The sequence below is a fragment of the Daucus carota genome, chromosome 7, assembly GCF_001625215.2.
Source record: "Daucus carota subsp. sativus chromosome 7, DH1 v3.0, whole genome shotgun sequence".
In the NCBI taxonomy this organism is placed as follows: Eukaryota; Viridiplantae; Streptophyta; class Magnoliopsida; order Apiales; family Apiaceae; genus Daucus; species Daucus carota.
In genome coordinates, this window is record NC_030387.2 from 37346959 (window position 1) to 37457926 (window position 110968).

Sequence of the window (110968 nt, forward strand, 5' to 3'; positions counted from 1 at the left end):
ATGATTTATTTGTTTACTTCCTCTGTGCTCGTTAATTATTATTTTTGAACCTCCCTATCTATTACAAGTTCGAAATTATATCTGTTGAAAAATAAAAATAAATAAATTTTATTCTACTCAACAAAAATAAAGAAATTTTAAAATGTATCACCTAGATGTCGACCAGAACCCGCCCACATTTAGACGTTCAGCCACCGTTAAATTTGCCCTAAACTGAATCGCGAGTGAGTACAGACGCAAAAGGAGGTGAAGGTTGTCACTGATTAATACTCCAGCACACTCGTTTTTCTAATACTAGTAGGATGGAGTAATATTCTAAGTGGAATAAAAATGAGGTGGCGCGGGTTTCAAGTTAAAGTTCCATGAATGTGGAAACCTGGTATTTCAAAAACAATCTACCACTCTTTTGGAAACTGCTTGCGGCCCCTTGTACTATCCACAAACCAACCGGCCGTGGACCCCATTCCATATATATATCCTCCTATATTATGGCTTCTCATCACATCTTGTCTTCCATCTTCAAACACTTCTACAACATCCTCAAAAGCCAACACCCATCTCTCCTGTCCTAAAAATCATCAGTTGTATCACAATGCGAACTAGCTGTAATGGTTGTCGAGCGCTCCGTAAGGGATGCAGTGATGACTGTAGCATCAAACCTTGCCTTCAGTGGATCAAATCTCCCGATTCTCAGGCCCATGCCACTGTCTTCTTGGCCAAGTTTTACGGCCGCGCGGGATTACTAAATCTCGTCAACACTGGCCCCACCCATCTCCGTCCTGGTTAGTATTCTTGATCATTTTTCGATTTTTGTTAGTAGTCGATTTCATTTTTCATGATTAATTCTAAAAAAATTCGATTAATTTTTTATAAGATTTTTCGATTTTTATTATTGTTTAATTTCATATTTTAAACGTGAATAAAAGATATTGTTGCATTTTTTGAATGAAAATCAACGTCAACAATCATTTAAGTTAATATTTTACGAATATTTTTTAACTTCGATTACTTGATAAATATTTTAGGAAAATAATATTTTGCTAGTATTATTTTTGTGTACTTTGTTTTGACAATTTTTCCTTGTGATTTCAGCTATATTTAGGTCGCTATTATACGAAGCTTGTGGCCGAATAGTGAACCCAATCTACGGGTCTGTCGGGTTATTATGGTCCGGAAACTGGCAGCTTTGCCAAGATGCTGTGGAGGCGGTTTTAAAAGGAAGCCCAATCACAAAAATTGCAAGCGAGACTGCTGAAACTAATGATGGGCCGCCACTGAAGGCCTATGACATTCGTCACATCCCGAAAGATGATAATTCTTCCGGGTCGAACCAGCTTCACCGGGTCAGGAATCGGTGCAGGTTCAAGAAGTCGGGTGCAAAAACGCAAGCTAGTTCGGGTTGGGTCCGACCCGAGGACGAGTATACCCGATCACCGAGTCATGAGTCGACATTGAGCCATTTATCTGAGGTGGCTATTAATGTGGAGGCTTCTAAAAACTTGGCTTGTGCAGATACGGCTGAGCCCGAGCCCGAGGGTTCGGCCCATTTTGAAGCTGATGGGGAAATTGAACTGGAGTTGACGTTGGGGTTGAGTATCTAGGCGGGGTCTTAGAAACCCACTAATTTTGGGCTTGTTTAGTTTTTAATGGGCTTTTATGCTTGTATACTTTTGTCTTTAATTAGAAATGTACAAATTGTGATTATAACTTTGTACTAAAGATAGATAACTTTGTTTTGAATGGGCATTCAACTTTTCTCAATCATCAATTCTTCATATTTGATAAGATTGCCAAAGATAATATGCTATAAGTTTGATAAGATTTGCCAAGATAATATGCTATGCTATATCCTCTCTTCTAACCGAAATCGTATCCGTAAATTGCTGAATTGATTAAATATTTAAATATTTAATTAATTATCTTATTAATTTTCGATCAACCCACTCAGTTACCGATTAATCTTTGTTCTATGACTTTACTGATTAAATCAGTAAGTGATGATAAAAAAAATATTAACGAATCAAATAAAAAATACTCAGCTTACCGAATATGAAACCACCTCTAAAAGCTAAAGTATATATTCCAATAATAATAATAATATAGCAGTATAACAAGTATACGTACATTCTTTCGGCCAAGTGCGCTGCCCCAACTGGTTACAGTTTCATAAGATTTACAGCTATTATTGTTTTTATGACAACTAGAACATGTACACTTTATCACACCAATGACACGGTTTAAATGAATGACAGTGATCGGCGGTTCGATTCAGGGCTCAACCATATATTAGCTGGACCACCTGAATTAATCCTTGCATTTAAAGCTTCACAACTTCCGGAATATGCACCGGATATCTGTCAATGCAGTCTTGCCACGGCCCGTCCGCCGGCGTCTTAACCGTCCGATTACACTTCCACACCGCACTGTTGCATTTAAATCCACTCCCGAACGCGATTTGCCACACTCGGTCACCTTTTTTCATCCTCCCCTTGGCCTCAATATAGCTCATTTCGTACCATAATGAGGAAGATGAGGTGTTTCCAAAGCGGTGAAGCGCCATGCGGGAGGCCTCCACGTGTTCAGCCGAGAGCTGGAGATTCTTCTGGAGCTCGTCGATGACTGCACGGCCTCCCGCGTGGATGCAGAAGTGCTCGAACGCCAACTTGAAGTCGGGAATGTAGGGTTTCCATTTAGGGTTAAAGATTTTTCGACCAATGAGAGTGAATAAAAAGAGCAGCTGTTCGGATGCAGGAAGGACTAATGGACCGATTGTCGTAATATTCGATTTAAGAGCTTCGGCAGCAATTGCCATGAGATCTTTCGACAAATTAATCCCGCACTTCCCTTGCGCATCCTCCTCTTCGTAAACACACCGAAAGGCCTTATCGTCGCCTCCTTTATGAGTCCGAACCACACGAACCAACCTGTACTTAGCTCTCGACCTCTCGCGACGCTTGTTCGATAGCAGCATGGCCGCGCCTCCCATCCGGAACAAGCAATTCGGAAGCAGCATCGCACGCTCTTTCCCTTGATAATAATTCGGTGTAATGATCTCGGTGCTGACAACAATTGCGTTCGAATTCGGATGCGTTTGGAGTAAATCACGAGCCAGATCAATCGAAATTAAACCAGCGCTACATCCCATTCCGGACAAATTAAAGCTCCTGATATTACTCCTCAGCTTATACTTGTTCACAATCATAGCGCTCAACGAAGGAGTGGGCGAGAACAAGCTACAATTCACAATCAAAATATCAATATCTTTCGGCTTAAGTCCCGTTTTCTCAAACAAGGCATCAATACTAGAAAATATCACAAGCTCCGCCTCGCCTCGTGCCGCCTCCATCGTAGGCTTCGGAGGGATGTAATGTATCGCGGGAGGCAGACACGTCTCCTCCCCGAGTCCAGACCGCTCCAGGATCCGCATCTGGAAGTCCACTGACTTAGGGTTTTCCTTCAGGATCAGTCTCGAATGCTCCATGAACGTCGCGAAGGGGACTCGAAACGTGACAGGCGGCTTGTAGCATGCATAGTCCACTAAATAAATCGATCTCGGCTTCGACATGAAGTACACTGTTGAGATAAAAATAATCAGGAACGTCGAGCACAAAACCTGCAGAGTGTCGAGCTGGACAGACTGCGCCATCGCAAGCAGCTCATGCGGTCCGATTCGCAGAATTTCGAGAGCAATCGAGGCTATGATCGGTACAAGAATAAATGTGAGAATGTGGTTGATCAGGTACTGGTACCCTAGCTTCACATACTTGAGCTTCACGGAACTGGTAAAATTCGGCAAAATTTGAGCCATTTTTGTGTGTGAAATTTGTGTGTGAGGTATTTACAGGGAGAGATTGAGGTTGAGGAAGAATGCAATGTGATAAAGGGAGAGGGAAGGTGGGAGATTTAAAGGCTAAAATGAGATGAGAAGAGGGGCAATCAATTGGAGGCAGATGAGAAAATTAAATGATCCTCACTTCACCTCACATTGCTAACGCTCTCCTAATTAGCTGGCCCTTTCTTATTTATTATCTTTTAATTTAATTTAATTGATTTCACATATTTATCACAAAATAATTTATTTTTTTCCTACATCACGTAACCTGTTCCTATAGATAAATTATTACATTTTTCGTACCTAACTCGGGCCGGGTGTTTTGATCATAAATTAGAATAATATACACTGATTTTTGTTTTTAGAAAATTTTAAAAATATTAATTTTAAATGTGAGATTAATTAAATTATTTGAAATTACGTGAAAAAAATCGAATAATTTTTAAGTATTAGAAATAACTATTTACAGTTCTGTTGTTGACTTGTAGCTAGGTAACTAATTAGCCCTATTTTATTGTACAATCTAAAAAGCTTTAATCTGGTAGCTAGCTAGCTAGTGGCGAGCTGCACAAAATTGAACCTAATCTCTTATTACGAAGACCAGAGAACAGTAACAGAGATCGCAAAGTATGCAAAGAAACTGCTGAATAACATTCATCAAATTTTCATGTCACGTAGTAACCGTCAGTTTAGGCAATTGATGAAGCTAAACTCAACTTGTATTCAAGAACATTGTGTTTACAACTTGAACGAAACAAATATATACAAGACTAACTAACTTCTTATCACTACTCTTGAATTTATATACAATTATCAGTTATGAGCTCTATTTGTAACAATTTTTCCCGCATTAAGCTCCTTCCTATCACACGTGTCATTTCTCTGACTTGTGTGTGACTTTTCTGCTATATTATACTTAACAGTAACCAGTTGCATCCGTAGGTGGATATAAATATGTAAATAAGTCAAACTGTTTTTGAACTGCTCTACTTCATCTCTCGTATATATTAAAACAAATATTGATTAGTAAATATAATCGTACAGGACACTCTCGAATTATTCAAACTCGAAACTTTAATCACACACCTTAAATGTTAAATTGAGCTTAACTAAAACGGACCAAACTTTGATTTGACCTGTAAGGTTGCAACTCAGAGCAACTGTACTATATATCAACAAAGGTCTCAGTATATTTAGTTCAACTTGAATGAATATGTAATATTGTCCATTTTATAGAATTTACAAATAATATCAAACAGATATTTAGAAAGAGGGTTAATAGGCAAAAAGATCACTGAACTCATAGACAACTTGCAATTGGGTCACTGAACTCAAAAAGCTTGCAAATGGATCACAGAACTAGATTTAACTTGCAGTCAAGAACCAATCAAGACTGGCAATTAGGTCACTGCGTCGTTAAGTATCAGTTGACTTTAACAGAATCCGTTAAAAAAATAAAAAAAACTTTGAAAAAAATGTTCGATTTTTTAAAAAATTCAGAAAACTTTGAAAAAATATTGAAAGAAAAAGTAAAAATTTTGAAAAAAATCTAAAAAGTTTGGAAAAAGTTTAAGAAATCGAAAAATATGTGGAAATTCAAAAAACATACCTAAAATTTTGAAATTAAAAAAATTTCAGAATTTTTTCCAAATTTTCAGATTTTTTCGAAGTGTTCACATTTTTTTTTCATATTTTTAGAAAAATTACATATTTTTTAATGTTTTTTTCAAAATTTTCAGATGTTTTCTAAGTTTTCAGATTTTTTAAAGAAAATCGAATTTTAATTTTTTTTTCAAAGTTTTTAAATTTTTTAACGGATTCAGTTAAAGTCAACTGACACTTAACGGCAGAGTGACCTAAATGCAAATTTTTATTAGTTCAGTGAGTTGACTGCAAGTTAAATCTAGTTCTGTGATCCATTTGCAAACTTTTTAAGTTCAGTGACCCAAATGCAAGTTGGTCATGAGTTCAGTGATATTTTTGCCTATTAACCCTTTAGAAAGACTAAATCTGGAAAAGCTGTAAAGCTGGGAAAAGTAGAAAGAGCATGAATGTGATAAATATTGTTAACTGTCTTAAAAAAAAAGGTGCCTCATGCATGTTTGTCCATATTGTTGATTTACAGCATTATTATAAACTGAATTTGTGGCGCAAAAGCCACTGCTCATCTCCAGTCATGCAAGCTCAATGAAGTCGTGTAAATTTTAGTTGGATGTTACATCGAATCCTCTATTCGTGGGGTTGAAACCCCACAGTCTATGCCATCAATTTTACATCTAAATCTGGTAATTTCAATTTATCCTTTCTTTCTGGTGAGTTCTTATAGCTGGTGCCTGGTGGCCATCGACCACTACTGATCAATGTTCTAGAGTTCGAGATCGGCTCATGTTACAATAAACATGTCTTTTTACGAAACATATAAATTTTACATCCCCAATCAAAATTACACGATGAATAATGCGTTTTTATTTTTCAAAATTGGTTGTAGAAGATCAATATTATGACTTGACGCTGACAAAAAGAAAATTGATTATAATTTACATAATCTTTTCTAGTTAAGTACTCAATCTCCTGTAAAATAACTAGCAGAAATTTATATTTTTTGATTTTAAATTATGTGAAAGCGATATTGTTGATATAAATGTATTTGTTATGTATTATGATTTAAATATGAAATCTTTAATTATTTATGTTTCTTAATTACACATTAACTAGCAGGAAAAATTATACACTAGTACACAACTATATGTTTTTATAATAAATTAAAACATATAAATATAGTCATTTATATATATTTATCTTTCGATTAATTCTCAATTTATACACTGTGCGCTGGATAGTACTCTCATGGTCAGAAAATCAGCAAGAACAATATCGCGAGACTATGGTTTCATATACAAAATCGAATGTAAAATTTTACACAAAATAAAATGACAAATGAGATGAGATATTTTAACTAATATTATTTATATAAATATTAAAATCCGTTCCAAGTCAAAAGTTAATCTATAATCATATTAAGAAAAAATTTACGCTCAGGGTTGCACATGAAGCATTTTCCGTATCGCAATTGACACAACACCAAGAACATAATTAAGATGCCGAGCTATAAATACATGTTGAATGTAACGTGATGATCCAGAACTGTGGTGAACTACGATTCAATTATTCGAAAAGGAATAAATGAGTAAATATGCAAAAATAATCAAAATATGATTGCGTGCTAGCTTGTCGAAACATAAGAGGACTGTTGCAGTTTTCAGTATAGAGAGGCATGCATGTCACATTTATTATAAGCTTTGTGGCATGTACATTACTTAGAAGTGGCGACATTTTTTAGTATTTGAAGGGGACCAATGGATTTATGGTCCATTGCGATTTCTATATAAGATATTGACCTATAAGCTGAATGGTATGTATGGTGTACCTATCTAAGGTCAACCCTCAACATATATATTATTATAATGATTTCATAAAACATAACATAATAATTATATACTATAGAAAAGAGTTTTAAAATTTCTGCTCATAAAAATCACGAATCCTTAAAATTTTCAATCAAGTCGTGCTCATAAAAATCATGAATCCGAACTAATCAATTGGTCTATTGATTATGAAGTTTGATCGGAATTTTTTTGAATAAATTAAGAATTTAAATTAAATCTGATTATAATCATTAAATTATTAAAAATAATTTTTAAAAATTATTCAGAAATTCTTTTAAAATTCAAGAATTTTTAGAGCACCAAATCAAGCTGCTAATACCATACTGTATTCTTTGGTTCTATCCTTATGTGTATATGACAAAACACATTCAAAAGCAGTTACTTGTCATTTATTGGCATTTGAGCCTTTTCTTTGTGATAGAACGCAACTACTATTGTAGGTCATATAAATTTTATATTTATATTCGAACCAGCAGCATCTTTGTGGCTCATATATAAACGAATGTAATGTTACACTAATATTTGGTATGAAACTAAACATGCTTAGGCTACTAAATAGGACAGACTCACATGATTCATAAATTATATTGAACTCGTATTATCTACCTAAGGAGAGAGTATTAAAAATATTGACAGAGGTAGTACAGATAGTCTCCACCTATGGTTACATTTTCACCGGAAACTGTCTGGAGATGACTCTCACAATTAGGATGGGACAAAAATCTGAATCAATCCAAATTTGAAATCTTAAAAATATTAAAATCATACTGAAACTAAAACTGATCAATTGATTTTGATTATAAGTTGGAACCGAATCGAAAAATATTGAGCCGATCTGATTATTAAAATAATGAGTAAAATTCTGTGAAGACCACTTTTATTGGAGACCGCGGAGACCATTTATATTCTGCAAGCAAGACACTATAAAATACATTATTTTGTGAAGTATGTTCAACAAATATCATGTATTCATTAAAATTGTTGAAGATCATCTATGTTTCATAAGTATATAATGTATGTTCTGCAAGTTGAACAATAACCTACAAACTAAATATATTTCGTAGAATATAACATTTTGTAATGTTCTACATGCGAAACTTATATGATATTCAAGATTTTAAAATGAAATAATGATTTTGTACAACATGATGTGCAAAACTATACGTTTTGCAATGTTTTTATGCAATATTTCATTTGCAGAACATAAGTGGTCTTCACGGTCTCCAATAAAAGTGGTCTTCATAGAATTTTACTCTTAAATAATGAGTAAATAGTATTTATAATTTTTTATAAAATTGGAGAAATTACTAATATATATGGTATGTATTCCGTAAAACTGTAACTTTTTTTTTGACAGGACTGTAACTAATTAATTATTATACTGAAATTTAACTCGGCCTTGCAAAATAGAAGGGATTGGGAATTGGTCCAAACTCACTAAAGCCAACTTCAACCATAAATCTAAATTTGGATCATCAAATGATCCAAATTTAAGACGGGATCCAAATTTTATTCCCATCTTGTGATCCAAATATAGATCCAAATTCATCCATCCTTATAATATTGATATACTTTGATGCATAAATATTTTAGAAAATGATTAACTAATTTCATCATGAATTATAATAATACAATTAACGACTAGACAAAGATAAAATATTACAAAATAATTCGAAAAAGTTAAAACGGTACATAAAAATAAATTAAAAGTATTAAAATATCACATTAAAATACTAATTCTCATAATTAGTATATTTTCCCCACAAAAGCTCAATTGTTGCATTTCGAAATTCAAGAAGGTCAATATTTATCTTTGATTTTTCTGTAGCGATTGATAAATTATTGGAATTTTCTGTATTTTGAAATTTTATTTATAATTAAGCGTTGTTTTAATTATATTCTATTTTTAATTAATCTATCTTTAATAACATTAACAAAATCATCAAATAATAAAAATAATAATATTTTAATGTTAAAAAGATTTGGATCAGTGAATAGTATGATCCAAATTTGGACCGATACTACTCACTAATCCAAATTTAGATCACTTTTTAGTCCACGGTTGGACTGGTTTAAGGCAGAACTGCTCCAAATTCGGATTTTTGAATACCGTTGGAGATGCCTAACTCGATTAAGCAATACAAATAACACGGTCATGCATGAAAAATTAAGTGAATTACCGTGAAGCAATAAACCTTGTATTTATTCTACTGTGAGCGGCGAAGCTAGAAACAGCAGTTAGATTCTTTAAAGTGGAACTTTACCATCAATGAGAGTATGTTACAACAAGAAGGCGCTTAAAAATCCACCGAGAGATGAAAGTTTTTGATTAAATTTTAATTGTTCATAAGAAATAATTTTTTCATCTCTTCATGCAATATTTTTAATCAAAACTGAATCCGAGATATTGAAACCGAAACTGATGATGATAATTTGCGGCTAAGATTTTTAATGTTTAACACTAAAAACATGCGATTCCGATTATAATTTCATCGAGAACTCGCACTCATTTTATCTTAATCACACCGATCTCGTATTTAGAACTTAGAAGGTTAAGAGGTGACCTTCAGTTAATATTCCTGCCGCATAAACTATTTTCATATTATCTTATACTCCTTGCTTCCTCTCAATTATTTACATCAGAAGACGACTCGATGCGCATCATATACTCTTATAAATAGTTTGATAATTTTTTTTTTTGTAAATAGAAGTTTAATATTTAAATTTTTATATAAAAAAGAAAAAAAATAAATATAAGTTATGAAATTATATTTCATATACGCCTTAAAATATGTATCAAGTAATGAAAAAACGGTAAAAAAAATAAAAGGGAAGGAGTCGGGGTATCATGTGATAATGTTCAAACGGTTAAGTGCTTCCTGTTTAAGATAAAACAGTGAAGTAGATGTTAGATTAAATAAAGACTTATTTTTTTTTATTTTTTTTTTGCCAAGATTAAATAAAGGCTTATAAGTGATTAAAGTGTTTGGAAAAAAAAACAGAAGTTCTGTAGCAAAAATTAATATTCCTTATCTTTTAATAAGTGTTTTTTTGACTTATTACACATGATTTTTAATCATTTTATCTACACTCCCCTCCAATAAAATCACTACGCCATAAAAGGCCTATCGCAACGCGACCTTTGTAAATGTTGCTAAAAAATGTTACCTTAGTTACACTACTTTCACCCTTCCGCAACATAATATTTTTCATGTTAGCTTAGCCAAAAAGGGGATGTTGCCTTTGTTAGAAAGTGTTTAAGGGTGCAACATGGAGACAAATATGTTAGCTTAAGCTATTAAAAGGTGAAAATAATATTTTAACTTAAAATTAAAGAAAAAAGTAATTACTTGTATTAAAAATAAAAATAGAAGTTATGTAATAATATAAACTAAAAATATAAAAAATTATATAAAATATTAAATAATTTAATAGGTGAATGATTTTATTTTAAATAATAAATATATGTTTATTTATTTAAAAAGTAAAATAAAATGTAAACAAAAAAATAAAATATAAACTAAATATATGTATATATGTTTATTTGAACAAGCGGGCGTGGTTCCCGGTGAAATCAGACAAGCAGCGGGACTTTGTTTCACTAACACCCCGCCCCATTTTTTCACTTCCTTTTCCACTCACACTCAGTCATCTCTCTCATTTTCCACACAGTCCTCTCTCGCTCTTCACCCCCACATCTCGTCTCTCTCTCTCTCTCTTCACCCCCACAGTCGCCTCTCTCTCTTTTCACCGTGTCTCTCTCGTCGCTCTGGTCTCTCTGGTCTCTCATCAGCACATCTCTCTCATCTCAGGTTTGGATTTCAAGTTAGGGCATGGTTTGAGGGCTCGATGCTTTGATACTCCTAACTAGGGGTTTCTCTCTTTAAATCAGGGCTTCATTTCTTTATTTTCTTCCATTTACAGGTCTTTCTTCTTTTAAACTACATCTAATCGTACTTTATCTTTGATTTCAGGTATTTTCAGCGGAGGCTTTGCATTTGGAATTAGGTATGGTGGCTTTGATTTAATTTTTTTCATCTGTATATAGTGGGGGCTGTTAATCTAACTCTATTTTCTATTTTCAGGGCTTCTTCGGTTGATTTTAAGGATTTCATTTAAAGGATTTAAAATTAGGGTTTCAGTTTAAAGATTTTGCTACAGGTATCTCCCTCTCTGCTTCAACATTTTTGAGTTTTTGGGTTTGTTTTTGTTGTTATTTGTTTTTATTAGGGAAGTTATCTGATTTTTGATTTTATTAGGGGTTTGGAATTGCATTTTATGAATTTTTGTTGTTTTCATTTTGTGGCATTTGTTATTTGTTGCATTTTGTAGTTAATATTTGTTACTAGTTAACATTTGATTGATATTTTGTGGTAAGTGTATGTGTCCAGGACTTGTTATTAAATATTTATGCTTGAAATAGGTTGTTCTGGTGACCAGTTATGACTCTGTTTTGTGGTTTCTATATGTATGCTCTGTTTATAACTTAAAAAAATTTGACAATTAAGAGTAGCTGGTGTTGATTCTCTGTTGAACATTTGTATATTTTTGTGCTCTGCTGCCATACATGTAAGATTCCATTGTAGATATTGTGAGCTAGTTGGTTAGATGCCATAACATATTATCAGTACTAAAACAATGGAAAAGAAAATTGTAAGTATTTAACTTAATCAGTTACACAAGTACAAGACCAGTACTAAAACAATGGAAAAGAAAATTGTAAGTATTTAACTTAATCAGTTACACATAATATTTGCCCTTTCAGTTTTCTCTGTTTTGAATTTGCTCGTTTATGTTCATGTTATTGTACTTTTGTAGGATAAAATTAACAAAAAAATCAATTCCGGGGAGGCTGCTGATGAAATGCTTTTGGATAAAGAGCATGGCCCGACTTGGCTCTTAGGGAGATGCAAGAAGCCGCAAAAACTATCAGCTGCTGCTCCAACGGATACATATGTCAAAGAATTGACAACAAAAATTAAGGAAGGCCTTGCTGCTGAAGTCGAGGAAAAAGTGAAGAAAATCCAAGAAGAGGTAGATGAGCAGGTAAACAGGAAGGTGCAACAAAATTTGGCATCGGTCCTTAAGAAACTTGGTGAAGCAAACCCCAACATCACAATTGATGTTACAGAGCTGTGTGCACATGTGGCTAGTGACAATGACGATGGCACACCAATGACTAAAGGCACCAGCTTCTAGTTTGCTAATAGTATGGTTGTTTAGACTTTGGTTCTTTGAAGTTATTTTGACTAGCTAATAGTATGGGGTTATATATCTAGACTTTTTGTTATTAAACTGTTAGTTTGCTGGTAGTTGGTCGATTCTGGATATTATGTTGGTTTAGCTGTGGATTTGATGTTGGAGTAAATTGGATTTGATGTTGGTTTTTGTATGTTTACAATGGTTTGTTGAAATGATGGACAAATTTTGGGAAGTATTGTATTTTAACAGTAGAATTGCAAAATTTTTTGGATAAAATGTTGCAGTAGCCTATTTAAATGTTGCAAAACTTGTATTTCAAAACTGTTGCAGTATAGGAAAAATATGTTGCCAATTTAGCTGCTGCCACCTGGCAACTTGATGGCCCCCACGTGGGCCCCACAGTGGGCCCCACGTGGGCCCCACAGTGGCCCCCACGTGGGCCCCACGTGGGCCCCACGTGGGCCCCACTTTTTTAAAAAAATAAAATTACTCTAAGGTAACATAATTTTTTGTTGGAGTAGGAGAATAAAATGTTAGATTAAACACTCTTTGCTAACATATCTCGGTTGTTGCTGTAGGCAAACGATATGTTGCCTTAGACCCCCTAAGGCAACGGCAAAAATCCTATCATAAAATAAATGTTGCCTTAGCCCTTTTATGGGCCTTTAGCAACATATTGACCCCATTCTGCAACAATTTTTTTATGTTAGATAAGGCCTTTTATGGTGTAGTGAAATTAAGACTCATTTTATTGTACAATCTTCTCTCATCATGAGCACAAACCTAAAAAAAACATATCCTAACATCATTTTCGGTTACATTCAATTAATTATAGTGGGTGTTTGTTTCCCGCTTTTAAGCCGGGCTTCTGATTTATAAGTTAGAAGCACTTATTTCGTACCGTTTGTGTAAAAAGTCAAGAAGCACTTATAAAAAGCTAGGAATGCTAGCTTTTGTTTCAGGGCTTCTGCTTATTTCCCAAACACTTTAATCACTTATAAGTCTTAACTTGCTTCTAACTTCTACTCCACTTTTTTATTTTAAACAATAAGCACTTATTTTAAGGTCACCCAAACGGCCCCATAAACTTTCCATACTTAAATCTGTTGTGGCAAATGTATCTACCAAATTATCCGACGCCACTAATAACTTCTAGTTTTGGTAATGTAAAATTACCAGATGGTCTCCGGAATACTCCCAACGCCCAGCTGGTAATTACTCCCTCCGTCTCAATTTATAGGTCCATTTTGAGAAAAAAATTTGTCCCAAAACACTTGTCCCTCTCTTCTTTCAATACAAATTTATCTACATATTAATTGTGATTTTTTTGAAACTCAACATTATTCTCATTTCTCAATGCACTAAATCCCTATATTTATTGTGATTTTTTTGAAACTCAACTATATTCTCACTTATCATTGCACTAATTAATGATACATGATATAAGATTCTATCCAACAAATTTTTTTCTTAATATGTGTGTTTATTCCAAAATGGACTTATAAATTGAAGCTGAGGGAGTAACAAGCTAATCTTATTTCCATTTTAGAAACTAAACAACAACATTAATAAATTTCACGTGATCTAGCTCATTAGTTGAAACAACCGCTTTTGCACCCTCTTAATTAAGTAAATAAAACAGCTACATCATTGATGTTTCTTCGGTGAACATTTTTGATCAGGTCAGAACTGATTATACAGGATAAGTCCAAATTAAAGTCGATAACTGAAAGAACGCTACTTCTTTTTGGACTTAATTTTTTTGTTGTCATTTCTTTTTCGTTTTTCTTTGGCAAAATAGTACATAATTATTATATTTCTTTTGAGAAGTAACTTATTTGAGTTCAACAATTGGTTTTTTTCTCTTTTTCAAATTAATTTATAATTAATACTCCTTTATAAGCATATATCTCGACGTTGTCCAAAATTAACTTAATGTCAAATCAGGCCTCTCTTGTCATCGACATATTATTTATGAATTGAATATTCATAATATATCGTTGATTTTGTTAGCCAGAATAACTCATTACAAATATTAGGGACTATTATTCGTTCAGTTGAGTTCGAATTCAGAGTTGTTAGGTTTTTAAAATGAAAAATCATAGCAAATCAATGTTGGTTCAAATTTGGTTTCGAAAACGTCCATCCGACTTCAGAATGCATATTTTAAAATGACAAAGCAAGAATGAATAAAGTAAATTTTATATTGAAGATCATTCACAGATATGTCCGTTGAAAGAGAAAGACCACTCATAGATAATATTATTTATGATATTATTTTATTATTATTCAGTTCGATCCAAACCTATAACCAGAACCAAACTATTTAAAACAATTCACTGAATTTACGATCTCACTTTCAGTCAGTTTCGTGTCTAATATAAATTTTTGCTGGGAAAATAGATTTTCTTGCCACTCAACTTATAGTGTTTTTAGAAACTTACCACCCAACTAATTTTTTTATTATTTTAGTCACTAATGTTAGGTTTGGTTTTATTTTTAGCCACCAACTTAGGTTTGAATTTGATTGCCGGCATTATTATAATTTTTTTGTCACTAAACTTATTGCGTTTTTAGAAACTAACCACTAAACTATAATTTTTTTATTTTACTCACTAGTGTTAGATTTAGCTCTCTTTTTTTTGTCACTGAAGTTAGATTCAGATTTGATTATTAGCATTACATTTTATGTGTATCATTATTAAAATATAATGGTAGTCGGTAATATTTTGATGATTTGATATATGTTTGTATTTTTATATGTAGTACTTTTTATGTCTTCAAGGTCGCTTACCTTGGATGAAAAGAATTTTACACGCATTATGTGGCCTTTAAAAGATGTAGTTTCATATATAACTTTATTTTTTTCTTCCGAATGAAAATTCAGCGTTTGAATTTTTACACACAAAAATAAGTTATGAAACTATGTTTTATAAGAATCTTAAATACATGCTAAGCACTAGAGAAAATTTGTAAACTAATGAGAGGGACGGAGGGAGTAATAATAATATAAAATGATGCATTATATATAGAGGACAATCATCGAAAATTAAGTTTTCCTCTCTATTTATTTATCTCGAAAATTATAATAAGATAAAGTTATTAAAATTTTTGAAGATAAATTTAAAAGAGATCTTAGACTGAGCTAGTCCATTGAAAGTTTAATAGCGAAAGATGATGCGTCATATCACTCAATTACACTTTATCTTATGAGAGAGGGTGAATTGTTTAAAATCATTGATTTCATATTCATGATTTATTGAATTTTTAGAATCTAATTACTATTTTTCCTGATTTTAATTTTTCATTGGCTCATATTATATTATTATTGCTATATATAAGGATATAAACATACGACACATCATCAAAGATTAGATACTATAACTATGTATAAATGATGCTACAAAAAATTATCATAATGCTAGTAATCAAATCCAAACCTAAGTTGGTGGCTAAAAACAAAACTAAACCTAACATTAGTGACTAAAAGAATAAAAAAATTAGTTGGGTGGTAAGTTTCTAAAAACATTATAAGTTGAGTGGCAAAAAAATCTATTTCCCATTTTTGCTCAATCTTGAATTCTTGATCACAACTTATTGCTCGTATTGAAAAACTTCCAAACATCATTACTAGATCAACGCCACGTTGGACTTGTCCATCTAACATATTGAAGAAGCAATTCTTCTGTTAGAAATCAAGTCAGAACCCACAGGTCACAACCACACGAGTACGACAGTGTTGAGAAAATTCAAAGAAGCAATCCACCGAGGGACCTTAATTATCACAGACGTAATGTAAACATGTCAAATTAAGACAGACATAACCGAGTCCATGTGTACTATAAATATATACTCTCTCCGGCCCGCTGGTTTCTATACACTTTTCTTTTCATACTCCCTCCGACCCTCTGATTTTTATACATTTTTCTTTTCAAATGTCCCCTTTAATTATATACATTTCAAAACTTTTCCAAAATAGTAAATTTTTAGAATATAAATATCCCACTCACCCACTATGTCCATCTACTTTTTCAAATATATCAATTAAATATTCATGAGTCCCGCCACTTTACCTACTTTTCTTTATCTTTCTCATTATTTTACCATACTTTATACATTTTTATTAATCTCCGTGTTCATTTCACATGTATACATTACATCCCACAGTAGGGGTGTACACGGGTCAGTGAAACCGACCGAACCAACCCAAACCGACCATATTTCACCCGAACCAATCCGAACTTTTTGATCCGATTGATAATTGGATTAAAAAATGAGTAACCCGAGTTGGACACGGGTTTCGTTTTTTTTAACCGATCCAACCCAATCCGATTAAAAAATATTAAATTACATACAAAAATTATTCAGCCCACCCAAGTAAAATGTTAGCCTATGCCATTTAACTAATTGTTGATTTGCTGTACTTTGCTAATTATTGGTTTGTTTTGCTTTACTATTGTTTTTGTTCAACTTAATTTTTAAATTTATCGCTGTAATTCTGAAGTGTCTGGTATCGAGCATAACTTGGTATGAACTTTAATTGTTTTGGGCAGCAGTGCAGATGTTATAGTGCTCAACTCATTTTGTATATACTAGGTATTTCACCTCCTTGCTGTAGTACATTCGGTTAAAATTTTATTTTTTAATGTGTCGAAATTTGTTTTTGCTAGATTATGGAAAAGAAATTATTTTATATTTCATAACCCGATCTAACTGATCCGAACCGAAGTAATACAAATTGGTTTGGGTTATGAATTTAATTTTTATGGTTTGGGTTGAGAATTTGAAAACCCGATTTAATTGGGTTGGATCGTTAAATTTCTTCAACCCGTCCGACCCGAACCGTGTACACCCCTATCCCATAGGGACGGAGAGAGGCAATACACACCGATAACTTCGTAGAGAGCTGATAGCAACGTATCCTATGCTAGCAGCTTCTTCAAAATAATAATATTAGATATCTGAACTTAGATTTACAGATATCTAATATGTTGGAGTTGCTCTAGCTTAAGAATTTGAGTACGGTTTCAGTAATACATTAGACAAAATTATATCCGAAAATATGCATCTGGAATCCAATACCAACTTATAAAATTAGTTTTTGAGTGAGGATGAATGTAAAATGTTTTGATTCTAATAAAGTTTTTGTAACCAAATATTCTGAGAATTTTAAGAAAATTGGTCAGTCACTTAACATGATACAAGAAAAGAATTAAAATCATTATATTCTATCATTTCTAGTTAGGCAAAACTAATTTTTTTTCTAAGAAACATTATAATATATAGATATAGATATAGGTGAAAACAAGTTGAACTTGGTGCCCTGTGCTGCTGAGTGCCGAGACAAAGTAGGGTTTCATAATTTCCAAATTAAATATTTGGTGCTAATTAATAAATGTAGTTACAGGCAGCTGTTCTACCATCCCTGCCTTTGACTCTTAACACTGCCTGAGCCATCCATCTCTTCACTACTGAACCTGTATAATTTGATATGTCAACTGCTGACCTGATTACATACACACATCAAGTTCATGTAGATTATTATTTATTATGGTATCTGTATATATATCGGTAATTGATTATCCAGATACTGATACTTCAACCCTCAAATCCCTAACTACTTTGGAGCTTTAATAGTTTCATACTCACTACAGGAACCAAACCTTTTGCATTATGAGACTCACATGTCTGTTCAATATCACACTCCTTGATTGCAAGGGTGACTTCGATTGAACCGACTAATAGTCATAAACAGTATTATCAGAATCGAACTGTGCGCGATAGAAACAGATGAATAATGGATCTCAACTATGAAAAATCTTGTTGACATAAATTGACCTGAAACTTGACATAACTCGTGAGTGTCCCTCCTGACTTGAAATTACGTAAAAGCTGCATATGCCTGTAATCTCAAATTAACCTGGGATGACTGACTTTTCAGTTTCAGAACTGACAGGGATTTTCAAACATCTTAGTCCATAACAGAGAAAGCGAAATTGAATACTCCAAGTAGCTGGACTTGAATAATTTCAGACTCGCCCCAACAAATTTCAACAAAGCACTTTAACTGTAATGCTCCTAAAGACAGGAAGGTAGATTTAATTCAACTGGGTTCATTACTGAGAAACATCATTTGCAGTATATTGAAAAGGTAGATGTCCTTAAGAAAGTGGTAGATATTTAATCCATCAATTCAAGGCGTCAAAATCATCCGAAATCAGTTAATATAGATAAATAAAAATCAGAGGTGCTTTTCTTTGGCCATCGGAGCAGAGTGCTGTTTTGATAACATCCACTGTTTTTTGTTTGTGTAAACGGCAACTGCAATGAACTGGGAGAAGCATAAGAGCATAATGATGGCTTCAAAGAGAAAGGGGTACCTCCTGGGTGGACTAATGGTCAAGTATATGACGTGAAGAAGAACAGAAATCATAGTAATAACAGCGACTAGTAATGACTTTGCAGTGGATGTAGAACTCCTTTCCCTGGCATCTTGTTTCCAACCAGGTGCATTGTAAAGAAGTATAAAAATACCATATAGGGCAGCATATGGTATTACCAATTTATCACGACAAAGAAGGGGAAACATAGAGAGCAATGCGAACTGTATGAGCCACTGGAAGATAGACGGTTCTTCCAAAGCCAACAAACTTGCTGGCAGTAGAGGCAGTAGAATAGACTTCTCGTGTACTGTATCGTCACAAGAGAGATTATATATTTATTTACAATCACTGAGATGTAAAATCACGAATGGAAAGATATATAATTAACCTTTAAAAAAAAAGGTATATAATTATAAAGAAAGGTAAATTTTTAAATACCTTGGAATGAGAACATGTAGAAGGAGAATGCACTATTTAGCAGTGAATACAAGAAACCATGACTGCTTGGATATCTTATTTGCTGAACCACTGAAGGCAGACATGTAAAAAGGGTAGCAGAAAGACTAAGAAGCTTTAGTGATTGAGTGGTGAACAATCTTTTCCACTTTATCATTATTGAAGTTGTGCACCAAAAGTTAGCCACATAATCTTCATAAATCCCCCTTTCAAATGGAGCTAGACGAGAGAGCACCTGCAGCAAGCATCATTGATAACGAAAAACAGGGGTATCCTCAAGAAATAAAAAAAAATTACACCCACCAATGAAAGATTGATTCTAGAAGCAATTGTAACCTCGATGCTCGTAGATTTTTCTTTCAAATAGATCATAACGACACTTTAAATATATTTAAATACATGTTAATTACCTCCTACTCTCAGAAGGCTAGGTGAACCTGTTTTATTCAGATTAAACTACATAAAAAAAAAAGTCAGAAATAGTTGCAGTCCACTAGTATAACTATTCTTATAACAATTACTAAAAAAATATGTTTGTCATAAGGAGAGGGTGTTAAACTCTTGGATGGAATATGTTTAAATACATAAAAGCATCTATTGAAGATATTTTCTGCCTTTCTGTTAACTGAGCAACTTTTTTATCTCCAATCCTCATTCAGATCTTTCATACATAGTGAAGCTGCTACCTGATGTACTTTTTGCATTTTTTTTTAAACACAATTTCAGAGAAGAAATGCAAGTAGACAACATAGACTGCAATAATGTTTAGTGAGACTTGCATGTGTAAGAAGTCGTGGTTCTTACCTCTAAAAAGGAATTCAATGAATGAAGATACGGCCACCAGACAACAGCAAATGTTCCTAAGACTACCAGCCCCAGTTTAAGTACCTCAATATACGGGTTTCGGCGTCTTAGGCATTTGCCAAAGAGGTGGCCGAAAAATGCAGGTGCAAAATAGGCACTCATCTGCACAAACAGAAAGAAAAACATCTAATTAGAAGATTATTACGTTAAAATAGATAATTCTTTAGTTCGTTGTAAATGAATCAGTATGTATGCTTATCGAATTTTTAAAGCTCTATTATAACAGTCATCCAATAGGTCTTTCACAATTTGCAATTTAATGATCAATCCCATTCTACGGATGCTCAGTTTTAAGAGTACCTAAGATCAGCACGATAGGGGCTACCATATGCATGATACACATTTAAATCCTTGACAACATTATCTTGCCCCGAAGATAGCACTTATGTTGACATATACCAAGTTTTCAGTGATCAGTCTATGTAAATTGTTTAGACTGTAGACTCCCTATGTCACACCTTAAGCTATATAATCAGCTGCTATGATAGCTAATACTTTGGCAAATTTCTTGGCGATTAGGAATTTTAAATTTTGGTCATTTGAATAATAACCATAGTCCATAGCACTCCTATTCATTTTTTTCTCTTTCCCATCAATTTGAATAATATGCATAACAGTCTATCCTCGTAAACATTTTCCACTATCAACACCTAAATAGGTATATAGGAGCACAGAGTAGACACCTAATAGCTTTCATATTGACATCATGACTCATGCAGATACATGGCGAGGTGTACAAAATAAATTTAATAATGGCAAGCTTCGTTCAATGTCCAAAGATATAAATACATAAACAATCAAGCAGTTACAACCACACCTTTGAATACAACCAGTTACGGTGGATAAATATATTATAGAAGTGGACTATGGTTCCATTGCTGGGGATTTATAAATTTGAGCTAAATAGTATGTTTGTGGGAAGTGTGGAGACCTGTTTGTGATTAAGAGCTAGGCAGAACAGAGAAGAACCAACAAGCTCTTTTCCAGATATAATGGCGGCGATAGCTCCCACAGTAAGGCCCAAGCTGATACAGTTATACTGACAATTAATGAAAAAAGGATGAGAACCTTTAGAATAATCACACAAGATAAAATGGAATTCCAGCTGTTAATTTGCTACTTTTAGAAAGAAATACTTCCATGACTCCAATAATAAAGATATACCTGAAAGTGACCATGATCGATTAGGATGAGGCATGGGCTAAGCAGAATGATTGTGGTATGCCAGGCTATATTATTTTTATGTGTACCCTGTTGTCCAGAATAATATGCAGTGACAAAGCAAAGAACTGCAGGAAAGAATATCAAGGCATCAGACAATAAAACTGTCCATCTCATGAGTAGTTTTCTGCAGGGAAAGACAAAAAGAGAGGTTGGCGAATCTATGGACAATGGTTTCAGTTAGTAACAGAAAAATAATTAGCATAGTAGTAAATATATGCATACTGGTGGTTCAGGATAAAGATTGAGAATACAAATGACTTCCAAAGAAATTTCACCCGGAGAATTAGAGTACACACCCGAGATAGGATTCATGTCCGCGCGAAGAATAAAGTGAGACAGAGTCAGGGTGGAAGTATCTAAGTAAAAGACCGTGAACATAGCTCTGATAAGCAGTAAGGGGAGGATAATCAAGTCCCCAGTAGCTGAGATCATTGATGGTACTGTTTCGATACCACTCCTGAGGAGGAAGACCAAGTGTAATCTCCATCCAGTGTCTTTGTGCTTCAAAATCCCCATACTTGGGGGGATTTCCAGCACCTGAATAGGGATGCAGTGATACAGCAACTCTAACCAACAATGCAAACACGCTAATGCAAAGAAACAAAACAGCACTATTCTTGTAATCCCCCTTCTCCATTGTCGTCTTCTCCATCTCTCTCACCATCTAAAAATAAAGTAGTAGAGTCCTACAATGCCCTCAACTCCAAAATTTTTGAAATGACGAAATGCAACCCGAGATCAAACCAAAAAATCTGTACATAAATAAACCACATCAGGCCCCAAACTTCACGACAACCCCACAAACAAGCTTAAACTATTCCAGTCAGCATCATCATATGTTACCTTCAATGCAATACTAAAAAACAAATTCTCCCAATTCGCAATACCTAGAGCAAATATTGTGCAACCCAATTAAATTACAAGAATCAATTACAAATTTAAACTGAAATTATATATTACTCCATTCGACAATCGCCACGTGAGATTCCACATTTTTTAAAAAGCATAAACATACTGTCATACTCTAAAGAAATGGATCCACAACCAACATATTTCATTAGCTATCGAAATTGAAGATGGTTTTCACGGAACTACTAATCGAAACATCTTCAATTGCTGCAGTAATTACTGATTAGAAAGCAGTTAGAATTAAAAGCGAGTGTGAACTAGAAAGCATCTCAGCAAGTGATTATAAACGAGTGTGCGAGGTAGGGGAGAAAATAATACACAATTACCTCCTCCTGTGTTTACAAGCGATTCTGAATCTGTGATAGATAATCGCTACCGTTGAACATGCGCTCTTGCCGCGGTCGTTGAAAAATTAGTCTCGCAACTCGCAAGCATGCGGAGGAGGTAGTGTATTTCTCGGTTAAGAAACGAGAACGAACCGCACCGAACCTGGTTTAAGTCTCTTCTACGATTCGGGTTTCTGTTTACAATTCTTCAAGAAAAGCGCAGTAACTACTAAGTGTAATATTATCTTCCTGTATTTAAATATGAATTATAAATTATAATATATAAAAATAATATTTTTCATAAAATTCGATAATAAAATTTGTGATAGTTACACGAAGAACATAGGGTCCGTTTGGCCAAATTTAAAAAATTTGATTTCATACTTAAAATAAAGAAGTGGAGTAAAGTGAGAAGTAAAATAAGTTAATAAAATATTTGGAAAACAAACAGAAACTGTGAGAGAGAATAGCATTCTCAGCTGCTTAAAAATGTTTCTATTTCTTTACACAAACGGATAAAAAAAAGTAGAAGCCAGAAGCAGAAATGGCTTCTGGTTCCTAACAGCCTCGTATACTTTCTCCTTCTGAAAGGAGGTTTTAAGCAGAAACTTATTAATAGTTGTTTCACCTAACGTGCTTAATTATGTTAATTTATATTCAGTAATTTATAATAATTGTAAATTATTATTTTTTGTATTTTAATTATATATATATATATATAGATATAACGTTTCTCAGTTGCGGCATCTGATTGGCGTTTAATCTTTTTTACTTAAAAAATAAATCAATTTTTTGAAGAAAAAATACATATTAACAATTTTCCCTAGAAATAAATAGTTTATTTATGAAAAATAAAAGCATCTTCAGCGGGTTTGGATAAAACTTGTTGGCAAAATCGAATACTTAAAATATTAAGTAAGATTTGTTGAACATGTATCACATTATGATTCCATGATATTGACAAATTTTTAACAACATAATGTGAATATTAAGTTGTTATGAATAAAATATGTCGCTTTAATACGTTAATAAATAATGTGAAATCGATTTCTTACAAATGTGCACAGATTTGACAAATATAGCCAACATCATATTTGATGTTGGCTATATTTAAATAAGGACAATGTATCATTCGGCTTAGATTTTCTCGATTCCAACACTTTAATTTATAATATATATTAATGATTTTTAACAAAAGATTCTAAATGGTTGGAAATATTCTAAGATAAGTCAAACCATATCAATATTTAACAATAGTTGTTTTAATTTTTACTATTCTTTATACTTACTCTATTCCAGGTTATTTACGTTGTTTTTTGACACACACATTTTGATATTCTCATAAAATATAGTTCGATATATGAGAAAATATGTGATAATTTATTGAAATTCGATTAAATCAGTTTTTATAGTGTCTTCCACACAAAAACTAGAAAGATTTTTGAATTACCTATTTATTTTAAATTTTGGTGTTATATTTAAAGTTGATTCCATTTGGAAATTGTAGAGTCGCAAGTTGCAAGTATGTATTTGACAAAAAAAAATCCCTAAAAAAATGTATATATACAATTATGTTAAAAATAAAAAAATAATTTTTCTAAAAAGAATAAAATTGTACATATATTTTTAAAATACCTGTATATTTTTTTGTTTTTTTTTTTGAAAAATATATTTAATAGTGATAAAATTATTGACGGTATATAATATTCGCTTATTATAATTTAGTGGGCTTATAGAAGGGAATACCTTGAGAGAGCCGAGGGTTGAAATACGACGTCGTAGTAATTAAAGAGTAAAGAACCTCTAGAAAACCCTAAACCCACATTTCAGTTTCAGTTAACTCACTACCCCTCTTTTTCCTCCTCTCGGAACGCCCTTCTGTTCCTACTCGATCTTCAAATCGCCGATCTATCCCGGCGTTATAACTCCAAGGTAACCCCTCTCCATCTCCCTCCCTCCCTCTCTCTCCCTCTCTCCCAGTCTACACATCTCTCTGATATAAATAAGGGTTTTCTATTTGCTGTAGCTTAATCTGTTTACGTGAAATCTGATAAAATCACACATCTACAGTATTAAAAATGTCTCTTCGAGTTCTTAACCCTAATGCCGAAGTACTTAACAAATCCGCGGCTCTACACATGAATATCAATGCTGCTAAGGGCTTACAAGATGTTCTCAAGAGTAATCTCGGTCCGAAAGGAACCATTAAAATGTAAGATCCCGTTTCACTTTTACGCGTTGTTTTACTCTATTTATTTGATTATATTGAATAGTATATTGTCAATTGTTTGTTAATTTACTTAATTACAGGCTTGTTGGTGGATCTGGAGATATCAAGCTCACCAAGGATGGTAACACGCTGCTCAAAGAGATGGTTAGTTTGCTCTACGGTCTTGACTTGTGATGTTCCGGTGCTTGTTTGTTTGCTGCGATGTTTTACTAATAATTAATTAATATTTTTGTTTTGTTAAATTAGGTTAAGAACTTAAGATGCATTGTGGTGGCTAGTCTTTATGTGCCTTACTTTTTATTTGAATATGAGTAGGCTGAGTTGTTTTCTGATATCTACCCTTTTTTCCCGGTTCATGGAATTTTTCGAAGAGAAATTTGATTTTTATGGATAATAGTTCCTGTTTAGGTAGATGCAGCACAGGCCTTACTCTGTTTCAGTGTTTAAACCCCTTCTATCATTTCAATTTTTAGCTACATGTCTTGGTATAATGCTGATCATTATTATGTTCACTGCTGTAGCAAATTCAAAACCCAACTGCAATAATGATTGCACGAACTGCTGTTGCTCAAGATGATATTAGTGGGGACGGTACTACTTCAACTGTAATCTTTATTGGCGAGCTAATGAAGCAGTCTGAACGCTACATTGATGAAGGTCTCTACTTGTTCTAATTTTTTCTAATGCAGCATGCACACTACTAGTCACTAGAATTCAATATAATTTGAAATATATTAATACAGACTAAAGTTGGTCAATTATCACTTTTCACTCAAAACAGAAGCCAAAAGCTGTATAAATATGTATGTTGACAATATTCGCCCCTCTCTGCCATTCATTTGTGAGGTTTCTGCACACCTTATTGTAGGTGGAGAACTGGAGATAGATTATTTCTCATCATTATGTTGTTAAAAAAACTAGATTACAAATCTAGTAATTCTTTTAGTCATTGTTAAGTAAACGTTCCTTCTAAAACCTTAGAAGTGGTAGCTGCGGCACTAATTGGATCACTTATAATTGTCAACAGTCACCCATTCAATGTTGTAAATTATTGAACTGAAGTGCTGTACTTGTAACACTAGCTACCACACTTACCAGTAACACTTAAGATGCAATAAATATAAGGAATACATTAGACGAGTGCTATTGAATCCCAATGGGACCCCCTAAGTAATATAAGCCATACATAAAAATCTGTGCCTGTGATACGGAAATTTTGATTTAATTGGAATGGTATCTCAACATTTTTTTTGGACATCAAACGAGGGAGTCACCCTCTATTGCACTGATTTGTTTGTAATGTATCTTGTCCGTTTATCCTCGTATCGGAAGGATTATTTTCTCTCCTCTACACCCTGTTGGTGAACTCTCAATATATAGCCAAGTTATTATAGCATATTAGTTTTGTGATTACAATTGGACCGTTTATCCACCTTACCTTCTTAGCTCGTGTTATTTTAAGTAGTACTCCTTTTTTAATTTAGATGATCCCTAAGTTAGTGGTTGTAATTATTTTTCTCTTTAAAATTACTGTATCCAAATCTCTCTAGGTCTTTGGATATTCTTATTTCTTTTTATAATAACATTACTATAAAATACCTCCCTTTTATTCTACTTGCAGGAATGCATCCACGACTTTTGGTTGATGGTTTTGAAATTGCAAAGAAAGCGACATTGCAATTTCTTGAAAAATTTAAGACTCCAGTAGTGATGGGTAATGAACCTGATAGAGAAATATTGAAGATGGTAGCCAGAACAACATTGAGAACAAAGGTTTATATGTTTATCTCTTCTGATTTACTAATCACATTGTGCATTTTTATCATGTGGATTCTGAAGTTAAGTCTCTAATATTCTCTGCAGCTGTATGAAGCATTGGCAGATCAATTGACAGATATTGTTGTAAATGCGGTTAGTATATATGATTTTGATAATATCCTCCTTAACGTTAAAATTACAGTCTTAAGATCTTCTCCACTCCACAGTTATACTTATATTTAATTGTACCGAATGACATAGATTTATTCTCAGAGTCAAATTTTTGTGGCATTTGTTTGACAGGTGCTTTGCATTCGAAAGCCTGAAGAAGCTGTTGATCTGTTTATGGTTGAGATTATGCACATGAGGCACAAGTTTGATGTCGACACTCGACTAGTATGTAACTTTTGTCTCCCCCTCCCTCTCTCACTCACTCACTCCCTCACTTACTCTCACTTTAAATTTGAGATTGATGAAAGTTATTAGATTTTACTTTGAACATCTTCAATGGAACAGTTATGCATATGTGAACTATAATTTTATGTCAAAGTAATATTAACACATGACAGGCTATGCATGGACTAGTTATTTTTCTCCCTCTTTTCTCTTCTACTATACTTGCCAATATTCGCCATACTGAAAGGGAAGATAAAGCAAAAAATCGACTAGATCAGAAAGGTTTATAAACTAATAAATTAGAGATGACAGATTCTTTTATTTCTATAAAAATATTATCCCTGAATGCAGGACAACGAAATATATAACACATCAAACACACAGCGTCTGTTCAGTTACTAGTTGGGGAAGATGTAGAATTTTTCCAAACTAATTTGCAATTGTGATGTAGTTTTATTTAGAATTAGTATGTTTTCTGAGATACATATATACTGCTATAAGTAAACGCATCTGCATGTGCAGCCCCTTGATAGATGAACCTACTATCATTTTCCATGAGGTGCGGTCAACTTCTAGGCAATGGCAAGCTTAATATAGCATAGCTCAAATTGGTTAGAGATTTACCTTTTTACATTTGTTCAAGCTTGCCCATAAAGTAATTCTTTCATATAATCAGTTCTCCAAAAGAGTAAGCGGCAACTGAAGTCAAATTGGGATGGGAACAGCTTAATCATACATCACTGAATGCAAAAAGTGTACCCAAGTCAGTTTTATCCCCCGGAATGATCCGTCTCTCTGTCGACACACACACACACACACACACACACACTTGACAGTCTACTATTAAATCAAGTATAGAAAAGTATGTAGGTGCAAGTTGGGTAATTATTAAAGATGTTGTGAAGCTAAGAGAACTAAACCTCTTCATCAACATCTTTGTTATCAACATCATAATCTTTATCATAATTGATGAATTAACATCAAGATGCTTAATTTTCAGTAGTTTAATCTCATCCTCCTTATTTTCATAATCACATGCATTCAACGTCCTCGTTCTCAATTTCATCGATCATTCGCGTAGATGTTCAGTGTTCTACTGTTCTCCTAAGTTTTTTAAGGGGCGAAAAGCAAAGGGATGCAAGTAGAAGTAAATAAAGTGCAATACAAAAGAGTTTAACTCGTTCCCGAGTTTGAAAAGATTAGAGTGGAACTACTTCTTTAATGTTCTCCCAAGTTGGAATGACATAGTACCTAGTTACTAGTTAGTAAGGGTATATTACCAATCAAGTCTTTCTAATTTAAGTCCCTGTCGGTCTATCATCCCATTTTTGGACTGAGTTTATAAAATTTTTACTATGGGAGCATGAATAGGAATGCTAATTTCATAATTTGCTTTCCTCTTCACTTGCTCGCCTCTCTTGAAATTTGGCTTAAGGTTCAAAGATTTTGTTGAAATTTTGTCGAAATAACAGTGAGTACAGCAAACAGGGACCAAGTGGTGGCTGTCAAAAGTTTTCCCAAGGATGGACCAGCTAAAATAAAAACCAGAGTATAATTTGTATGAGGCCATGTCATAGATGATATAAATATTACTAATTTACTATTACAATCAACGAATACATTGATAAACATATATTAAATTTAACAAGCTTAACCTATATTATCCTATATAATTATAATAAATTTTTGAAGAATTATAAATAAAAAGAGTGTAGTAATGTAACTAATGTTCGTCTAAACAGAATTTGCTAACGTAATCAGCCTTTTGCTTAACATTTGCTTAATTTATGATCATTTAAGAACTTGGCACTTTTAAGTACATATAGGCATACCATATATTATGGATATGCTATAGTATGTGACGATAAATGTTAATTGTGTACAAAATTAAGATGCATGACATTTGTATGAGTTAGAGTACTGTGTTGTGAAGGCTTTAGCTTCCATGGTTTTTGGCTTCGTGCTAGTGAGAAGTGCTATGTTGTGTAAGTGTTTGTTTGTGGTTGTTGTGTATGATTCAGAGTCACCGCGTTAATATATCTTGATTATTGTGCATTGTAGGTTGAGGGTCTCGTCCTTGACCATGGCTCAAGACATCCAGATATGAAGCGACGTGCAGAGAACTGTTATATGTTGACTTGCAATGTATCATTAGAGTATGAGAAAAGGTAATTTTGTGCTAAGCTCACACCCCCGTCCCACCAGCCACCAAAACATGTGATAGTATTTTTTAATATATTTATTATTCGGGAATTTTGTGGTTTTAATCTCCTCAAATCCAAAACAATCTCCCTGTTTATCCATAACTTTGTTCATAGGTGCTGGAAAGCAATTTTTTTTGGATATGTTAAAACTAAAAAGCATGTATTATTGTAACTAATCCAAACATTTACTTCGCAGTCTACCCCTAGAATGCAATCCACTTTCAATGATTATATAATGGCTTACGAGACAGAAAATTATAGTGACCTCTGTAGTTAAAGTAGTTAGCCACCATTTCAGTTAATTTTAGAGCACATTGTTTCCTTGTAAGTTCATATTCTGGGGTAAGCTGTACGCACATTTGGTGCGGTCCCTTTTTGTCGGGGTTTTATGCAGTGGCGTTGTATTTGCCATCTGCATGCTCACAGTTTCGGAGAATAGTCGTTTTCAGTTATGATGACTATTTTAACTTTTTGATGCTGAACTCGTTTTTTCCTCAGTGAAATAAATGCAGGATTTTTCTACTCAAATGCAGAACAAAGAGAAGCAATGGTTGCAGCAGAAAGGCGTTCTGTTGATGAGAGAGTTAAGAAAATTATTGAATTAAAGAATAAGGTACTAAATCAAGGAACTTGGAGTGTCAGCAAAACCAGGATTTTTGTTTTTGTTTATTTATGTACATGCTTGTAAATTTAGATTATTAAGCTAAATGTACTCCTTTTTTTTAGGTTTGTGCAGGTACTGATAACAATTTTGTTGTCATCAACCAAAAAGGAATTGATCCCCCGTCATTGGACCTTCTTGCTAGGGCAGGGGTATGTCATATAAAATTATGAATAACTATCTTTAGATACAGGAGTTGAGCTGTGGACTCTTTACCTTTCAGAGTTGATTGTTAGTTTTTGTTGCGTTTGTATCAATTCCTTTCTTAATTATTATGGAAAAGGTTTAGCATGTTATGTTCTGTATGCCTTTTGTACTTCCTATCGACTTGCATTCATTACTTATATGCTGTAAACTTTTCATTACAAAATAAACTCCTCAGCTCTACAGAGCTTGTATAGTATTAAATTGGTGGTTCACAACAATAGTTTAAGTACCATTTATCTCGCTGCCACTGTTTCGTTCCAATTTGAAACCAGAGACCCTTAATATCTATCTATGATAAATGATTCATTGCTAATATATGATAACCTCAGTACCCTAGTGACATGCAAATTTCACATAGCGCATGCAATCTGTAATTAATCGGTTTTCTCTGTTATAGTGGTTTCCTGCATAATACCAGCATAATAATGTTTTTCTATTGTAACTATTCAGTACATTCATTGCTTTACTGGAAGTGCATCTAATTTTATATGTATAAATTTTTATTGAACTTAGTATTTTATGAACAAAAGAGGTGTTTCTTGTGAAGGCCACTTTAGGGCTCTTGGCCACTGTAACTAAAAGTTTGGTTCCCTGTAGAATTGGGTCCTGGCCTATATGGGGTTTGGGCGAAAAATATCTAAAGAAACAAAAACACCCCAGGATGAGATATTAGAAGATACAGATGCAATATTTCTTTTCTTTTGGACATATCTTTAATTTCTTTATCATACTATATTCTACTATAAGCAACAGGATGGAAGCTTAAGAAATGTATGATGCTGCAATTACCCCGAATCTTCCGGTTGTTAATTTTATATATCTCTTAACTTGCTTTATAATGTCCCGTAGATTATTGCCCTCCGAAGAGCAAAGAGAAGGAATATGGAAAGATTAATTTTGGCTTGTGGCGGGGATGCTGTTAATTCAGTTGATGAGTTGACTCCAGACTGTCTTGGTTGGGCTGGGCTGGTGTATGAGCATGTCCTTGGCGAAGAGAAGTACACGTTTGTAGAGAATGTAAAGAACCCTCACTCTTGTACAATTTTAATCAAAGGTATGTTGAAGTGCTTTCATAAATACAATCACTTGCAACTTACATGATTGTCAGATGTTAACCATTTTCTAGAACTGCTATTTTCCCTTGTAAGAAGTGGACTACTGCTAAGTTTTGTAGTTTAGTCAACTAATCTTGTTGCCATCCTCGATGGTCCAGGGCCTAACGATCATACCATTGCCCAAATTAAGGATGCTGTTCGTGATGGACTAAGAGCTGTTAAAAACACCATTGAGGATGAGTCAGTTGTACTCGTAAGCTGTCTTTTCTTTATAAGCACTGGGCTCATTGACTGACCATGCGTTCTCTGTTACTGTTGTTGAATATATATAGAAGCTTGAACTGTTATATATATATATTGGTCCGCTTGAGTGAGAAGAAAATTTGATCAGGGGCCAATTTGAATTTATTTATACATAATTGGGCTAATGTGTCCCAGTTTCAGAATGAGGCACTTTATTTCAATATAGAAAACAGATAACATTGATGTGCAATGTAATATAGCGTTGTGCTCGATTCAGGGGGCAGGGGCTTTTGAAGTTGCAGCCAGACAGCACTTACTCAACGACGTGAAGAAAACTGTTCAAGGGGTATTGAGACCTATCCATCACATTATTTGTTGCAAGTATTGCAGAATGTTTTCTGTAGTTTGTTAACATGGTTTTCTATTGAACAGCGTGCACAGCTTGGCGTTGAAGCTTTTGCTAATGCTCTACTTGTGGTGCCCAAGACACTTGCTGAAAACTCTGGCCTTGACACCCAGGATGTCATCATTTCTCTCACGGTACTACTAATTTTAATAAGCTAGGTTTGGTTTTACTTAATGTCAAGTGTTATATAGGTGACACTAATGTCTGCTTTATAAAATATATGTAGGGGGAGCATGACAAGGGGAATGTCGTGGGACTGAACCAGCACACTGGTGAACCTATTGACCCTCAGATGGAAGGAATTTTTGACAACTACTCGGTGAAACGACAAATTATCAACTCAGGGTAACTTCCATTTTACTCTCTGGCAAAATTTTGTCTTGGCATCTCTGATATCAGATCTCATGTGTTTTTGAGATTAGATCCAAAATTGCATTTTAAGATTATAAAGTACATGTGTATTTAATATATGTTCTTTTGTCTTGCAGGCCTGTCATCACATCTCAGCTGTTACTGGTGGATGAAGTAATTCGTGCAGGGCGAAACATGCGGAAACCAACCTAATTGTTTTGTTACTTTTTGTACTTCTTCCATGTGGATGTTTATTTAAAGCAATTTCTAGATGTATACTTGGATCCCATAATTTGTGAATGCTGATGATTCCGAATTTTGTTATTTCTCTTTGTTTGATACACACTAGTTCTCCGTTTTGGATGCCAAATTTGAGCAGTATGCAATTTTTTACCCCCTTCCATTTCAGTTTTCCTTAAAAACTCTTCCATTTCAGTTTGATACCATCTCCACATGAAGTTATTTACAATGTTCAACGGGAAACGGGATTTAGCATTAGTATTCTTCGACAACTTTTGTAACTCTTTTAAAAAGATTATTGAATGTTATAAAAATTAGACAACTTTGAAACTCTTTTAAATAGTTTATTGAATTTTATAAAAATTAGATTAGATCTAAATGACATGATTTTCATCATTATCAATTATCATACATTATTCATCGTTATTAATAAGCTTGGAATGAATATTATACATTGTCAATTATGATTTGGATTACCGCAGAATCGACAAAAATAATAAAATATGTACAATTGCTTTGATTATTGTGGCTTTAAATATTAACAATTTTTAAAAAAATATATGAATCTTAGCAATAAAAATAAAAAACAGCATCATTTGAAGGTGTGAGTGGGCCCGGAATCCAGCGGTGGGACAACTGGACAAGCCGCGTAGTGTTAGGAGGCCCGTGAGAAAATAACATAAGTATTCACATCTTCATTTTGACCGTCTTTACCAGCTGTCACCTTCTTATTGGGCCCAAACCCAGCCCAATTTCATCCGTCTTATAAATTTCACATCTTCACGTCTGCTGCTTCTCTCTCGCCCCCAAATCAAACCACACATCACTTATTTTTCAATTCGAAGGTCAGTTCTCTACTCTCTAGGGTTTGCTTTTCTTACATCTCGTACCTGTTTATTCAGATCTATGTTTTTTTTGTGCATTTCTGTTGTTTAAACTGCTTGTTATTACATTGTTTTCGATTGATTTCAATTTGCTTGTTGCTGCTCAACTGATCAACTGCTGAATTGTTTCTCGACGACATCGGAATTGACCGATCTGTTGATTTAGCGATTTTGTCGTAATTTACTAGTGGAGTTTAAGTTAGTCAACTTGTTGAATTGTTACTTTTTTATTCTATATTTAAAAAAATGTTTAGTTTTACTGTTGTACTGAAAATCGGGGTCTAGTGTGATTTTTTTGAATATATGCTTGATTAATTTGAGGAATTTATTTTATTTTTAGTTTGTTGAAATGTATTTGGTTGAATTTTTTGATATATATATATATATATATTTAATAGTCGATGTAATTAACTAATTATGCGTCCTAAGCAGATCTTGGCTAGAGATTTGAAAACCGGAGACCGATTGTCGGTTACAGTGATGCTGATTTTTTATTCGATTGTTACTGTGGTGCAAGTGACTATAAATTATAGCTGAAGATTTCGAATTAGTTGAATGATTTGATTTATTAGTAATTTGATTATGCAGTATATGAATCATGTGATTATGAATTGCAGGAGTGTGGATGTTGTTGTGTACTTTAGTTACTCAGGTTTTTTTAGTGTCAGTGAAATGCTTGTAATTTTGGTGGAATCATTGCTATATAATTTTATCTGTTCTAATTAAGAATAAAATGAAATTGGATTGTATGCAGATAAATAACTGTAAAGATGGTGGCTTCGGATGCATCTCGTGAGGACAATGTTTACAATGCCAAGCTTGCTGAACAGGCTGAGCGGTATGAGGAAATGGTTGAGTTTATGGAAAAAGTTGCTAAGACTGTAGATGTTGAGGAGCTTACTGTGGAAGAGAGGAATCTTCTATCTGTTGCTTACAAGAATGTCATTGGAGCAAGAAGGGCTTCTTGGAGGATCATATCTTCCATTGAGCAGAAGGAAGAGAGCCGTGGAAACGATGATCATGTTAACATTATTAAGGAGTACAGGGGTAAGATCGAGGCTGAACTCAGCAAGATCTGTGATGGGATCTTGAACCTTCTGGACTCACATCTCGTTCCTTCTGCATCTTCGGCCGAGTCAAAGGTGTTCTACATGAAGATGAAAGGTGATTACCACAGGTATTTGGCTGAGTTCAAGGTTGGGGCTGAGAGGAAAGAAGCTGCTGAGAGCACCTTGCTAGCATACAAGTCTGCTCAGGTAGCTTATATTGAATTCATTTAATAACCACAATGCTTTCTTTAATGAAGAGAAATGGAATGAAGTACCTCTTATATCATGTTTCTGAGAATTGAGACGCATCTCTTGTCCAATTGTAGGATATTGCTTTAGCTGAATTGGCTTCTACTCACCCAATAAGGCTTGGACTTGCACTCAACTTCTCTGTTTTCTACTATGAAATTCTCAACTCCCCTGATCGTGCTTGCAACCTTGCAAAGCAGGTATATCTCTCTTCCTTAATCTTTTCTTTCTACCCTTTTATTTATTTATGTATCTTTAAGCTCTAGTGGACTGGATCAGGGTAATATTTTATCTTGCTATCGGTGAAACTGGCCATACTTTAAAAGTAATAGTAGATATTCATCATGATCAAGAATGTGGTTGGCAACTTGGCATCAGATTTTTTTACGCATTAATATTACAAATGTTGTTTTTGTTATTCTGATAACATCTATGTTTGTGAATAGGATGGCATTTTTTGTCTGCTTTGTCACTGTAAAACAAAATGTCAACTATTGTTTTTTAATAGAATTCAGCGCAGACTGAGATTAGGAATCTATTCTTAACCTTGATAGTTTGAACTTTTAAAGTTTTATGCTGATCTATTACATGTGTGAGACTATGTAAAGGTATACCCTTCTTTTGTGGAATGCTAACATAGATTCTTGAATTTAGTCTCATGAACACATATGAATAAGTGAGATGCCACTTGTAGTTCCACTCTTTGAACATTGTGAATATGCTGCTTCATATATCTTACACGTCTATTATTTATTGACCAGAAGTTGCTTATATGTGCAGGCTTTTGATGAAGCAATCTCTGAACTGGATACTTTGGGTGAGGAGTCGTACAAGGATAGCACACTAATTATGCAACTTCTCCGTGACAATCTGACATTGTGGACATCTGATATTGCGGTACATATTCTCTCTACACTTTGCACCTTGAATGCCTTATATGTAGGGACCTTCATGCTTGTAAAATGCAATGTGTGCATGTTGTGCTAGTTTTATTTTGGTTTCTAATCTCCAACTTTTTCTGGTCAGTTGCGATTTACTTTTCGAAATGGCTAATCATTAAATGTGATTTTTGCTACTAGTTTAACATGAAGATGAAGTGACATTAATAGATTTAAAACAATCCGTGGCATGTTGTGAGGCTTACCATATTTGCGAAGGCAAGAAAAAGGATGAGATATAATGTTAGATTCTATGACTGTGAATAGTAACCCATGGATTCTTGGTTCAATAATATCTCTCTCGCTTCCTTTTCGGGATGTCGAGGGATCGAACCATGTCAAAGACAATGCTGCGGGTGTGTGAGTGTGTTTATTATATAAAAAAAGTACTCGCAAGTTTGTCTTGTATTCAAAATTTGGAGAATTAATAATATACTAATTTATATCAAACATTTGGAGAATTAATAATATACTAATATATATATCGAGTGATTTGTAATAAAGGTTGTGCGCAAATTAGTATCGGGTCCATACTCACTCATTGTGTCTTGTCTATGGATATTTTGTCAATAGCCAAACATTCTTCTCATTCATTGTGTAGCCAAATATGAAGGTATAGATATTCAAACAAATCTCGTCTTTGTCGAATTTGAGCGGCTACTACTACCTTTGCCCTTGAAATCATATAGATTTGTAATACTTGACTTTTATAGTTAGTGGTCATGTTGTGCTGCACCAAGTTATCTTGGATTCTACTTTGTGAGCTTGGTTATAATATACTGCTTGCTTGACCATTATGTTGTTGGACACTTGATGCCGGATGTTCTAGTTCTAAATATGTTGTATTGTTTTTTTACTTTCTCAGGACGAAGCTGGGGATGAAATCAAAGAGGATCCCAAGCCATCTGATGATTAGCAACATCAATGAAGTGCTAGAATAGTATTGTGTACTCGTCACATTGTGTCTTTATTACAGATTTTCATTTCGCAAGGATTTGGAAATATCTAGTTTGGATTTCAATTGATGATTGATGTTGTGATTGGGTTCTCTATTTATGGCTCTTCTAAATTGCAGTCAAGTGTAGTTTATTTTTTTATTATTCGTTTTCTCCTTTTTTTATTTATTTATTTGCCTTTTTTTTTTCTTTTTTTAGTTTTTGGTACTGATGCATGAATTTGTAAGTGGCACTCGTTTTGAATTTGAAATTCAACTAGTATTCATGTACTCTATTGGTGTGAATCTTTGGTGCTGCATTGAGGCTGATTTGACAGTAAATTTTGAGGAAATACACCTACAGTTGCACCAAAAATATTGTAGGGCAACTGAAGAGGTGCAGACATTTAAATTTACTATGGGTTACTGGTAGATTTCCTCATATTAGTTGCTGGTAGAATGTTGTCAACCATCGTAGGTACAAATTCCCTTGTTAAAATAGAAGATTATTATTTATAAATCAGAATAGATATCAGGTTGAACTTCAGCTCGACAGAAAAATCATTTGTAAGCCAATTCTCACAGTTTGTATTAGAGAGATTAAAGCTCAGTTAGTTCCTCTCACAAAAACTTGAAAAACAATAAGAGACTTAAACTAGTTCAAATTTAGGAAAATATAAAGACAAGGCAAGCCTAAAGAACAAAAGAATTAGAATGATGATACTAAGGACACCTTATTACCGAAATTAGCTACAGGAACAAAAGGAAGAAATCTCATCTTGCGTATCACTTGTTATCTTTGGTAGCAGGCACTGCTTCATTTCTGGGGATTAGTCTGATGTCGCGATTGCTCTTTCTCCTTCACCTCGCTCCCTTGACTCTTGTCGTATCCTACATTCACATAAAAATCATTGCAGTACTTGTCAGAACAAACCAGTAAATATAATATCTCATTAGTGACTAGCAATGCAGATTACAGAGTTGTAAAAGACAGATGAATCAAAAGCCATACCAGGCATCATATTTAACTAGGGATAAAATCAATCAGTGATCTAACCTCGGAAAATAATCATTACAATTTTTCATTCGATTCCTTCCTGAGGTCGTTTTCTAGGCCTACATTTACATATGCATATTGTTTTTTAACACTAGACGAAGAGGGTAGCTCTACATTTACCTGTAGAGTTCTGATTACTATCCTGTCTGCGACTACCAGGAACGGTCTGATTCGTACCTCCAAAACCTTCTTCGTCTGACCTCGATGAGTATCCCTCTCCAAACGTATCCGACATCACATCCCTGTTCTTCATCAACAGAAAAATGCATGCATTGCATCATCTTATCATATCATCAAAAGACAAGAATGCAAACTATGTACATTACTCACCCTTTTTTGGTTGTAGTTTTATCTGAGTTAAATCTGATCCCTGCAGCCTTTTGAATCTCCGAGACGAAACAAAATGAGCTCTGTGTTCGAATTAATCTCACTAACCCGCTCTGCATCTTCATAACTGAATTCTATAAAAACAGTTCGAACTGTCCGAAAGATAAAAAATATATATGAACCAAAATTATATAAAAGCTTGGAGTAACAAGTCCGTTCCTCCCCACACTAATCTGGTCTTCCTCTAGATTTGGAGTTAATTTCTGGTTGCAACACACGTGTCAGCTAATTCAATCTTCCGCTAGATTTCGTTTCTACTAGAGCAAAAAATTACACAAAAATAACTCATTATGTAACCTTATGCTGGGAAAAATTGCGTACTTTAGTTAAAAGCACGCGTCTGGTTCCAAAACACTGTTTAGATTTATAAAATTTTATTTGATTTTCCGGGTATTTTTGCATAATTATACTGCATTATCATTTTCATTGTCCAGTTATATTCGAATACTCTCCAATTTTTTGACACACTCAACGTTACGTACTAGAGAAATTACCGGCCCTATAGAAAAAAAAATTCATTCTGAAAGCAGGAGATTCTTCGTGGAAATATATTTTCTATTAGCATTTCACCTTCCTTGTATTAACATATTTTCCATTCGAGTTGTGTGAAATCCTAGTAAATTAGGTTCAATTTATATTAGAGTAAATCACAAAGACGTGGCTAAATTTTACACCGATTTGCAAAAATATGGCTGAATTTTAAAAATGGCAAAAATTTGGCCAACATTTAACTCCGTTTTTCAATTTGTTGGCTGCCGTTAAATCTGCCCTAACAGAAGTAACGGAGCAAAGGGTAATTGTGTATTTATGAAATTATAATTGGGATGAACTCATGACAATAGCATACCATTTTCAATACAAAAGTGAATACATCTAAATCTCTGTATATGAATTGATTGACAATCATGTATTATACAGTGGTAATTTAATCGATTAGAGGCCCAGACTCAACACGCATCAGATTGAATATATCAGTAACTTAGTGCCTCCCACGGAAACAGCTAGGTAGCTTGGCCCCATATGTGTGTGTATATACAATTTTCATCTCACCTATGAGATACACGATGGTTGAAGGTAAAAAGGGGATGTAGGAAGGCAGTGGTTGGAAAAAATGTTGGGTTGTTCCAACATTGTTTGTGTATATGAATTGGAGTTGAAGAAGGGGGCAGGGGAGGTCGAATTGGATGTCTGGTGGTTGTAGCCGTGGCTGGTGGTCGTGGCCGTGATTAGACGAGAGGGAAGAAAGAGAGGTTTCGTGAGGCTGACTAATGAAGTAGGGACATGGTCGGAGTGTCTGGCAGCGGCATAGTGACATGATCGGAGCATGTGACAGCGGCCCAACATGATTGAACGGAAAAAAAAGAAAAGGAAGGAGGGTGTGGAGAGGAATAGACCAAAATACCCTTTGATTTTATGTTTTTTTAATGAAGTTAACGGCTGACATTAACGTTTCTAAGGGCAGCCAATAAATTAAAAAGCGGAGTCAAATGTTGGCCACATTTTTGTCATTTTTAAAATTCAGCCACATTTTTGCAAATCGGTGTAAAGTTTAACCACATTCTTGTATTTTACTCTTTATATTACACATGCCACACATCCGTACAAAAATTCTTTGCAAAACTGAGTCATTTAATCGCCAAGTGATAAGAATGATTTTCTGACATTTAAACAAATGGTGCAAAATGAAGGCTGGAATCTGGATTTCAATAAAAACATGCCACAAAAAAATGGTACACCCCCGAAATCTTGAAATAATTAACCAAAAGATACATCTGTGGATGAAAATTTTGAAATTTTCATCTGTTTAATACAAAGAATTAAACTGATAACCTGATATCAATTTGGGATACAGGCCAAAGGAGAACAAAAATGACAAATGTGGTAATCTATAGCTCTCTTGCATGTGTGAGTTTACAGGTGAAAGAGTTGGCCACCGTCGGAAAAAATCTGAGTATGGGTAGTGAAAAGGGGATTTAAGCTATACCTCATATACTGAAGTAGGCTTCCATGGCTATTTTTGACCAAAATCAACTTGTGGGAGTCGCACACGAAGCACAGTATTCTCAATAGTTATTAGTTAGTGTGCGAATATGGATAATTACTGGCCTACCTGTAGGTCGTACTTTCACATGGACAACGGTAATAACATTCTTCTTTCCCTCTTTTTTGCGAGTGCCTGCCTAGAACTTCTCAAGCAAATGGGAAGAAGTATACCAAGGCATACAATGAAAAATGAAAGCCAAAAGTGTCGGAAGTAAAGGGTCACATATGACGAGATAACCAGGACGGAGGAAAGTATGGCATACAAAATTGCCACAGTGACATCAATCCTGCACAAGGTCAACATAATTTCTTAGATAATACACAGCCACATGTATATTAAGATTATATTTCTAGGAGGCCTTATGAAGAGGTCATATAAGTAGACATCTGTAAGGAAACTATGTAATGGGAAAAAAAAATCTGAAATTAATAACAGAGAGGTTGAGCGAGTGCAGATATTAATTCACTTGTATCGGAGACAGAAAACTTGGATATTTTAAAATATGTTCAACATAGAAGCATAAGTGTAGCTTGATCAAAGTCACAGTAGAAAGCTGAACACCTAGTCATTATAAAGTACTATAACTGAAGCAAATTTCAGAGACTGACTGGGACTGCTATGAGGAAATCTATTATATAAAACTGCCCTAAAAAATTTTATACGAGGAAGTTTGTGCAGTGGCATCTATGCACTCAATTGCTCTGCCATCACAACCCTCTTTTCACATATGAAACCCTATTGTGTAGTGTTTTCATTACAAGTTTATCTTAACAATGTTTTCCACTTCAAGTGACAATACTCGTGTACTATATGGCCTTTTCTTCTAAACAATCAACATATAAGGTTCCGATTCTGTGCATAGGACATAAATGTTTGCAAGAGAAGGGTTTCTAAATGTGTTGTCAATTTTTTTTAATCTTGAGTCACATCTGATAGAATTTTGACTGTATGATCCCTCATGAACGACTGAAATGTGGATCCGTGAAGTATACATAATCAGAAACGAAAGATTTTAATCTTTTATGACTTTTAATTGAAATGTGTAAGATCAATGTTCCATCTGGTAATATGTTTCAACCTAGAAAGTTGGGATTCTTAACTCACCCACCGCAGTGCGCACTCGATTCTTTGGTGCACAAGGATTCTTGTTAAATAATTAATTCTGTCATTAGTTGATTACTTAATCACTTGACTACTTATAATGCAACAATTGTGTTATGAATAATTATTATCTAGATTATTAAGGATAATTAACTTATTTATGACTATTTACTTTAAATATAAATGTAACTCTTGAAATACATGCATCATATATATTTTAATTATTCTAATATTTGCTGAATAACCACACATCCAAATCCCCATAAATTCCTTAATTTATACATGTTCGAGATGAAGATACCCATCAAGAAAAGATCAGCCAAGATCTATTACGAGTACGTTAAATTTGTGAGCATATTAATCTTAAAAGATTAGATTGTAGCTGTAAACAGGTGAAGTCATGAACAAGTTACAGAGAGAAAAGTATAATGTATATTGCCAAAACTTACTCTGTACATTACATCCTACAGTTTATATATACAGTTCATCTAACAGACTAAGTGGAGAGGTGTAACTAACTTCTAACCACCTTTCCCTCCTCCTCTATCTAGTTGATTATTTACATTTGTACCCTTCTGACTTTGACTTAAATTATCATCTTGCTTGGACTGTGATGTATCCTCAATATCCCCCCTCAAATTAGGAGGTGTGAAAATGTTCAACACTCCTAATTTGCCAAGAAGGAATGTGGTACGAGCAGCTGTTAATGCTTTGGTGAATAAATCTGCAGGTTGAAGATGTGTAGACAGATATGTAGGAATGATGAAGCCTGCTTTGACCTGATCCCTGACCAGATGACAATCCAGTTCTATATGTTTAGTTCGTTCGTGTAGGACTGGATTTTCTGCAATCTGAATGGCAGAAGTGTTATCACAATATAGTGGAATTGGAAGCTTTGGTTTGAAATGAAGTTCAGTTAAGAGATTGTAGATCCATTTGATCTCACAAACAGCATTAGCCATAGATCTGTACTCGGATTCAGCTGAACTTCTAGAGACAACTTGTTGTTTCTTGCATTTCCAGGCAAGTAAGGAATTTCCAAGCATAACACAGAAGCCGGAAACAGATCTTCGAGTCATGGGACATGCAGCCCAGTCAGCATCACAATAAATCTTGAGTTGCATATCATTTGAGGATGACAAAAGTAGACCTTGACCAGGTGCTTGCTTGAGATATCTAATCAATTTTAAAGCTGCAGCCCAGTGCTCAGTAGTAGGTTGTGACATGAATTGACTGAGTATGTGTACTGGATAGGACAGTTCAGGTCGAGTTATAGTGAGATATATCAACTGTCCTACAAGCCTCCTATAAGATGTACCATCTGTAAGAATTGTTCCAGAAGTAGTGCTGAGATTATGTTGAGCTTGAAGAGTAATAGGACTAGGTTTACAGCCAAGAAGACCAGTCTGCTGCAGTAAATTCATGGTGTACTTCCTCTGATGTAAATAAATTCCATCTTTTGATCTTGCAATTTCTATCCCTAGGAAGTAGTGTAAATGACCAAGATCTTTGAGCTTGAAGTGAGATTGGAGACAAGTTTTGACATCAGTCATAGCAAGATTTGATGATCCAGTGAGAATGATATCATCTACATATACCAGTAAAGCTGTGAATGTGGTGGATGTGTGTAAGACAAACAGTGAATTGTCAGCCTTAGATTGTGTGAAGCCATACTTGAGTAACACCTGTGAGAATTTATAGAACCATTCTCTCGGGGCTTGCCTTAAACCATACAATGATTTAATCAATTTACAGACAGGTCTGGTACCCTTGAAGTTTGGTGGAACAAGAACACCTGGTGGAATTTCCATATAAATTTCCTCATGTAGATCACCATGGAGGAAAGCATTGGTGATGTCTAACTGATTGAGTGTCCAATTTTGAACAGCAGCTAAAGACAGTATAATTCTCACAGTAGACATCTTTGCAACAGGTGCAAAGGTTTGGAAAAAATCCACACCTAAAGTTTGAGTAAATCCTTTGGCTACTAACCGAGCTTTATATCTCTCTACTGTTCCATCAGCATTATATTTCACTTTGTAAATCCACCTGCAACCAACAGCCTTTTTATTTGGTGGAAGGTCAACAATCTGCCAAGTATTGTTGGATTCAAGTGCATTCAATTCAATTTGCATTGCCTGACACCATGATGGATCTTTGACAGCCTGTTTATAATTTGGTGGTTCCATAATTTTCACAGAATTTGCCAGAAAACTCTGATATGGAGCTGACAGATGCTCAGTAGAATCAACTTGCTGAATTGGATAAAGTACAGTGGTGTTAGCAGATTTAGTCAGAAACTGAGGTAAACCTGAGAATTCTTTATATTTTGTAGGTATTGCCTTCTGTCTTTGTGGTCTAGAAGGTAGTTGAGGAGGCATTGTAGAAGTCTGAGGTAGACTAGAACCAGAAGTTACTTTGTTACCAGAACCAGTTGTGGGACTAGAATCAGTAGTGTTACTAGAACCAGTTGTGGGACTAGAATCAGTAGTGTGATGAGAAGCTGTGGGACTGACTAAATTCTGCTCATCTGAGTCATTTTGATGATGAGAAAAAATTGTTGGAGGTGTTGTAGGTTCCTGAGGAGTAAGATGTTGTTCAGGTGTGCCTAAATCATCCACAAAGGTGTATGTGGGAGGAAACATATTGATATTGGACTTTGGTTTATCTGAGAATGGAAGATAGACTCATAGAAGGTTACCTCTCTAGATGTGAAGCATTGCCTAGTTTCAAGATTCATAAGTCTATAACCAGTTTGGTTAGGAGTGTAACCAAGAAAAACACATTTGTAAGCTCTAGGAAAGAATTTATCCTGCCTTTTTGATAAAGTTGAAGCATAACAAAGACAACCTAAAACTCTGAGATGAGAATATTTAGGTTTCTTTTCAAACAACATTTCAAATGGAGACTTGTTGTTGAGTAGAGGAGTGGGAGTTCTATTTATGAGATATGTGGCTGTTAATAAACAGTCACCCCATAAGTATAAAGGTAGAGAGGCTCTGAATCTAAGTGCTCTAGCAACTGCTAAAAGGTGTCTGTGTTTCGTTTCAGCTCTGCCGTTTTGTTGTGGTGTTTCAACACAAGATCTTTGATGAACAATACCTAATTTGTTGAATAAGCAGACAAGATTGTGATTACAGAACTCTGTTCCATTGTCAGTTCTGACAAATTTAACAGAACTTGTAAAATGGTTCTGTACATAAGCAAAGAATTTTTCAAAGATAAGAAGCACTTGAGATTTATGAGAGATGAGATAAGTCCATGTGCATCTACTGAAATCATCCACAATTGTTAAGAATGAATTACAAGTAGAATATGTTTTGCACTTATATGGACCCCAAAGATCACAATGTATGAGCTCAAAAATTTTAGTAGCTCTATTTGTGCTAACAGGAAATGGAAGTCTACAATGCTTAGCAAAATGACAAATATCACAGTGAAAAACATCATTCACTGACATTTGAGAAGACAAGCAATCTATGTTTTTCATGACAGTGACTGGAGAATGCCCAAGCCTGTCATGCCATAGTTGAGAAGAGCTGTGTTGTTTAGTAGCAGATAGAGAATGGGAAGATGCAGATATATGTGCAGAAGAAATAGTACTTGTTGGAATGATCAACTTGTACAAATTGCCATGAAGCCTACCAATCCCCACTATTTTCTTCATAGGGGCCTGTAGGAGACAATGTTGAGAAGAAAAAAGCAATGTGCAGGACAGAGATTGAGTTAGTTTACTCACAGAAATTAGATTAAAACTAAATTCAGGAATGAGTAAAACATGCTCTAAACAAAGATCAGGAGTCAAAACTACTTTGCCTTGATGATGCACAATTGTTATGTGACCATTAGGAAGACAGATACTGACATTGCAAGGTGTTATTGATGTTAAGAGATGTGGATGACAAGTAATATGGTCTGTGGCACCTGAATCTAATATCCAGTCTGTAGAAGAGTGACATCCAACTAAACAGATAGATGTAAAAGAGGAACACATGTTACCTGACTGTGGAACATCAGAAACATTAGCAGTAGAAAGTTGAGACTGGTTGAGCAGAGATAGCAGTTGTTGATACTGATCTGTGGAAAATTGTGGCATATTCATGTTGTCAGAAATCACCTGTTCTGTAGTTGGAGTTGCAGATGAGTTTGCAATCACAGTAGAATCAGTGTTGGTGACATTGTTGGCAAATTTTGGAGAAGTGTTTCTTGGTGGAAAACCAATCAAGCGATAGCATCTGTCCTTAGTGTGATTTGTGCCATGACAGTAGGTGCACTCTAGGTTTCCCTTTCGAGGCTGAGCCTTGTTTGATTTGTCAGATTGACCTGATTTCTTGAAATCTGGCTTCTGAAAGCGTGAGTTGTATGAGACATTCTTAGACATTAATACAGCAGATTCAGGAGTAGAAGAGACAGAGTGAGAGTAGTTTCTCTGTCTCTCATCTTGTTGTAAAAGACCTAAAACCTGAACTAGTTTAGGCATAGGACTCATCATAAGCAATTGACCACGAATGTTCGCAAAATTCTCATTCAATCCCATCAGAAAATCAGTTACTTTCATGATCTCATCATGTTGTTCAGATTCAGCTCTTGCTTTGCAAACACAAGGAGTTTTCAGAGTATTCTTGACATTGACAAACTCATCATACAACTTCTTAAACTTCGTATAATAAGCTGAAACAGAGAGTGTGTCTTGTGACAAATTTGACAGCTCTTTCTTCAGTTCAAAGAGCTTAGGACCATTATGATGATTAAAACGACTATGCAGATCATTCCACATGTCAGATGCAAGTGAAACATAACATAGACTAGATCGAATCTCAGGCACCATGTCATGATCTTAACAACTAGAACAAGCAATTAAAGCTACCGAACATAAAAGAAGAGTACTGGAAAGGAAAATGCAGAGAGAATAAAAGATAAAAACATTCATTCCATTTCATACCCAGCAAAGTAAGAGTAATATGTTTACTTATAGTACGATTCTATGTTCTACAACTATTGGGCTTGAAAAGGTCACCACTAAGTCCGAGAGTACAAGTTGGCTCACTATATATTTTCTAGCCCAATTCGTGACATCTCCACTCCTTCAACACATCCTTGTCCTCAAGGATGCAACTTAAAGAAATCGTGTATTCAGCTTTCACCAATGCTTGCATATAGCTGCTGCTTGTATTCCATTTTCTTGTTGCATCAAGTTCCAAGCCCTTCTTTGTCGCAGAAGCCAGCTTCTTGCCATCATACTCCTTAAGCTGTCCAACAGCATACTCATCAATTGCATCCACCATGAAGAGGACCTCATAGCCCCTCATCTTGGGCCTCTCCAGGAATTGAAAATTCTCAACTGTCTTCTTGCTCTCACCAGTTATGTAATATATATCCTTCTGACCTTCCTTCATCCGTGTAACATAATCCTTCAGACTAGTCAGCTCCTCCCCGCTCTTGGTCGAATGGTACCTTAGCAAGTCTGCCAATTTTGCAATGTTCTGACTGTCCTCTTGGATTCCCAACTCCAAATTCTTTGAAAAAGCTTCATAGAACTTGGCATAGTCATCCTTGTTTTCAGCTATCTCATTGAACAGTTCAATGCACTTCTTCACAAGATTCTTTCTGATGACTTTAAGTATTTTGTGCTGCTGTAACATTTCACGAGAGATATTGAGAGGCAAATCATCAGAGTCAACAACACCTTTGATGAAACCCAAATACTGTGGAATTATATTCAGAACATATGCTTCATGTATCATCATCGACTCAAATACCACTAAACCACAGCCACCATTTGTGTGCTCAGTAGGAAGTGTGCTTGGCCGTGAAAGAGCACCCAATTTGCTCCCAATTTGTGCAGCTTTCTTGTCGGATTTCTTTTCAATTGCAGAACTTTGTTGTGAAATGGTGATCTTTTGGCTACTGATAGTTCCAGTCTTCACCTGGGATAATGATGCCTGCTGCAGTTGAGAATTAGTTTCATCTAATTCCTGAAAACTATCAGAATTGCTGGTGGGTAAAATTTCATTTACTGTCATTGATTTATCAACCATTGTTGAACCTTCATCTGCATGACTTAATTGGAGTGTCTCAACCCTTTGTCTATCAATGGCTGCAGCTTTTAGTTGAGTTACTAACGATTGCTGCAGTTGCAACTTCGCTTCATCTAATCCCTTGAAATACTTTGGCCTGACAACATTTGTAACCCGTTTCGGACCTGGCAGTTCCTTATCACCTGTGGCTTCAATAATTGTGTCCATTATATCTGATGGTATTGCAACAAGCTCTGAAGTCACATCCGTAGTCTCCCCATCAGGCTCTATTCCATGGAGCATTTTCTTTGACATTGTTGTTGGGGAAGTTTGTTCAAACTGTGTACCGCTTTGAGCTGGTTCCGCATCATCATTGTTGTCTATACTGACAGGATTATCACCTGAAAACTCGCTAGTTTCGCCATCGTTGCTCTGTGAGCATGCTATATCTACTTGCAGTTTGTCCAATTGTAAATTTCCAGACTTGAACCCGATATCAGTTTTTTCACCAGATATACTTTGTTCACTATCAGAGTGTGTACTTTCCTTTCTAACCAAACAACTAACTTCCTCTGTTGAATTATGAGGAATCTGATGACTTGAAGAATTCTCATAAAGAGACAGAAGAGATAAATTCCGACAGGTTTCTTTATCTAGTTCTTGCTGAGTACTTCTCTCTCCTTCACAATTTTCATGGACTATTTCTTTTGTGCTTCTGCAAACTGGTTTCTGTGGTGAAGTTGGTCCCCCCAAGTTAGCAGCTCCATCTTTGGCAACTTCTGATTTTGAAGGCATTTGCACATCCGTCAAAGATGTGTGCGACTTCTCCTTACTCAAGGAATTCGGTTCGCTACCAAGTTGGCTATCAAACTTTGATGTGGTATCTCCCTCAGATGCTCCAATGATTTCTTTAAAGTGGGTCCCAAATCCTAGACTCCCACTTATGCTTGGAAAAGGTGATGTATCTTGGTTTGCATTAGTTTGCTTAGATATCTTGCCTGAGATCGTCGCGAAATTAAAATCGTCAAACCCATCAAACTCGAGTATTGCAAGCACTGTCTTCAAAACAGTTGGGGCACACTCAAATTTGCCACACCTTGAGTACATCTCGACAAATGATGACTCCACAAAGTCATACAATCCTAAATGAACATTGATTGCAGATCCTCGTATCCTCTCATTTAGCCATTTTACTATGGCATCCACAGTTATAAATGCAACTTTTTCTGATCCATGAAAGTGTGGTTGTAGATCTTGGTTCTGCTCATGAACAAACTTGGCCTCTTCTTCGGCAAACAACTTACCGTATTCATTTTCCTGAAGCTTAGAAACTGGAATCATGTCATACCCGGTAAAATGATAGACAGAATCATTATTCACGGTTTTTTCACTCGACTCAACAACAAAAAGAACAGAATCAGCTTGAGGGCTCACATCAAACACTTCAGGAGCATATTTACCAGTTTCTAATACTTGAGATTGTTTAAAAGTCTCACTATCATCAGCAACTATATTCTTAACTCCACAAAAATTATTTAAACCATCAACAATGGAGACAATAGCAGGCGTAGTAAGAGACTGATTTACCTTATTTGAGGACATTTCCTTAACTGGATTTGACAAATCAGCAAGACGCTTCTCCATTCTCTCAAGCACGTGAATGATTTGAATACGTGTATCCTCCCACTGCTCATTTGATTCAACTTCCCTATATTGATACTGAGACCTGCCTTCACAAACTTCCGGACAACGTTCAAAAACATTCACATGAACCTGATTCGGTAAAGATGCCACTATTTTCTTCTCCGTGATCAACTTACTAATTGCAACGAGTTTTTCATCTAACTGAGTGACCTTACTATCTAATTGATGCAGAAAACCCTTGGTGGTATCAGTAATTAGCATTGGAGATCTGGTAAGATAAGGTGTTTCGGGAGTAGTGTTGGAATAATATGATGGTTCTGGTGGTGGTTGAATATGATGGTAAACATGCGGAGGTGTTGGAGGTGGTGTATACTGGTGTAGAGGAGTTAGAGGTGGGTACGGATGATAGAAATCATGGGTGAAATTAGGGTTTTGAAAGGGGTTTGAAGAGTATGAAGCGAGAGGAGAGTTGATAGTAATTGTGCCGGCCATGTCCGAGAAATCGGTGGCTCTGATACCGATTGTCATGATCTTAACAACTAGAACAAGCAATTAAAGCTACCGAACATAAAAGAAGAGTACTGGAAAGGAAAATGCAGAGAGAATAAAAGATAAAAACATTCATTCCATTTCATACCCAGCAAAGTAAGAGTAATATGTTTACTTATAGTACGATTCTATGTTCTACAACTATTGGGCTTGAAAAGGTCACCACTAAGTCCGAGAGTACAAGTTGGCTCACTATATATTTTCTAGCCCAATTCGTGACACACCATAGAATTTAACATCCAGGTAATAAGCATATCATTACAGCGTTGCCATGGATCAAAATAAGGAGATGAAGTACCAGGAATCTTGAATTTACCAGTAACAAATCCAAGCTTGTTCTTCGCAGATAGTGCCAGAGTCATGGAGTGCTTCCATTCATTGAAATTATCTCCATCGAGAGCAGCAGAAACAATTATCTGTCCAGGATTATCTGAAGGATGCAGATACAAAGGATGACTGGATTCCAGAGAAATTGCAGTGAAGTCAGTATCAAAATCAACCGAAGATTCATCGGAGATGTGCGGATCAGCGTCATTAATCGTCGCCATAACTGTTTGTTGAAATGCTTGAGAGACTTTGAGAAATGAAACGAACCAAAGTAACAGAAAAGACAAAAAATAACTAGAATCAAAGCTTGCAACAATGGCGGAATCGTGTTGCTCGCTCTGATACCATGTAAACAGGTGAAGTCATGAACAAGTTACAGAGAGAAAAGTAAAATGTATATTGCCAAAACTTACTCTGTACATTACATCCTACAGTTTATATATACAGTTCATCTAACAGACTAAGTGGAGAGGTGTAACTAACTTCTAACCACCTTTCCCTCCTCCTCTATCTAGTTGATTATTTACATTTGTACCCTTCTGACTTTGACTTAAATTATCATCTTGCTTGGACTGTGATGTATCCTCAATAGTAGCCTATGCTTAAAATACAAGCCTCTTCCGGTCTACGTTCTACAAAAACCAACCAGTACCTACTATCACTAATTCATTTTGTTCTTCAGCTCATTACAACAGAACCACATTTTCACTCAAATAATACACAGTGCAACATCCATATTACTCCCCCCCGTCTCAAATGACCTGTCTTGAGAATTGAACACAGAAAGTTAAACAAGACATTTGTTTTAGGCTGGATGTTGTCATTAACTCACACCTAAAGTGACCATATATCATTTAAAAGTGCAAGTCATCTCAACATTTCTATTATGCAATGAAATTAATATCAGAATCATCAGTGATCAAACTTTTAAACACCAAAATTTAACCCAACTTCACATCTTTAACTAATTAATATTCATAAGTAATATACTTATATAGTTATATACATACAATTAGCAACATACTAAAACTTTTTAGTCAAGAGTGTCAGAATAAATAGAACAGAGAGAGAGAGAGAGGAGGGAGGGAAGAGGGAGAGAGGGGGGGGGGGGGGGGGGGGGGGGGGGGAGGGAGGGAGAGAGAGGGGTACCAGGAAGTAATTTGGGGTTTAGGAGAGAACAAGGTGAGAGCAGAGCATTTATGTTGCGATCGGATCTGGTAGTCTCTGAGTTGCTCAGCGAGCTTAGCACGAGTTATCATTATTATTTTCACCGATTCAAAATCCAAAATAACTCAGATCGCCGAGTTGATATCGGTAAGTTGTGTAATAATCTGTTACAGAAAATAAATTGAAGTTGAATCCGGAGCGGAAACTGCTGGATGCTTGGAACGACGAAATGAAGCGAGCAAGCGCGATCATTTGGCGAGTCGGATTGGAGCGAGTCTACAATTTTCGCGGGAAGATGGTCAGTTTTACGTTTTTGCTTAACTAAACGCTGGAAATCACAAAGAGCTTTTGTTGGCCTAAGTCAACTCTTGTTCAAACAAGTGAAACACGTCTCCATAAATATAGATAAAAAAGTGACATTAATTTCTTATAATTTAGCATTGTTCATTGCTCTTTGTTATACAGTACCTTTGTAAAAATATAATGAAAGCACTCTTCCAAATTATTCAATAATATCAAATTAGTCACTCATTCTTACCGGGTATCATTCGACTCATTGAAGTTTTTTACAGGGTATCATTCGACTCATTGAAGTAATTTAATAATAATATTTTAGTTAATATTTTTAAATTCTGGATGAGAACCGTTAAATATGTGGCAAACTTCCGATTAAATGGCAATAGATGGGCAACAAAATATCTTTTACATCAACTGCTATATATTTGTGTTGGGTATTGCTCGTCAGTCCTCAGGGATCTTTTAAGCAATTTAAGTGACAGTTTTAGGGGGCGTTGGATAAATATACAATGATTAGAATTATAGAGTCGCGCTCTAGAGAGAACTAATACTTAAAATAGAACCATTGAATCATTAAGGTTTTGTTGCAGAACCTTATATTTCACATTGATTTTCAGGATCTAAATCTAAATCTAAATACGTGTTTTTCTACATCGCGGTGTGTGTTAAGAAGTAATTTCCATATATAATACATAAAAAAGACATTTTTTTCATGTGAAGTTCTTCTGCAGAACCCTAACTAATACTAAAAATAAGATAAAGGTTCTATGAGTTTAGTGTCTAATAGTTCTCTCTCGAACATGACCCTAGAATTATAATAAATTATTATTAGTGTTTTTTAACCACCGGACAGATAAAATAGTCTCATTATGTATTTAAAAAACGTTGGACGAATACCTATCAAGCAATTAAAAAATATTATAATACTTATCGTTGGATACTAATCCAACATTTCAAAATCAATATGTCCGTCAAAAGATCCTGACAATCTAACAATCTAACAAGGATCAGGACCCTTTGTGTATGTATACATATTTTGTGTATTTCTTTTCCCAATTTTATTCAAATAAACAAACTCCGCATGGCTTCTTTTTTTTAAAAAAAAATCGCTAGATGTTATCTTCCTGATATAACACTCTTTGTTCTCTGTATTGTCGATTTCTCTGTGTATATCATTTCAGTATAAAGAATTTTTTTATAGTATATTATTAATATATAATTATTTAAAATTTTCAATAATATACTATAAAACAAATTTTTCAATAATATACTATAAAGAAAATTTTAAAAATAACAACTTCAGATATATAGTCAACATTTTTAACAAAGGAAGTACAAATTTACCTGGTTGAAAATTATACGTGAACAATATTTTATCTCATTTTAGGCCGATCGTTGTTATTATGGTTGTAAATTGTTGTTACCGGGACCTTTACCTGGTTGAAAGATTGTTTATTTATGCCAAGCTTTCAAGATCTAGTTAGGTTACGTATATAAGAGGTAGAAAAATTTGCATATATATGTAATAACGAGTTAAATCCTGAAGACCTTAACAGACATCAAATGATCATTGTAGATATTCGCCTCGCTTTTCCGGCAGCTTTATCCAATTCAAAAGTAAACAGAAAGTTCCAACAAGTCAGTTGACTAGCACAAATTTGTCTTGATACGTAACCATGGTCGACCATTACCGTAAAAGTGCCGACGTTGCATCGAGCGATTGCAACAGAATTAACTTATCAAGAGATAAAGAGAAAGATGATACGATTCTAAATTCCACAACCCAAGGCCTATAACACCATAAATCAATTTCAGCTGAACCATTTACTAGTCCCTACAGAACTATTCACCGCCTAACAATTTGAAATTAAGTTGCATCTTGACTATGAAATACTCCGTAGTATTTAATCAATTTGTTCCAAGATGAATTGACAACCTACCAAAAAGGAAATATTCAAAGCCAGTCACAATATATAATAAACCAAATCAATCTTTAAACGCAGTTTTCAGATCACAAGAAATAGGCATAAATGTAATTGCAGGGAAACAACTTGATAAACAGTCTACCACAAAACGAGCTTGTCCTAACCAGCAAGAATCGAGTTTCTTGGATGAACAGTTCTGCATCGACTTTAACCAAAATGCAAATAAGATAACACACTAGTCCTTTTGACACCAGAAAAGAAAACCACATAGATAGCTTTTACTTGTACTCTCGAGAAAGTGACCTGTCCAATCGATGATATTCACGGTCTTCATCCATTTGATCATATCTATCATGATCACGGTCCGAATGCTGGTATCGATCATGAATATCCTCATTACTGGGATTTCCATACTTACCAAGTCCATTGCGATCATCATAGTAATCATATGCCATTTCATTCTCGGCTTCAGAACGTCTATGCTCCTGTTCAGGTTGTTTGTACCATCCAGGATCATCCTCAGGCTCTGGATGACCATAACTCTTCTCTCTGTCACCATGGCGGTCACGCTCATGTTTTGAATCAACACGATCATAGTCATAGTCTTTATCACGGGATCGACCACGATCACGACCAATGTCATCCACCTCAAGATCCCTACCTCTGATCTTTTCCTCATCGCGATGGCGGTCACGACCACTGCGCTCTTTACGATCACGATCTCGTGTTCGATCACGACCCTTGTCTCTCTCCCTCTCCCTCTCCCTGTCTCTGGTCCTCTCACGATCCCTATGGTGTCTATCTTCTCTATGATCACGATCCCTTGGCCTCTCATGAGAGTGCTCACGAGATTTCTCACGTTCCCTTTCTCTGTCCTTACCTCTTTCACGTGACTTTTCCCTGTCCCTGAAACTTATTTTAGTATCAACACTTGCACACAAATAGTAAAACTTATCATATGTACTTTTCAAACCAATGTGATCGAAGTAAAACCAACTAAAACTCGATAATAAATGTGGTCCAGATGACAAAAATGTCATTTTCAAGCCTCTAGAACTGTTATACATTCTTATGAAAATCATTGATTATATAGGTTTCCATTGCCCTTCGTTCTTATGAAAAGCATAGTGCATCTCACTAGTAAGAATCTGCCAAGGTGCAAGCAGAGTATAAGTGAACTTCTTTGATGTATTAAATAGTACCATGTATGGTCCATCATCTATAGCCCCATTACATAACACCACTTGTCAACACAAGGTATTACTTATATGAGTTTCCATCACCTCTCTATCCCAATTATACCAAATACAGGAGACGATACAAACTAAATACCGAATATAGAGATCTCTATTTATGATTGTAACTGGTTATCAGCAACTTTGACATAATTTGCAGGGTTAGTTTTTAAAACAATCTATAGGAATTACTATGAAAAAATTGTCACTTAAAAGGAATAGACAGCTATAAGCTTCACAGGAACAACAAATTTAGAATTATTTCCCTTCGGCTCTGTTAGTTTGCATATCTTAAGCCCGTGATAGAACTATTTACCGTCAACTTTTTACTAAAGGGACTACAAGTCCCCCTAATCTTTCAAATTACCTCGTAAACAGTTTGTGTTCATTCATAAGGGTATTTCATGACATTCCCAGCTTCCAACAGGATTATTAAATACTAATCCTCAATCAAATGGCTTAGTAAATGTCTTAAGAATGAGAGTATATAGTTTATCAGATTATTCATATAAAAATATTGACTTGTCGGTGATCTGTTTCCAAAAGGGAGTTTAATGAAGAAGTGAGGGTAAAATTAATATAAGAAGATAAATTTCTTTTAGAAGTAAAAAAGTCAGCAGACATACCACCCTGCCAATTATTTAAACAAACTATGAAATTTTCCTAATTAGAAACCATATCACTGCTTTCTTGAATACTTTTAGAAGAAACAAACTTGTGCATGATACTGCACAAAGAAAAAGAAAGTTGGTAACTGAAGAATATACCTTTCCCGGTCTTCTCTTACTTTTGGCTCCTCAGACCGCCGTGATCCACCTGATTGATTCTGCTCTCTACATAATGGACAAAAAACCAAAGCATGCATTTTCATTACTAGTAAGCCCTTTAATTAAATTACATCAACTCATCACTTAACATGTGGTATATGAATTTTGATTCAATTGTGCCTTGTTAGAAGTCGTTTAGTTCGCTGAATGGTATCGGGTTGGAATGAGGAATCAGGTTTTAGTGGTATGGGATTAAGGTATCGTTCTTAATATCATGTGTTTGGTTGAGTGCTTGAATCAATATATTTCGATTCAAATATTTTTGAGTCGTTAAAATTGGATTAATATTTTTATTTATTACAAGTCATTTACATGTATTTACATGAATAATGATGAAAATAACAAAAATAAGTTGATTCTTGATACCCTTCCTTCACACCTACCCCCTTGGGGTATCAAGAACTCATGTTTGAGGTATGGGTTTTAAATTAGTTTTTTTCAAACCAAAAACCAGGTATGGGTTTCAAATGAACAAAACCCATACCTGATACCTAAAAAAGGTCAAGCCAAATGACCCCTTAAAGGATTAAACAGAAAATGAGATTCTGGCTAAAACCAAGCAGCAGCAGTTTGTAGAATTGTCTTGCGCCAATAATACAACCAATCTTAAAGCTAAGCACAAGTTCGGTACTCAGGTAGCATAAAACATAATCCTTTTACTTTCATACCAAGGCAGCAAGGCTCCGGGAAGTACCAATCCCTGTTTAACCCGTGGGTAAGCATAAAGAAATATCGAAGGACTAACCTTAAAAGAAATGCCCTTTTATCCAGTGTTGCATGGAGTTTTGTCAATCATTATACTATCCTTTAAGTCCTTAACAACTAACTATGCACATACTGATCAAAAAGTATAAAGATTCATCACAATAAATAAAATGGTCCGGCTGCTGCATAGATAGATTACCTCCCAGAATGCCTCTGATTGACTTCTTCACCTCCAACCCTGGTTGTACCAAGCCCACCTCCAAGTCTACGTGGTCTCCAGTTTGGAACAGTTCTACCACGCTCAACATCTACCAAAACCCTTCTGTTGTCAAGCTTCCTCCCGTCAGCTTGTTTATATGCAGCTGCATCATATGATAGACAATCACTTAGAAATAAAGCAAACACTCGACATTTTCACATGAATAAAAAAATTCGAAGGGTAAGAGGGAACAGAATCTACACAAAGTATACCTTTCATGTCCCGAGTATGCATATATTCAATGAAAGCATAGCCTCTGGGTTTGTTTTTCTCCTTGTCTGCAACCAAGCGAACCTGAAACCAAATAAATTCACATATAAACTACTGGCCAAAGGTTAAAACAACTTTGCACCAAAGCCTAAGTGCCGTACATGCTTTGTTTTTCCTGGAGCTGCAATTAATTCAAACAGGTCGCATTTAATATATATGTATATATGGCACGGCAGACAGGCACTACTATGCCACATAAGCCGTGCTCACCTTCAAATTCTACAGCTTCTGACGTGAGACGAATCACCACCAGTGCTAGTTTGTTGGCAAACTTTGGCCAAATTACCAGTTCAGCATACTACCCTTCCCCTTACCAGGGAATATATTTTCTAAATAATATATAATAATGTAAAACAATGTATTAAAATACCAGGAAACCTGTGTACTCCAGAAACGTTTTTTGTAGCCTTTAAATCCAGAAGTAAAACTTTTAGTATCAACAAAGTCATATACTTCTATGAAATCAGGAAGGGAAAAATATGCTAATACTACCTATAGATTTTACCCAGGTGCAGGAAAAAATTGTCATTCTTCATTTGTTGCTTGAGAATAATGGCCAAAAGGCACAATGAATCACTGCTCCGACCACTTACAAACCCGCTTCCATTCAAAGCAAAACATCATAGAAACACCACATATATGCTGGATATATTAGCTACTTCGCCAGGGGCAGGGCCCTTACTTTTTTGCTAAATCTTAGCGTGGAATTGGAAACAATACCTAGAAACTAATCAAACACCCATCCCTAAGAAGTAAGAACTATCTAAACCCAGAGATACAGGAGGCAAACACATTAATTTACATACCCACAAACCTTTACCTTAGATATCCAATAATACCTGAGCAGAAGTCCAAATGAGAAACACCCCAATTATCTTTCAATCAACAAAGTACTCACAGTTGCAAAACTTGTGGACTTACATAAGTGAAATTTGCACTATGCATTACATGCTTCAAAAAACATTTTTTTAAGTAAGATTTTGAAACTTAACAGGCAGTCCGGTACCACAAGACAACCTTAAAACCAAGCACAAGACAACCTCGAAACCAAGCCAGCAACTCAAAAAATCAGGGGTATGACGGTACCATTCGATCAAAGAAACAATATGTGGCTGGAGGAGTTCGATAAAAAAAAATACTAACATGCTGTTTTTCCTATTTAGGATATAAAGAGAATAAACCCTCCAATAAAAAGGTAAATAGGTATAGTACAGATATGACTCAAAAACTATTTTATCAAATAAATTACCTAGATAAACGATTTAAACTTTTTTTGTCAACCTGTCCATTTTTAATGTACACTTCTCCTTCAAGGGCATACGAAAACAAATGTTTGCTATGTGTAAGCTGGTTTACATTTACAAGTTTTCTCTCAGTCACACCCTCAAATGTCAGATATAAAAACTGCTACAAATTTGAATTATATTCATGTTAATAATCGCTATTATTTTTTCCATAAAGAAATGATTTATAATATCTGCTTTTGATAAAAGTATAAAGTGCAAAAAGAATTAGATATGTTTGCAACAATTATTTTAATCACCCTGCCAGAGAGACCAGAACATTATATTTGTGATGCAATATAGAACATAGTTCCACTTCTTTTTTCCTTTAAAAACTGCAATTAAACATATATGTATAACTTTGTTATGAAAAGAAGGGACTACAGAAGCAACACACAGGCACAAGTTACAACTGGACACAAAAACTTCATCGATCTTACCCAACCAAATGCAAAACTGAGTCCCACTCTGGGAAACTCTTATAATACCTACCCGCTTGATAGGACCATAAGCCTCAAACTCCCTTTTAATTCTGCTCTCAGTTGTCTCGTAATTCTGGAAGTAGGAACATAAAAGTTTGTTACCAAAAAGAAGAGGGAAACAGCAGCTTTGCAATGATTGATTAAAGGACAGCATTACTTACAAGCCTAGCTACAAAGAGTGTCTTGTATGGATCTCCAGAGATATTCGGGTCATTACTTGGGTCATCTGGACATTGATCACGTGATAAACATGTTAACACATTTAAGAACAGGAAGAACAATTACATCTAAATACATAAACATAAAAGGGTAAAGCCACTTTACATTTCTCAAGTTCCTCTGCAGCCCGTTTTGCCCCTTCTTCCAGTCGTAACAGGTGGACCCTAGCCCTTTTTTCTGTCTGTACCACAGAAAGTAAAAACCAAAAAAGTATATTGGAATTTAGATTTAAGAGCAACAATTACAGGCACTTATCCCAAAAAGGAAGGCAACATCACGAGATCAAAACAGCATATAATAAAAAAATATGATGAGCACATGCTTTCAGGAAATCTCTCCGTCGAAATTTCAAGGCTAAAGATTTACAACTCCATACTTTTCTGTTTCTGATTTAAATAATTATTAAGTTACAATTTGAAGAAACATTTCCCTCTGAAATCTTATGAAACAGTTCTATTCGTCTGTCATAGCTAATAGCCAATACGACGCAATAATTGCTATATTTAAAAGAGGGATGGGATTGCAAACACTGGGTATGACAGATTGCAGGATTAAATTGACAGAAAGAAGCACTGCGAGACTTATTATGTTGACCAAGACAACAACAGAGGGAGGACGAAGAAGCTGGATGGCTAGGAAACTGAACACGGACTATATAAAAGACGCATTCCCTTTTAACTATCATTTTTATGCCCCATTCCTGACGACTTCTTAGATGTTTTCCATTGACTTAATTTTCTGTCCAAACCTAGAAAATGAGGAAAACCTTTTCCCGACATATTACAACAGGGCCTTAATTTATTATCGTTGGATTCACTAAAGAGTGTGCCTTGAAGGACATAATCTTTTCTCCAAAATTACTTTGCCTGGCTTATTAGTAGTTGAAACATACAAACCAAGCAATGGCATACTTGTATAAATTACATATAATGTCTTGCTCAAGATACCAATCACTGTCAATTTAGAACTTCAAGGAAAATTAAAAAGACAGGTCAGAGTAGTCCACTTGATTATATTAAAAGCTCAATACCTGATTTATTTATAAAGAAATTAGAATTTGACTGTATTGGTACCTGGCATTGTAGCCAAGTGGATACAGTAAAACACCTAGTGGGGACGCCTATTCTCTTGGTAACTGTAAGTCTAGAGTTTGAGTATCAGTGGACTAGAGTTTAAGTTCAGTGGAGAGTACTGACATGCAAGGAATGGCCAAAAATATTATGTTTAATAAGCCCAAATAAAGCCCTAAGATTTACCATTGTGCTTCCAACTGATTTTGTTATTCACAGAGAACAAAACATATTAAAAAGGGCCTTCAATTTACCACCGTGCTTCCACCTAATTTTGTAATGAGAAAACTGGGCCTGAGGGTGCCCCCAGTATACAATGTAAAATTCTGATGGCATTTTTTTAATATAGCACCCAACCCCTGCATTTACAAAAATCCCTAACTATTATAATTTTTCTAACCTCAGGGTGTTACCTGAGGGCACTCTCAGGCCCAGTACCCTCATTTGTAATATATAAAAACAAAATTTTAAAAAAAATTAGGTTTCCTTGGTTATGTCACTTGGCTTACAGAAAGCTTGAGTGTATGATATCATTATTCAGTCTTTTGATACTATCTACTGAATGCCCTTTACTCGCACTTCTCTCAAGTTGCACAAAACCTGCTAATTAGACAGCAGATGGTTTTTGTTCTAGAAAATATAATCATTAGCAACATAGTTCCCTCTCTCAAGTTGCACAAAACTGGTTTAAGTAGACAGCAGATGGTTTCGTTCTAGAAAATATAATCAGTAGCAACATAGTTCCCTTTACTTGCACACATATATACTTCATATCCAGTACACCAAATACATTGAAACTGTAGGTTAACAATCATTAGTGTAGGACTCTAAGAGTTGGTATGATACCCGGTAATAGGTGCTCGATAAGCTCAGACATCAGGGTTACAGAAAAATTTCCGGAAAATACATAATTCTTTTAGTACAAGTGTACAACCAAACTCTGTTTTACTGTGTTCCCCCTACCAGTTTAACAAAAAATATCCGCATAACAGTTAAAGTAACACTAAGTGCATAAAAAGTCAGAAAGACGCCCCTGTATATAAAAGATTCATAACCATTTCAAAAAATTATAAATTAAATTAAGAAAATGGTGTAAAAAAAATCCATTTTACAAGAAAAGATGCCTTACAGGAGTTTCGCCCTTTTGAACTGGAGGAGCATACTCAGCATCACTTGGTTCAGCAAAGTTGGGTACATATTGAGCCATCCCTTAATTACGATAAAAATAAACAGTTACTAAATCATGATCCTTGATACTAGAAAATGATAACTTTTTAAATCCAGAAGTGTTCAGAATACCTGTATATGGTGGACATTTATTCTTCTCAGGAGGTGGTTTGAACTCCAATGGAGGCCGGGGCTCAAAAAGCTTTAGCAGGTTGTTTGTTAAACCAGTTGGGTGACTTTGTCCAATCTGCACATGTGAAAATCAATAAATTGCATTCATTTTCTATAGCAAAATATATTAAGGATCTCATCCATTGAGCTAGTTGATTTAATTTTATTGATAATATTATCGAATTATAATTGTAATACTCTGTGACAGAATCTTCATTTAGCCTTAAGAGTACCCATACTGGACATTCGACACTAAGGCATAGGTATGGATAGGAAGAACTTATTCCAGCCCAATTTCATTCTAAATTTTGCCAAGTACAACACATGAACATGTTTCCATGTTGGACACTTTCAGCAGAGTCCAGGTAACAAAGTTGTAATCAAATTGAATAAAAATGTATGAGTTAAACATATAAGCCGTTAATATTTTGTAACGGCTAGAAATTTTAAAAAAAAAAATCTTCCAATTACATATGTAACCTCCGCCAAAAACATAGTTGTTATAACACCTTAACTACAATTAGGAACACAGAGAGACTTAATATGTGGGAATGGACTTGGCATAATCCATCTTTCATATCATAAAAGTTCATTAAACTGACAGTGAGACACATTTTCGCATCCATATGCTTACCTATGAAAAATAAAATAAAATTTAAACAATAAAAAGGTATGATATTACCACAAGCACACACCTCACACTACATAGACATATCACAATGCTCGTGAACTCGAATACATCCCTAACAACACCGTAACTTATCCGATCTACTATGACCTCTAACCAATCAATACATGATCAAACCAGCCTTACACATCAAAAAAATCATCAAACCGAACAAAAAAATGCATACATCAACAATTGAAACATCCGCAAATCCAAAAATCACTCTAATTAACATTAAATTAATCAAAATTAGGGTTTCAAATAATACACACCAGCTTGAGTTGCAAAACATTAGTCCTAGCCTGAGCCTTGACGCGGCTCTGCACGTTCGCCGGCCCGCCGGCGGCGTTGTTTCGCAGAAACGCATCGTTATAGTCTCCCATCGTCGATATCGTCGATCGATTAACAAATTAGGGTTTCTCGGTAATCTAGATTTCGATAGAGAGATCGGACGGTGTAGATTTCATGTATGTGGGCAATCTGATAGATGTGTGGATAGATACACGGGTTGTAAGTATTGTAGGAGAAAGCGGCAGCTAAAGTTTCTCTGAGGGTTTTTGGGTGTGATTTTTATACTTCGAGTTAGATATGTAACTCGTTATTTTGTGACTCGCCTATCCTGAGTCAACGCAGTTTTGCCCGATTTATCGATGATATAAAATACTTTTTGTCCATAGTATGTCAAATTGTGTGATTGGAATTTGATTTTAAATGTATCATAGATTTCTGCATGATTCGTTAAAATTATTAGATAAAAGTATATGAATTGATAATTGATAATTTAATGAATACCCATATTTTGAATGAATATACATATTTCATGAATAATATATATGTATTAATGTACACTCAAATAATCAAACAATCTTGGAGTAGACAATATATAGAATCATGATTATATCCCTATATTTAACATGTAATGTTACTATTTTATTTAAAAATATCATGTTTATAAAAATATAAATTATTTAGTAATTGTTAATATTTATTGGAATATAATATGATTTTGCATTGTGGTTAATGGTGGTAACATATAATTAATCGTCAATACATGTAAAGATGACTGTTAATTTGTAAATTAATATATACATGACAGTACATTTTATAAATTTTAATGATAACAAACTTCGGTAATATATTCAGATCTTTTCTTATTTATTTAAATTTATTAATTAAATATTTATAAATATAATTATGTAATATATTTGATCTTATTGTTAAAGATATTTAGTTTTTTAGACAAAAGGCACATTTTAATTTTAGTGATTGTTTAGTTAAACTTATTTTTCAAGAATAAGGACGTGTTTGTGAAAAAAATAATATAAAACTCTACTTTATTTCTGAAATAAGTAATTGTTTGTCGATGGCAAATATTAAAAATATTTTTTAATATTTATATTTAAAAAAATTATAATTTTTTTTTCAAATAAGTATTTTTTTCCCCGTAAAATTGATTGCCAAACATGACCTTATTCTTGCCGTCTCTCATCAAGTGGAGCCTGGAAGGACCAAGATGTGAAATGACCGACACAACCTACAAGTTGTTATCGGCTTATCGCTAAGGAAGAAATCACAAAAAATTTGGAACAGTACATTTAATAATATTATTAAATCCACCGTCTTGAAGTGATTGGAGATTGATCTCACTGTATCTCTACTCTGTACATCCAAATCTGAGTCCTCTTAAGTCAGAAACTTCCTTTTGCGCATCAAAGACGTGCAGTATAACTTAGAACTTAGCTGCTCAAAACAAATCTTCGAGATCGATCGAAATGAAGAACGAAGATGCACTCCCAGTATCAGAACCGACGTCGTTCCACTCAACAACAGCACTCACTTCATCGATTGCTAAAAAAGAAAGTTCAGTCAGCTCCGGCTTATTTGACAGAGGGCGTTACAAGTTTTGGGCGTTGGCAGCCATTTTGCTTCTTGCATTCTGGTCAATGTTCACTGGCACTGTTACTCTCCGTTGGTCCACTGCCACTGGCAATCTCAATCGCTTTTCTGACGATTTTCAATCTCCTCTTCATCACGATCTCGATGTTCTCGTAATCTCTCTCTCTCTCTCTCCCCCCCCTCTCTCTCCCTCTCCCTCTCTCTCTCCCTCCCTCCCTCCCTCCCTCTCTCTCTCTCTCTCTCTCTCTCTCTCTCTCTCTCTCTCTCTATCTATCTATCTCCCTCTCTCACTCTGCTGCATTTTTTGTGTAATATAGTATATAGATGTTGAATTATAGGTGTTTATTGATGTGATTGTGGATGAATAGGAAATGGAGGAGAGGGAGAAATTGGTGAATCACATGTGGGACTTGTACACTAATAACCGTCGGATTAAAATTCCGAGATTCTGGCAGGATGCTTTTGAAGCTGGATATGAGGATTTGATTAGTGATGTTGTACAAGTGAGAGAAGCTGCTATCTCTCAGATAGCTAAGATGTCGATGCACTCCATTCATCTGGATCTCATTCAACCTGTGAGCTACCGTTCCTACCTACTTTGTTTTCTTTACCTTCAATTTATATATATAGTAGCTTATAAATATAAATAGTCACTGCTCTACAGCTCATATCTGCTGCCGTAAATTTATTTATGGTGAAGGAATCGATAGTCATTAGGTTAGAAGCATCAAATTATTAATCTTGTGTTTGGATGGAATGAATGAAATTGAATGCAGCAGAATGAAATATCATGGGTATATGATCAAAATTTTCATTACTTCCTCCATTCCATTCCTAACATCATACACTATAGCTCAAACCCACCATTTAAAAATGAATACCGCATTCCTCACCAGTCACCATTGCCATGTGCTTCTTAGATTTTATACACAAAATTTGCACGCACTCATTTTTTCTCAAATAACTTCTCTCCCACCGCCTTTTAATTTTATTCATTCATTCTCTCCAACCACACACAACATAATGGTATATAGTACTCTAGAATGTAAGCCAGTACGCAATTAGAGTTGTCACTTCATCATCTTCATCACTTAGAAGTACTTAAAAGTCGGAAGCAAGAAATATTAAGTAATTTTTTGTGTGATAAAATGTTAATCTCTACTAGTGTGCCTTTTAGTCTTGGAATATCGTTTCTCATATGAGTGTAACACCTGCACACTCTTTTGTGAAGCAGAAGTTAGGATCTTGTTGGAGTACAAAAGTTGTTGGCGAAATATCACATCTCTTTCTTGTCCTAAATGTGAAAATTATAAATGTCACTATTTGTTATAAAAAGTCATTAGAAAGTAGAGCAGGCAAGTCTTTATTGAACCATTGTATGGATTTTCTAGAGAACAGTAAATCCATCTAATCACAAAAGAGTCTTCAACTCTAAAGCATGTCTTCATTGGCACCAAACACGTTGCATCTTAACTCGCAAGACAAATATATAGGGGTTAGAGGAGGATTACTTTAAAATGTGTATCCTGTGTGTTTGCTTGGAAATGAATATGTATTCTTAAATTGAAGGATCCTTATGTCTTTTATTTGTCCCTTTCAGAGTACACAAAAATTGAATCTGAAGAAGGGAGTTAAAGAAGCTGAAGCTGGAAACTCAGCCGGGAGTACACAATAGAGTTGTTGAAATTCAAAAACATATACCAGAAAATGGCGTAGTTTTATACATGTTAAATCCATTTATATTGATCAGGTGCTGTCCAATACGAGTGAAAGGTTTGGGATTGAATGTTGTTCCCTTGCCTTCTCGCAACCAGGGACAATCAATGTATTCTTTTCGGTTCTCATTTCTTATACCTTCTAATGTCGCAACATCAGACTGGATGGTAAAAAGTGAGTAAATGGTTTACTAATTTGGAGAGAATTTAGAAATCTATATGTATTTCTCTTGTTATTTGATTAAGTTATGTAATTCTCTTGTTATTGGTCGAAGGGGATGCATAAATATATATACCAGGATATGTTATTGTTACTGGATCAAAAATGTTCTTGAGTTCTTCTTGTTTTTCATGTTGTGTTTGGTCTTCACAAATCTGTCTAACTAGTTTTAAATCGAGTTGAAACCATCATCTTCAGAGTCTGAATTTGTGATTAATTTTCTAGGGGACTTTACTTGAGTAATAGCAGATTTATTTTCCTGTTGAGATAAAAGTATGGCTTGCAATCTCACTCCCAATCGTCAGAGTGAAGCTCCTAGCAAACACTTTAACGAAATAACGTAAAACATATTATTGTTATTGTTTGTGGGGTGAAGGTGGCATGAAGAACTCTGAAGACATGCCCCAGACATTAAAATTAACCTCCTCAAGTTTCCATACTTCTTGCAGCTCCCTCTTGTGATTAGCAGACTGTTCACCGTACCTGTACACCGTCACGAATGTCTTACCACTATGTGCAATATTCACTCCGTCAACGTATCTGTAGTCTTCAATCACAGTCTCCGCGCTTGTCTCCCAAAACACGCCATCATCATCCTTGTCGTCCTTGGTCTTTACATTAAGTAGCCGTGAGTCCTCAAACTTAACCATGAGGCCAGATCTTTGGCTGAAGTATCCCCACAGTGTGTGGTGGATGATTTCACATTTAGAGTTACTTTGTGCATCAAGAGCTGATTGGCTAGCATCAAGTTTTAGTATAAAACAGTCATCGTCGTTTATGACCTTCTCTCCTATGCAATTCGCTTCTAGAAATAAGTTTGCTGCTGATCGAGGGTCCAAACCCTGTCATAGGAAATGTATAATGTCTCTATGTCAGATTAAGTAAATGTAAGATGTGTTATTAAATTAGATTAGTATGGTTTTCTTACTTGCAGAAAGCGGCGTAGAGGTCTGGGAGGACCCTTAACTATGGGTGTGTTTTCGTTGGAACATTGTCTCCACGACATATTGCCATTGCTGCCTGAGATAACTTTGCACCCAGAAACAAGTAGTTCTAAGCACCACAGGTCAGGGTCTTTCTGCCAAAGCACGAAACCACCAGCCTCCTCTGTACTCCTCAACTTAACGCTTGCATCTCCTTGTTGAAATTCTGATGCACTAATTTTAACCTGCCCGATTGCACACATGCTGTGAAACGAATTCAATGCTGGTTGTCCGCCTGTTGCTGCAATGTACTGCTGTACAATATATTTTGCTGTCGAGGCTTCCTGTAAAACATAGACATCTATTAAACTAAACATACAATTGCCTGCTTTGCTTGTATTAGTATGTCTGGGAGATAAGGTTGCTTACAATGGAAGAGTGGCGGATAGGGCGGGGGATAGAAGAATCCACCTGAACCTGGAGAGGAATGAGAGGAGATCCGACTATAAAAAGTAGGAAACTGAGCTCATTATACCGACTAGAAATAATAGGAGATGACCATTTGTCCGCGGTTTGAGCCTTCATCCATGTAGCCATGTTCTGCCACCGAAGGGCGACATTGCTGCCCATGCTGTTAAACATTTCTTCAGGAATCGGAACCTCAAGAATCGTTTCCAGGGCATCTTCTGTTTCAAAATTAGGACAAAGTGTTCTCATTTCTCTCTTATGGCTTTTCTCTCACTTTCTGCTTTGTCAAGAAGATCAAGCAAAAAAAATCAAAATGATCGCGTATTTCTCCTGTTTTATCAATAAGATGTGATGGAGAATCAAGGTAGGTGTTCTTAATGCTGAGATCTGGGAATCAGAGGGTCTAGAAGACTCACTCTGCTAAAGGCTGGCCTTTGTTTTAGCTGTTTTGTGGGCACTATTTTAGCACATGTAAGTATCCACGCAAATCATACTTCCACAATCCCATTTGAATTATAATCAGCTCTATAATTTCTCTCTCTTTTATTTACATCATAAAATTATAATAAAACCGTGTTATATTTATTTCTTGATAAGTAAACATAGTCACGCACCCGTCTTGTCTCAGACGATGATAGAACCACGAGATTGTTGGAATCTCATGAAAACTTATGTAAACTTTTGGTACATTGATATGTAGTGTGTATAACACAAGACAAGGTTTCATGCACAGTTTACATATACTAGTAGATCATTATTTCAAGAGTTATATGCAATTGGCACCCCTTATGTTTGGACATAATGCACATTGCATCTAATAGTTTTGAAAAATACACTTTGCAGCCCCAGACTTTTAACCCGTAGACACTTTGCACCCTTTTCGTTAATTTCTGCCGTTACCGTTAACTTTTGTATGGGCATTTTGGGAAATCTAATTATATTTAATTAAAATCAGACCTTTATTTAAATTTTCTGACCATCTAAACGATATTTTTCGGAAAAATTTAAAGAACAAAAGTTGTAGAGAATAAAAAGATCTTTTTAGAACAATAAGGTTCAAAATTTAAATAATTATTTAAAAACGATTGTTCATTTTTACAAGATTTTCAATTTTTGAATTTTTTTAGAATAATTATAAAAAGAATTACGAAAATTTTGAACCTTATAGTTTTAAGAAGATTTTTTTATTCTCTACAAATTTCGTTCTTTAAGTTTTTCCAAAAAAAATCGTTTATATGGTCTGAAAATTTAAATAAAGGTCTGATTTTAATTAAATATAATTAAATTTCCCAAAATGCCCCTGCAAAAGTTAACAGTAACGGCAGATTTTAACGGAAAGGGTGCAAAGTATCTACGAGTTAAAAGTCTAGAGCTGCAAAGTGTATTTTCCAAAACTATTAGGTGCAATATGCATTATGTCCAAACATAAGGGGTGCCAATTGCATATAACTCTTATTTCAATTACATTCTAATCAAATGCAAAATACAAACTAGTGACTATAAAAGGTGACATCATTGGGCCTGGACACAACTATTGTTTGTGGGCTGGTTGCTTGAGCCCATGCCTACAATTTTAGGCTGACTCTTCTTACTAAAAAGCTCTTCCATCTCTTCCAAAGATCTTCCCCTTGTTTCAGGCAAGAAGAAGAAAAAGAAGATCAAGGCCAGCACAGAAATGCCAGCAAACATGAAGAAAGCTCCTCCTATAGTGATGGCTTTGTATATAGATATGAAAGTTATGGATATAGTAGCATTCATCAACCTATTCACAGCCACTCCAATGCTATGTCCTTGGGCCCTCAACTTCAGTGGAAATATCTCAGAGCTATAAACCCATGTGATTGGAGCTAGCCCAACTGAAAAGAACATTACATATGTGTAGGTGGAGCCAATGCATAAGCTCAAGGCCCAGAGCAGCTTCTCCTTGGAATGCTCCACAATGGTCAGCCCAAGGCCTAGTCCTACTAGTGCAAAAAACATTCCTCCCACACTAGTTAACAAGAGTTTTCTTCTCCCAATCTTGTCAAGTGAAAGAGTTGCTATTGTTATGAAAACAATTCTTGTAATTCCTGTGCCAACCTGTAACATCCACATCGGTCAGATAAAAGAGTAGTTGGGCCTTTATAAGCACAAACAAATAACTAATGTATACTAATTTGCTAGCATTTTGGGCCGACCTGTGCTAGCAACAACTTGTTCTTGCTGTGGATCCCAGCTTTCTTGAAGATCCTTGGACCGTATAGAACCACCGCTTCAATACCCGTGGCATGCTCGAAGAAATGTATACCGATAGCTGCTAATAACATCCACCGAACAGGAGGCGAGGGTCTTAAGATCAGATCTTTCCATATATTTTGTCCGTTTGAATTTTTTACCTTAACAAAATCATCAGTACAATTCTCATCAATCCCAGCAGCCAATTTAATGTCAGAAAACCGAACCTGGGCTTCATTTTCAGAATTCGATACTAGTAACAGAATTTTCTTGGCTTCCGCTAGACGGCCTTGCATCACAAGCCATCGCGGAGACTCTGGCAATCTGAGAATGAAAAATGCTAGAAGCAGAGAAGGCACTGCAGCAAGGCCAAGCATTATTCTCCAACCAACTTGTAGCGTCAATCTCGCGAAGAAATAATTAGAAACATAGCCACTTAATATGCCAATACTTATGCATAATTCAGGCAATGATGTCAAGAATCCACGCGATGAGGGCGATGAGATCTCAGCTGAGTACACTGGTGCAATCATCAATGCGAAGCCTACTCCGATCCCTGCTACGCAGCGGCCAGTCAGTAGAATCGGGTAATTTGGACCGTACCCCATGAGTACTGAGCCGAGCAAGAAGATTATGGATGCTAAGAGTATTGTGTATCTTCTTCCCACATAATCAGAAACTCTGCCAGCGAGAAGAGCCCCTACCAAGGCGCATATGTTGAGTATTCCAGCCAGGACTTGGATCTGCATATCGTCGATTTTGAGATCCTCTTCGATAAATATCATGGCTCCGCTCATCACACCCGTGTCTGCATGTTCATTCAAAAATGCAAATTAGTATTCAGTTAGAACAATGATTTGTCGATATGATCCTGGTAAGATCTCCTGATAACACCTCGAGATTTTGAGAAAACTGGTCACTTAACATAATATTAGAGTTCATGCGAATTGTTAGAATAACAATATAATCCTGATAATCCCTCATCCCGTAAACATATTCATGCAAATGAGATTTAATATTAAAAAATAATAAAATTTCCGTATTCATTCCCATTAATGGGATTGTAATTTCGTGATCTAAACGACACCTTAGTACTTAAAAAGACTAGAAGTATAGAATGATTACCGTATCCAAAAATAATGGATATAACAGAGGCAACAACAGAGCACGCGAAAGCATACTTGTTGATCTTGTTTGTATAGTCGCCAGTTAGTTTGTTTCCCTTTTCTGCTTCCATTAGGAACCAACTAGAGCTAGCTTGAATCTGATAGGAGAAGAGAACGCAAATTAGCTATATATAGAGATATTACAGGAGCTACACTACTGGACGGAAGCTGGTCTGAACAGAACAAATATCAAAGTAAACGCTCACTGGCTATTGCTGACTATAATTGGCCTCAACTACCAAGTAGCAGAGTACTACTTTTCTTTTGTAGACTGTGAGCTGTGGCCGTACTGTATACATGTAGAACTGTATGCCTATCTATAATTTGATTAATACTATAAAAAATAATGTCGTTAGAGCATCTCCAAGGGTCTTATTTATATTTGTTAGCTATAATATGATATATAAATAATCATCTAAAATTATAGCTAAGAGTTTCTAGTTTCACTCCAATGATATTATGTATAATTATATTATCTAAAATTATACATAATAACTTTAGACGTTTTACAAATGTAGCAACCCCAATTTTAGTTATCTATATTTTTTTGCAAGGGGTCATGGTTGGAGTGTAGAATTTTTACCTATTATCTAAAATGTGCCACATAGATGCCATGTAGGTGCCACATAAACACTTTTAGCTAAGAGGTCTAATGCCTTGGAGTTGCTCTTAGGGGGATATTTGTTTAATGAGTTAAATGCATTGTGTGTACCTATTGTTTCGAGTTTGTGCACTTTGTGTACCTTAAATTTCATATCTAGCACTTTGTGTACCTTCCTTTACAAGATTCTTGCGATTTGTATACTTCCGTTAGTTTATATTTAACGCCGTCAAATACGCAGATGGAGGATAAGGGCAACTGCTGTCCTTTTGCACTTCCAAGAGCTCTATCTACGTGTTTATCTGGTGTATGAAACTGAGATTTAATTCTTTGGTTTTTTAACAAAACGTTAAAGTTAGATATAATTTATGTACCATGTATATTATGCTCACTTGGTCATACGTTCATCAAGCATAAAGGACCTGTGTTAACTCATTAACTCATAATTGTATTTTTTTAAGTTATTACCGTTGAAGTCTAAGGTTTACAGGAGAAAGTAAATGGAGAAAAATAAACATATGCATGTCAAGGAGAGCCTCGGCATGATATATAATTTTTTCCCTATGTCCCATTTAATTGTATACGTCAACTGCTCGACACGCATTTCAATGCAGCTCCTAATTTATTTTTGAGATTTTCTTTTTCTGAATAAAAATATAACATTCAAATTTTAATTCAGAAAAAGAAAATTTTAAAAATAAATTAAACAACTACACTTTACAGGAGCAAAGTCCGTGCTGTGTCCCGATCCCCATGTATACTGCTCATGGAGGTGACTACTGTTTTTAATTGTATCTACTTATTAATTAACATACTTTAAATTTTATCACTATTTTTTACATATTTTTTTTGATAAATTCTACATAAAATATTATATCGATTGAGTTATATACATATATATTATTGTACATATGTAATTAAAATATATTATTGTATATACTTTAGGTTTTTGTTTAGAAATTTTCTAATAAATAAGAGTTGTCACTAATTTAAAACAAATTTATTAACAATTATGATACTAGTATGTTTTTGCTTGTGCTCTGCAAGTGGGGTTAAATTTTTTTTATTTTATTTTTCTGATAAACACAATTTCGATAATTAAATATCATGAATATTTATTAAAAAATTGTTTAAATAACTATATCATATAGACCATGATACGCGTGAATGTCCAACCAAAAATAATAATATTTTTATTTTTTACCTTTGTATTCAATTTGAGATATTTCTAAAAGATTATTCTCAAATCATAATGATCATATGAATATATTTCAAAATGATATATTTTATTTTAATAAAATCATAATGTTAATTTATGATTTTTAAAGAGTCGTAATAAATATTCGGTATCAAAAGATATAAGATATAAGTAAGTTTTTAAGGTTTTTGATTTTTAATAAAACTTATTTTTCTATTCATGATTATTTGAGACATCGTGATTCGTGACAGTAATACCATCACATTTTTCGTCTTTATCGTAATCTTGTGAAAGGCATAGGTTTGAATTAAATTCTGTATTAATATGAATTTAAGCTAATAATATATATAAATATGAATTTCTCATCGATATAAATTCTGAAATATATTAGAAATTTTATAGAGTTATTTCATAAATTAAATTATTTGAGATTCGAAGATTAAAATCAAATCATAATATCATAATAATAACTATTATTAAATAAAAAAATCATATGATAAATAAATTTTGATAATTTAATATTTATATTGTAATATTCCACTGATATGATTTCGTTATAAGTGTAGATATCATCACATGCCCACGAATTTGTAGCTTTTCCTGTGCATGTTAATCTACTTAATTAAAGCTAATTAGATTCTTGCCAAACACCCATCCCTTTCCTCTAGCTTTTTATGTCTTGCTGTTATTTTTTTATCTTTCTTCAGCTGTGCATTTGACGGAGTTAGGTGCAAACTAACGGAGGTACATCATTTGCAAGAATCTTGTAACTAAAGGTACACAAAGTGCTAGATATGATAATTGAAGTACACAACATGCATAAAGTTGAAATAACAGGTACACAATGTGCATTTAACTCTTGTTTAATATGTCTCTTCAACTTGTTGTAAAGCTGGAGGTTGATTGATAATGACCTGGTTTATAAATCGTGAATCGGAATCGATTGGTTGGCTTATAAATTCAAGATTTATCGGTGATTTTCTTGATAAATTAAATTTTTTTTTAGCCAAATGTTGAAATGCTTTTCTGGGATTATTCAATGAATTTTTGATAAATCATAAATTTTTAGAACACTTCTAACGACACAAAAAATATGTTTGAAAAATAAACTTTATTTGAAAACTGAAAATTCATAATCTGATATTTTAATACTTCAAAATATTTAGTGATATAAGTTTTTGAGTGAGCGGATGGGAAAAACAAAATGATTCTCGTAAATTTAAAATCTACTAATACTTCAAAAGGGATGTATTAGATTGAGATTTTAAAACATTTTTTTGCATCTATAAAATTCGAGGGTATTCGATTAGGATTGTTTAAAATCCATTAAAATCTAGACGTATTCAATTGGGATTTTAAATTATGCTACAAAATCTGATGATATTCAATTGGGATTTTAAATTATGCTTTAAAATCCGATGGTATTCAATTGAGATTCTTTAAAATCCATTAAAATCTGATGGTATTCAACTGCTGAAAGATTTTTTTGCATTCCATAAAATGATGGATTTTGTGGCATTTTTCAGTGTATTTCAAGTTTTTTTAAATCCTACCAAAATCAATGATATTTTGAAGCATTGTGCTTTTTTTTTTTTTTGTATGGTGAAGCATTGTGCTTAAATCTTATAAACTCTGCGATATTTTATCAAGAATCCGCACAAAATCAAAATCACACACAATCCATTAAAATCCATAAACTAAAAAAAATTCCATTAAAATGTCAATCGAATAGACCTATGAAGAATCGATTACTTACTGGCCGGACAACATTTTTGACACAAACTTCACTTATCAGAACTCTTGTGGACTTTGATTTGTTGAAGCACGTAAAGCTTTTTTTGTCTTGCATGTATAAATGCTACTCTAAATTACTTGGTTATATCTTATTCTCTGGCGTCTGTCCACACTGTGTAATTGTAATTGGACAAGATTATAAATTAAGTAAGACACAGGAGTCAAGACCATGACTATGTAGGTAATCTTTATTTAGCAAATTTATAAATGAATTGGTTTGCTTAAATTACATAATTTTTGGACGCAAGCAGCAGTTTAATATGGATGTAACATCATGACAGCGAAGGAGATGGGAATGAGAACTACAAATTGCCTGGTGATAAGATCAAATTACGCAGCAGCCTGTGTGTATATATAAATTGAGTCAACGTAGCAGTTATCCCCTCTTAAATAAAGTTGTTTTTTTTTTTTTGAAACACCCTCTTAAATAAAGTTAAATATTGTTTAACATTTTTATTTTCTATCCTCAAAGTAATATTTTCATATTTTTGAGAATTAATTTTAATTATATGTTTTTCGTCAAAAAAAATAAATTTAATTATATGCTTCGTATAATTAGTTCTCCTAATATTATTAATAATGTTTAATTTGCAGAAACTATTAAAAACTGCCAATTCTTATTACCAAAGGCTACATATAAGTCTACCTTGTGTCTTAAAAGTTGGAGTCTCGCTTGTGTCTTAAAAAAACGGGGTGCCGCTTGTGAAAATATTTTTATTTACAGAATATTATAATTTTATATTTTATTATTTATCATGTGCATCTTATGTCCCAATTATTTATTTACAGTTTCATTTTTGAGATGTTCCGTTCAATTTTTTATATTTTTAAATTTATTAAAAATAATTAATGGGTACCATCACTTCTCCATTTTTCTTCCATTTTCATACTAGTTTTAATTTCACTATCTCATTTATACGTTAACAATCAATGGTTCTCATCACATCACCTATTTTTTTTTTTTCTACTATTTTATACATATTTCTTAACTTTCGTATCCAAATCATATGTAAACATATATATAATTGGGACGGGGGAATATATAGAAGTAAGTTTTGGAAACGATAAGCGCACAAATTTATCTAAAATTTTTGTGGACCGCAAAAACAATAAAGGCTTAATTGTCAAAATATTTATTAGACAAAAGTGCGAAGAGTCTATATATAGTCGGCAGTCAAATATTATATATTCGCACGTAACCGAGGAAAGAAATAACGTGTTGACTGATTTCTTACAATTTTTTAACTAAATTAATTCATTCAAAATTTACTTTTGATTATCTAAAAAGGTATAAAACTCTTTCAAAATAGCGGTGAATAAAATTTGTTAAATTTATAAAACATCGCGTATGTATAATCCAAGAAAAAGGGTTTAAAATACACAGGCTACGCCGTGCGAAACGGGGAACTGGATTAAAGAAGATATTTCATCGCGATATCTTTATGGCCAACTTGCAAGTTGCAACTTGCAAACCTTCAACGTGGTCATATGAATTATGAACTCAGTAGTCATAGATACATCCACGATGCTATATTGTTAGACACCGGGGTTCATGGTACTGACTCATATAGTATAGATTTATGTAATGTTTACGTAATTATAGGACTTCGGACGGAGAACATAATAGAGGACAAAAAACAGAGAAGACCAAATTGATTTAAAAAATAACCCTAGCTGGAAACATTTCAAACTCTCGATCCCCGACCCCGAGGGCAGCCTTACTATTTTAATAATTTATCTTTATCTGGTGTATATATATATATTTTTTTTATGTATGTGTCTTTAGAAGATGAGATATAATTCGTGTTCTAAAAATCGTTTAACATAACGGTTGTGTCTGATTAGTTGAGTCACTGATAAAATATTATATATTAGATAAATACTTGATACATACATTCAAATTATATAATGATATAATTAAAAATATTGTATAGATTTTTTAGTACGCCGATAGTGTTACTTTAGACGTTCGTCTGGTCACCTTATCATAGCCCGCGCGACCTTGATTATTATTTTAAACTTATTTATAAAAATATATATTTTTTATTGGTGCCCAGACTGTCTAAGTGAGATTTGGAAGTAACATCGAGCCACTTTGAGAGAAGGAGAAGCCATCCTATTATCCATCTTTGAACAAAAATTATCTTGCTCCCTTCTCCCCGTCCCGAACGGATAATGAAGATCTCGATCTTCAAACGATTTTCCTCCCTTCTCCCTGTCTCGAATGGTGAATGAGGATCTCCGCATAGGTTCAAGGAATTCAACTTTAAATAATTTCGACTGATTTTTATAAATAATGTTTAATTCACCGTTTAAGACGGAATGAAAACGTATCTATAACGTCTAGCACCTGCACACCGCTGCGCAACCGTTTAGACCAGTATTTAGAACCCCGGATATGACTAATCTAATCTGCTGATCTATCTTGAAGTTTGAGAGTATGCACTTACATAATTTATGACCATATATACACAATACTCAGGTATTGTCGCCCATCCGGATCAGATCGTTGACCTGTTCACTTGCCGCTCATTTGGTCCATTTTCAGAGTGAAGTCGTGGATAATATTATCATGTTCATATTTGATATAGAAAAAATACTAAGATCTTATTCACTTAATGAAATCACGGATACTATAAAAAAAGATTAATGAAAGAAGAAGAGAGTATAAAAAATATTGATGCCGAAGAGAGTATAAAAAATAATGATTAAATTTGAGAGTATAAAAAATAATGATTAAGTTTCTCAAATTTAATTTAAGTTCTGTGATGGTTTATATGATTTGCTTTTTAATTTATAGATGCTTTGTTGTTTATGAATTCCAGTTGCTTGCTGGCTGGTGCAGCTGCATGTAGCTAGTATATATACCGCTGTTATCATTGCTTTGCTTCTTCTGCTATAGCCGGATTAAAACAAGGCATACTTTATCTTCTTACCCGAAAGATGTTGAGAATTGCATCAGGAAATATGGACCTTTAATATCCAGGAGATTCAGATACGACTCTACATTAAGAAAAATAACAAATTTATTTAAAGATAAATTAGGTAAAGGAGGGTATGGAACTGTATACAAGGGCAAGTTATCAGATGGTTGTGTCCTTGCAGACTTGCAGTGAAGGTTTAACTGCAACGAAGGGGAATGCGGAGAGATTCATAAATGAAGTTGCAAGTATCGGTAGCTAGGACTTCTCATGTCAATGTTGTGTTCCTCCTTGGATTTGTTTACTACAGGAAAGACGAGCTCTTATTTATGATGCCTGATGGACCTCTAGAAAACTTCATCCAGCATTGTGGCTGCACCGCTCAAATTTTACGTTCTGACATAAAGCCCGCACTCATAATTTCCTTCTCGACGAAGAATTTTGCACAAAGATATCTGACTTTGGGCTTGCAAAGTTGTATATATAGTAGGAAAGAAAGCATATATTGTCTTCTGTAGTGAAGGCCAGAGGAACCTGGTTTTTTTATTGTTCCAGAACTAATTAGCAGACAATTCGGACCAGTATCACATAAGTCTGATGTTTATAGATACGGAATGATGATTCTGGTAATGGTTGGAGGAAGAAAAAATATTGACACCAGAGTAGCACACACTAGTGAGATATATTTTCCTAGATTAATTTACAAGCATTTCTATGATTATGAAGATACAAGTTCTGCAGATAACTTAACCGAAGACTAGTGCATCACAAGCCATCGATAAGCAAGGTGATTGAAATGTTCGAAGGCTTTTAATTTGAAGCTTTGAAAATACCACCCAAACAAGACGTGTGTTCTCTTCCCACTTCCTCTGCGATCACACAACAGAAGATCCTTTCCGGATCTTCTTCAAAAAGCGAATCTATTTCATCACCCATACTAGTTCCAATATCAAATGAGCCAAGTTTATTCTACTCGGTTTGAGTTTTGTGATCGCACCAGCTCATTCTGGGAATTGTGGATATAGGGGTGGTAATTTGCAGTGTCAGTCATGTTTGTGTTGCATATTCCTGAACAGTTAACTCTGTGCCCGTTTTAAAATGAACCAATATTCAGTGTAATTAGGATTGTGGACTTGTGGGCATGGTGGTTTTGCAGAATTTCAGTTTACGTCGCGCTTGGATCCAAATTCAGCCATAATCAAATATATAATTTGTAAATTAAAAAAATAAATTGTTTATCCTTTTTCTTCAAAAAAATCATTGAAAATTAATCATAAAATACAAATTGGTTCTACAATAAAATCATATTCATCCATAATGACTCTAGAGTAGAACCAAATTTAAAAATCAAAATTTTTATTTGTATGTGAAAAATTGTTTGTCCATGTTATGCATTGTATGACTAATATTTTATATTAGGATCAAAATTTGTGCATAAATATTATTAATTTTAGCATTATGAATTGAATGAGATTTTAAAGTAGAACAAAAAGGTTCTCCACTAAACTCTATATAAGATGTTTTTTCATGTAACAATAGCATATATATGTGTGTGTGAAAATAGACGAGCGGGTAGATAAATTATGCTAAATGAAATAATCAAACGAGATAATAAGATTGAAAATAAGGTGAAAACAAAGAAGTGCCCGAAAATTTTAAATTAAAATATTTGATAAATGTTTTTTCTAAATTTTTAGTCTGAAGAAGATAAAATTTTGAAAAGAAATGATATTTATGGATGTAGATTCTCTTCTCTTTACTTACAAAAACAATAAACTAGAAACATGATTGAAGAAAATTTTAATAGAATTTCTTCTATTCTTTCGTTTCTCTCAACTTAGAAATTTGGATTGCAGGACCAGCTTTTCCTCAGGACACTCAATCATGTCTGGCGAAAATCATATTTCTTGCATTTTTTTGAATTTATAATATTGCACGATGTTTAATATTCTCCCATACCTCTAAAATTGTATTTCTTCATTAGAAATTAGTCGCTATATAAAGAGATTTACTTAAATAAACTTTGAAGACAAAGGATAGATTTCTTATTTATATAGTTTAAAAGTCATGCAATAAATATGATACAAATATAAACATATATGTTGTGACGACAATAATAATTTCGTTTAGGAACATTCTCTGATTACCATGATTAATTTATTATATGAATAATAAATATAAATTATTAATATCTAGATTTTTTTTAGAAAAATAGACAGGAGAAAAGTTTTGAATATTTGATTATAACTTTAATTTTAAACATATTTTTTATTTAAGTGTAATATTTGAGCAACCAAAATATATCTCAAATGACACATAGAATTTGCACTATTATTATGTAATAATGAAAATTATTAATTTTATGAAAAAAATATTCATATTAGATAATAGTTCATCTTATCATCTATAAAAATATTAGGAATAATTCTGAGTATTTTAGTACTTCATTTTTAAAATTTAATAGACGCCTGTTGGCATTGAAGCTTTCTTTCGATTTCGGGGCCTATTTGAAAGAAAATCCAATAATTTTTTTCTTGGTCGTGAATATATGAACTGGTTGTTCGTTGTTCAAGTATTCTTGTTTAGGCAGTTCATCCATAGTCCTACAGAGTGTTTTGATCTAATATTTCAATTCTTCCGTGTTTCAGCAATACTTATTGTTCCAGGGAGCTAAGGTCTAAAATATAGAAGAAACAAGCGGATCTACCACCCACTAAATTCTGTTTCACTTAATCCTCTTTCATGGCCACATAACTTTCCGGCTAAGGAATGAGAAATCTTTCTCCTTTTCCATGAATCCAATTTTCATTTCATCCGGGAAAAGCCATTTTTTCCTCAGTAATGTTTTTGTCATTTGATCCAATAGAGTTCCGTTAGATAGGAATAGATTTGATAAATACTGATAACCCCCAGATATAGTATTAGAACAGAAAGATCCATTAGATAATGCACTAGTGTTTCTGAAAAAAATTATCCAAAAAATATATAGAGCTGCTTTTTCTCTCTATTTTAAAATTTTCCTGATCTAAACACACTCGGGTGCATACTCCTCTGTCCCATTTAACATAGTTCCGTAACCTATTTTTAAATTTTTTATTTTTTGAATAAAAATTTAACATCTAAATTTTAATTTATAAAAAAATTTTAAAACATAAATAGAACTTTATAGAGTATTAAAATTCGTAACGCGCGCAATCTGCCAACGTGACAATGTGACGGAAGGAGAGTGATCTCGTCACACAAAAATTGGGAAGTCATGAGGAAAGCAGTCGTATTTGTAAATATTTCTTTATAAAGACCACATCAAATCTTTAAATCTTTAAATTGTGTATAGAACATTTCTCTTCCCTCTCACTTCATACACAATGGCCCAACGTTTCAGACTGCGTATAACTCGCGTCTTCCGACCCAAACACTCCCCTCCTACTCCAACTTCCGCCGCTCCACAGCCATCGAAACGCCGTCGTATCGTCTCCTTCAAGCGCCGCCTCTCCTCCGCCTTGCTCTGCCGCTGTTCCTCCAACTTCAACAACTCATCCGATGACGAAAACACCGCAAAGCCACTCGACTTCCACTGGCAAAACGACCAGAAGGAATGGCACGTGGCTCTCCAAAACGACGACGAATCACCTCGCCAGAAAATCTACAACTCCTCCGTCTCTGGCGGCGACTCCGACGACACCGACATTCTCGCACCCACGCTCCTCCCACCGCCACCTCACAAGAAACGACGTCGTCGAAAGAAGCGAGCGCCACTACTCAAACACAATCGCATTAGCACATCCTCCGCCGAAACCGAAACCCTAGTCTCCTCTTCTAGAAGCTTCTCCCCCGAAGAAACCGAAACCCTAGTTTCCTCCTCTTCTAGAAGCTTCTCAACCGACGAACTCGAAACCATCCGCGAGAAGCCACCAAAACGACACCGTTACAGAAAACCAAAAAACAAAAACCTCGAACCGATGACGTCATCGTCGAGATGCAGCGTCACCGTCTCCGAGAGCGAGTCGCCGGCGAGGCTGTCGGTGTTCCGGAAGTTGATACCGTGTGCAGTGGAAGGCAAAGTGAAGGAGAGCTTCGCGGTGGTGAAGAAATCGGTGGATCCTTACGAAGATTTTAAGAAATCGATGAGCGATATGATTTTCGAGAAGGAGATGTTCGAGGAGAAAGAGCTGGAGCAGCTGCTGCAGTGTTTTCTTAGCTTGAATTCCAGGCAGCATCACGGTGTTATTGTTCAGGCGTTTGCTGAGATTTGGAACTCTATGTTTTCTCTTAATACTGCAACTAATTCTACTATTAGTAACTAATTAAGTAATTAATTACAAGTCTTGATGTTATGATTATTAATAGTTTGAACTTTGAAGCTGCATTTGAAGGATTAGCTTCATTTTCTATGTAAATTACTTGCTCTGTAGTTTTATTTCATCTATTGTGAAATGATGTGTGTACAAATAAGTCACTTTTTCCGAACTGATTTTAAATTTCTAGCTAATCTTGATATTTTGCTAAGAATCCTTTGTTCAGGTTCGATTCTGGCTCGTTCTGAAAATAATTATTAGAATGTTCAAGAATAGAGCTTAGACTGTGTACTCCATATTTAATTATTTATGAACTTGCTTACATAATTATACACTGCAGCCAAACAAACTTATAAGTTAAAGTAAGATTGCAGGAGATTTTGATATGCTGATGAACATGAGAAACCAGGCTTTTGTGGTGTATTGATTGTATGTAATGTAATATGAACCTTACAAAGAGGATTTTTCATATATTGAGGGAGATATTAGTACAGACTCACAGTGCATCTGAACCCTACTGGGGATTACTATATTAAGTTATAACATATGTAGGCATAGGAGGGAGGTAATACAAACAACACAATCAGTAGTACAAGGGCCAGCTTATTTGCTTTAGTTTTGTACTTTTGTTGCTTTTCTGTTTTTCATCGTTACCCGTTTGGAGGTTTACACTACCTACGTAAGCATCCAATAATTTTGTATAGTTGCCCTCGGCCTGAAACCCTAACACACAAACGTGTAAAGACGGTTTTGTGGTTGCTGTTGCATTTTGGTGATCAAAGTTTACACAGCGCCTCTTACGCAAACCAGAGCAGAGATTTCTTTTCATAAGAAATCATTTTCTACTTGTCATGATCCGTCGATATAAAAAAATTAAAGGAAGTTTTGTTGAGAATAGATGCAAGATGATAATGGGAACGTTTGAATGAGCTTAAAATAAATGTTTATTGCTCAAAGTAAAAAAGTGAAGTAGAAGTTAGAAGCAAGTTAAGACTTATAAGTGATAAAAGTATTTGGAAAATAAGTAGAAGCCGTGAGACAAAATCTAGTAATCGTAGCTTTTTTTAAGTAATTCTTGACTTTTTACACAGCCGATACAAATAAGTACTTCTAACTTGTAATTTAGAAGTCGGGCTTATAAGCCCATGTCAAACACCCACAATATTTTTTTTCCCATGACTTCTACTGCTTTTTGTCATCTTTATAATTAACATTCTACTTTAAATTAACAAATATTTCAAACCAAACTATCCCAACACTCAAATGAATTATAAATCGCATGATCAAATACTCAAATAACTTACAAAAATTATAAATTATAAATTTCTTGTCGTTTGTAATTCAGTCCTACCGTAAGTATTTTTTTTTAGAGTAGTGTTACATTCACAAAATTGAGTACATAATCTTGCACAAAATGAGGTGGCAATTGAGATGAAAAGTTTTAATTGGTGATATTAATGCATATCCAGGGGTTCCACTTCAATCAAAAGTTGACACATACTTATGTGAATGTTTTTGTCCCCAATTTTGTGCATCTAACATTTTTTTTAACTTAATCAAACAACATTGTTTGATTTAGCTTTAAAAATATATATTATTTGTAAATAAGAAATTATAAGCAATTCTACTTATATAATTTAAAACACAACGATGTAGATGAAAGACTAGAGGATTGGGTGTAATGATATATACGCATGCATGCTGCCACTCCATGTAAAGGGAGCACACATAATTGAATTCAAAATGGATTGAAAAAGTCGAAAGTCGTAGTACTCAATACCAACAGTGTCTTTCGGGAGTCGCGTGATATAGAATGGGAGCGAAGACGATGATTTTGTTGACAGCACATGGGGATCTCAAAATGATCGGAGCCTTGAAACTCATCATCACAATCAATAATTGTTACAGTGAGAAGAGACACCGAGCATCCGCAAATAATTTGCGAGTGCTTCGCTCAAGTGGGACAAGTATTATGCATTCGCTATTCACTCTCTTTGTTGTCGTTGACCCCCGACCTCCTCCTTCTTTCCTAATTCAAAAATCAAAACCAACATGACATTAACTTCAACCTCAAAAAAAAACAAAAAGTGAGAAGTAAGATATACGCAACCCAACTCAAAATATGCTCAAACAGCGAGTCTAAGAGATGCCCTATACGGTGTCTTAAATTATGATAGGAAAAAATTAATCCGATAATTTTCTAGTGATGTCTTATATCATTAAGACATCCTCCTCAAACCATATTTTTGAGTCACATCTCTCCTTGACCTATCTAATATTTTGTTATAAATTCTAATCAACACTCACTTTCTCTTTCTATTTTTATATAATGCTTTAATGATGAAAGAGAGTGTTTAATAATAAAATATTAAACATATTTTGAGAATAAGGCACATTGTTGGAGTTGAAATTAGTAAAATATGTTCTAAATTACTATGACATGATATTTTATATTATATTTAGGATTTCAACTAAAACACTCTTGGACTTGCTCTAATGTCATTCAATTTGTTTCCGGTAAGAATCTATGAACCGCGTCATATTACTCGCCGAAACCGTTATATCTTGAAATTTTTAGAATATTTTTTTTGTAAAAATACTCATATTTTTAAATATATGTTAAAAAATACGTCAGAGTTACATATGTTGTTGTAATGTCCGGTTGAAAGCAGTCGGTTTCATGTTTAAGAGTTACAACTGAGATAGCATATTTGATTACATCGTAATTTTTAGAATTTTCGCAATACGTATGACATGAAAATATGTATAATCATTCATTGATTTTTATAACCACTATTTTACCAAATAATAATGAACCAAAACATAAAAATTTAAAGGGTTTGTCGACACACCACAAACAAAAAACCGAAGTTTAAAAAATCTTAACTACAAAGGTCTCCCTTCTAATCCAGCGAAAACCAATTTTACCTGATGAACATAACTCGCAGTGTACAATGAGTAATAAAAAGTGCAATAATTGTGAAAGTGAGCTCTGAGCATGGCAGCAAGGTGACAGTGAGACTGGAACCTGAGAGATTCCGTCTAAATTTTTTAGAAGTGTACGCAAAAGCCTACCCCCTAAGATTTATTATTCTCATCTGAAGCAGAGCTTAAATCAAGGAGTAGCTCAGAGTGTAGAAATATTTGATGGTCTTTACTTTAAGGTTTCAGAGTTTAGGTGTCCATAATAAGCAACTCCTACATGATAGTAGCTGTGTCTATCTGGTGCGTAATATTTGCACAGCTTTGCCTTCTCCTAACTTGATCTCAACTACTTATATTTGGGAATAATTTATTAGTAATCATAGTCCTGTTGATCAGTCACGGGGTGGTGAGTGAATAAAGTAGCAAGCACCGTTTGATTGTGGCGTGTGGGGTGCACTGGGATTTGTGTCAAGACTGAGATTGTGTGTTTGGGGACAGTGAGTTAAATTGGATAGATCAACTAACAAATCTCTCTCCATCTCTCTCTCTCTGGACATGTACTGCATAATCTCTCTCGCATGGCATATGGGAGAGATAGAATTGAAGGAGTAAAGGATGTGGGGGTCAGAGTGTTGTCATGTATAATTGGATTGGGAAGAAGAGGGTTTAAAAGAGTGGCGTGGGAAATGACACGTACAAGACAGGACACTGGGTGTCAGATTAAAAGTTGCAGTGTCAGGTCAGTTCAGGTCAGACAAAACTAATGAGGAACTCCTTCATAGTCTGGGCCTTTGTGCTCCTGCTCATGACGGTCCATTTCAGGAATCCCAAACTTTAGATGGGCCAGAGGTTTGGAAAAGTATCGAGACCTGGAAAATGTACTCCTATTCTGTCACAAGAAAAGAAGAAAATGATGCTACTGGTTGTGACTTGTGAGAAATCTGCGTTACTTGGCATGCATTGTCCGAGCATCTCTTGTGCCTTCTATTCCTGTTTGCTTCCATGGTAGTTGGTACACTATAGTCAGAAATGCAATTATATAGTTTGTCAAGACTCAAGAGTGTGTGTCATGATTGTTCCAAAATTCCCCGGTTAATATCTTAAAAAAAATTCATCGATTTACCGATTACACTGTAATTTGACTAAAAATACCTGACTTCATCAATAACATCTCTTATATATCTCATATAAATCCTGAATCGATGAGTCGGTTTTCTATTTTTACAATCATGATATCATTTGAGATCCTGTGCACTTGTGGTCATGGAATGAAAAATATAATAATGTCATAACCTCTTTACAAGTAGACAGAAACATATATATGTCAGATTATCGCTGTAGCCTGGATGAATTGTGCAGCAAAAGGAAACAACCAGCTCGTAGTCATATGTTTCTCTTGTGGAATAAAGGCTACAACAGAATACAACAAGTGCAGCCGGCCCGGGTAAAAAGTGGAGGATACAAGGCTGCAAAAAAACAATACAAAAATAAAATAATCAAAGGATCCAACATTCAAAATTAAGAATCCAAAGGGCGCATCGTTTAAATTTTACAGATGAATTCATAGATTTAAAAAAGAAAAGGTAAAGAAGATGATGATATTCTAGAGTCCTTTTGCATTTCCAGGAACATTGAGTAAACTGGAATAGACAGGAGATTATGGTCATAATTTGGATGTGAAACTACAGATCTCAAAACTTCAGCCATTTCAAAGTCTGCAAGTACTTAAAATTAAAATTATAATCCAGGCTGCAAACAAAAAATTCTACAATTGATATAGTTGCAGTTATTTAAAAAAATATACATAAAAGTATATAAAGTCCTAGTTAGAAACACATAAACCAATTCAGGATTTCAACTTGATGCAGGAGGGGGCATCGGCTGTGCATTAGGTGGTGGAGGTGGCGGCATGGACATTTGCTGCATTACATGGTGTCCACCAACCATGTGCTGAGGGGGAGGAGGCTGCCTCCAATATTGTTGTGGGGCACCCATTGCAGCTGGAGGTGGGGGAGGCCTATTCATCATCTGAGCCATCTGCTGTGGCGGTGGTGGCATGTTAGGTGGAGGCGGCCTGTAATGCTGCATTGGTGGCTGCTGCATGGGAGGTGGTGCAAGTGTCTGGCCTTGTTGATGACCCTGCCATGATGGTGGCGGGCCAGATATTTGCATTTGTGGGAAGACTTGTGGCGGTGGCGGACGGAATGCCGGAATTTGGCCAGAAGGAACAACCCCATTTGCAAAAGGACGTGGAGGAACTGGGGCACCATTAGCCTGGGCAACATTGTTAAGTGAAGGGGGTCCACTTGCAAACAAAGTGTGTGGCCTGCTTTTCTGGATACCAGGATTACTTGCAGCCAGAACCCGCTCTGGAGTTCATCAGTAACAAAGAGCAGTATCAGTAAAGACGAAGATGAGTAGTGTAGATGCACATCCAACATATGTGGATACCAAAAACATATTATGATGTAGTTTAACAGGATCTATAAAAAAGATATTGTAAGGGTACACCATACACCAATTAATGACAGACGATCTGCCCCAATTAAATAGGAGTGATCCATGGCCAGAGTCGGCATGTACAATTCCGCCACCAACACAACACATATCTGCTATTAAATATTAATATATTCTAGAAGCTGTAGTTTGATTCAAGTATAATCACATATAAAATAATGATCCTGCAGTCCTGCTTCACCCATATTATTATGTGGCCCAGCCCTTTTCTAATTACTTTGTATATGCCCTAGTAATTAAGTCAATAGAACGATAATAGAGACAAATATAGATAAACTTGCTAGTTACAGCCCAAATCCAACTCTGGATGTGAATCACTAGTATTATTTCATTTACTCATCAAAAGTATGTCTACCTTCGTTTATATGGAAAGCTATACAAGAAGAGTCTACCTGCTGGGGTACCATGGCGCTCCCCTTTCGTGTCTTTCTTGTATGCATATGAAACTGTTATCTGACGATTGCAAAGATACTGTCCATTCATTGCCTGCAATATTAATAAAAATAAATACTTCTCTAAATTTAAGTATGAGAGGGAAGGTGAATTGTGCCATTATGCACTTAATGTCTCGCAAGATAAAAATCAGCAAAAGCACAAACCTCGATAGCAGCATCAGATGCCTCAAAAGATTCATAACTGATGAAACCAAATCCACGGGAGTTCCCTGTGTCTGGATCCCTCATTATCTGGTGAAGGGGAACAGTGATCATAAAGAATCAATACAGTTCGAGAAATAATTTTTTTTGTTATTGATGTACAGTAACACAGTAGCAGTACATAAAACACATATTTTTATATTTCTACTTAAAGCATACAACAGCTAGACAGAATTCCATGCCCTGCCAGATTCTGTCTGACATCTACTACAATGGACCATCTCTTGGAGTTGAACAGACAGACAAATAGACAAGCTAATGTGTCCGAGGATTATGGAAAACCATTTAGAAAAGAGCAAGCATCATTTGTAAGGCATATAAGCCTAAATTGTTAAAAAAAAATGAACAGTTTCGTAATTTTGTCAACAGAAGAAACTTTAGGCAGGTCCAGGTCATTTTAAAAAGATATGAAGCTATAGTTCCATTTACAAAGTTAAAAATTAACCTTAGGATTTGAAGCAATGCCCCCAAATGCACTGAAAGTATCATATAAGAGTTTCTCATCCACATCCTGCAAAAAAAAAAGCTTGAGGTTTGTTTTCATGACAAAGAAGATTGAGGTGAGTAGGAAATATGAAGGACAATGTTGTTCAATAAGAAGAGATGACGATCTATAACGAACAAAGGGTTCAATTCAATCAGAGCAAACAAAATATATAAGCAATTATTATGAACTAAATTCTTACTGGATCAAGATTTCCAACAAAAAGATTTGCTCCGACATCTAAGCTCTTCTTATCTTGAGATGCCTGGACAACAGAGAAAACGCACAAAAATACTAATTTAATAAAATACCACAACCAGATCAAGGTACAAAATGGAGATGATACATGTTTGACGAGTTTAAAGAATGCAGATGTCAACAACAGAGATTGATGGTGTACAATAGATAGAAAACCGTACTTTGTTCACACGTATAGGCTTCCCATAAAGTTTGATCATGTTCAAAACTTTGATAGCCTGCAATATAGACGGAAAGTTAATATGTAGTTAAACTAGCTAAAAGGAGGAAGCGATTAGCAATATTTAAAGATAATATCACGTTGTTAGAGTATGTGAAAGCAATAGAACAGCTGTGTAAATCACTTACATAGTCGGCATCTTCTTCACTTCTAAATTCAACAAACCCATAACCCTGGTGAAGATTAGTCACTCTATCTTTGGGAACATAAACGTTAACTAAAAAACAATCAAGAGTTAATACAACGATTTACTAAAAAAAATGTAGGTAGAAGTGCAATATCTATCATCAAATTAAAAAAAAAAATCCGCCAGACGATACTTTATATTGGCAGCTATATCAGGGTTCATTCTGGAACAAAATAGGATGACGAATTCAAGTCCACAAGAGGAAGCAACATTCGGAATTGACAGCAAATCCAATTTACAACACCTAACACATGGTTGTAGAAATCGGGAATTGGAACTAATTGGTTGAACTACCGATTCAAAATTTGTAGGGGATTTATAAGATTTTTTGGATAAATCAGGGATTTTTAGTCAAATCGGAATGTAATCAGTAAATCCGGTTATTTTTTTAAAATATTAATTGGGGATTTTTAGAATGCTGATTGTAAGTTTTAATCGATAGGGACACCAAGAGAGGAAACATTTAAAAACCAACACCGTATTAATCATTACAATCAAGACAAAATAGAATTATTAATTACTTGTCAAGAAGTAAAATCAAATCAAGCAGCTATCAAACAACACGGGATATTGGGATCCTAAGATTATGTAGAAATAATTAATTTATCTGGAAAATCATATGAATAAAATTTGGTAAAGTTTAACGACTTCCCTTGAAAACAATTTTAAGAGTATTACTATTAACTGAAAATAGTAACAGTTTCAAGTTCACGGAGCCTGCTATAAGATACAATGCACGTGGCAATAAGTACAATCAAACTACATATTAGGAATATAGATATATAAACAATACATATAACTTAAAGCTCTAATAGATGCATAGGAGATGCCTAATTCACCTAACAGGCTAACAGGAACCCAGAATGCAGTAGGCATCCCCTACCAACATTAAGATCGAGGCAAAATAGACGCCATGCATGATAGACCGCCTTTACAACTAAGAGGAGGTCTTAATATTTGTAAGCTAGTACAATATCAAATTATAGAACATCCGGTACATAATAAATAAATTAAAGAATACATTAAAGAATTTCAATGCATAGTGTAAGATTGGTATTAGTGAAATAGTGGTCAACAGGAAAGAAGGGACATACCAACAGGACCTGCCTGAACAAACAGCTCCCATAACAGCTCTTCACTCGCCTGCACGAAAACACAGATATAATTGGTCATAAACGCTGAATTCCATCAAAAGAGAGCGGGGAGATTCTTCTTATGGAACAAAGTCGTTAGATAATGAGAATAGGATTTATCTTTAAACAGTGTCGTGGAGTTAATTACACAGTCGTTCAATTGTCATTAACATAAATTCAACTTTAGTTACAGCTAGAAGTTATCAGCAGTCATGACAACTATTTAAAGTTTAAACAACAATTAATCATATTAATATCACTGTTCCTCCTCCTTTTTATCCTTCACCTTTACTGTAACGTTCAAGACAAACCCTAATTAAATATAATCAGGGTACGGGGAACTATGACTTACGGAAATGCTATCGTTTAAAACTTGGTTGGGGGATATTAATCTAGTATGTCAGTATTGTCTATAACGACGTCGTTTAGTAATTGATACAAGTTGTAAATTTCTTCCAGTAAATGTCTTGTACGGCCCATACAGAGGATGACTGGTGTCTAGTAAACCGCCGAGCATGTATTTATGCTGTCATTCCCCACTGCACTGGGTAGTAGCTTGGAGAACAAATTATTTTTATGAGCAATTTCCTTTTAATTTTGCTCGTTACCCTTTCAATTATTATGCTTGTTTAATTCTTCACCGTAACATCTTGTTTGCTAAATCTAACCCTATAAGCTGAATAGTCACACAACACAACGTCAGGGACATAATTTACCAATATTTCTAGAGTTTTAGTGAATGTAGATAACGTGTTTGTGTATATGCTTTTGAGAGGAAGGATAATGACCTAAACTAGCACAGCAATTAAAAGTTAAACCCTAATTTAAGAGTTAATAAATGGAGAGAGGACTAACTTACATAAATATATAGATATATGGGGGCGAGAGAGCGAGGGAGAGACGGAGAGTGGGGGAGAGGGGGGGAGAGAGAGAGGGAGAGAGGGAGGGGGAGATAGAGAGAGAGAGAGAGACCTGAGGATCGAGGTTGCCGACATAAGCAGTGGCGTCTTGGTTCCTCTCGGCGGCGTGCTGACCTAGCAAGTTTGCTCCTACTCCCGGTGCGATTCGAGTCGTCATCTCTCACCCTGAGTTGTGTATGGTTATATCAAATCTCATTCGAATTGCACTTATAACACCACTCTAGTCTTGGCGGCCAGAGCTCGGGGGAGACGGAGCACGCTACTTTCTATTTCGCTTTATAAACAGGTGTCTGTATAATTAGAAATAAGTTTTAATTCAATATTAAAATATTTTTGGATTTATAAAATAACTGGTTGAGAAGTGCGAGTTTCAAAATATATTAATTAATAAATTAATATATGTAGAATAAAATAAATTTTATATTATATTAGCGAACCCCATATTGTCTTATTAATTATTGATTTAAACTTATAATTACTTCATCGAAAAATGCATATGATACAGTCAGTGTTGTAAAAAGCGGGAATCGAACTTAATGGGTGAAGTTACGGAACAAGGATTAATCGGGGATTAATTGAATTGATTGGGGATTAATCGGATTGATCGGTGATTAATCGGAGATTTAATCAGTTCGGCAAGTTACGGAACAGAGATTGATCGTGATTAATCACCGACTTTTAGAACAGAGGATACAGTTAGATTAAGTCCAATATAATACACAGATTTATAATCTATCATGTTATTATATTCAAACATCGAATTTGAAAAACTCAACTTCAAAAAAAATGTTATATTCAAATAAATTTAACAAATATGTATTATTTTTCAAAAAGACGGTATTATTAGTTATAGTATTTGAGATATGTTGCATTATTAACTACTATTAATAAAGAATAAATTATGTAATTAATATATTGCACATTTTAAATAAATATTGAAAGCATGTTAAATCCATAAAAATAAGAAAGGATAATTATATTTGAAATTAGTTACAATTTGCCGTGCAAATATTATTTTAGCACTGATAAACATATTTTAATATTATATATTTATATTTGAACAAGTTCAACCCTTAATCTCCAGAATCTTAATACAAGGAGAATGACATAAAACATTGCTTCAGTATTATCCTCTTTGATACTATGAGTAGGATATCTTAAAATATACGGTCATTCCGTCAAAAAATACATATATATATATACGGTCATCCTCTATTTTAAGTGATTACTAAATTTTTCTAATTTCATTTTTAAATAACCAGATTATTTTCTTTCTTTTTTACACTATTTATCTTCATTATTTCATATTTGTAAATCTTTATTTCCATTAATAAATTAATAAAAAATGATTACAATTGTTGTTATAGTTTAGGCTTATATGCTTGACCATGAGATTAAATCATTATACAACCGCACTCAATTATCATCTTTATTTATATTTTATTTTATTTCAAAACTCTGGATTATATATTAAGTTAAAACAACTTTTCATCAAGTTATGTTAAATTTTTATAATAAATTGAATTTCAAAGTATTTTTCGCAATCGTGTTACTCCTATCTATTAATATAAAAGTCTGTTAAATGAAGCCACATCAATTACAATTTAGAATATGGATAACTTAAAATTATTTTTTTCGTAACTACATTGGAAGCGAATAACACCACCCAGCTAAAGTAATCTCTAATATTGTTATTGTCAATGGGGTGTCCTACCTCAGTAGAACTTTTGTGCATTTTTTTCCTTTTTAAGTACACGATATAAATATTATGCGTGACAGTAATTATTACTAGCATTGCAATAGTTGTTTGACTAGAATAGAATACCAGATTTAAAGAAAAACATAACCCTACAAGTATTGTAGATAATGTTGTAAAACGATAAAAAAAATTTGTGCAACGGTAAAGAATTTCATAATCTGAATATTAAAATTTTGTTTTCTGTGTTATAATTTTCGTATTCAGCATTCTAATCTAGTTGGACATGACTTATTTATTAATGAAGCATTTACATGTTAAAAAAATATAGTGGATATAACATTGAAGGGAATCAGTTATACTATCGTATAAAAAAAAAATTGGATACATGAAAATCAAACTTTAAAAATGGACTAATTTAAGTGGGAAAAATTGTAAAAAAATTAATATATAAAAAATGATTTTAGAATTGATTTTAATATAACCAATTTAACGAGTTAAGGTAAACCGATGGGTCATTGTTACGAAATATTATGTATTCCCTGCACAGCCCCTGCCCTAAGGCAGATTCATGGATTCTTCATCTTCTTCAACGGAGTTTGATTGTTTGTTCAGATTTTGATCATCCTTATATTATATTCTTGATGGCTTCGTTGCGGTGACACTTGTTGTTTTGATGTTCCCGAAATCTACCGAAGTTACAGTTTTCTCTGAGGGAGAGCAGCTCAAACGTGACTTTTGAGCAATTGTGCACTTGTTTGAGTATTGCGATTGAAGGACCATTCATTGTCTGCCTTTGTTTAAAAGAATCGTTTCGTATTATTTTTCGTGGAAATAACGGTATCTTGATAGGTGGGGCAAATCTCGAGCAAATCTCATCTCGAGGGTGTTGTTTCCCAATTTTGTTTGGTTGATGCTGGAACCATTAGATGTGGTACACATGCAGTTTGTGGTTTTTGCTTTGGCGGCTCTCCTGGGTGTTTTGACTTTTCAATAGATTGTTGCTCTAGTTCCTCCAAAAGGAACTAGAATAAATTTTAGAGTTAATTACAGTTTGTAACCCCTAGGATTGCTCCAAACGCACTTAAGATCCTGAACTATCAAACGTGACATAATGCACCCTGAACTTTACATTCCCGTGCAAGTTGTAACCCATAGTCACTATTCCGTCCAAATATGCCGTTAACTTTAACTGTTTGAGAGGTAAAAGTGTGTATATTAGTTTCTAACAGCTACTTTACCCCCTGTGACTCCTCAAAGTTTATGTATTATATTTTGAAATTATTTCTGAACACACCCAACGATGTAAAAAATATTAAAATAATTTTTAAAATATGTATTTATTTTAAAATTTTAAAATAAGTTACATCGTTTATGTAAAAATAATAATAAATTTTCAGATTCTAAATCTAGATACATATTTTAAAACTTATTTTAAATTTTTTTACATCGTTGTGTGTGTTCAGAAATAATTTCAAAATATAATACATAATTTTTGAGGGGTCACAAGAGGTAAAGTAGCTGTTAGAAACTAATATACACACTGTTACCTCTCAAACAGTTAAAGTTAACGGCATATTTGGACGGAATAGTGACTATGGGTTACAACTTGCACAGGAATGTAAAGTTCAGGGTGCATTATGTCACGTTTGATAGTTCAGGATCTTAAGTGCGTTTGGAGCAATCCTAGGGGTGACAAACTGTAATTAACTCTAAATTTTAATACCTCAATTCTATGTAAACTTTTGAGGACACAGCAGAAAGAACCTGCAATCGAAAAACTGGATGTTGTTGTGATTTAAATTGCTCGATCATTTTGTACTATAATACTAGTGATGTTAAATAGTTGTTGGTATTTCTAAAACCAACCTGTGACACTACGCACTTTGTCAAAAATATTTGTCAAAAAAAGTATTAGCGATGAATTAAACGCGCCGACCTAGACTAAGCCCTGTTGTCATTACTGTAAGGTTTCCTAGCTAGATAAAAACTGCTATGAACACCCGTTATGGATGGTATTATGTGTCTTGCAAGACTTGCATAAAGAAAGCCGCTCGTCGGGATTTTTTATCAGCAAAGAATGTCGCAAGCCCGTTGATTATGCTTTGCATATGAGAGGCTTGTAAAATATCTTTGTAGTTTTTATTTTTTATATTTTTCATCCAAAAATTCCAGATTTTGAAAAAAGCAGTTCTGAAACTTGCTTCCAATATATCCAAAACTAAAAATGGTAGTTTTTATTTTTGATATTTTTCATCCAAAAATTCTAAAAAATTAAAAATAGAACAAAGCTATCTGAGAAGCGTCACCTACACGACCATCGTTTCTCCTTTATATAAGTATATTGATATTGATGATTATATTGATTTTATAAATTATAATATAAATTGAAAAATTAGCATTTGGATTAACTTATTATTCGTACCTGAATTGTGAAACGTTAGATGTCGAAAATATTTTTAAAATTGACTTTACAAATATATATATATATATATATATATATATATATATATATATATATATATATATATATATATATATATATAGGCATTTGCTCAAATACAAACCAAATCTCGCCTACAAACTAAAAACCAGACGCGCAATCACTAAAACAAGCGGCGCAATCACTAAATAATAAACTTACATCAGGACACGGAACTACTAAAACAGATCGATTAATCACTAAATAATAAACTCACATTATACCAGAAAACCTGGATCCCCACCAGCCCCCACCCCCACTCCATGGTTCAAAATCACCATCACCACGAGGACTCCGACCATCACCATGAGCCCCATCACCACCATTCTCGTCCTTTCAACTCTTCAAACACGAATTTATACATTTTTAATTATAATTTTTAATGAATCAATTAATGCCCCTCTATTTGTAATAAATTGACGAGTTCGGTGGTAGTCGGAACCTATGATGGTGGCTGGGAATCGGTGGTGGTGGCGTTGATTGGAAGTTGATGTGTATATACGTATGAATCTAGTATTGGGTTTGTGTAATATTTAGTGATTAATCTGGTGTTTTTAGTGATTCCGTGTCCTGTTGGGTCTGGTTTTTAGTTTGTAGGTGAGAATTGGTTTGTAGTAGAGTAAGACCCTATATATATATATAAACTCTGTTCTAAAAATCGGTAATTAATCACGATTAATTTTTTTTCTATAACTTACCAAACTGATTAAATATCTCATTAGTCAACTAATCATCCGATTAATCTCTCATCAATTCAATTAATTCATGATTAATCCTTGTTTCATGACTTATCCGATAAAGTGCGATTCTCGCTTTTTATAACACTGTTATTGTTTACACGTATTTCTATATATATTCAAAATTAAGATTTTGTTTTACATGATAAAACATGTTGAGATTTTCGATTCGATTCCACAATAAACCAACGATCTTAGAACAAATTAATTAAGTCATTCACTCATTTGAAATTATATCTGAGACTCATCAGTCATGTGTGAGCAGTGAAGATATTTTCATCGTCATTTATCTCCGTTCCACTTCCACTGGGTTTCTTGTTTTGAAATATCATCAGCATCCTCCGAACTGACAAATTAATACAAAGAGAGGTCAGTTTAAAAAAAAACCCAAAGAGAGGTCCATTTGAATTATCTTTAAAAAGTAATGCAAATCCGTGTGAATTATCTTAAGAAAATTATTTGTAAAGTAGGAGACACTTATAAAATATTCTGGGATAATAAATCTCGTACAGCTTCTATTTTATTTTATTACTCATGTATATAAGGTTCCACAAATTGGTTTAATGTTGAAGTCCAATAAAAAAAGGGGTAAAAAAGTAAGAAGAACACAAACCAATTCTAGAGTTCAGAGCAGACAAGTCTTTCTTTCACCATCTTTTATTTTTATTGTTTTCAATGACAAATCCAATATCAATAATAGCCATTGAGCTTTGTAAAACTCCCAACCCCTCGAGCCATTTTAAGCAAACATCTCTTGCTAAGTAAACAATCAGCAACGAGGATTAAAATAATAATAATAATAATTCGAGTTCAAGTATTGAGCAGCCAATTATTCCCCAGAAGAAACATCAAAATCAGAGCCTAAATGGCATTGCTCCCTCAATGCTTCATAGTCAGACAGAGCCGAAAAGAATTCAATGAATGTGACAGAGTCACAGATGGCTACTCTTATCACTCGATCTCAACTATATAGTATATAACATACCCCTAAATGATTTGAGGATTTAACAGGAATACGGATTCTTTTGAACATAAACAACCATAGAAGATTACAGTTACACATTAACACATGCCATTGGATAGTTAGGAATCAGTATGACAATTTTTTTCATGTCAAGCAACAGAAAAGACTGAAAGCACAAAACAAAACTTGCACATTCAAAGCTAATAAGATGTTCAATAGTACAAGCACAATATAGAAAAGCTTTGTCATCAAAAGTGAATCAAACTGAAGCAATCCACTGCTTACTTGAAGTTATCAATTTTCACTACAGTGTCTCTTAAGGTTCCTGATAAACTGAACTTTATCTGGAAAAAACACAATAACGTGCAGGGTAGATATGGCTTTACCAGGGCGTATAACAAGATAATTAACAGGTCTCACTCGCACTGGCAGCTTCTTCTAAGTCAACAGAACCATCACCAACCAATCCAAGCTCTTCTTCAACCTTTTTTAATGTTTCCAAGAAACTAGGTGGGTAATTTTTCTTAGCAGCACGGATAATCCCTTGGGCACGCTTCTTACTCTTCCTCTTTGCCAACCCAACCACCAATGGCTTCAAAATGCAAAAATCTGGCATTTTATTACCCCTCACACTATCCTTAAACACCCTGTATCCATACTCAAACATCTCGTTCTTAGCCAAGTAATGAATTAGAGTCCCAAATGTAGCCCCATGAGGATTACACCCATAATCATCCAGTCCTTCATAAACCTTCTTCGCTTCATCAATCATCCCATTCTTACAATAACAAGTCATCAAATAATTATAAGTTATTGTATCCGGTTTGACCCCCGCCTCCTTCATTTCCTCAATCATCTTCACCAAATCCTCAACCTTCCCATCCTGAGCATTCATCACCCTCACATTATACGCCCCAGTATCTGGCACAAAACCTTTACCCGTCATCTCACTCCACAACCTCTCCGCCTCATCAACCCTCCCTTTCTTATACAAAGCATGCAAAATCGTCGTAAACGTAACCACAGTCACTTCAACCCCTCTCTCCTCCATTTCCTTCAACTTCTCCACCCCCAATTCAGGCTTTCCATCATCGCAATAGGCCTTGACCAACAACCCATACGACACCTTATCCGGCAAAAACCCATGCCTCTCAGGCATTTCATCAAACAGTTGGCACACTCTATCAAACAACTTGCAATGATTACACGCAGACAACAACGCATTAAACGAAACCACACTTCTCGGCGTACCCAACTCACCCATTTGCTCATAAACCCTATTAGCGTGATCAGGCATCCCAGCAAGCCCATAAGCCCTAATCAAAGTACTCACAAAAGCCTCTTCCTTAGCCTTGGGATCACTCTTCTTCGCCTCGAGGAGCTTCTCAATGTCATCGAAACGCTTAGCTTTAGCGAGACGCTTGACGGTTAAGTCCTGGGCGTGGCGAGCAAAGAGGGGCGAAATGTCGAGCTTAGAGACGGCTTGGTACAATTCCAAGACTTTGTTCGGGTCGTATTCGGTTCGGAGCTTGGATGTGTACTGGGCTCGGGTCATTGGGAGGGATGGTGACTCCGCGGCGGCGCTGAAGGCGGCGGAGATCGATAAGCGACGGACGTGGCGGAGGGCGAGAGAAGACGACATTTTTAGGGTTTAAGAGTTGGGATTGTGATGTAAAAAGGGGCTACGAGGGTTTATGGTTTTTCTGGTGAAGAGTTTCATCAATTGTAAAAAAATGAAAGATGCTAGTTATGGAGAAATTGTTTTTAGAAAAAAAATCCCCAAATTCTGTTGATGATAATCTGTTTAAAAGATAAGTTGAAAAAGGAAAATAATTCAATAATGAAAAGTCATACGGTATCTACAGATATAATCGAAATTGAATGTGTAAGATTATTATTTTCTAATTGGACTATGGGCCGTTTGGTTGAGTTTAAAAGAAGTAACTTATTATTTATAGTAAAAAAGTGGATTATAAGTGAAAAGTTGATTTGAACTAATAAATTATTAAAAGTGTTTGGATACTCGTGACTAGGGCTGAGCAAAACCGAACCGGAACCGAAGAACCGAACCGAACTGTGAAAATTCGGTCCGGTTCGGTTCCTTTTTTTTCAGAAATTCGGTTTTTTCGGTTTTTCGGTCCGGACCGAATTAAATTTCGGTTCGGTCCGGTTCTTTTGAAAAAATTTCGGTTCCGGACCGAAAGAACCGAACTATTTATATTAATTAAATATAATATATAACTTATACATAATTGATTATACAGTATACAGGTATACCCACTGCCCGCTACAAACACCCAAACCCAGCCGCCCCCGCCTAAACCCTAATATCTACCAGTAACCATCATAATCCAAGCAGCAATTCGCATACGTATCATTTTTAATTTGTTTGGTTTTAAGGTTGGAGCTTGATGGCACAAATGGGAGTTGAATGAACCCCACATAAATCCAGACCAGTGTAAACTTTCAGAAAACTCACCGGAAGATATGTACAGTCAAACAAACTTCTTCCGAATCAGATGTAGAAGCTGCAATTTGTTTGGTGTTTGAACTGGATGTTTAATTTGTAAGACTTGCTATTTCACTTTTTTTTATAGAAAATTTCGGTTCTTTGAGGAAAAACCGAACCGAACCGTATTATTTCGGTTCGGTTCCGGTTCGGTCCATAACATAATTTCGGTTCGGTTCGGTCCGGGAAAAAATGCTAATTCGGTTTTCGGTTCTTTCGGTTCGGTCCGGTTCTGGACCGAACCGACCGAATGCTCAGCCCTACTCGTGACTTCTTTTGTTTAGCTCCAAACTCAGAAAAAGCTAAGTTTCCTAACTTTTTTCCCGGGCTTTTAAGCCTCATTTTAAGCACTTCTCTTAAGTTGGCAACGTAAATAAGTTGAAGCAACTTATGTTCCAAATTAGCAATAACTTAAGTTTGCCAAACACCCGCTATATATATTATTGGACTTATTTGAAAATAAGATATAAAAATTAAAATATATTTTTTTGAAATATTTTGAACCAGATAAGAGATACGATTGCATTCATTTGATAAAATATTTTAGTCTTTAGTATTTAAATTCAAAATTATTATTATTAATTTCTTGTAGTTTCTTAAAGCATGTTACACGCATGATTGCATGTATTTAATAAAAAAATTTATCAAATAAATTTCTTAAATGCCTGCAATCATACGTGTAACATGCATATAAAAACTACAAAAAATTAATTAATAATAATTTCAAATTATTATTTAATTTCAAGATACAAGATATTTTTTTATTATTAGATCTGTTCAATTTCAAGAAACACATCCTTTACTTGGTTGGGTTGGGCTAGAAAAGGAAATACATGTGTCAAGGTTCATTCTGAATCCAGCTCCATTAGTGTAGGCCTGTCGCTTTTTTTTTTTTTTTTTACAAACAAAGTGATTTTATTAACTTGCATCAACTAAAATTACAGACTTAATTCCAATAAGAACAGAACTCCTATCGAAAATCCAATTTGAAAAAGATGCAAAAACACAAATCACAGTCAGGACAAATCTCCCTGAGCTGACACTACAACTTGAATTGAAACATAACAACGAGTTAAGCCAATATCCGTTTATGTTTTCAGACTGTTTAACATCATGAATTTCAAAATTCTTCGAATGAAGGATTAAAACGGCCTCCCGGTCGATCAAATATGCACCAATCCTGAAACTAGTAATATCATAAATGATTTTCAGAAGCCCAATGTTCAGAAGCACCCAAGCTATCTTCATGCCGAAAATCAGCTATAGACAAGCCGAAGGTGAAAGATCTCATAAGATGAACAAATTTTAGTTGTGAAAAGTAAGCTCTTGCAATATCCGACACCAACCCAAATTCAATGCACGAAATACAGATCTCCCACAAAACCACATAAATCATTTTCAAAATAGTCAGGAATAAAACATAAACCAGCATCCAAAAAACATACCTCAACATCCCAATAAAAAGGATAACAAGCCAAACACACGCCAATAGGCGAGACTAAAACTAAAAATTCAAAAATCTCTCAATGACACCAAATCTTGGTATGATGTTAAGGAGGAGGATTTGAATCTAGAGGTATTTTATTTTTTAAAATATCCGAATTAGACCCGAACCCGAACCGAAACCCGAAAAAACCCGACGGATCGGATCCGGATCTTCATTTTCTGAACCCGAACCCGATCCGAACCGAAATATAATGGATCGGGTCTGGATCTCAAGAAACCCGACCCGATCCGACCCGGTGCCATCCCTATCTACAATTCTATCATTAGCATTTTCTCCTCTTATGTTTATCGAGACAAGGAGCTTGCTAACTGGTTTCTATTGACGTAAGTTTTTTTAATCGTATAAATATGTTACAATCTTGTCAATAATTTCTATTTTGGGCAGGTGTTAAGGACTTTCAGATTTAATTTATACTAAAAATTATAAAACTTGCAGTAATAGTTGCTTTTACAGTTTTACTTCATTAATGTGCAAGAACAGTTCAAAATGTTTCCCTCCATTTTATATTTATGATTGTAACATCCTGGACACGTGCTTCTTTCCAAGAAGCTCTATAGTTTTGAGCCTTTTCCCAACTTCAGATGATGTTATTTGTTAGAAACTTGTACATCATATGTTTTAAATTATATTGCTTTGAGTTTAATGCCTCTATATTGTGTATGTCTTTTTTATTAAGATCTGTGAAATATGCATTTTGGCGGACCCTAAGAAACATAAGTGCATGGGTGGGGTTGCCTAGTATGGAGATACGGTAATTTAACAAATCCAAAAATACTTGGATTCGGGTGCTGGTAAATTAATAAATTATTAAAAATAAAATAATATATCATACATATATTTCAGGAGTTGCATTCTAATTAAACTAAATAGTCAAATAAATAAGTTCATTATCTTTAATAATTAATAAAAATTACTCAATAGCACAGCTGATTCATTATTATAAAGTAGTTAGGTGATTAAGTTATTACTTAATTACTTAATTCATATGAATATGATGTAAAGTAATTAGACACCCATTACATATAATCTACTCCCTCCGTCCCACCCAATTCTTTACATTGGGTTTGGGCACGGAGGTTAAGAAATTTGTATAAAGTAGTAGAAAAGAGAAAGAAAAGTGGGTGAAGTGGCGGGACCCACTGATTTTTAATATATAAAAGAGAGATAGTGGAGTAAAAGTAGTGTGAAAAGGAAGAAAAAGTGGGAAAGTGGTGGGACCCATTAACTATTTTAGGAAAGTTTTGTAATGTAAAGAAATGGGTGGGACGGCCAAATAAGGAAACTGTAAAGAATCTGGTGGGACGGAGGGAGTACATTACTTTCTTTCACCGCCAAGTGGGAGAAGAATCCCCGCACCCAAAGAACCCGGTGCCCCGGATGAGAGCATAATCTTTGTTACATAGGGCAGACCAAGTACCTAATTGCTTACACACACACGCAAGTTTGTATTTTGCATGCTTGCTGAGTGACTGTGTCTATGATGCTATATTTATACAATGCTGGTTCCAGAAACTTATAAAATTTAATTTGGTGAACATGAACTGATGAATTATGATGGATAAGACTTTATCATACTTGGGAGCAGATTATGGGCTGGATCAGGTTATACATTTTGTATCTTATTTAGTAGTACACTCAGTGCACATTGATAAAGAGGATCTAAGTTGGGGGGTCAAACTAATTTCTTCACATGGCTGACACGGGGGTTTGGCTTCTTTGTTGGAGTTTCAAACTATATTAGTCTCGTTGGTACTAGATATCATTTCCAGACCAATGAGATGGGGAATATTAGCAGATGTGAGTTCGATTCTGCCATTCTCATGCATATTTTCCCCAGTCTCCAATTCTTGAAGATTTTGACTGGACCTTTGATGTCTGGAGGTTTGCTACAGTTAGTTCATAATATTTTCCCCGGTATTTGTTTGATACGGAAGATCATGAAATAGTGTATCTTCCTAATACTTCATGAAATAGTGCGGAGAAGCGAGTACATTTATGTACGATTTTAATTCTAAGCCGAACGACTTGCGAACAGATAGACTTAAAAACACAATAACCCCACGGCTAGTATATATGGGTTTGGGTTGGGTACTTAGATCCTCACCAACCAAAACTATTACTGTTTTTCTTTATTTTATTTTTTTTCGTACTACTATGATATAGCCTAATTTTATATACTTCAGGAGTGTACCAGCTGAATTATGAGTGTTTCTCAAATTCAGAAAAGACATATCTAATTTATATTTCACAAAATATTTAACATTTTTTTTATGGAAACAAAATATTTAACCCTTGATCATTATTTTAAATTAATTTTTAAAATAATGTGATATTTAATGAGAATTAAGCATTATTTTTGACAATGCAGGCTTAGATGTCTTACAAATTAGTATACGCAGACTTAGATGCCTTACAAATTATTAGTATCTGTTCTAATAATTCTCGGAGTGTACCAGAATTGAATCCGGATGTCTCGGGACAATAGAGGATAAACCCACCACCTTACTTGAACATGATTACATTAAAAAATGATGGGGGTCTTTACATATTTTATAAACTGACAGATTTTAGGAAGTTGCGCTTAAAAAACTACGCTAAAATCAGTTGCATAAAATCAACATTAAAATGAGTTACATAACTATTAGAAACTCCATCGTATACACCTTCGATTTATATCTACCATCCATGTATTAACACACAGTTGTATCACTCGATTTATATCTACCATCCATGCTTTATCGCACAGTTGTATCATGAATGTTGGAACTGCCAAAATCCCAGTATAAATGAAGTACAAATCAAAGCTAAAAACAATAGGCAGGCATTGATGTAGATGCATTGTTCACTTAAATCCCCAAGATATTCAAGTTTCATATCACTAAGTCTAAAGTTCAGATTTTATATAACTCCAGCAATAATAACTTTTAACTTCACACAACAAAAAACCGAATCCTAAAAACTACTTTCAACTAGTCCAGCAAAACAAAAGCCAGAAACCACAAGGCATAAACTAGCCGTCATACTCCTGTTGGTGGAATTTGTTCTCTGGGTAAAAAACAGCAACAACTTGATTTCCACCAAACTTTCTTCCATTCAACCCAGCTCGAGCTTTCGATGCACCTTCAGCATCAACGTAGTCCAAGAAAACCTAAGGGGAAAAAGACAAGCTTTAATCAGCGTTGTGAAATATGTTTGTGTGAGGTATACTGCTACAGTTTTTATAGGGAGCTATTAATGTGAAAGGAATATATATATATAACTATGGTTTTGGACTAACTTTGCCGACCCCCGGGGATGGTTCACCATTGGGATTTGGGCGCGGGATAACTACATTCACCAACTCACCTGCAGATAAAAAGTCAAGAACCCAAGCAGACTAAACCCAAAAAGGGAAAGAGTAAACAAGTATGCGAATGACTATAGAGTTAGAAATCATCTGTCATCTGTATGCAAGTGGATTGATCTTATATAGCAGGCTGTAAAACAAAAAGATTTGCCACAAAGACAATCAATGCACATAATGATTGAATAGAACTTGATATATATTATATAACTGAAAGGTAATGCCTTGCGTAAGCTTTACCAAATTTTTCACATTCTGTTCTCATGTCTTCCAGTATGTCCTCATAGTCCTCATCGTCTCTAAGCTCATCCTCACTTACCACCTGAGTTAAGCATAAAACCTTGCTTGCGGCGCCTGAAGTAGGTTGTAACATGAGCCTCTGAAAAAACAAACAAACAAATTCATTAGAAAACACTGAGAATTTTTTTTACTTAAAATAAACAAACTTAAGGAATGAGCAAAAGAATTGCTACCTGCAAAGCAATTTGTTGCTGTGCATGCAATAATACACTTTCTTGCTCAGGTTTAGGCTGTGTGGTACCCTGATTAGCACGCCTAACTGTGAGAGTTTTATCACCCATTTTAATCCCATTAAGAGCCGCACAAGCAATATCTGTAACAGAGAGATCTTGGTAGACACAGAATGCATAACCCTTTGAGTTTCCAGTTTCTCTGTCCTTCACCAAATCAAAACCACGAAGAGGCCCAAAAGACTCTAGAAGCTCCCTAATCTGTGCCTCAGTGAAATAATACGGAAGCCCGCCAACAAAAATACGATCAGGACCCTCAAGCCCACCAGCTGAACCAGGTGTTAAACCAACAGCACCCAGATTCAGATTAGGATTAGGCTGGCTTGGACCAAGAGTAGCAGCTAGTGAGGGATTGTAATCGCTAGGTCTCCTGACTTTCACAGGTGCTCCCTGGTTATAAATTTACAGTCAGCATAAAATAGTTCATTTTTTATAAGACAGATGAAAATAGTTACAACTATTTCTAACAGCTCACAAAAATATACTCAGTATTACAGATGAGATATACTTTTCTTAGTACAAAGTTAGTTACTATATTCCTACACGTGGTCTGATGTGCACATCTCACATAGTTTGAGGAAATTATAGATACAGCTGGTAAGAGTACAACGCGGGTTTCCCACCCATGTGCCACATCATGTAGTAGGAAAATGTTGGTATCTTTTGCAGTAAGGGTATACCAATTCTTTATTCTCCTCATAATAAATAAAATTGCAGTGACACACCATTTCTCCTCGGTAAATAAAATTACCAAGGTAAGAAAAGTAAAATCAGAAAAGCCACTAGCTCCAATAACAAGAAGTCAATGCATACATCAATCAAACACAAGGAAATGGAAGTATACAACACCTAAAAAAGAGAGAAAATGATAATCAGAAGTTCAGAATACCTCAAAGATAATGCCGTCTAATGCCATTGCATTACTTGCCTCCTCAACAGATCTCATTTCAACAAAAGCAAACTTCTTTTCATGGTTTATATAAACATTAACGACAGCATCCCCTGATCATTCCAGCAGCAGAAATTAAAAGGTAAGTAAACTAAAAGATTGGTTTTGTTGGTTTTCAAAGAATACGACATTTACAGCTACTAACCTGGACCGGCTGTGTTCCCACCAATAGCAGACATAACATGACTGAAGAACGTAGCCACCGACTGCAAAAAAGGGGTTAAAAAAAAAAAAGCAAATTAACATTTTGAAGTTTCACAATTATGTTATCACTGCTCTTTACAAATTAACAGTGAACAGTCAACTAGCAGCGATTCAATTGAAAAAAAACACATCATTACCAATTGATTAATGTAAATATAGCTGTATTAACTATCAAGACAACAAATCCAACAAAAGCAGAAAATTTGAGAAATTTTTTAATTTTTTTTAAAAAAACAAATATTAGATCACTATACATAAGGCTAAATACCTGTTCATTTGCAGTTGGCGAAAGCCCACCAACATACACCCGCCGAGCATGTCTAGTAGCCTGATGCGGTAATTCAATAAAAAGTGATGATTAAACTCACAATACAACTGAAGCAATAGTACAATTATTTAATTATAACATTAATTGGTATTTCCATGCTAACCTGCTGAGTCATTGCCTGTACTGGCATAGCAGCAGGAAGAACTCCAAACTGTGCACAAAAAATGAAATCACAATGAGATCAAAAGCATTCAAAAATATCCTATGAGCCAAAACATTTTTCTGACGATTTACCTGTCCCGGGGTTATAGGAAACATGTTAGGTAACATTCCAGGAATGGCTTGGGTGGTCCCGATAATTTGGCCTGTCAAGGGTACATAGTTAGTATCTCATTAAAGCATAATCTTTATTGTTATTCAATATGCCGGACACAACTGACACAGACTACCAACCTTTCATATAAGTTACTATCAATTTTTAAATTCTTACTGCAAGGTCCTTTTACGAAGAATATACATCATATTCAAGTACTAGAGGAAATATTCGTAAAACTACCAAAACAAGCAATTCCCGGTTGAAGACGATCCATCAAAATGGAGCACTGATTCTCCCTTGTGCATATAAGCTATAGAAGTCGGCTCACCCCCATTGCACAGAGGGGCCAGTAGCCCAAATTTGCCTTCTTAAATAAGACAAGACAAAGAACAAACAAAACAAACACCAAAACACAAGACAGAACCAAAATTCTCTCAGTTTCAGAATTATTTCACTAAAAAAGAAATTAAAAAAAAAAAAACATCTTTATTGTATGATGACTCTATCACTGCACATGCAAATGAAAAGACTGAGTATGCTTACCATATAACACCATGAACTGAATGGACTTTCCACACTAGATCATAAGAAGGGGAAAAAAACAGTTATCAGAAAGTAAACTGCAACAATACATGATATGACATGTACCTGTAGCAGCAGCAGCAGTAACAGCAGCATTAGCTAACATTGCAGGACCAGGAGGCGCCATATCAAATCCGCTAACCCTTTTGCTGCAAGATATTCCATCAGCAGACATCATTTGAAGTGAATAAAAGTATAAAACTAAAGCAATTACTTATTTACTACAGAAAATTATGAACAAAATATAGCAAGAAAAAATGATTACAACCTCGATTACTAGTCTTTATCTGATCCAACTCCTAACTAAAAGTATGAATAATTTATTGCTACCTCTTTTCTCATGTATCTGCTTTTTCAGATTGTCGCACACAGACCAACATCTCACTTATTACTTCAAATATTGATGTAATTAATTATTTGTTTACAAGAAGGCCCCAAGTAGTCAAATACTCCCTCCATCCCATTTTAAGTGTCCTGTTTTGACTTTCAACGGTCAAATTGACCAATTTTTGACCAAGCATAAAGAACAAATCCGTTATTATTTTAAAAAACTAAAAATTACATTTAATAGTATATTGTATGTACTTTATAATGACATAATTTTTTTTACTTTTAAAATTTATATTATGTTTGTAAATCTCAGTCAAAAGTTGGTCAATTTGACCATTCAAAAGTCAAACAGGACACTTAAAATGGGATGGAGGGAGTAATTTAAATACATCATTTATTATCATATAGGGATTCTGGAATTCTAACACCAATTAGACCTTGGAAATGTGACAAAAGCAGATATTTTAAAGGAAAAAAAAACAATTTTTTTTTAAAAAGGATAGCCATGAACTTAGGGAGTATGTTGTCTAGAGGACTAGAGCATATATCTAAAGATGATGGTATGACCATGATTTCCAATGCTATCCCAGGAAAACCCGATTCAACACATGAATACCAGAAACAAGGAGAGCGTGAATGTGATTACAAGAGATTGTATTATAGCAAAACGATTAGCTTCAAAATTAGAAGACTGGTGGTTATTAAAGTAAAAGTAGAACCATAAATAGTTATTGCAGATTTCAGTAGAGCAAACGAAAAGTGATATACATCACAAGGTACACTCCCTTTCTATTCTTTAACATAAAATGCCTGCTGCGTAAATGACATAATGTATCAACAATATATTGGGGAACCTTGATTCATGTAGAACTCTTCAGCTACTACGCTCAATATTGATAGGCAACAGAATGACACATACTCATACAGCCAACATGCAAGTAAAACATTTATTACTATTAGAAGACCATTACTATCCAGAATGTGTCCTCTACATGGTCACTTCATATTTTACAAAATATGTAGTCTAGTCTATTTAGTATTAAGAAAGTATTTGACAATATTCAGGTTTGAAAAAAATATAGATAATACAATAAAAAGTGGGCTTGCTATATGTATAGGCGAACTTCCTAAAATCGGGAACACAAGTGAAGAAAATATGAGGATTTTATATTTCAAGTTTCCTAAACTCATTTTTTTACTCAAATTTAAAACACATGAATAATTTTTTGGCAAAAAACAATAAAATGAAAGCTTTTACAATGTCTACCACAGACTCATATATACTCATCATTGATAATAATTGCTAACTTCTAAGACACTACAATTTTTTTACAATGGCATTACAAATACCTTTTTGAGCGTGAACGAGAGCGAGAACGGGAGCGTGATCTTGACTTGGATCTATGTTCAGATCGAGCCCTAGAGCGAGACTTGGACCTGCGGCTATGCCTCTCTTCTCTGTCCCTGTCATAATCCCTTCTCCTGCAGACGGGCCACAGTTGCTTATTAAATATCATGAACAGTCAGGTATACACACACACACACACGCAAACATACAAAAGTTAAAAATAGCATCAAAATTCTATTACCTATCATAATCTCGGCTTCTGTGATAATCATCATCGTCATCTCGGCCTCTTCCACGTTCCCTCCTCTCACTTCGTTCCCTCTCTCTATGACGATCTCGATCCTTATGGTGACGATCCCTTTCCCGTTCCCCATCTCTATCCCTGTCTCTATCTCTATCTCTGCTTCCCCTGTCCTTTTCTCTGCCCCTGTCTCTCTCCTTGTCCCTGTCCCTGTCTCTCTCCCTGTCCTTGTCCCTCCCCCTGTCTTTCTCCCTATCTCGATCCCTACTTCTAGAAGACTCCCTTTCATGATCCCGGGATTCACGCTGCAGATAAGTCACCGTTAAGTAGCAAAGTCATAGACAATAAATGAATGTACAACAAATTAACTATTCAAACATAAAAAACATCGAAAATAAATATTAAAAAACCTAAGGTGCAACAATATAAATATTACAAAAAACCCAAACACACAATTTCAAATCGAAAACCTAGCTAGTGCTCTGTCACTAGAGACATGTCACATAATTATCCATATGTTTTATCCACATACAGCCCGAGCAGCAAGAACAATAATTACATACTCATTGGAACGCAATTGCGTAAACCTATACACATATATGCCAGTTCAACGAAGAAGCAAAACATCGTAACAAACTCAATATAACCTCCAACAAATTCCACTAGTATATTAAATCACTAAATTCCAAAAAGAACCAACAAACAACATATAAGTAAATACGTGCACATGTGTAAACCCTAAATTAAACAAAAAATTCTCAATTAAACACAGACACAATAATAAATCACCAAAAATGAATTGAATTAACAAAATTCAAATATAATACGTGAGATTTGGAATCAGCGTCAGGCGTGGGATGATTGTAAGCGTCTTTGAGGTGCGGAGAAGAGCCGTTGTTGTTGTGGTGCTCCAGATCTTCTTCGTAACGAGCTTCGTAATCCGACATCGTTTTGAATTCTAGTGCTTCGACTGCTTCTCTACTAACGATTGATTGCAATTTGCAAATCTAGGGCTAATGTGAAGAGATATAAGAATGGGCCGGAGGTTTTGTGGGGCTATATATCGGTGGTGTTCGCCTGAAAGGACTTATTTATTTTTGGTAAAAGAATTATATTTTCTGGGTTTTTCAGAAATAAATATTAAAAAATGGGGTTTTTACTACTTATTTAGTAAAATTAAATAAATTTTACAAAAAATACACATTTTTCTATGTCTTTATAGAAATAAATAGTACTAAATATGTGGGCTCAGTAATTCACTAATTGTCCTTCTCTCGTTATCTCTTGTTCCGTAAAAGAGAACTTCAATATATTATTTTTTTAAATTAATTATTCAAAAGATTTTTAATAATTATAATTTGTGAAAGTAGATACTTATTTTCAGAAATTAATTTATTTTATCATTTTACATATTTATTTACAGTTTAGGTACCACATATCATATTTAATACTCGTTTAAGAATGATATTTTAATTATTATTTTTTGACAGAAAAGGGTTAATTTAATTTATTTAATTTAATAAATTATTATCAAACAATTATGGATCAATTTATGAATATATTTAAGAATATCTGAGATATATGCTAAAAATTAAATATAACTATTATTATAATGCACAAAATCTTTTTTTAGTTATATCAAAAACCAGCTGTATTCATAATTTTATTTTAAAGACTAATTTTGTTATAAATGATTTAAAAAAAATTAATTTATTTATAAGAATCGACCGTATTTATTATCTTATGAATATTCATGAATCAATAGATAGCATAACTTGAAAATCTTTTTTTTTTTTTTTTTTTGACAGAAAATACACTTGCTCGTATCGATAAAACGCCAATACTCCGAGGAGTTTCTTTCATTCAAAAAAGCTTATCATCTAACCGAAAGACATGAAAATGTCTCCGGAAGTTTAGACAATAAGACCTTAATGTCCGAAAAGAAATGTCCCAACTTGTAAGACCACGCTACCTGAAACAAATACAATTCATTAATAACAAGAAAATTTAATAAATAAAATCAATATAGTTTATCAAATCAAAAGATGGTAAAAGTGAATGAAATGATAAATATAAAAATAATTCGACAAAAAAGAAGATAATATAAGAAAGAAAACAGAAAAAAATATATCTAACCAAAGGGGGACCCTTTGGCTAGATATATCATAAGATAAATAATTACTAAGAATAATTAATGATAAAAGTATAAATATATAAATTGCAATCTTCAAAAAATATCTAAAATTTAAAGTAACCAATTAAATAAAATGTAATAAACAAGCCAACAAAATGGCACTGAATTGCAGTTTATTAGGCCAAGAATATACGCCATCAATCATGGCCACCCATAAATGGTACAAATAAAAATCAAATCAAGACTGCAAGTCAATATACACCAGTTAACATAATGCATTAAACTCCAATCAATAAGAATTAAAGCATTTAGAGCATATATATATACAAGCAATTATTCAAGAAAAAATAAAATTCAAAGATTAACACCAATCAAGTGAGTCAACTTACCATTTAAAAACTAAAATTTAAACTGCAATAACTACTATTAAAGCCAATTTAATTTAATAAAAGAGGCCAAAAACTTTACTAATTTAACAAAGCAAAGCCTTTAATCATGCAATAAAATTAATGAAAATATTTTCAAAATCACGCTAATTGATACTACCATCTTTATCATCACCACCAACCATCACCATATCTCATCAAGTAACTAACAACAAGGATGAACAAATTCTAACTTAGAAGATCATAAAACACAAATGCAAATAAAACTTGTGACTCAAAAATTTGATAAGAAAACAACATATTAAGCACCTAATATACATCACAAGTTTGACTACACTTCACCGACATTCTCATTTACCAGATAAATCAAAAAGACAAGATTTGACATAAAACAACACGTACAACAATTGATAA

The 110968-nt window shown here is 34.5% G+C and overlaps 15 protein-coding genes and 2 long non-coding RNA genes across 29 annotated transcripts; 6 read left to right on the plus strand and 11 right to left on the minus strand.

Moving 5' to 3' along the window:
* The first annotated feature begins 504 nt into the window (after window positions 1-504).
* On the plus strand, window positions 505-1761 carry LOC108192515 (LOB domain-containing protein 41). Its single transcript, XM_017372738.2, has 2 exons — window positions 505-782; window positions 1093-1761. The coding sequence occupies exons 1-2, from the start codon at window positions 593-595 to the stop codon at window positions 1599-1601; spliced, it is 699 nt and encodes a 232-aa protein (XP_017228227.1). The 5' UTR covers window positions 505-592; the 3' UTR covers window positions 1602-1761.
* Window positions 1762-2050: 289 nt separating this feature from the next.
* LOC108192253 (3-ketoacyl-CoA synthase 6) lies at window positions 2051-3942 on the minus strand. The gene has a single exon (XM_017372739.2). It carries the CDS (start codon window positions 3806-3808, stop codon window positions 2318-2320), a length of 1491 nt encoding a protein of 496 aa, XP_017228228.2. The 5' UTR covers window positions 3809-3942; the 3' UTR covers window positions 2051-2317.
* A 6510-nt stretch (window positions 3943-10452) lies between these two features.
* Window positions 10453-12712, plus strand: LOC108195362 (uncharacterized). Of its 4 annotated transcripts, none has more exons than XR_010285445.1 (4): window positions 10453-11151; window positions 11253-11286; window positions 11364-11439; window positions 12097-12712. XR_010285445.1 is itself a non-coding variant. In XM_064080924.1 (2 exons), the coding sequence occupies exons 1-2, from the start codon at window positions 11983-11985 to the stop codon at window positions 12475-12477; spliced, it is 396 nt and encodes a 131-aa protein (XP_063936994.1). In that variant the 5' UTR covers window positions 11946-11982; the 3' UTR covers window positions 12478-12712. The 4 variants fall into 4 exon arrangements, 1 of the variants encoding a protein (XP_063936994.1); XR_010285444.1 differs by having other exon boundaries at window positions 10453-11090; XR_010285443.1 differs by having other exon boundaries at window positions 10465-11286.
* A 5296-nt stretch (window positions 12713-18008) lies between these two features.
* LOC135147836 (uncharacterized) lies at window positions 18009-18458 on the minus strand. Its single transcript, XR_010285708.1, has 2 exons — window positions 18319-18458; window positions 18009-18218 (listed from the first exon to the last, which is right to left on the minus strand). It is a non-coding gene; the product is annotated as an uncharacterized LOC135147836 (long non-coding RNA).
* Window positions 18459-18573: 115 nt separating this feature from the next.
* On the minus strand, window positions 18574-22852 carry LOC108193203 (probable dolichyl pyrophosphate Man9GlcNAc2 alpha-1,3-glucosyltransferase). Of its 3 annotated transcripts, none has more exons than XM_064081682.1 (8): window positions 22643-22782; window positions 22251-22294; window positions 21704-22159; window positions 21348-21472; window positions 21115-21222; window positions 20124-20285; window positions 19302-19554; window positions 18574-19170 (listed from the first exon to the last, which is right to left on the minus strand). In XM_064081682.1, exons 3-8 carry the CDS (start codon window positions 21921-21923, stop codon window positions 18722-18724), a joined length of 1317 nt encoding a protein of 438 aa, XP_063937752.1. In that variant the 5' UTR covers window positions 21924-22159; window positions 22251-22294; window positions 22643-22782; the 3' UTR covers window positions 18574-18721. The 3 variants fall into 3 exon arrangements, with proteins under 3 accessions (XP_063937752.1, XP_017215253.1, XP_017215252.1); XM_017359764.2 differs by having other exon boundaries at window positions 21348-21531; XM_017359763.2 differs by lacking the exon at window positions 22251-22294 and having other exon boundaries at window positions 21348-21531; window positions 22643-22852.
* A 1522-nt stretch (window positions 22853-24374) lies between these two features.
* LOC108196672 (T-complex protein 1 subunit zeta 1) lies at window positions 24375-32561 on the plus strand. The gene is made up of 16 exons (XM_017364069.2): window positions 24375-24574; window positions 24713-24854; window positions 24953-25016; window positions 25394-25529; window positions 26494-26645; window positions 26736-26783; window positions 26934-27026; window positions 29088-29194; window positions 29729-29843; window positions 29957-30043; window positions 30948-31152; window positions 31312-31406; window positions 31674-31742; window positions 31829-31936; window positions 32029-32147; window positions 32291-32561. The coding sequence occupies exons 2-16, from the start codon at window positions 24721-24723 to the stop codon at window positions 32364-32366; spliced, it is 1608 nt and encodes a 535-aa protein (XP_017219558.1). The 5' UTR covers window positions 24375-24574; window positions 24713-24720; the 3' UTR covers window positions 32367-32561.
* A 519-nt stretch (window positions 32562-33080) lies between these two features.
* Window positions 33081-36613, plus strand: LOC108196513 (14-3-3-like protein A). Its single transcript, XM_017363828.2, has 5 exons — window positions 33081-33238; window positions 34032-34533; window positions 34653-34775; window positions 35356-35472; window positions 36379-36613. The coding sequence occupies exons 2-5, from the start codon at window positions 34048-34050 to the stop codon at window positions 36427-36429; spliced, it is 777 nt and encodes a 258-aa protein (XP_017219317.1). The 5' UTR covers window positions 33081-33238; window positions 34032-34047; the 3' UTR covers window positions 36430-36613.
* A 401-nt stretch (window positions 36614-37014) lies between these two features.
* Window positions 37015-39389, minus strand: LOC108195746 (uncharacterized). Its single transcript, XM_017362702.2, has 3 exons — window positions 37835-39389; window positions 37625-37746; window positions 37015-37338 (listed from the first exon to the last, which is right to left on the minus strand). The coding sequence occupies exons 1-3, from the start codon at window positions 37954-37956 to the stop codon at window positions 37265-37267; spliced, it is 318 nt and encodes a 105-aa protein (XP_017218191.1). The 5' UTR covers window positions 37957-39389; the 3' UTR covers window positions 37015-37264.
* Window positions 39390-39622: 233 nt separating this feature from the next.
* LOC135147611 (uncharacterized) lies at window positions 39623-49696 on the minus strand. The gene is made up of 2 exons (XR_010285210.1): window positions 49563-49696; window positions 39623-40221 (listed from the first exon to the last, which is right to left on the minus strand). It is a non-coding gene; the product is annotated as an uncharacterized LOC135147611 (long non-coding RNA).
* Window positions 49697-52988: 3292 nt separating this feature from the next.
* On the minus strand, window positions 52989-61943 carry LOC108195867 (U1 small nuclear ribonucleoprotein 70 kDa). Of its 2 annotated transcripts, none has more exons than XM_017362869.2 (10): window positions 61590-61943; window positions 60612-60726; window positions 60442-60521; window positions 58348-58423; window positions 58185-58249; window positions 58034-58096; window positions 56201-56282; window positions 55929-56091; window positions 54965-55030; window positions 52989-53868 (listed from the first exon to the last, which is right to left on the minus strand). In XM_017362869.2, the coding sequence occupies exons 1-10, from the start codon at window positions 61698-61700 to the stop codon at window positions 53241-53243; spliced, it is 1449 nt and encodes a 482-aa protein (XP_017218358.1). In that variant the 5' UTR covers window positions 61701-61943; the 3' UTR covers window positions 52989-53240. The 2 variants fall into 2 exon arrangements, with proteins under 2 accessions (XP_017218358.1, XP_017218359.1); XM_017362870.2 differs by having other exon boundaries at window positions 52989-53862; window positions 61590-61931.
* A 958-nt stretch (window positions 61944-62901) lies between these two features.
* LOC108196649 (uncharacterized) lies at window positions 62902-65242 on the plus strand. The gene is made up of 3 exons (XM_017364035.2): window positions 62902-63365; window positions 63582-63788; window positions 64814-65242. The coding sequence occupies exons 1-3, from the start codon at window positions 63090-63092 to the stop codon at window positions 64886-64888; spliced, it is 558 nt and encodes a 185-aa protein (XP_017219524.1). The 5' UTR covers window positions 62902-63089; the 3' UTR covers window positions 64889-65242.
* A 146-nt stretch (window positions 65243-65388) lies between these two features.
* On the minus strand, window positions 65389-66938 carry LOC108196648 (uncharacterized). Its single transcript, XM_017364034.2, has 3 exons — window positions 66501-66938; window positions 66077-66415; window positions 65389-65990 (listed from the first exon to the last, which is right to left on the minus strand). The coding sequence occupies exons 1-3, from the start codon at window positions 66786-66788 to the stop codon at window positions 65505-65507; spliced, it is 1113 nt and encodes a 370-aa protein (XP_017219523.1). The 5' UTR covers window positions 66789-66938; the 3' UTR covers window positions 65389-65504.
* A 985-nt stretch (window positions 66939-67923) lies between these two features.
* LOC108196647 (probable polyol transporter 6) lies at window positions 67924-70235 on the minus strand. 2 transcript variants are annotated; one of them, XM_017364033.2, is made up of 4 exons: window positions 70126-70235; window positions 69879-70017; window positions 68717-69561; window positions 67924-68618 (listed from the first exon to the last, which is right to left on the minus strand). In XM_017364033.2, the coding sequence occupies exons 2-4, from the start codon at window positions 69988-69990 to the stop codon at window positions 68052-68054; spliced, it is 1524 nt and encodes a 507-aa protein (XP_017219522.1). In that variant the 5' UTR covers window positions 69991-70017; window positions 70126-70235; the 3' UTR covers window positions 67924-68051. The 2 variants fall into 2 exon arrangements, with proteins under 2 accessions (XP_017219522.1, XP_017219520.1); XM_017364031.2 differs by having other exon boundaries at window positions 69879-70142.
* A 9496-nt stretch (window positions 70236-79731) lies between these two features.
* Window positions 79732-80922, plus strand: LOC108195201 (transcription repressor OFP7). Its single transcript, XM_017362154.2, has one exon. It carries the CDS (start codon window positions 79799-79801, stop codon window positions 80735-80737), a length of 939 nt encoding a protein of 312 aa, XP_017217643.1. The 5' UTR covers window positions 79732-79798; the 3' UTR covers window positions 80738-80922.
* A 4437-nt stretch (window positions 80923-85359) lies between these two features.
* On the minus strand, window positions 85360-90303 carry LOC108196887 (uncharacterized). Its single transcript, XM_017364366.2, has 9 exons — window positions 90081-90303; window positions 89070-89118; window positions 87917-88005; window positions 87730-87786; window positions 87513-87575; window positions 87272-87337; window positions 86770-86856; window positions 86563-86656; window positions 85360-86022 (listed from the first exon to the last, which is right to left on the minus strand). Exons 1-9 carry the CDS (start codon window positions 90183-90185, stop codon window positions 85508-85510), a joined length of 1125 nt encoding a protein of 374 aa, XP_017219855.1. The 5' UTR covers window positions 90186-90303; the 3' UTR covers window positions 85360-85507.
* Window positions 90304-95116: 4813 nt separating this feature from the next.
* On the minus strand, window positions 95117-97679 carry LOC108193427 (small ribosomal subunit protein mL103 (rPPR7)). Its single transcript, XM_017360076.2, has 2 exons — window positions 96294-97679; window positions 95117-95289 (listed from the first exon to the last, which is right to left on the minus strand). The coding sequence occupies exon 1, from the start codon at window positions 97547-97549 to the stop codon at window positions 96314-96316; it is 1236 nt and encodes a 411-aa protein (XP_017215565.1). The 5' UTR covers window positions 97550-97679; the 3' UTR covers window positions 95117-95289; window positions 96294-96313.
* A 5049-nt stretch (window positions 97680-102728) lies between these two features.
* On the minus strand, window positions 102729-109139 carry LOC108195814 (splicing factor U2af large subunit B). 6 transcript variants are annotated; one of them, XM_017362775.2, is made up of 13 exons: window positions 108862-109139; window positions 108035-108339; window positions 107796-107927; window positions 106182-106264; window positions 105512-105582; window positions 105381-105428; window positions 105218-105277; window positions 104891-104951; window positions 104686-104798; window positions 103740-104186; window positions 103507-103645; window positions 103201-103268; window positions 102729-103071 (listed from the first exon to the last, which is right to left on the minus strand). In XM_017362775.2, exons 1-13 carry the CDS (start codon window positions 108979-108981, stop codon window positions 102934-102936), a joined length of 1785 nt encoding a protein of 594 aa, XP_017218264.1. In that variant the 5' UTR covers window positions 108982-109139; the 3' UTR covers window positions 102729-102933. The 6 variants fall into 6 exon arrangements, 5 of the variants coding, with proteins under 5 accessions (XP_017218264.1, XP_017218265.1, XP_063937053.1 ...); XR_010285500.1 differs by having other exon boundaries at window positions 102990-103071; window positions 103201-103399; window positions 108862-109126; XM_017362776.2 differs by lacking the exons at window positions 108035-108339; window positions 108862-109139 and adding an exon at window positions 106077-106110.
* Window positions 109140-110968: the final 1829 nt, after the last annotated feature.

Bases quoted from the DNA above. Each gene is read 5' to 3' on its own strand.
- LOC108196648 (XM_017364034.2), bottom strand. From the start codon at position 66,788: ATGAGAACACTTTGTCCTAATTTTGAAACAGAAGATGCCCTGGAAACG. The intron at 66,416-66,500 runs GTAAGCAACCTT...TATGTTTTACAG, and splicing joins CTATCCGCCACTCTTCCATT to GAAGCCTCGACAGCAAAATA. The intron at 65,991-66,076 runs GTAAGAAAACCA...TTCCTATGACAG, and splicing joins CTCTACGCCGCTTTCTGCAA to GGTTTGGACCCTCGATCAGC.
- LOC108196887 (XM_017364366.2), bottom strand. From the start codon at position 90,185: ATGACGACTCGAATCGCACCGGGAGTAGGAGCAAACTTGCTAGGTCAG. The intron at 89,119-90,080 runs GTCTCTCTCTCT...GTTTTCGTGCAG, and splicing joins TCGGCAACCTCGATCCTCAG to GCGAGTGAAGAGCTGTTATG. The intron at 87,787-87,916 runs GTAAGTGATTTA...TCTATATTGCAG, and splicing joins GTGAAGAAGATGCCGACTAT to GCTATCAAAGTTTTGAACAT.
- LOC108196649 (XM_017364035.2), top strand. From the start codon at position 63,090: ATGAAGAACGAAGATGCACTCCCAGTATCAGAACCGACGTCGTTCCAC. The intron at 63,366-63,581 runs GTAATCTCTCTC...GTGGATGAATAG, and splicing joins ATCACGATCTCGATGTTCTC to GAAATGGAGGAGAGGGAGAA. The intron at 63,789-64,813 runs GTGAGCTACCGT...TGTCCCTTTCAG, and splicing joins ATCTGGATCTCATTCAACCT to AGTACACAAAAATTGAATCT.
- LOC108196672 (XM_017364069.2), top strand. From the start codon at position 24,721: ATGTCTCTTCGAGTTCTTAACCCTAATGCCGAAGTACTTAACAAATCC. The intron at 26,646-26,735 runs GTTTATATGTTT...TATTCTCTGCAG, and splicing joins GAACAACATTGAGAACAAAG to CTGTATGAAGCATTGGCAGA. The intron at 31,153-31,311 runs GTATGTTGAAGT...TCGATGGTCCAG, and splicing joins TTGTACAATTTTAATCAAAG to GGCCTAACGATCATACCATT.
- LOC108192515 (XM_017372738.2), top strand. From the start codon at position 593: ATGCGAACTAGCTGTAATGGTTGTCGAGCGCTCCGTAAGGGATGCAGT. The intron at 783-1,092 runs GTTAGTATTCTT...TTGTGATTTCAG, and splicing joins CCCCACCCATCTCCGTCCTG to CTATATTTAGGTCGCTATTA.
- LOC108195201 (XM_017362154.2), top strand. From the start codon at position 79,799: ATGGCCCAACGTTTCAGACTGCGTATAACTCGCGTCTTCCGACCCAAA.
- LOC108193203 (XM_017359763.2), bottom strand. From the start codon at position 22,071: ATGGTGAGAGAGATGGAGAAGACGACAATGGAGAAGGGGGATTACAAG. The intron at 21,532-21,703 runs GTGTGTACTCTA...CTTTCCCTGCAG, and splicing joins GGACATGAATCCTATCTCGG to AAAACTACTCATGAGATGGA. The intron at 21,223-21,347 runs GTATATCTTTAT...ATTAATTGTCAG, and splicing joins TCGATCATGGTCACTTTCAG to TATAACTGTATCAGCTTGGG.
- LOC108195746 (XM_017362702.2), bottom strand. From the start codon at position 37,956: ATGAAGATGCAGAGCGGGTTAGTGAGATTAATTCGAACACAGAGCTCA. The intron at 37,747-37,834 runs GTGAGTAATGTA...GATGAAGAACAG, and splicing joins AAAACTACAACCAAAAAAGG to GGATGTGATGTCGGATACGT. The intron at 37,339-37,624 runs GTAAATGTAGAG...ATGTGAATGTAG, and splicing joins TAGTAATCAGAACTCTACAG to GATACGACAAGAGTCAAGGG.
- LOC108196647 (XM_017364033.2), bottom strand. From the start codon at position 69,990: ATGGAAGCAGAAAAGGGAAACAAACTAACTGGCGACTATACAAACAAG. The intron at 69,562-69,878 runs GTAATCATTCTA...ATGAACATGCAG, and splicing joins ATCCATTATTTTTGGATACG to ACACGGGTGTGATGAGCGGA. The intron at 68,619-68,716 runs GTCGGCCCAAAA...TGGATGTTACAG, and splicing joins ACAAGTTGTTGCTAGCACAG to GTTGGCACAGGAATTACAAG.
- LOC108192253 (XM_017372739.2), bottom strand. From the start codon at position 3,808: ATGGCTCAAATTTTGCCGAATTTTACCAGTTCCGTGAAGCTCAAGTAT.
- LOC108196513 (XM_017363828.2), top strand. From the start codon at position 34,048: ATGGTGGCTTCGGATGCATCTCGTGAGGACAATGTTTACAATGCCAAG. The intron at 34,534-34,652 runs GTAGCTTATATT...GTCCAATTGTAG, and splicing joins TAGCATACAAGTCTGCTCAG to GATATTGCTTTAGCTGAATT. The intron at 35,473-36,378 runs GTACATATTCTC...TTACTTTCTCAG, and splicing joins TGTGGACATCTGATATTGCG to GACGAAGCTGGGGATGAAAT.
- LOC108195814 (XM_017362775.2), bottom strand. From the start codon at position 108,981: ATGTCGGATTACGAAGCTCGTTACGAAGAAGATCTGGAGCACCACAAC. The intron at 107,928-108,034 runs GTAATAGAATTT...GCCCGTCTGCAG, and splicing joins AGAAGCCGAGATTATGATAG to GAGAAGGGATTATGACAGGG. The intron at 105,429-105,511 runs GTAAATCGTCAG...TTTTGTGCACAG, and splicing joins TTCCTATAACCCCGGGACAG to TTTGGAGTTCTTCCTGCTGC.
- LOC108195867 (XM_017362869.2), bottom strand. From the start codon at position 61,700: ATGGGAGACTATAACGATGCGTTTCTGCGAAACAACGCCGCCGGCGGG. The intron at 60,727-61,589 runs GTGTGTATTATT...TCACATGTGCAG, and splicing joins ATGTTTTGCAACTCAAGCTG to ATTGGACAAAGTCACCCAAC. The intron at 58,424-60,441 runs GTAAGGCATCTT...TCTGTGGTACAG, and splicing joins TTCAAAAGGGCGAAACTCCT to ACAGAAAAAAGGGCTAGGGT.
- LOC108193427 (XM_017360076.2), bottom strand. From the start codon at position 97,549: ATGTCGTCTTCTCTCGCCCTCCGCCACGTCCGTCGCTTATCGATCTCC.